At 40.9% G+C, this 144,179-nt stretch overlaps 4 protein-coding genes and 1 long non-coding RNA gene across 11 annotated transcripts; 2 read left to right on the top strand and 3 right to left on the bottom strand.

Moving 5' to 3' along the window:
• Positions 1 to 37,779: 37,779 nt before the first annotated feature.
• LOC140918478 (uncharacterized) lies at positions 37,780 to 45,883 on the bottom strand. 2 transcript variants are annotated; one of them, XR_012161201.2, is made up of 4 exons: positions 44,485 to 45,883; positions 40,653 to 40,747; positions 40,061 to 40,281; positions 37,780 to 38,513 (listed from the first exon to the last, which is right to left on the bottom strand). It is a non-coding gene; the product is annotated as an uncharacterized LOC140918478 (long non-coding RNA). The 2 variants fall into 2 exon arrangements; XR_012161202.2 differs by lacking the exon at positions 40,061 to 40,281 and having other exon boundaries at positions 44,485 to 45,776.
• HEMK2 (HemK methyltransferase 2, ETF1 glutamine and histone H4 lysine) lies at positions 44,798 to 59,377 on the top strand. The gene is made up of 6 exons (XM_073362965.1): positions 44,798 to 45,339; positions 50,286 to 50,372; positions 51,571 to 51,661; positions 54,338 to 54,421; positions 56,251 to 56,392; positions 58,527 to 59,377. The coding sequence occupies exons 1-6, from the start codon at positions 45,209 to 45,211 to the stop codon at positions 58,631 to 58,633; spliced, it is 642 nt and encodes a 213-aa protein (XP_073219066.1). The 5' UTR covers positions 44,798 to 45,208; the 3' UTR covers positions 58,634 to 59,377.
• A 338-nt stretch (positions 59,378 to 59,715) lies between these two features.
• Positions 59,716 to 106,185, bottom strand: LTN1 (listerin E3 ubiquitin protein ligase 1). Of its 2 annotated transcripts, XR_012161199.2 has the most exons (31): positions 106,052 to 106,185; positions 101,447 to 101,650; positions 100,701 to 100,799; positions 99,236 to 99,466; positions 98,310 to 98,362; positions 97,292 to 97,472; positions 96,296 to 96,469; positions 93,353 to 93,543; positions 92,646 to 92,793; positions 91,385 to 92,173; positions 90,502 to 90,543; positions 89,182 to 89,374; positions 87,707 to 87,946; positions 84,800 to 84,953; positions 84,383 to 84,533; positions 82,884 to 83,085; positions 81,674 to 81,833; positions 81,322 to 81,426; positions 80,889 to 81,031; positions 78,637 to 78,772; positions 77,492 to 77,636; positions 73,935 to 74,148; positions 73,365 to 73,602; positions 72,366 to 72,440; positions 71,639 to 71,825; positions 69,902 to 70,073; positions 68,366 to 68,586; positions 67,357 to 67,551; positions 66,567 to 66,734; positions 65,766 to 66,044; positions 59,716 to 60,844 (listed from the first exon to the last, which is right to left on the bottom strand). XR_012161199.2 is itself a non-coding variant. In XM_073362945.2 (30 exons), exons 1-30 carry the CDS (start codon positions 106,091 to 106,093, stop codon positions 65,982 to 65,984), a joined length of 5,316 nt encoding a protein of 1,771 aa, XP_073219046.1. In that variant the 5' UTR covers positions 106,094 to 106,185; the 3' UTR covers positions 59,716 to 65,981. The 2 variants fall into 2 exon arrangements, 1 of the variants encoding a protein (XP_073219046.1); XM_073362945.2 differs by having other exon boundaries at positions 59,716 to 66,044.
• A 277-nt stretch (positions 106,186 to 106,462) lies between these two features.
• On the bottom strand, positions 106,463 to 115,468 carry RWDD2B (RWD domain containing 2B). Of its 2 annotated transcripts, none has more exons than XM_073362930.2 (5): positions 115,270 to 115,468; positions 112,473 to 112,702; positions 112,316 to 112,383; positions 111,125 to 111,490; positions 106,463 to 110,497 (listed from the first exon to the last, which is right to left on the bottom strand). In XM_073362930.2, exons 2-5 carry the CDS (start codon positions 112,686 to 112,688, stop codon positions 110,263 to 110,265), a joined length of 885 nt encoding a protein of 294 aa, XP_073219031.1. In that variant the 5' UTR covers positions 112,689 to 112,702; positions 115,270 to 115,468; the 3' UTR covers positions 106,463 to 110,262. The 2 variants fall into 2 exon arrangements, with proteins under 2 accessions (XP_073219031.1, XP_073219023.1); XM_073362922.2 differs by lacking the exon at positions 115,270 to 115,468 and adding an exon at positions 115,128 to 115,261.
• Positions 114,718 to 138,547, top strand: USP16 (ubiquitin specific peptidase 16). Of its 4 annotated transcripts, none has more exons than XM_073362901.2 (18): positions 114,718 to 115,410; positions 117,342 to 117,443; positions 120,606 to 120,784; positions 121,434 to 121,537; positions 123,636 to 123,739; positions 126,008 to 126,195; positions 127,840 to 127,932; positions 128,757 to 128,887; positions 129,280 to 129,367; positions 130,397 to 130,472; positions 130,974 to 131,065; positions 131,759 to 131,815; positions 133,164 to 133,337; positions 133,984 to 134,650; positions 135,347 to 135,441; positions 136,699 to 136,785; positions 137,662 to 137,818; positions 137,941 to 138,543. In XM_073362901.2, exons 2-18 carry the CDS (start codon positions 117,380 to 117,382, stop codon positions 138,060 to 138,062), a joined length of 2,478 nt encoding a protein of 825 aa, XP_073219002.1. In that variant the 5' UTR covers positions 114,718 to 115,410; positions 117,342 to 117,379; the 3' UTR covers positions 138,063 to 138,543. The 4 variants fall into 4 exon arrangements, 3 of the variants coding, with proteins under 3 accessions (XP_073219002.1, XP_073218992.1, XP_073219012.1); XM_073362891.2 differs by lacking the exon at positions 114,718 to 115,410 and adding an exon at positions 115,627 to 115,792 and having other exon boundaries at positions 137,941 to 138,542; XR_013636459.1 differs by lacking the exons at positions 114,718 to 115,410; positions 137,662 to 137,818; positions 137,941 to 138,543 and adding an exon at positions 115,626 to 115,792 and having other exon boundaries at positions 133,984 to 134,739.
• Positions 138,548 to 144,179: the final 5,632 nt, after the last annotated feature.

Below are 144,179 nucleotides of genomic sequence, written 5' to 3'. Positions count from 1 at the left end.
TACAGGCATTTACAGATTTAGCATCGGAGATATATGTTCCTAGGGAAAGTTACAGCTGTAAATTGGTTTAGGTCTTGTAGGAATCCATTGCAAATTCATCCATTACCATCTTAAGAAAAGGTTAATATTTTTAAAATGTTCTTCTTACATGATCATACGTTACTTATCAGCTTCTCTTCCATAAACCTCATCTTCTGAGAGCCAAGAGCTGTGTCCTAACCACTGGAACCAGAAGGTTTCAACAAGTTTTAAGTCACATGGTTTTTTCACTGTCACGCACTTTATTTTCCCTAAAGACCTAAACAGCAAATGAGAGGCTGAAAAACTTAATTTCTTAAAAAACTAGAGCAATGCTCAGTTATTATTTATGTGCCCAATGGTCTCTGATATGGTGTTGAACAACTGAAAAATTACTTGTTTTTTTCTCAAACACCGCTAACTAGAACAAATTATATTTCTGAAATTGCAGGCTTATGTTTTGAAGTAGCTTTGACTGGCATTGTGAAGTACAGAAAAGTGATTCACAGTGAGAGAGAAGATATATGCTTGCATAATGGTTAGAGAGGTGCATAGCAGAAGTTAGGAGACAGCCCTACATTCCAGAATTTCCTTTTTCTTCTTCTATAACAAAGTAGTACTGTTAGAAGTTTGTCTCTTTGGAGAATTGTAGTAAACTTCCTCCTGAATATCGGTCAAGCTGGATGACATGGGATTTGAGAGAGATAAGGCAGAACTGGTGGTGTAAGTCCCCAGATACTGAGGAACTTTGAGGTGGAGGTGAAAGTCGATCTTAAATTTTAAGTAGGGTCTGAAGGTAGCTAGTTCAGAAATAGTTATGAAGCTTAATAGGCACAGACTTTGTAAAGTATTGGTTAACACTTAGTGGGGAAGGTTAGACCAGTGGTTAGAACACTAGCTTGGGATCTGGGGGAACTGATTCTCTGCTCTGCCACAGACTTTCTGTGTGACCTTGAGCAAGTTGCTTTAGGGCATGACTACACTGGAAACTTCAAAGCGCTGTCGCGGGAGCGCTCCCGCAGCAACGCTTTGAAGTGCAAGTGTGGTCATGCATGAGCGCTGTGAGAGGACTCCCAGCGCTCCTGATAATCCACCTCCACGAGGGGATTAGCTCCGAGCACTCAGAGCCTGTCTACACTAGCACTTCACCCCCCTGAGCACAGCAAATCTGAGCCCTTTGATTTTTCACACCCCTGAGCCAGCAAGTTAGAGCGCCATAAAATGTAAGTTTAGCCAAGCTCTTAGTCTCTGTGTCTCTCAGTCCCGCATCTCTAAAATGCAGATAACAGTACTTCCTCATCTCAGGGGAGTGTTGTACCTGGCTAGGTTGTTATGCAGTGCCAAGCCTTTGTGCCAGTAGGTGGAGCAGCACCAACACCTGTTGGGAGAAGAATTTTTCATGTTGGAAATCCCCTGTCTCCTTTCTAGAACAGTACTTGTTCTTTGGCTTTGTGTCTTCCTGGGAACATGCACTCATTTCGGGTACGTTTATTTCCTTGTCCCCAGTCTCTTCCCCGTGCCATATCCCATCACACAAGATGATGCAATGTCATATCGCCACAGGATGTGAACACCCATAATGACAGAAAAGCACCAGAACTGGTGAGTTCCCTTCTATTTTGATCTCTTTTTACCACTAGTGCGAAACCAGTTCCTTACAGAGATCTTTCCACAGAGCCCAGCAAATTAGATGTGGTGAGTCAGTGAACTCACAAAAACCTGTCCCTTGAAATCAGTCAAGCCAGATAGCAGGGCTGAGCAGTGTAAACACTCAAAGGCCTGTGGTTTGGCTTCAGCCTAGCAAGCTAGCACTTCTGAACTAGTATACTCACAGACTCCTACTTCCAATCTAGGAAGTTGTATCTACTGAGCCTGGAAACCTCCCAGAGACCTCAATGTCAGCTCAGCAAGTTGGAGAGATAGAGCCAGGAACTTTTAAGAGGCCTATAACCTGGCATTCTCCCAGCAAGGCAGAGATATTTAGTTAGTAACTTCACATAGGCCTATGACTTGATATCAGCCAACAAGATGAAAGTGCCCAGCCAGCTACCTCAAAGAGAACAGTGCCTTCATTTCAACCCAGGATGGTAAAGTAGCTGAGATAGTAACCTTGTCATAAATATAAAGGGAAGGGTAAACACCTTTAAAATCCCTCCTGGCCAGAGGAAAAACCCTTTCAACTGTAAAGGGTTAAGAAGCTAGGATAACCTCGCTGGCACCTGACCACAATGACCAATGAGGAGACAAGATACTTTCAAAGCTGGAGGGGGGAGAAACAAAGGGTCTGTGTCTGTCTGTGTGATGCTTTGGCCGGGGACAGAACAGGAATGGAGTCTTAGAACTTAGTAAGTAATCTAGCTAGATATGCGTTAGATTCTGTTTTCTTTAAATGGCTGAGAAAATAATCTGTGCTGAATGGAATGGATATTCCTGTTTTTGTGTCTTTTTGTATCTTAAGGTTTTGCCTGGAGGGATTCTCTATGTTTTGAATCTAATTACCCTGTAAGGTATTTACCACCCTGATTTTACAGAGGTGATTCTTTTTACTTTTTTTTCTATTAAAATTCTTCTTTTAAGAAACTTAATGCTTTTTCATTGTTCTTAAGATCCAAGGTTTGGGTCTGTGGTCACCTACACAAATTGGTGAGGATTTTTATCAAACCTTCCCCAGAAAAAAAAGGGGGTAAGATTTGAGAGGATTCTGGGGGGAAAGACATTTCCAAATGAACTCTTTCTCAGTAACCAGTGTTAGACGTTTGGTGGTGGCAGCGAAAGTCCAAGGGCAAAAGGTAAAATAGTTTATACCTTGGGGAAGTTTTAACTTAAGCTGGTAAAAGTAAGCTTAGGAGGTTTTCATGCAGGTCCCCACATCTGTACCCTAGCGTTCAGAGTGGGGAAGGAACCTTGACAGACATTCTATGACTTCCAAATGTACTTCGTGACCTAAACCTATTCCAAATGGCTGGAACTACTTTGCAAGACATCTGCAATACCAGCACATGTCAGTGAAGTACTGTTGTTTGCAAAACCTGGTTTCCCAGAACAGATAATCAATGATGTTCCAGTTTACTTAATCAGAATTTCACGAGTTCATGAAATTAAACAGAGCCACACATCTAGCCACTAACATAAGAACATAAGAATGGCCATACTGGGTCAGACCAAAGGTCCATCCAGCCCAGTATCCTGTCTACCGAAAGTGGCACCAATGCCAGGTTCCCCAGAAGGAGTGAACCTAACAGGTAATGATCTAGTGATCTCTCTCTCCTGCCATCCATCTCCACACGCTGACAAACAGAGGCTAGGGACACCATTCCTTACCCATCCTGGCTAATAGCCATTAATGGACTTAACCTCCATAAATTTATCCAGTTCTCTTTTAAACTCTGTTATAGTCCTAGCCTTCACAACCTCCTCAGACAAGGAGACCCACAGGTTGACTGTGCACTGTGTGAAGAAGAACTTCCTTTTATTTGTTTTAAACCTGCTACCCATTAATTTCATTTGGTGGCCCCTAGTTCTTATATTATGGGAACAAGTAAATAACTTTTCCTTATTCACTTTCTCCACACCACTCATGATTTTATATACCTCTAGCATATCTCCCCTTAGTCTCCTCTTTTCCAAGTTGAAAAGTCCTAGCCTCTTTAATCTCTCCTCATATGGGACCCATTCCAAACCCCTAATCATTTTAGTTGCCCTTTTCTGAACCTTTTCTAATGCCAGTATATCTTTTTTGAGATGAGGAGACCACATTTGTACGCAGTATTCAAGATGTGGGCATACCATGGATTTATATAAGGGCAATAAGATATTCTTCATCTTATTCGCTATCCCTTGTTTAATGATTCCTAACATCCCGTTTGCTTTTTTTGACTGCTGCTGCACACTGTGTGGACGTCTTCAGAGAACTATCCACAATGACTCCAAGGTCTCTTTCCTGATTTGTAGCTAAATTAGCCCCCATCGTATTGTATGTATAGTTGGGGTTATTTCTTCCAATGTGCATTACTTTACATTTATCCACTTTCAATTTCATTTGCCATTTTGTTGCCCAATCACTTAGTTTTGTGAGATCTTTTTGAAGTTCTTCACAGTCTGCTTTGGTCTTAACTATCTTGAGCAGTTTAGTATTGCCTGCAAAATTTGCCACCTCACTGTTTACTCCTTTCTCCAGATCATTTATGAATAAATTGAATAGGATTGGTCCTAGGACCCACCACCGATTACCCCCTCCATTCTGAAAATTTACCATTTATTCCTACCCTTTGTTCCCTGTCTTTTAACCAGTTCTCAATCCATGAAAGGATCTTCCCTCTTATCCCATGACAACTTAATTTATGTAAGAGCCTTTGGTGAGGGACCTTGTCAAAGGCTTTCTGGAAATCTAAGTACACTATGTCAACTGGATCACCTTTGTCCACATGTTTGTTGACCCCCTCAAAGAACTCTAATAGATTAGTAAAACACGATCTCCCTTATAGAACCATGTTGACTTTTGCCCAACAATTTATGTTCTTCTATGTGTCTGACAATTTTATTCTTTACTATTATCTCAACTAATTTGCCCGGTACTGATGTTAGACTTACCGGTCTGTAATTGCCAGGATCACCTCCAGAGCCCTTCTTGAATATTGGTGTTACATTAGCTATCTTCCAGTAATTGGGTACAGTAGCTGATTTAGAGGACAGGTTACAAACCATAGTTAATAGTTCCGCAATTTCACATTTGAGTTTTTTCAGAACTCTTGGGTGAATGACATCTGGTCCCGGTGACTTGTTACTGGTAAGTTTCTCAATTAATTCCAAAACCTCCTCTAGTGACACTTCAATCTGTGACAATTCCTCAGATTTGTCACCTACAAAAGACAGCTCAGGTTTGGGAATCTCCCTAACATCCTCAGCCGTGAAGACTGAAGCAAAGCATTCATTTAGTTTCTCTGCAATGACTTTATCGTTTTTAAGTGCTCCTTTTGTATCTCGACCGTCCAGGGGCCCCACTGGTTGTTTAGCAAGCTTCCTGCTTCTGATGTACTTAAAAAACATTTTGTTATTACCTTCTGAGTTTTTGGCTAGCTGTTCTTCAAACTCCTTTTTGGCTTTTCTTATTACATTTTAACACTTAATTTGGCAGTGTTTATGCTCCTTTCTATTTACCTCACTAGGATTTGACTTCCACTTTTTAAAAGATGCCTTTTTATCTCTCACTGCTTCTTTTACATGGTTGTTAAGCCATGGTGGGTCTTTTTTAGTTCTTTTACTGTGTTTTTTAATTTGGGTATACATTTAAGTTGGGCCTCTATTATGGTGTCTTTGAAAAGTGTCCATGCAGCTTGCAGGGATTTCACTCTAGTCACTGGTTTCAGAGTAGCAGCCGTGTTAGTCTGTATTCGCAAAAACAAATGGAGTACTAGTGGCACCTTAGAGACTAACCAATTTAGTCACTGTACCTTTTAATTTCTTTTTAACTAACCTCCTCATTTTTGCATAGTTCCCCTTTCTGAAATTAAATGCCACAGTGTTGGGCTGTTGAGGTGTTCTTCCCACCACAGGAATGTTAAATGTTGTTATATTATGGTCACTATTTCCAAGCAGTCCTGTTATAGTTACGTCTTGGACCAGATCCTGCGCTCCACTCAGGACTAGATCGAGAATTGCCTCTCCCTTTGTGGGTTCCTGTACCAGCTGCTCCAAGAAGCAGTCATTTAAAGTATCGAGAAATTTTGTCTCTGCATTTCATCCTGAGGTAACATGTACCCAGTCAATATGGGGATAAATGAAATCTCCCACTATTATTGAGTTTTTTATTTTGATAGCCTCTCTAATCTCCCTTAGCATTTCATCGTCACTATCACTGTCCTGGTCAGGTGGTCGATAATAGATCCCTACTGTTATATGCTTATTAGAGCATGGAATTACTATCCACAGAGATTCTATGGAACATGTGGATTCATTTAAGATTTTTATTTAATTTGATTCTACATTTTCTTTCACATATAGTGCCACTCCCCACCCCCACCATGACCTGTTCTGTCCTTCCGATATATTTTGTACACTGGAATGATTGTGTCCCATTGATTGTCCTCACTCCACCAGGTTTCTGTGATGCCTATTATTTCAATATCCTCCTTTAACACAAGGCACTCTAGTTCACCCATCTTTATTATTTAGACTTCTAGCATTTGTGTACAAGCACTTTAAAAACCTGTCAGTGTTTATTTGTCTGCCCTTTTCTGATGTGTCAGATTCTTTATGTGAATGTTTCTTGTCCGATCTGGCCCATACTTTATCCTCTTTCATCCCCTCCTCCTGACTAAAACCTAGAGAATCTCTATCAATAGACTCTCCTCTAAGAGAAGTCTCTGTCCGATCCATATGCGCCTCTGCAGCAATCGGGTTTCCCCCATCTCTTAGTTTCATAGATTCATAGATATTCAGGTCAGAAGGGACCATTATGATCGTCTAGTCTGACCTCCTAGAATCTTTTTAATGATAAGTGCCAGCGGTCTGGATCCACTTTGGTTTAGGTGGAGCCCATCCTTCCTGTATAGGCTCCCACATCCCAAAAGTTTCCCCAGTTCCTAATAAATCTAAACCCCTCCTCTCTACACCATCGTCTCATTCACGCATTGAGACTCTGAAGCTCTGCCTGCCTACCGGGCCCTGCATGTGGAACTGGTAGCATTTCTGAGAATGCCACCACAGAGGTCCTGGATTTCAGTCTCTTTCCTAGCAGCCTAAATTTGGCCTCCAGGACGTCTCTTCTACCCTTCCCTACGTCACTGGTACCTACATGTACCACAACCACCGGCTCCTCCCCAGCACTACACATAAGTCTATCTAGATGCCTCGAGAAATCCGCAACCTTCGCACCAGGCAGGCAAGTCACCGTACGGTTCTCCCGGTCATCACAAACCCAACTATCTATGTTTTTAATGATCGAATCTCCCACTACTAACACCTGCCTTTTCCTCATGACTGGAATTCCCTCCCCCGGAGAGGTAACCTCAGTGCAAGGGGGTACCCAAACGTCATCTGGAAGGAGCGTCCCAACTATGGGAATGTTTCCCTCTGTTCCCGTTGACTGCTTTCCTTCTCTGGGCCTTTCATTCTCCTTAACAGTGCAGGGGTTGTCTGACCGGAGGTGGGACAAATCTACGGTGTTCCGGAAAGCCTCATCAACATACCTCTCTGCTTCCCTTAACTCCTCCAGTTCTGCCACCCTGGCCTCCAAAGCCCGTACATAGTCTCTGAGGGCCAGGAGCTCCTTGCACTGAATGCACATATACGCCACCTGTCCACAGGGCAGGTAATCATACATGCTACACTGAGTGCAGTAAACAGGATAGCCCCCACTCTGCTGCTGGTCTTCTACCTGCATTTTCTCCTATAGTTACCTAGGTTAATGATAGGGTTTTTGTTTAAATCAAGAAGTTGTTATTATAGTTTAGTTTAAAGGTTTTAAAGAATGGCAAGTGTACCTCACCTCCTTCCCACTCCCCTTCCAAACTCCCTCTCGAAACTCCCTGTTAGTGGTCCCTGGTCAGAAAGCTCCCTGGTCGCTTGCTCACTTGTCATCCATCTTCCAGTACTTTGGCTGAAATGTTTGTTCAAACATTACCAAGATTAGTCTTTGAAGTCAGAAAAGGGCACTCAGAAAGTGAAACTGGCTAGCTTACTACTATTATTACAGTAATACCTAAAGGCAAGTCAGAGCAATATCCCATTTCAGAGTTGAATTTTGATTACTTGATCAACAGAAAGCCAAAACAAAGAGGAGACACAGGCAGTTTACCCACCCAAATCAGCTGCATATTTATTGTAAAGGGAGCTGCTGCCTCTACTGTGTATGCCTTCCTCCCATCCCCCAAAAACACACACATAGCCCTCACACTACAGTGAATAAACTGCTGTTTGCTGGGCCTGTGGCAGACACAAGTCAGAAGGGAGAGAGGAGATTCCTGAGAGTTTATTTAATTGTCACTCATATCCTGTTGCCAAACCCAGATCCTGTCGGCATATTTGATTTGTTCAGAGCATGAGATATTTACCCAAATATATTTCCTATTGACACTCAAACACAAAATATGGTTTACTGTCTCAAAGAGCTTTTGCCATCCTATTTTTAGGATCTTTGGCACTAGCCTATCTGCCCCTATGATAGTTTCTGAAGCTTTTCTCAGCACTGCAGGATTTGATGGCTCCTGCAAGACATCAAAGAAATGTATAATTCAATAATTCCTTCTTCAGTGAGGAATTTCCAGTGCTTATATACAATACTTTTCAGCTGTTCTCACTGTATGACAGTAGACTAACTCTGACTAATTCTTCCTCATAGCTGTTACTGAAAAAAAATCAGTATTAATTTTGTAGTGTGGTGACCAATGTAACATAATACATTCAAAAAGTGATCAGAGAAGCCCCACATATGTCTATTCCTTCTCCGCATATACAGAATAAAAACAAGACTTGTTTGTGCTTTTCACTATCACTGAACACTGGGCAAATGGCTCTATGGATTGTCAACAATGACCCCCAACACTTATTCCCTGTGGATGAAGTCCTGGCCCACTGAAATCAATGGGAGTTTTGCTATTGATTTCAGTGGGGCCAGGATTTCACCTGATGTCTTTATCTAATGCTATATTTGCTATAAGGCCAAATATTACATTGTACAAACTGGCTAGATGAATCTTTGACTTTAGTATATAAGCACAGTTTGGAATGTGAATGCCAGGATTTGAGCAATGACATGAATACTTGAGTCTTGGCTGAACAGCTGTGCTCCCAAACAGATGTGTTCCCCAAAATTTTCAACCTCTCTAAGTAGTATTTTAGTAGTGTATTTAACATACTAGATTTATCCAGAGAGATGGTCTTGAGCTCAGTGTGCCTTTCACATTGTAACTTATTTTTTTACTGCAAGGAGTGATGCCTTGAAATCTCTAATGTCCCAATTATGACGAAAGGCCTGAGATTTTTGAATGAGAATTTTAACGGGTGACATGCCAACGTTTTCAGGATTTTCTCCTAAATTGTTCAAAAGTGTTTGACTGGTAAATTTATTAATGAGAAAGAAGTCCCACTGTGTTACTCAAGTTACTCAAGCATAGCATTTTGGTTTCTTGTGCAGGAGCAAGCCTACACAGGGTATGTTTACACTGCAATTAAAAACCCACAGCTGGTCCCTGTTAGCTGACTCGGGCTCACAGGGCTCAGGCTAAGGGGCTGTTTAATTGTGGTGTGGACGTTTGGGCTCAGTCTGGAGCCTGCGCTCTGGGACCCCATGCAGAGAGGGAGTAGAACTGTTGCAACCAAGATATGAGTCACTTTAGAGATATAGATTCCAAGTTGCATTCAGATGAGATGACAAGACCGTTTTGTAATGAGGCCACACCTCCAGGTGGACACAGAGCAGATGTACTGGTGTAATGCAGATGTGAAGAATAGAATTGAGACATAGAAAGCATATTTAATGACCCCACTACAGCTTCTATGAGGCACAGGTTAGGCAGACCAAAGAATCGAGCCCCACATTTTTAATATATTCAGTAAAGCTAAAATACTTTTGTTTGTAGCTAATGTTCATAGTGCAGATTAGTAAAGCTTCTTAAACATTTGATAAAGATGGCAGAGCCAGTATGCAAGGATTGAAATGTTATGGGATTTTAATTACTGCTTATTATTAGTTACTTGTATGATAGTAGTGCCTAAAAATCCCAACCAAGATTGGGGCCCCATTGTTTAAGCACCACACCCACAAGAGACCATGCCTGCCTGCAATAGCTTACAATCTCAACGGAGAAGACAGATAAAGGGGGGAACAGAAAGAGGCACAAACATAATGTGATATTTCTTTATTCCTAAAAGTAACTTTTTCAATTTGTATTTCTCAGTACATCATTAATAAAAGAACAAAACTTACTAATTAAGAGCCCCCATCCAATTCCTATTAAAGTCAGTGGGAGTTTGTCATTTATTTCAATGGGAGCACGACCAGACCCTAAATGATGGACCTTGTGAATACCAAGATTTAAAAAACCAAAAGACTTTTGGGGTTAAATTCTCGACAAACAAACAGAACCACCATGGATTATTTAAAGGAACATCTACTAAAGAGCTAAGCAGTTCTATAAGCAGATAAAACTGTGTTATGCTGGCATACAATGTCCAACACTTAAGAGATATCAAGAGAAGTCAAAATAAAAATATTCAGATTCTGGAAGTAAAGATTCATTCAATAATTAATTCATTTCTTTAAGTGGCAATTGCAATGTTAAAGTTATTAGGTTCTGCCTTCATTCCTTCAGCACCCCACACTGAAAAAACACCCTGCAACTATTTGTCAATTCTCTCAACATTAGGAAACAACATCTAACTAACTTAGAAATGTTTGAATTGCAGCTGCTCCAGGAAATAGCTGAGCAAGTTTGAAAATTGGATGGCTATACTTCTTGCATTGAATTAAAGCTGGTGTTGCTGATAAAAACAATTAGATTGTGCAATTTTTTTTATTTGTTATTTTTGAAATACAAGACATTGGGCTACATGAGTGGCAGAATAGTTTTCTCTGTTCCAGCTGGCAAGTTGGACAATGCCTACAGCTTTTTTGCTGTTACAAGAACACCTCCTACTGGCTGGATAATGAAATTGTGATGCTAGTGGTAATTAACAGGAAGGTGCATCTTGCAATATCAGGTTATGTCTACATTGCAATTAAACACCCTTGGCTGACCCGTCCCAACTGACTCTCAGGCTCACAGGGCTTGGGCGGTGGGGCTGTAAAATTGCAGTGTAGATGTTCTGGGCTTGGGCTGGAGCCTGAGCTCTGGGACCCTCAATGGGGAGGGTCCCAGAGCCTGAGCTCCAGCCCAAGCCCAGTGTCTACACCTCAGTTTTACAGCCTCACAGTCTGAGCCCTGCAAGCCCGAGTCAGCTAACACAAGCCAGCCACAGGAGTTTAATTGCAGTGTAGACATAACCCCAGAGACCTCTTCAGGTAAGCCCTCTCTAGAAGTCTTCTAGGGGGATCCTTGGCCTAAATAGCGTGAGACGGGAAGTGCAGCTAGAAATCTACTCTGAGATTTAGATCTTCAGAAATACTGTAAAGTTTGAATCTAAACATCAACATTCAATGAGAATAGGCACTTTTAGATGCCTTAGTCTGCCCTACATTTACTTTCATGCCTGTGTTATCTAATCCACCTCTCCACTTCAAATCTGTAATTAGACTCTCTTACTTATGTTAAATGTTTGTAAACAATTTCACTTCACGAAACGTGTTCTACTTTCCTGTTCTATTTCCAGTTTCTCCAAGGAGGAAAAAAAATCACATTGCTCACAAATCACCTTTGAATATAGTAGTAATTCTAAATGGCTATGTTTTTCCAAGATTGCAAACATTAATGTGTATCCTCAAGGGTGAGTTGTACTCCCTAGGACTGTGCGCTGAAGGGACTCTAAATTGCTTGTAATGGAGTAAGGCTATAACTAACTCTATAATATGTTTAGTCATTACATTTTTTCTGCTAGGCAAACAGAAGCTCAGTTCTGTTTCTCTGGCACAGTTACCACCTTTACCATCATACTTTTCCAGTTGCAACAGTAACACGTAAAAGGAGGCTGAAGCCCTACCCGGTTGCTAAATGTGCCCAGATATGTATTTGGAATTCTGTATTAAATGTCTTTTTGGAAAAAGGATCCATTCATGAACTGTCCATTACTTTTTAAATGGGAATAGAGAATAGCTGGAGACAGATGCAATTCAGTACTAGAAAGGAAGTTTGACCTTAACAAACCTCACCAGTACTTAAATGGATGACTCAGGATAGAATACAAAACAGACTAGTCTAGAGCAATCATCCATTAATTTATTATAATCCTGCCAAATCTCATGTCTTACAAAAGATTCATGCAAGAGAGTATCATGCCATCTACAGCCATCTCACATGAACTAGCAGTTTTTCCTTTAAAACAGGAGCCACTCTCCCTAATAGCTGCTGCATCCACTGGTGCCAGTTGTTAACTCACTCTTACCCCTTCCATGTCCAACACAGAAATTCCATCGGTTGAAAGGAAGGCTGAACAACCACTTTGCCCCATGCTCCACATAACCTGCTCAGGCTCCTGTCTGAATCCCCTTTTTTCCTTTAACTTCCCTCCCTACAGTTTCCCTCCTTGTTCTCCACATTCCCTTTCATGTGTGCAGGTGGGTCCACATGTGTGCGCGCGCACACACACACACACACACACACACACAAGCACCAGTTTTCCTCAATTCCATTGAGATTCTCCTGCCCTCCTTGTCCCATCATGTTCACCTAGTCCCCACAGTGTGTCTGTTGGTCTCCTGACCGCTAACATCCTCTGAGAGGGCAAGCTAGGTTCAATCCTTTGGGGACAATGTGAGATGGTGATCCTCTTTACCTAAACTTCTGCCTGACCAGGCTGCAGGGAAGTAGCAGCCATCTTAACTGAGGATAATCTGTGGCTTCAGTTCCACTGAAACAATCATACATAGCGGATACGTTGAAAAAGAGCAAATTTTTGTATTTACAGGAGATTTTATGACACTTAATCCTAAATATTTCTGTTCAGAAACTACCAATGGTTGCAGATCACCTTAAGAGTCACTTCTCAGCCAATTTTTTTTATAAATTTAAACATAAAATCTGAGGAACCCTAACAAATTTCAGCTAGAACCAATTTCAAACACTCCCTATTCCAAATTTATTACACTAAAACAAGCAAACAAAAACCTACACAGAAAATTCAAAGGACATAAAAACTAACACTGAAATTTCACACTGAAACCACCTACAGACAAGTAGAGGGGAAAAAAATGTATGTCCTACTAGAACACCATCTTATGTCTGGACTAGCACCTCCATAGTATAGTCTCATTATGATCTCTGATGGATTTTACACTGGAGTAAGTCCACTGATTTCAGAGAAGTTAATCCTGATTTACATGGATGTAAATAAGAGAATCACTATTATGGGGAAGATTCTCCAGTCTTTAGATTTAGAGTATCCTTATTCCACAAGTAGTCCCCGCTTAAATTTATTCACGAGTAGACTCATTAAATCTATGTGACTACCTGCACGCATGAAGTTATGTTGACAAGCATAAACATTTGCAAGGTTGGGAGCTAAGGTATTTCTTGATATGGGTGTAAGAATCTGGCTCTGTGTACGTATTTCTAATCCATCCACTGTGCAATGGGGTTTCTGGGCACCAAAAGGGAAAGATAATGAAACAATTTTTCATAAAAGAAAATTCTGTAGGATTCTTGGCTCCTCATTTTTGAGGAATATTTTTCCCCTAATCAAAATTCAAACCACAGTTTAGCTTTTCTCTTTCCTGAGAGTGCCTGGATTATATCAAATCTCTGCAACTGAGCTAATTCTGCTTTTGTGTGATTAAATTAGTTTTGACATTAGGCTAGACTTGGAAACATTTTAAGGTACATATCACTGGGGAAAGGTGAAATTGTAATAACTTTTGTTTCCTTGATTATATTATAAATCTATCCAATGGAATCTAAGTAATTTAGACAAAAGTGTACTGAAGCAAATTGACTTTTATATAGATTTAACTTTTTTATAGAGTATATATTTTAAATCCTATAGACAATATTAGTATAACCACATTTTATATCATGAATCATATGGAATAGTAATTTGTTTTGATAACAGATTTGCTTTGCCAACATTTTAAATTATTTTATAAAGGAGCCTGGATATATCCAGAATTTTATAGAATTTTTGTGGAATAAAAAATTTGAAGAATTACTGTAGTTTATTTATTTCCTTAAATGAACCACACGATAAAACTAGCCAGAACTTTAAAAAAACCCATTTCCATAGATGCTCTTAATTGTTGGCCTGCTGCACTACACCGCTATGAAATGGCTGATGGTCACCATCTGGAGTTCTTTATTACACAAAGGGAAATCATTGAATTAATATATTTAATTATATAACTTGATGACTGTAATTAGCCAAGATAAAACATAATTACTCCAAATATAGACTTAGAATCCTACCATGTCTTGGCTGGATGTTTTTAAAAATAGCTTTTCTCCTGCAAGGGGCTTAGCAACATGGGTTAATGTGCATTCAACTCCACCTATTTCTTACCCCAGAGTGTTTCTGTAGTGTATGTAGACAACTGTAGCCTGTTTATAGTACAAACTGTACTGTGAACTAGGCATTTAAATTTGTTCAAGCTTTTCTAATGTAAGAAGAATGTGGGCAAAGCTAGGGAAACAAAGAACAGGTTTTCAAAATTTCCCTTCATAAAAAAAGAAACTTTTTATCTACAGTAAATGTGATGTGAATGGGACAGCAGAAGAACATTGTTTTTGTTTAATGAGCACTGTGCATTTTGCTAGTGGTTATGTTGTCAATAGTGTGTGACCATATTAAACTATGACATCTACTCAGATTTATAATAAGCACTAAATAATGTTATTTTGGATGGAAATTACTGTGTATCAGTTTATTTTAGAACTGGTTATTATGTTAGCTCAGAGGTGGGCAAACTTTTTGGCCCAAGAGTCACATCTGGGAATAGAAATTGTATGACGGGCCATGAATGCTCATAAAATTTGGGGTTGGGGTGCGGGAGGGGATGAGGGCTCTGGTTGTGGGTGCGGTCTCTGGGGTGGGGCCAGAAATGAAGAGTTCAGATTGCAGGATGGGGCTCCAGGCTGGGGTGGGGGAGTAGGGTCTGGGAGGGTGAGGGTTCCTGCTGTGGGGTGCGGGCTCTGGCGATGAGGAGTTTGAGGTGTAGGAGGGTGCTCTGGGCTGGGATCAAGGGGTTCAGAGGGTGGGAGGGGGATCAGGGCTGGGGCAAGGGGCTGAGGTGCAGGAAGGGGTGCAGGCTCCGGCTGGGGGTGTAGGCTCTGGGGTGGGGCTGGGGATGAGGGGTTTGGGGTACAGGAGGGTGCTCCAGGCTGGGATCGAGGGGGTTCATAGAATAGAATCATAAAATATCAGGGTCAGAAGGGACCTCAGGACGTCATCTAGTTCAACCCCCTGCTCAAAGCAGGACCAATCCCCTGGATAGTGGGAGAGGGATCAGGGCTGGAGCAGGGTTGGGACATGGGGAGAGGCTCGGGGTGCAGGCTCTGAGGGGTGCTTACCTCAAGCGGCTCCCGGAAGCAGCAGCATGTCCCTTCTCCGGCTCCTACGTGGAGGTGTGGCCAGCCGGCTCTGCATGGTGCCCTATCTGCAGGCACCGCCCCTGCAGCTTCCATTATTGCGCCGGAGGTGGCCATTGGAGCAGAGCCATTGGACTGCGTAGGAGCTGGACGGGTCCATGCTGCTGCTTCCGGCTCCCCAGCTGGAGTGCCGGAGCGGGGCAAGCCCCAGACCCTGCTCCCCAGCAGGAGCTTGAGGGTCGGCTTAAAACATCTCGTGGGCCACATCGGTTTGGTCACTCCTGTGTAAGCTGTAGGAGTTAAAAATTTACTTCTCGACACAGAATTTTGTTCAATATGCCATTTATATTTTAAAATGCATTCGTTTAGTCCTGGATATGTTCAGACAAGAAACTTGACTGCACATCAAATTTTCAAAAGTGCCTAAAGGCCTTTCAATGGAATTATGATCTTTTGGGCTTCTGCACTGCTCTGAATCTCCTGTGCTGTGGTCCCATCCTTAACATGCTCTTCCTGGCCCCAGCCTTGCTTCCAGCATGCCCCTATATGAGGCGATGCTCGGAAGGCAGACCTATAGCTGCCTGTCAGAATGCGTGATAGAGGAATCCTTCCCCACCAACTTGATCAGCTGGCAACAGCAAATGGGACAAATGCCAACTTTTGTCAAAAAAGCGGCATGCGGTACAGAGGAACGTGCAGGGGGATGAGTGGAGATACCAGCCCCTTGCAGTGGAGAAGGGCTTGTGCGGGGGCAGGCAGGGTTCCAGCGACCCTAGCCTCACGTGTGCAGAGAGGGCAAGCAGGGTTCCAGTGACCCCAGCCTCATGGGGGGTGGGGACCCCACGCAGTGTCCCGTTTTCCTTTTGGGAAATATGGTCACCCTGATCACACACTATTTTTCCACAGAATTTGTCTCATTCAGTGAACATTCAATGTACTGTTTCTTCTTATATTAGGCGCTGGAACTAGCGGTGCTGCCCCACCCCACTGGCTTGAAGTGGTTTCCACCATATACAGGGTTTACAGTTTGGTTTAATGGCTCTCAGCACCCCCACTATACAATTTGTTCCAGTATCCCATCATCTTATCTTCCTCATTCAGTGTGTTATTTAATGCACACCATTCAAACTCTGCGCACCTAACTCTGCGCTGAATATAAAATTATATATAAAATAATGAATAATTAATAAAGGAATAATTTTTCAGGTGTGTAACTCCTACTGATTTCAGTTGATTGCCATTGATTTAAAGGGGATTTTAGGCACTTCTGAAAATCTCACTAGCCACCTATCTGCATCTTTAGGCACCTGAATACCTTTAAAAATCTGGTCCTTAGTTAATATACCATATATCTTTTCCTGCCACATAAAAATGGAAATAAATCTGAGGTAAGGTCAACTTGCTGTACATACCGGTATCTATTTAGTTAACCAATTCTCCATTTCTACACATCTTTTCAAGACAACAGGCATTAACCAAGGACTGACTAGTAGCAGATGTTCAACTGAAGAATTGGGTTTTGTAACAGAACTGAAAAGAGAACAGATCCCAAGCCATACACAGCTTGAATTTAGCTTGATTCAGTTATTAGTATTTATTATTTGTATAGAGGTAGTCCCTAGAAGTTGCAACCGTGGACCAGGGTCTTGTGATGTTTTGGGGATCTCCCAGATCAGTCAGGGTTCTGTCACCCTTGTAACTTGTAACTTTGCTGTAATGCTATGCTGCTATGGCTCGTACCCCTAACCAGTAGCCACCCCACAAGCATTAAGGTCTCACCCTGACTACCAGCAGCCTAGTTACTCTGAAAGCATGAAACCAGCCCCCCCAGTTATCAGTTCAGTTTGGCACACACTCCACGCAATTTACACAACAGAGACCCGCTTGGGGTAAAAACAAACAAAAAGATTTAATAGAAAAATCACAGATTCAAAGATGAAATAGTAAGAAAAAGCAAACACATACAAGTTACACAGAAATCAAATACAGAGATGCAACTTTAGGCTTTGCACTTCTATGTTAGATAAATTCCCTTTTCTCATACAAGTTACCTATTGCCTTTGAATAGTTTCCCAACATGCCCCCTAGCCCTCCAGGTGGATCCAGCATGCACAGAAAGCCCCCTGCCTTTGAAAGAGTCCCTCCGTTTGGATAACTTTCATTTAATCTCTGCCCTTCTAACAGGGTTTGCAGGATTTTTTACCCCCTTTCTCTCAGACAGCGGTGATTCATGGTGGGAGAAATTCCCTCTCAACGTGGTAGTCAGGACATCTCAGTGTTTGCCCCTTAACCGTAATGGTCCATTGTTTGTCTTTTCCTGAGTTGTACCAGGGATCGTTTCTTTCATCTGATTTTGTTCAAACACCTGGTTTGGGAGGAGGCCCTCCCTGCTGTGAGGTTTATTTAAAATTGTAGTACAGGCCATGAGCATAGTATTCTATATACATAAATACATAGATTCATAGCCACAATCTGTACACATCTCATAATAATCAACAAGTTCAGAACATTATAAGCTTTCATTAAAGATCTTACTCGACATATTTTTAAACACAACAGCATTGTATATAACTAGTTGATTCAATTGCTTATTTTTGGGGGTTCAGACCCACTGTTCTCCCCTTGAGATGTCTGGACCCTGATTGTCACAGAGGAATACTAAAGATAGGTCTGTCAGAGTTCAGGGCAACTGCACCTGTATACCCTCTCTGTGGTCCAGCAAGCATACCCATTCTAGGCTCCCGACTCCTCAGCTATTGCCTCTCTTGGACAGAGACCCATGTCTCTGTCCCTTCTGACTGGTAGGGTTGCCAACTTTCTAATAGCAGAAAACTGAACACCCTTGCCTCACCTGCTGCCCCACCCCTTCCCCAAGGCCCTGTGCCTGCCCTGCCCCTTCTTTGAGGCCCTGCCCCCTGCTCACTCCATCCGCTCTCCCTCCCTTGCTCACTAGCTCATTTTCACCAGACTGGAGCAGGGGATTGAGGTGCAGGAGGGGGTGAGGGCTCCGGCTGTGGGTGCAGGCTCTGGCGTGGGGCCGGGGATGAGTGATTTTGGGTGCAGGAGGGGGCTCCGGGCTGGGGCTGAGGACACTCAAGTGTGGGAGGGGGTTTGGGGCAGAGGGTTGGGGCATGAGAGGGGGTATGGGCTCCAGGAGGTGCTTACCTCGGGAACCTCCTCGGAAGCTGCCGGCATGTCTGGCTCCTAGGCGGAGGTGTGGCCAGGCGGCTCTTTGTGCTGCCCCTGCCCACAGGTGCCGCCTCCACTCTCATTGGCCACAGTTCCCAGCCAATGGGAGCTGCGGAGACCGTACTCAGGCAGGGACAGCACATGGAGCCCCCATGGCCACCCCTATGCTTAGGAGCTGGACATGCCAGCAGCTTTCTAGGAGCTGCATGGAGCCAGGTAGGGAGCCTGCCTGCACCACCAACCAGACTTTTAATGGCCCGGTCAGCAGTGCTGACTGGAGCTGCTAGGGTCCCTTTTTGACCGGGTGTTCCAATTGAAAACTGGACACCAGGCAACCCTACGGACTGGGGTTTTTCCAGGATGCATAGTTCCCTGTCTACACTGATATTCCTAGTCAGACTGCCTAAGCAGGCCAGCATCTGAACGGTGTTTATTCTTTGAAGACTATGAACAATGTAATTGCCAGCAGCCAAGATACCACATAACTCTTTATAAGCAAGCACATTTATTCTTAAGGTGAAAACATTACAGAGAAAACATATTAAAAAGAATAAAAGAACTTACACGCATGCTAAAAATCTTATTTGGAGCTGGCAAGTGCCAGTCCTTCCAGCCCTTCCCAGGAAGGATTGGGGCCACTTTGGACATATCAAGTATTATCTTTGGCATTTAATACAGTAATACCTCCCAAAAATATTGCAGGAAACTGCCATATCTGTCACAAGGTCGTGTGGCTGTTAAACCCTTCATTTATTGAAATAACATGAGATCAGGAGTATAAATGGGCCCTCAGATTATGTTATGGAATGACAGAAACAATAACCTACTCTGACCTTTGTGTTTTCTGGTTATGACCCTGTGGTTTGCCCTAAAAACACCATGGTATGTTAAAATATACTGAAAAGCTAGAATATTTCATTAAAATATTGAAATTTTGCCTTGCAAAAATCCCTGCAACTGGGATAATTTGCAAAGCATTCATCTAATTTATGTTACAAATGAATAGTTCAAAGGAAAAGCATTTAACCAGAAAACTATATGTAAAATGATACGTAGCATATGAAGACAGATGACTCCCCTCCCGCTTCCCAGTAATAATCAGTGTTTCCACCATAATAACAGTCCTTACAAAGTAGCTGCATTTCTGCTGCTTTTGATTCTCCTGGGGCAACTACCCCTTCGCTCGCCCAGACTGAAGCTGTAGTGAGCCAGAAATTACACCAAAAAATGTTGGGTCAAGTCCAGGAAAAAAGAAAAACAAGACATTTAGTGGCTGTTTTATTTTTAACCCTGGGTTTTGCTCCCCAAGACAGCTGACCCTGAGAATGCTGTGGAGACACTGAACTCAACCACTTGTGGGAAGAGGTGCCTCACATCCAACATCAGTAAGCTTTCTGGTTGATTCAGAAACAGCACTCACCACTTCCAAGCCCCCTCATCCAGTCTTCCTTGGCCAGAAAGCTGGTATCCACAAAGCAAGGACTAATCAGCAAAGGATGGAACCCTGAAGGATATAGGAAGCTCATCAAAAATGAAAGAGGCTTCCCCTGAAAATGTGCAATTCCAGATTAAATGAGCCCTCGGTCTCCTTAATGAACTTCTTTAGAAGATATCAGTAGGGACTAAGTGTTAAGTGTACAAGTATTCACATTCACATTGTGGTTCCTTCTCATTGAGGAAGTTGTTCATGATGCTTTTGACAAATTATAAAATCTGCTTGGGCAGGTTTCATATCTCTAATTTCCATGGTGTCAGTTCTGCTTTCACAGATTACTCTGGTTTTCAGTGGAATAGCTGAGGGCAGAATTGGGATCAACATTTCTATGGTTCAGCTACATACGTGAGGCTCCCATTGACTTCAGTCAAGTTGTCTTACCAAGGTACGATGTAGTGTATTTGTTAGCCTGTTCAAACGCAGGGTTACAGCTTCACAACTACATGGCAGAGGATTATATTACTAATGCTTTGCATAGTTGTCCGTTATTCTGGTAACCATTGCTCCAGCAAACTGAGCACAGGTACCTGCCTAAACTGCTTATGAAACTGTGTTTTGAGTTGTGTCCCGTGTTGAGTAGAATGACAAACCCATACACTGAAAAACACAACAGCATGCAGCCAGGGGAAGAAGCTGGCCTTCAAGGAAATCTAAAACTAGATTAAGAACAGTTCTGGATCTGACACATTTTTTCATTATAAAGTGTATACCATTCTATATGCATTTGAGTCCTAGTCGCTACAAAGTTTCACTTAACAGGAGACAGTTTACCTGGCAAAAATCCCCTCCTCCTCTTCGTCGTAGGAATGGTAGTAGGGCTGTCTTTCAGCTCTACCAAATCTCTCCCCTGCATTGCAAAAGATACTGGAAGCCAAGAAGAAAAATGGTATGATGAGGGAGGAATCATGGTGCCATCGTCATTCCAAGCAGGATACAGCTGTACAAGACTTGCCCTGTTCCTATTCATTCTGTGCTCTGTGTGAGCATATGTGTCCTGTTTGTTTAAAACTATAAACAGATGCTAGCCAGGAGGGGGCCTTGAGACGGTTCAAGGCAGAAGCTCTACAGCAAAGCAGTGAGAAAAAAAAAAGGAATAATGCCATTTTCCTCCTTCTAATGAAGTTACTTGTTCAGTGTTAGAGGAAGGAGACTCTTTCTAGGACTTCTTACCAGTCATAGGACATGGTCCTAAATTGATTTATTTTGAACCTCCATAAGTCAGAGAAAAACAAAAATGTCAAAATTTAGCCCTGCCCAAGACATTCAGTGAGAAAAATCCACAGAATGGCTTGACAGGATGAAGCATTAAACTCAGAATCTGTTAGAGAATTCTCATCCCTCCTCTGCCTCTGACTAGTTAGGAGACCATGGGCAAATCAGATCCCTTCTCTGCCTGAATTTCCCCATCTGTAAAATGGAGATTGTAATTTTAGCTTCCTATTTCACAGGCAAATTGGGCAGATTAATTATTGGGCACAAATCTGAATTCATTTACTCTACGTTTAAACCAATATAATTCCATTGTTCTGATTTACACTAGTACAAGTGAGAGGAAAATCCAGCCCAACAGCTTTATAATACTTTGAAGAACTATATACATATCAAGTATTATCTTTGGCATTTAAATACAAAGGTAATAAGTGCTTTAGAAATAACCAAACTAGACAGCGAGAGCCAGTCAATTTTATGTACTATGAAGCTCTTCAGCAAGTGCACTGATAGTCTCAGATGGAAAGCGACAATATGTGAATGAAAATATTACGGTATTACTATTGCTACAAAAAGTATGTTTACTGTGATTTGTGTTTCTAATTTCTTGAACTTTGCAGACTCTGCTTTTAATAGACAGTAACTTTGTGAACTACTACTTTTACACACTTTGCAATTCCTGAGGGGTTTTTTAATGAATTATATAAACAATAACAATCAAGGTGTAGGAAATTTCCTGGGGATTAATGACTGGCTGGGAGGAACTAAAGGCCCAAGGCACAGCCAAGGATCGTTAACCCTACTTGATCATTAATCCAAACAAATTGTCTTGTGCCAAGGTTGTTATTGTTATTATAAACTGCAGATGGAAAAACATTGTCATATGGATTTTTATTGGAGATGCAGTTATCATTGTTATATTAAGCACATTTCAGAATTAATTATATTCAGGAAAATTACATTAGCCAGTCTGAATGCCAGAACCATCTTCAACATTTCATTCATCTTATTATCTTTAGTATATCTACTGGAACTCTCACAAGCAAAAAGGATTTATGGAATTATTTTCCATGTGCTATTGTTGTGGACTTACTAAGTAATGGTGTTGTTTGTGCACAATGCTTTTATACATTTTGATTCTCCTCCTAAATGTTACATTTCTAAAGTTTGTTTCTCACCCACACAAAACACCTTTTTTGTTGGGAATACTGTTTTAAATTTATTACATTTTTAAAACTGATGTTTCAAAATATTAGCAAGACAAAGAGGGTGAGGAAATGTCTTTTATTAGATCAACTTCTGTTGATGAAAGAGACGAGCTTTTGAACTTACACTGAGCTCTTCTTCAGTTGAAAATATGGCTGTTCACAAAGGCTTGCCATTTGGAAGAGGTTATATTTAACGAGAGAGCTCTTACAATAGTGAACCCCATAAGAGTCATAGGAATTCTTTTAGGGGAAAGGTATACTGGTGACTTAGCTTAGATCTTCAAAGATATTCAAGCAGTTAACTCCTATTGAAGTCAATGGGAGCTAAGCACCTAAATACCTTTAAGGATCTAGGCCTTAGTGCTGTAGGCTAACACTCACATTTAAATCCATCACCTAGTATTCTAGTGGTTTTTAAATTAATAAAAAGCACTAATTGTTTTGAATTGGAGTTTACTATATTTAAATACATAGTTTACTTACATTTTTTCTCAGTCAGGGCCTCACCCAAAGCCCAATTAAATCTATGAAGGGACCACAATGACTTCACAGGACTTTCAGTCAAGACCTTGATCATGATCTATCCCAGTTCTTTTCACTTGTTAAGGAGAAGGAAGAGAAAACAAAACCTAACTTTGACACTGTCTCAAAAGTAATGGTTCTCAAATGAGTCTATTACTACAGGGCAAAGATTTAGTCCATGAGGACCTGTATGTGGAACTCTAAACAAAATATTTGCATTGTTGGTAAGTCCCCTGTGCTTTAACCTCAGCTGAATTTTCTGATTTATGGCACTAAGAGCTAAGTGCTGAGCTGGATTGGGGTCACAATATATGAATGCAAAGTCTTAAGGTATTATTATAAAAGCATTGTTCACTATGATTTGCGTTTCTAATTTTTATTTGTGTTCCAATTATTATCCTTAGGGTACGTCTACACTAAGAAATTAGGTTGATTTTATAGAAGTCGATCTTTAGAAAACGATTTTATACAGTTGATTGTGTATGTCCCTACTAAGCGCAGTAGGTTGGCAGAGTGCGTCCTCAATACCACTGCTTGTATCGACTCACGGAGTGGTGCACTGTGGGTAGCTATCCCACAGTCCTCGCTGCCCATTGGAATTCTGGGTTAAGCTCCCAGTACCTGATGGGGCAAAAACATTGTTGCCAGTGATTTTGGGTACATGTCGTCAGTCTCCCCTCCCTCCCTGAAAGCCTTTTATCCTGGGTTATCTGTGCATACGCCATAGCATGGCAAGCATCAGCTGTGCACTGTTGTTGTGAGCACTGCAAACACCTCGTGCATTATCCTGCAGTATGTGCAGAGCCTGGCGAGGAGCCGCCAGCACGAGGATGATTGTGAGGAAGACATGGACACAGACATTCCTGAAACCACAGGATGTGGCAATTGGGACACCAACGCGGCGGCAGTGGGGCCGGTTGATACAGTGGAACACCAATTCTGGTCCCAGCAAACAAGCACAGACTGGTGGGACCACATAGTGTTGCAGGTATGGGATGATTCACAGTGGCTGCGAAACTTTCGCATGCGTAAGGCAACTTTCATGGAACTTTGTGAGTTGCTTTCCCCCACCCTGAAGCGCAGGAATACCAAGATGAGACCTGCCCTGACTGTTGAGAAGTGAGTGGTGATAGCCCTGTGGAAGCTTGCAACGCCTGACAGCTTCTGGTCAGTCGGGAATCAATTCGGAGTAGGCAAATCTACCGTGGGGGCTGCTGTGATCCAAGTAGCCAAGGCAATCAATAACCTTCTGCTAACCAGGGTAGTGACTCTGGGAAATGTGCAGGTCATAGAGGATGGCTTTGCTGCAATGGGGTTCCTTAACTGTGGTGGGGTGATAGGGATATGCATTCCGTCTATCTTGACACTGGACCTTGGCACTGGACCTTTTTAAACAGTACATAAACCACAAGGGATACTTCTCAATGGTGCTGCAAGCACTGGTAGATCACAAGGGACGTTTCACCTTCAACATCAACATGGGATGGTCAGTAAAGGTGCATGACACTCGCATCTTTAGGAACTCCAGGCTGTTCGAAAAGCTGCAAACAGGGACTTTCTTCCCAGACCAGAAAATTACTACTGGGGGTGTTGAAATGCCAATAGTTATCCTTGGGGACCCAGCCTACCCCTTGCTCCCAAGGCTCATGAAGCCGTACACAGGCAGCCTGGACAGTAGTAAGGAGCAGTTCAACTATAGCCTGAGTAAGTGCAGAATGGTGGAAGAATGTGCCTTTGGACGTTTCAAAGCTCGCTGGCACTGTTTGCTGAGTAGGTTAGACCTCAGCGCAGTTAATATTCCCACTGTACTGCTGCTTGCTATGTGCTCGATAATATCTGTGAGAGTAAGGGGGAGACGTTCATGGAAGCATACGAGGTTGAGGCAAATGGCCTGATGGTCAATTTTGAACAGCCAGACACCAGGGTGATTAGAAGAGCAGCACAGCTAGGCACGCTGCGCATCAGAGAGACTTTGAAAAACAGTTTCATGACTGACCAGGCTACAGTGTGACAGTTGTGTGTGTTTGTCCTTGATACAAAACCTCCCCCTTTGTTGAATGTACTTCCCTGTAAGCCAATCTCTCTCCCCCCTTCGACCACAGCTGGCAAAAGAAATAAAGTTCCTACTGTTTTGAATCCATTCATTCTTTATTTATTAAAAAAAAAAAAGAGAGATCACTGACAAGGTAGCCCAGGTGGGGTGTGGGAGGAGCGAAGGACAAGGCCACATTGCTTATTGTAGCCACACTACAAATCAAAACTGCTTGACTGACAGCCTTCTGTTGCTTGGCCCATCCTCTGGAGTTGAGTGACTGGGTGCCCGGAGCCTCCCCTGACCCGCGTTCTTGGGCATCTGGGAGAGGAGGATATGGAACTTGGTGAGGAGGTCAGGCGGTTATACAATGGATGCAGTGGGGGTCTGTGCTCTAGTTGCCTTTCCTGCAGCTCCCACCAGATGCCTCATCATGTCCGTTTGCTCCCCCATTAGCCTCAGCATCTCCTCCTGTGTGTTCTGATCACACTCACTGTATGCTTTCCTGGCCTCTGCCACCGAATGCTTCCATGAATTCAGCTGTGCCCTATCAGTGCAGGAGGACTGCATGAGCTCTGAAAACATGTCATTGCAAGTGTGTTTCTTTTCGCCTTCTAATCTGCGATAACCTCAGGGATGGAGTTGATACGGGGAGCATAGAAACATTTGGGATAAAAAGGGAGAGTACAATTTAAGAAGATACATTTCTGAGAACAAAAGGGAGACTCTTTCACAGTGAATCAAGCAATTCATAGCAGACAGCACATGTGCTTTAGGTACAAGGTCACATTTTGCCTTTTATATTGAGCACCTGCCGGAATGGTGACACATCACACACGGCTGGGCAACAGAATTCAGTTTCCAGGCAGCCATGGTAAACCAAAGGGTACACGGGGTTGGCATCTTCCGCCTTCATAACATGTGGGAATGGTTTCAAACTGCAGTGCCCTCATTTCCCATAGTAAGCAATGCCAGTTGGGTTTGCCATTTAAAAGGACGGGCTGCAGTTTTGGGGTAAATGTGCAGAACACCACTCCACCCACCGTGTGGCTATTCTCCAGGATGATCCCTGTTAGCCAAACGCAAACAGCCCAGCATGAATGGGGTCCTTTTACTGTTCCCTTACAAAAATTCCCCTATTCCAACCAGGTGACCATAAATGATATCATTCTCCTGAAGCTGACACAGAAAGATAAAGACCGAATGTTGCATGAATGTGACCAAAACCCAGGACCATTTGCTGCCATGCTTTGTGCTGCAATGATTCCAGACTACTTGCTACTGGCTTGGTGTGGTAAAGTGTGCTACCATGGAGGACGAAATAAGGAAGCCCTCCTCAGAAACCTTCTGCAAAGGCTTTCAGAGTACCTCCAGGAGAACTTCATGGAGATGTCCCTGGAGGATTCCCACTACATCCCCAGACACGTTAACAGACTTTTCCTGTAGCTGTACTGGCCACAAATGCATCTCAATTCTTCAGGGCAAATCAAACATTAAACACAATTGCTTTTAACACCTGTAGTGTAGTTACAAAAGTTCACTCACCAGAGGTGCCTTCTCCACCTTCAGGGTCCGGGAACAATTCGCCCTGGGAGATTGTTGGCTCCAGCGTGATGAAAAGGTGCTGGCTGCCGGGGAGAACGGATTCTCCGCTTGCCTGCTGCGCATTCTCCTCCTTCTCTTCCTCATCCACAAAATCCTCCTCCATGTTGCGTACGACTCCCCCTTGCAGGTGCCCAGCTGATCATAGCCCTAGAATGGCATGCAGCTGATCATAGAAGCGGCATGTATGGGGCTCTGACCAGGAGTGACTCTTTGCCTCCTTTGTCTTGTGATAGGCTTGCCTGAGCTCCTTAACTTTCATGTGGCACTGCTGTGTGTCCCTGCTGTAGCCTCTCTCCACCATGCCCCATGCAATTTTGGCATATATATCAGCATTTCTTCTGCTGGATTGGAGTTCTGCCTGCACAGATTCTTCTCCCCATACAGCAATCAGATCCAGTGTCTCCCGTTTGCTCCATGTTGGAGCTCATTTGCGATTCTGGGACCTGTTCTGCTGAGCTCGCCATGCTGACCAAACTGGAAATTAAATTCAAAAGTTCCCGGGGCTTTTCCTGTGTGCCTGGCTAGTGCATCGGAGTTGAAAGTGCTGTCCAGAGCAGTCACATTGGAGCACTCTGGGATAGCTCCCGGAGGCCAATACCGTCGAATTGCATAATCCTGCATCTGCACTACCCCAAATTCGACCCAAGAAGGTCGATTTTAGCGCTACTCCCCTCGTTGGGGAGGAGTACAGCAGTCAATTTTAAGAGCCCTTTAGGTCGGCGGAACGGGGTTGGTTGTGTCGCCGCATTGCTTATAAAATCGACCTAACACAGCTAAATTCGACCTAACCTCATAGTGTAGACCAGCCTTAGTCACAACCATAACATACTTTTACTGTCATGGTAAGCCCCTCTTAAAGTTCTAATTATTATAGCTTTCTTTACAAGTCAAATTCTATTTTTAATCCGTACTGCAGTATTAGAAAAAACACAGCCATTGCAGTATGACCTCTGCTTCAGTTCTTTCAATTAAACCATTAAACTACAGCTGCTCTCAGCGTACTACACGTCATATCCTGAAAGAGTGCTCACAAATTCTTCTGTGTTAGTGAAGGGTTCCCACTGAGTAAGGTGAAATTCAGACCATGAGCTTTTCCTATTTACTCATAATATCTCAAAAAACATGACAGAAGCTTGGTACGTGGACAATTTCTGCAAATAAACAGACCTTCTAAATCCTTTTAGGAGCAAGACTGTGATAATTCGATTATTTTAGAGAACAGATTTGTCTCAAACTCCCTGATGGATTGGAAAACATATTGAGGATAAACCCCTAAGTCCTTCCAGAGCAGCGTGGCAGGAAAGTGGAATAATAGCATTAATTTAAAACACACTGCCTCTTCTATTATTAGCTTTTCCATCAGTACTTAATTTTCGGAAACAGTGCTCGGTGCCTTGTGTTTCAGAATGGATAAAAACAGAATGTTTTCAGGAAATATACCACTGAGATATTTTAATACTGTCAGCAGAGTTGTCAAGCGTTCGGTTTTCAAACGGTATGCTTGGTTGAAAAGGGACCCTGGCGACTCTGGTTGGCACCGTTGACTGGGCCATTAAAAGTCCAGTTGGCAGTGCAACGGAGGCCCGGGACTAAGGCAGGCTCACTGCCTGCCCTAGCTCCACACAGCTCCCGGAAGTGGCCGTCAGGTCCTTGTGGCCTCTAGGCGTATAAGTGGCAACGAAGGCTCCGAGAGCTGGCCTCACCCCAAGTGCCTGCTCCAGCTCCCATTGGCCAGGAACCGCGACAAACGGGAGCTGCGAGGACGGTGCCTGTTGACGTGAGAGCAGCATGTGGAGCCTCCCTGGCTGCCCATGCACCTGGGGGCTGCAGGAACCTAGTGGCTGCTTCCTGGGAGCTGCAGTAAGTGCCGCTGGAACCCTACACCTCAACCCTCTGCCTGAGCCCCCTCCTGCCCCCCAACCCCCTATCCCAGCCCGGAGTCCCCTCTCACACCCAAACTCCCTCACGGAGCCCACCCCCCCCCAACACCACAACACCCTGCCCCAGCCCTGACCCCCCCTCCTGCACCCCAAACCCCGCATCCCTGGCCTCACCCCAGAGCCTGCGCCCCCAGCCAGAGTCCACACCCCCTCCTGCACTCTGAACCCCTTGGCCTCACCCTCCTATGCCCCAAACACCTCATTTCTGGCCCCACTCAGAGCCCACAACCCCCAGCCCAGAGCCCATACTCCAATCCCTTTCCCCAGCCCAGCACCCTCTCCTGTACCCCAAGCCCCCCATCCCGGCCCCACTCCAGAGCTCATACTCCCAGGCCACTTCTGGGAGCCACATAAGGTAAGTGCCGCCCGGAGCCCACACCTCAACCATCTCCCGCACCCCAACCATCTGTCCCAGCCCTGAGCCCCCTCCCACACACAAACTCCCTCCCAGAGCCTGCACACCCTCCTGCACCCCAAACCCCTCATCCCTGGCCCAGAGCCCCCTCCTACAGCCCTCATCCCTGGCCCCACCTCAGCGTCTGCATCTCCAGCTGGAGCTGTCACCCCCCACACCCTAACTCCCTGCCCCAGACCAGAGCCCTTTCCCACACTCTGAACCCCTCATTTCTGGCCCCACACCAAACCCTGTACCCCCAGCCAGAGCCCTCATCCTCTCCTGCATCCCAACCCCTGGCCCCAGCCCGAAGCCCTCTCCCACACGTCGAACACCTGGCCCACACCCCAGCTAGAGCTCCCTCCTGCACCCCACATTCTTCATCCCCGGCCCCACCCCAGAGTTCACACTTCCAGCCGGAGCCCTCACCCTGTTCCACACCCCAACCCCTTGCCCTCAGCCTGGTAAAAATGAGCGAGGGGCGGGGGGTGGGCAACAAAGCATGGGGAGAAGGTGGCCAGTCCTCTGTGGAGAAAGAAGTGGTTCGGGACTATTTAGAAAAGCTGGACGTGCACAAGTCCATGGGGCCGGATGTGTTGCATCCGAGAGTGCTAAAGGAGTTGGCGGCTGTGATTGCAGAGCCATTGGCCATTATCTTTGAAAACTCATGGCGATCGGGGGAAGTCCCGGACGACTGGAAAAGGCTAATTAGTGCCAATCTTTAAAAAAGGGAAGAAGGAGGATCCTGGGAACTACAGGCCAGTCAGCCTCACCTCAGTCCCCGGAAAAATCATGGAGCAAGTCCTCAAGGAATCAATCCTGAAGCACTTACATGAGAGGAAAGTGATCAGGAACAGTCAGCATGGATTCACCAAGGGAAGGTCATGCCTGACTAATCTAATCGCCTTCTATGATGAGATTACTGGTTCTGTGGATGAAGGGAAAGCAGTGGATGTATTGTTTCTTGACTTTAGCAAAGCTTTTGACACGGTCTCCCACAGTATTCTTGCCAGCAAGTTAAAGAAGTATGGGCTGGATGAATGCACTATAAAGTGGGTAGAAAGTTGGCCAGATTGTCGGACTCAACGGGTAGTGATCAATGGCTCCATGTCTAGTTGGCAGCCGGTATCAAGTGGAGTGCCCCAAGAGTTGGTCGTGGGGCCAGTTTTGTTCAATATCTTCATAAATGATCTGGAGGATGGTGTGGATTGCACTCTAAGCAAATTTGCGGATAATACTAAACTAGGAGGACTGGTAGATACGCTGGAGGGCAGGGATAGGATACAGAGGGACCAAGACAAATTGGAGGCTTGGGCCAAAAAAAGAAATCTGATGAGGTTCAATAAGGATAAGTGCAGGGTCCTGCACTTAGGACGGAAGAATCCAATGCACTGCTACAGGCTAGGGACCGAATGGCTAGGCAGCAGTTCTGCGGAAAAGGACCTAGGGGTGACAGTGGACGAGAAGCTGGATATGAGTCAACAGTGTGCCCTTGTTGCCAAGAAGGCCAATGGCATTTTGGGATGTATAAATAGGGGCATAGCCAGCAGATCGAGGGACGTGATCGTTCCCCTCTATTAGACATTGGTGAGGCCTCATCTGGAGTACTGTGTCCAGTTTTGGGCCCCACACTACAAGAAGGATGTGGAAAAATTGGAGAGAGTCCAGCGAAGGGCAACAAAAATGATTAGGGGTCTGGAACACATGACTTATGAGGAGAGGCTGAGGGAACTCGGATTGTTTAGTCTGCAGAAGAGAAGAATGAGGGGTATTTGATAGCTGCTTTCAACTACCTGAGAGGTGGTTCCAAAGAGGATGGTTCTAGACTATTCTCAGTGGTAGAAGATGACAGGACAAGCAGTAATGGTCTCAAGTTGCAGTGGGGGAGGTTTAGGTTGGATATTAGGAAAAACTTCTTCACTAGGAGGGTGGTGAAACACTGGAATGAGTTACCTAGGGAGGTGGTAGAATCTCCTTCCTGAGAAGTTTTTAAGGTCAGGCTTGACAAAGCCCTGGCTGGGATGATTTAATTGGGGATTGGTCCTGTTTTGAGCAGGGGGTTGGACTAGATGACCTCCTGAGGTCCCTTCCAACCCTGATATTCAATGATTCTATGAGAGCAAGCGAGAGAGGGAGGGGGATGGAGTGAGCGGGGCCATGGCCTTGGAGAAGGGGCAGGCAGTGGCAGAGCCTCAGGGAAGGGCGGGACTCAGGTGGGGCAAGGGTGTTTGGTTTTCTGCAATTTTTCTGCAATTGCAATTCTGCAATTTGGTTTTTGGCAACCCTACGGAGGTGGGAGAAGCTCTCTGGAAAAGAGAGGATCTTGGGGGTGAGCTGAGGGATCCTGAGGAAAGAACCACAGGTATAGCCAAGACTGGAAAGAAGGTTTGAACTGCTCGTTATGTTATCTTATTGTTGTTATCATTATTGATAATACCAAACTCTAGGGAAGAGGTGAGTTTGGGCTTTAAATATTATATAAAGAATTTGGAAAGCATCTGCTCATATGTCTATTGGTTTTTTTTTTTTTTGCACCTTCCTTTGAAGTATCTGATATCAGCCACTGTCACAGATGGCATCCTGGGCTAGAGAGACCACTGGTCTGATCTGGTATGGCAATTCTTATGTTCATAAATGTTATGTCTCTTTTTCTCCTGGTGTTACAGATAGGCACTCTCATCCAATACTATTTCCTGGACAGTTTTTATGTTTGAATAATCAAAAAGGGAAAGTATATTATGTAACTAAACAGAATCTGTGTGCAAGTATATCTTTGGTGGCAGTTTTCTCTGTGTGTGTTTTAATATGAAAAACTAATAAAGAGAATATTAAAAACGATTTTTGTTTCAAAATAAACATGTTTTTCATAGTGACATTTGATATGCCAGGGTACTGATGAATGGCAAGTAGTGAGATTAGGTAGCTGTTTACCAAAATACTGTATCTTGATTAGCAGCTTTAGTCAGTACTAGATGGGACCATATTATTAGCAGCAGCTGAGGAGGGTTTTCCAGAGGACACTAGTGGGCTGTATAAATAATGCATCTTGACACCATCAGCAGAAAATGACCCAATGTTACTCATCCTTTTTCTCTGTCTCTACTTACTGTAGTTAATTCAAGAACTGTAAAATCACAGCTCATTTTTATGTATTCATGTAGGGTCAGATTTAGTGTCCCTTACTGAGATTCATTTCAATAGAATCACTTGCGGAGTCACATGCTATTCCCTGAGAAAGGGTGGCAGAATCTGGCCCATAAGGAAAGACCATAATGCAATGTAGTCGAGTTACGGTTGCTATGGAAATGTTCTAATTTAGACCAAGTTCTATTGGATACTGACATTTTCTGTGGCTTTGTACATCGACAAGTATCTGTTTGCACACCATGAATAATGAAATATTAACTGAATGTCATGGGTATTGCAGGTTTAAACTTAATATTGTTTTGAGACAGTTCTTTACACACACATTTCCTAGGGAAAAGCACAATAGAAAGAAGTGAAAAGAATGAAAAGTTAAAAAATGAAAGATTGGTGGGGAGGCACAGGACTAGCTTGTCGGACAAGTTACTTTTCTTTCTGGCTGCAGAATCGGTATCTGATCTTCTGGGAATTATTTTTTGGCTTTTAAGGCAATGCAATTCAACATTTTATTGGATTGTGCTCATGTTGAGCCTTTGTCAAGCAACAACAGTCCTCTTAAGCTCTACATCTTTTCATGTGCACATCTATTAACATATTTTAAAGGAAACTGTAAAGGAAAACATATTAAAATTACAGACAAAAGTATATGCTGGTAAGAACATATTAAGTAATTTGGAATAGCACACAGATTGCAATTAGTAATCAAGGGGACTGTTCTTGTCTCTGTTGTTCAGTGATTTCCAGCTTGAGTGATTCTAGATTTCCCAAGGTGGGTTATGGCGGCCTAGAAGAGAAATTGTGGAGGTAACAAAAATGGAATCATCTCAGATTCCAACTAACGCCACTAAAAAAAATAACTTCATGTTGTCTGCTTTCCCTTCCTGCTTCCTTGCAAGGTCAGTTGGCTGTGGAAGCAGCAAATACATCAGTAGAGGGGAACAACAATGGGAGGGGGAGAACAATGGTGTTACCCATTGCAAGCACAATAACATGAAAAAACAGATCTGTGCATACATATTTTTGTCTTGCTCTTATATCTGTAGAAGCAGAAATGTGTTAGTTTGGCCTGGAGATTTCCACCCACACTTTGCTTCTATCAACCATTCATAACCTTGTCATGGAATCACAGAGTTGAGGATGTCTCTGTATGAAGAAACACTGTTTCCTCAGAGTGTAAATGGAAAAAATGATATTGGCTATGGAGGGAGCCAAACTCTTGGAAGAATTCTGGCTCTTCTACATAATAACAGAATTGTGAGGGAACTAATGCCCTCGCCAATAGGAAAGGTAACAGTAGCCTTCTCAGGTACATCTACACTGGTGCGCATACTCAGTTACCTGACCCTGTACATGCTTGTGTGCGTTTCCTATTCCGAGATGATTGTTCGCATATGCTGTGCTGGACATGAGCATAATGCTGTGGACACACATATACACATATCCACACTGCTGCTTTTGTTACGTGACATTAGTGGTACCCATCTTAGGGGAGGTATCCCACGTGTCTGAGTGTCAAGGGAGACACTCTAGGAATTGCTGTGCTGTTGGTACTGTCCCCCACCCTCAAACATATTTGCCAATGACAGTTCTTTTTCATATTACCAGGGCTTAAATTCTCATCAATTCCAGGAGCCCTATGGCTTGGGGCTTCAGCCCCACGGAGGGCAGAGGCTCAGGGCTTCTGACCCGTGGAAGATGCCAGGGCGTCAGCCCCACGGGTTTGAAAATATTTACCATAGCTCTGTTCTGGACAGCTCTGGATGAATTTAAGCCCTGCATGTTACCTTCCTGCCAAAACTGATGGAAGCAACTGGATGATGATCTGGTTCTGCTTCTACTTCTTATTGCGGGACAAATGTTTACGCAGTGGAGTAGGGGACTGGCAAGATGCAGGAGGGAATCTGGGCAGAACTTTCTGACATGATGGAGATGGCTCACCGAGAAAATGAATGACAATCCTTTTGGGTCCTGTGGAGCAGATATGGTGAGTGTAGGTATTACCACAATATACCAATAAGTGGACAGTCACTTCTGGTCCAAGAGAACCAGCATGGTGTGGTGGGATCATATTATTCTGGAAAGCTAGGATGACCAGCAGTGGCTTCAAGACTTCTGAATTACAAAACAGACCTTCATGGAACTGTGTAATGAGCCTGCACTACACCTTTCACCACTCCGCCAGAACTTGATTCAGGGAAGCCATATTTGGGTAGAAACCGGTGGCTATTGGTCTGTGGAAGCTGGCAACATCTGACAGCTATCAGTCAATTGCAAACCACTTCAGGGTTGGAAAGTCCATTGTTGGGGTCATGGTTGTGTAGGTTTGCATGGCAATTAACACTGATCTATCCACAGGTGGTTGCCGTAAGCAAAGTTCCAGAAATTCTAGCTGGATTTAAGAGGATGAGTTTACCAAACTGGGGCATTGATAGCACCCACATCTCAATATTTGCCCACCAAAAGGGGTGAGTATAAGAACCAAAAAGGTTACTATTCACTTGTTCTTTAAAGCTCAGTGATCCACACAGGCAGTTTCATTAATACCAAGGTGGGAAACACTGCAAAGGTTCATGACACCAGGGTGCTGAGGAGATCTGGATTGTACTTGAAGAGGGGAGAAAGGACTTCATTCCCAAGAAATGATGTGTTTCTCTATGATATGTCTGTGCCAACAGTTATTTTGGGGGACATCGCATACCCACTCCTAACTTGGCTCATGAAACTATACCCCATCAATGATGCCGAAAAAAGGGAATTCAATTATAAACTCAGTAGCTGGAGAATGATCATAGATTGCGTGTTTGGCAGGCTGAAATCATAGAATCATAGAATATCAGAGTTGGAAGGGACCTCAGGAGGTCATCTAGTCCAACCCCCTGCTCAGAGCAGAACCAATCCCCAATTAAATCATCCCAGCCAGGGCTTTGTCAAGCCTGACCTTAAAAACTTCTCAGGAAGGAGATTCTACCACCTCCCTGGGTAATGCATTCCAGTGTTTCACCACCCTCTTAGTGAAAAAGTTTTTCCTAATATCCAACCTAAACCTCCCCCACTGCAACTTGAGACCATTACTCCTTGTCCTATCCTCTTCTACCACTGAGAATAGTCTAGAACCATCCTCTCTGGAACCACCTCTCAGGTAGTTGAAAGCAGCTATCAAATCCCCTCTCATTCTTCTCTTCTGCAGACTAAACAATCCCAGTTCCCTCAGCCTCTCCTCATAAGTCATGTGTTCCAGACCCCTAATCATTTTTGTTGCCCTTCGCTGGACTCTCTCCAATTTTTCCACATCCTTCTTGTAGTGTGGGGCCCAAAACTGGACACAGTACTCCAGATGAGGCCTCACCAATGTCTAATAGAGGGGAACGATCACGTCCCTCGATCTGCTGGCTATGCCCCTACTTATATATCCCAAAATGCCATTGGCCTTCCTGGCAACAAGGGCACACTGTTGACTCATATCCAGCTTCTCGTCCACTGTCACCCCTAGGTCCTTTTTCGCAGAACTGCTGCCTAGCCATTGGGTCCCTAGTCTGTAGCTGTGTATTGGGTTCTTCCGTCCTAAGTGCAGGACCCTGCACTTATCCTTATTGAACCTCATCAGATTTCTTTTGGCCCAATCCTCCAATTTGTCTAGGTCCCTCTGTATCCTATCCCTGCCCTCCAGCGTATCTACCACTCCTCCTAGTATAGTATCATCCGCAAATTTGCTGAGAGTGCAATCCACACCATCCTCCAGATCATTTATGAAGATATTGAACAAAACCGGCCCCAGGACCGACCCCTGGGGCACTCCACTTGACACCGGCTGCCAACTAGACATGGAGCCATTGATCACTACCCGTTGAGCCCGACAATCTAGCCCACTTTCTACCCACCTTATAGTGCATTCATCCAGCCCATACTTCTTTAACTTGCTGGCAAGAATACTGTGGCAGACCGTGTCAAAAGCTTTGCTAAAGTCAAGAAACAATACATCCACTGCTTTCCCTTCATCCACAGAACCAGTAATCTCATCATAGAAGGCGATTAGATTAGTCAGGCATGACTTTCCCTTGGTGAATCCATGCTGACTGTTCCTGATCACTTTCCTCTCATGTAAGTGCTTCAGGATTGATTCTTTGGGGACCTGCTCCATGATTTTTCCGGGGACTGAGGTGAGGCTGACTGGCCTGTAGTTCCCAGGATCCTCCTTCTTCCCCTTTTTAAAGATTGGCACTACATTAGCCTTTTTCCAGTCATCTGGGACTTCCTCCGTTTGCCACAAGTTTTCAAAGATAATGGCCAATGGCTCTGCAATCACAGCCGCCAATTCCTTTAGCACTCTCGAATGCAACTCATCCGGCCCCATGGACTTGTGCACGTCCAGCTTTTCTAAATAGTCCCGAACCACCTCTTTCTCCACAGAGGGCTGGCCATCTACTCCCCATGTTGTGATGCCCAGCGCAGCAGTCTGGGAGCTGTCCTTGTTAGTGAAGACAGAGGCAAAAAAAACATTGAGCACATTAGCTTTTCCACATCCTCTGTCACTAGGTTGCCTCCCTCATTCAGTAAGGGGCCCACACTTTCCTTGGCTTTCTTCTTGTTGCCAACATACGTGAAGAAACCCTTCTTGTTACTCTTGACATCTCTTGCTAGCTGCAGCTCCAGGTGCGATTTGGCCCTCCTGATTTCATTCCTACATGCCCGAGCAATATTTTTATACTCTTCCCTGGTCATATGTCCAACCTTCCAGTTCTTGTAAGCTTCTTTTTTATGTTTAAGATCCGCTAGGATTTCACCGTTAAGCCAAGCTGGTCGCCTGCCATATTTACTATTCTTTCGACTCATCGGGATGGTTTGTCCCTGTAATCTTGTTGGTGCTGCCTACGCACCCATCTGGATGCCAATGAGGCCAACGCTATTTGCATAATTGTCACCTGCTATGCACTGCATAACGTTTGAGAGAATAAAGAGGAGTACTTCTGTCCAGAGCGGTCACAGGACATGTCTGATTTACAAACTGCATACAGGAAGCCAGATCCCACCCACATGCACACTGATCGGTTCCCAGGAGGCAAAGGAAATCAGGCATGTCATATGTGCACACATCTTGGCACAGCAGTGACGCAGACGGTGATATCTTCCTGTGCCGAGGGACAGCTTCACATCCTGTGCAGCTGCTAGAAAAGCACAAGGAAACATTGGCACATACTTGTGGGGCTACATACCTTTGTGAGGACTTTGGTTCCTTGTAGCTGATGGTCATTACCCATTCATTCCTATGACTATTCACCCATTACAGACAATTATAACAAGGCATTTCCACCGGGTTAACAATTTAGGGGTTGGCTTGGTGCTGTGGAGGGTAGGACTGAGTTGCAATGTGGACATTGTGCAGTGCTTTTATCTTAAGCATTCACATTGGTTTACCAACCTCTGTTCTCAGTAACACTCAGTCTCTATTAATAACCTTATCTATATTTGGGTTGAAAGGGGGGGGTTCACCCCCCTTTTTTTTTTCCCACCATTCATTGTTGATGCTAATTTCACTTAGTAGCTATTATGGAGCACTAACCCCAAGGTTGTAACTGGTCGAGGTTTGGGGAGGTCAGAAAGGGCTGTTTAATGACCGGGTAGTGGCAGATACCTGTATTGTTAGTTTAAATGTTTTGTTGTTCTGTATATGAACCAAGCCATAAAGATGCTTATCTACCCATTTTCTGTGTTGTGAGTTCTGCTTTTAAAACTATCAGTGATTTTTCTAAGCACATAACAATGCACCTTCCCCTTCCCTCCCATGAATCATGGAGCCCAATTCCAAACCTGAAAACATCTTACATTCATCATACTTAGCAAGGAGGGTCGACGCAGAAGTCAAGGAAATGATGACATTTATTATAAGTAGTATATGAAACATGTAGTTGAAATATTTTTAAAACGAGTAAAGCAACAAAATGTAATGGGACTGAATTTGTAAAAAACGATCAAATATTAATGTATTTGCATGCCCTCCCCCACCACCTAAAAAAGGGGGAATGACTGTGGAAAACTGCTCTTGGGGACATTTTGTGTGTGTAGTCTGGGGGGCAGGCACTCGGTGGTTTCAGGGATTCCCACAGGCTCATCATTCCTCACTTGGATGCTCGGTGGGGTCCTGCTGTGAGGGGTTTTGGCTGCTAGCAGAGGGTGTGGTCCTCGGAGTCCTACAGGCTTCTTCCATTCTCAGGAGGTTTGGGTCCTCTGCCTCACCAGCACCCTGGGTGGCAGCCGGAGGAGGAGGAGTTAGGGCTGGTTCACCGAGAGGTGCTGTGGCCATGACAGCAAACAGACTCCGAAATTGTTCAGTTACCAGTTCTATGAGCATCAGGAAATGCTCCTTTTCCCTATGGGAATGTCCAATTCCCTAAGCACACCTCCTGCTCCAGGAACCAGTTCATTAGTGTTTCTTCCTGCTGAAGAGCCTGATCCTTCCATGCCTGAGGAACTCAAACTGCTCCTGATTCCTTCTGTTCATGCCAATGAGCAGGTCCTATGTCGGCCTTCTCTGTCTCTGCAGTGCTGCCCTTGCCCTCCCAGCAGAATGGTTTCCCTCTCAGGAGTCAAAGGTACTGCCAATTCAAAGAAAGTATATGTTGTTTTTCCTTTGGAAGAAACCAAGAAATCCCCCCATATAACATAAATTTGCTGTAGAAGGCTACAATTTTGATAATTTTCAGCATTTCAGGAATGTGACGGTTAAGACTACCCTTGGTTCTCAGACAATTTTTGCAGCCCCTGAGGAAAGAGCAGAGGCTACTAATGGTAAGATACATGTACTGAAGTTTTTTTAAATGTAAAATTTTCATAGTGTCTTATGCAGTGTATGGGGAGGGAGGTGGCAGTTCCATCAAGGCGCTATTACCAGTTTGCAATTTTTTCTTTAAGGACTAGCCAACATTTGGAGAACATAGCAGTTTTCAAGGTATCAGAATGGAAAAGAGAGGTGGCTTTCCAGCCCTGTGGAGAAGATCTGGCAATCTATGCCAGAAATATATTTCTGCTAATGGTCACCTCACTGCATATTGCTGAATGGAAGGGTTTGAACAGTTATGAAGGTGGACTAAGCACATTTGCGCTGTTGTTGAACCTCAAGAACCCACTGGAGTGTCTGCTACCCCAAAAATTTGCTGCAATATTCTTACAGGATTGGGAGGCAATTTGTTGATAAATTGACTATATTCTCACTTAGCATTCAGAGTTTCCATGCAATTTTATGGGCATGGTGCTGTTGGAGGTGCTGTCTTTTCAGGTGAAATGTAAAACCAAGGTCTTGATTACTTGTAACTTAAAAATCCCATGCCAATTTTTCCAAGTAGTAGGGTTACTCCCAGGGTCTTGGCCTAAATCCAATTCAAGCAATTATATTCTACCTACCTAAACATTTCCCTTTATGTTCAGTTGGTTATGGTATTCATTTTTTCTCCTGAAGTATTGCATAGTGCTACTCTATAATATTTAAAAAAGTCTCTTGCCTTCTCTTCTGGGGTGGCTGCATTTCAATGATGCATGATATGATACCTTGCATATAATAGTTTCTAAAGTTTAGTATGTACTTCAGGATCTTTGAAGAAAAGGTACTAAACAAGCATCAGTCATTTTTACTCCTAAGAGCTTCATCTCTGAAATGATGTCACAAGCTTCTGCAAATTCCACTTTCGAAACACTAATCAGACAAGTATGACATTCAAAAGTGCCCCGTTCAGAAATGAAAAAAACTTGGCCATCAAATATTTCTCACTGTAAGTACTTTAAAACATTTTCAAATCTAGGATCCTACAGTCAGGATCCTAAATCCAGAGTTATGCTCCTGTATGAATCCATTTATATACTCCTGTATAAAAATGGCCTAGTTTTCAAATGTTCTATGTACTTGCACCTTCCACCAAATGTATTTCACTGGTGAGGGAAGTGATTCCGTTACAAATAGTTTAGAATCTCTTGGCTCATCAAATTTGGATCTGTGATTAATTTCTCTTGTGCCACAGAACACTGAAACAATATCACAATATGACGGCAACATTCTCATCAGTCAGTGGGGGAGTGAGAGTGAGGAAGGGTAAAGGAAAGAATCAATCTATCAGCCAGCCTTTCATGGTGGAATAGAGGGGGAATTCACCTTTTTCTCCTCCTCTCCTGGCTGACTTGGAAGTGGATCCACTCTTACATACTGAGATAATCCCAATGGCTCCTTTTCACCCCATCCACACGGAGGAAAATCTCAGCTATTTCAACACAGGTGGTCTGTTTGCTCAGACTTCCAGTGAATTGATTTGCCAAATCTAAGCAGAGGAGTGGAGTGCCACTCAGATGTGCACAATTTCTGAGCCTCATGAAGACCTGTAAAGGGCCACAGGCAGCTAAAGAGTTGTGGATTAAGTATCAGTAGATTAAATTAACTGCATTGAGCTCCAAAGAGGATGGGCCATAAAGCTTAATCAGTGCAAACAGGCAAGTTACAATTTCCGTCAAAAAAAAAAATTAATCTCAATAAAGCCTAGTTAGTAACATGGCAAAGATACCATTCAAATGGGAATATTAACAATTTTCAATAATTTCTAGAAATTGAAATAGAATCTGTTTTGGCAAACACACTGCAGTCTTCTACCAAGAAAAACATTTTATGCAGTTATGCAAGCAATAAAAATAAATGTTCTATAAAATTTAGCCTGAAGGCCTCAGAAAGTATTAAAAAAACAATAATAATTAACCAGAGTTCTTGACGTGTAGAGCAGCCAAAAATAACATCTAGTACAGCTGAAGATGGTGAGGTCATTTCTTGTATTGCACTCCAAACACTGACCACCTGCAGAGATGCAAAAATATTCAAAAGTATCTATTTCCCAAATATAGACAGACTGAAAAATTCTCAGTCTCTTACATGATTTTATTTTGCCGAAATAATGGAATTCAATACACATTTAATGTGCATTACAAGTAGTTGTTCCTATGGTGCAAAAGTTCCCCATCCATTTATGAAGCTGATACTGTCTGCCCCTAGAACAAAAGTGCCATGATGCCAGTCTTCAGTATTCTTTTCCAGCTAATCTAAACAGTAACATTGGCATCACCACTTTAAGTCAAACTTTTGCTCTTACAAAAAGAGATAATGTGTCTCTGTTCTACCACAAACAATCATACAAACATAAAATGAACTTTTGTCTAAGGTAATATTTGATGGGGATGTAGCAAATGTCTAATTTTAGCATTCTACTGAATATCAGATATTGTAATATGTATCCAAAACTGAAACAAAGGCCCATAGTGGATATCACAATAAATATAATAGTCACATGTTTTAAATGAGTCATGATCCAAAAGTCATTATTTCACAAACTGCCCAAAAAACCCTAATTTATTCTTCTTTAGGTACGGAAGGAGTCCTCTATATCACAGGGTGAGTGGCTGATTAGCTACTGGAAATACTTGTATGAAATTACTGGTTGATTCTAAACCCACAAGAAGGATACAACAGATATAAAATTTTACACTTGTATCTTCCATTTGAGGATCTCAGTGTACTTTATAAACATGAATTAAGCCTCAGAACACACAATGAAGGTAAGTAATAGTATACACATTTTAAAGATGAGTTAAGTGACTTGTCCTAGGGTTCCACAGTATTAAGGGTCAGAACCAGAAACACAACCTGTGAATGAAGACTTGCAGGTCCCTCCTTTAATCTTTCTAGATATTAAAGTCAACAGAGGTACTACTAGTAATGAAACTTGCCCAGTGAAAACTGTCATTTATTGTTTGATGCGAACTACTTTACTTTGAAAATAATTTGGAAGTATTTTTGCATTCTGTACAATTTCTTCTCACATTGGTTGATAGTTTGACTCCACCTATGGTCAATGGGATGCTTGTCACAGCATTAATATTTTCAAACAGCACAATAAGAAATAAAAACTAAAATTCTGAAGTCACCTCCCTTTTCATATTTAGACCTATTCATTACCTCTTCAGCTCAGGTGTATCACCTTTTTCCTCTCCTTAATGTAGGCTTTTATATCACTATCTTCCAGCTAGTCAAGCACCTTACAAAATTAAATACAAATACTTCAGAGGAACTAAAGTTCATTTACTTTCTCCTTACCATTACTGATCATATTTTTGGTTTGTTCATTTTTGTTTTGTTCTGGAGGATAGGCCAAATTTTTTGTCCCGAACTATTTTCGCCAAATAAATAATAAATAAATAAAAATGCAGATTCGGATTGACCAAAATATTTTGTGAATATGTGTTGGATTGATCCAATTGTTTGGACTGCAAACATTAAAATAAAATCTGAAAGAATTGAAATATTTTGTTTTGACATTTTCTAAATGAAATGTTTTAATCTTTCAATCAAAACAACTTTTAAAAAAATTATTTCAATTTTATTTAAATATGTTTAAGAAACCTTGAAAATAAAATGAAATGTTTTGTTTCAGGCAAAATGAACCATCTGACCTGAAACAATTTTTTTTTTTTTTTTTCAGTACAGAGAATGAACTGAAAAATTAGTTATTTGCTCTACTGCTGCATGAAATACTATATTATCTGATTTTTTACCTTGAAGTTTCCCCTAAGTCCTGCACAGACTCATTCCCTTTAAGACTAGCTTCCCCTGACTGGAGACTAGGGCTGCTGTCATCTGACAATGGCAAAAAAATCACTGAGCCATTTTCTTCTAACATTGAACAAAGAACTTTATTACTTTAGTAAAGATAACAATATTCACCCTAAATCTACTCTTTTCTCTTCAGAGTTGCAGCCTAGAACCTTCCTCAGCTCCTCTCTTGCCAGGCTTCCCTTCCTGCTGGGTTGTTGGTTTTTTTTAAGTTTCCTTAATGGTGGAGATGGTTGTTTGAGAACAGGTACAGCACTAAAGTATAGAAGAAGTAGAGAGCATGCAACCAGCTGGTGCCACTTTTGTGATCAACTCTTGGGGATGGACAGGGAAACAGATGAGAACTGCTGGGTATGTTTAGACTGACTCTTCCTCAAATAACCATCCAAGACCCAATTATTTAAATTCAAATGTATCTGGCCAAACCCGAATATAAGAATTTAAGATGAATACTCACTGGCAGTAGAAATCTGGTACAATTCTAATGAATACATGGCTGTAATTTTCCTAACTCCATATTCTGATGTTTTGAAATATTTATTATTACAGACACCAGAAGCAACATCACTCCTCTTCATACCACATCTCTAATCATCTTATGAAAGCAAAGCCACCTTTTTTCATAAACTGAAGATCATTTTGGTGCCCAGTCTCACAGCACAGGCTATGTCCAAAAAGCATGAAAAAACATTCCTTTGTGAAAGGGCTGGACAAAGCTCAAAAAGGCTAGCAGGATCCACTGCTGGAGCATAAGATTTCCTGGTCACTTAAATGCAAGGTATAGCACTGGAACTGGTCTGCAATATTGGCAGCATCTGGATTTGTTTAAAATATTACTGTATTACACACACAGTGGTGTTGTGTTCTACTTGATATTTTTCTTTTAATTGCTTTCATTCCTGAGCAGGTCCCAAAAAAACTGAGCATAGGAACTATATAACTTACCTACTTTGGGACAGGGTGCCATATGCCAGTAAGGTCATCATCATCCTGAGTTAGGATTAAATCCAAATGGGCTTTTTGTGTTTTCCACATTTTTTTTTTAAAATGGCCAGTTCATTTATGCTCAGCATAGGAAGAAAAGCTACAACTGCACCTAGAATCTTGACTGAGCGTGCTAAAAAATGGTACAATAGTTACCACTGGTGTGATATGCTAGACAAGAAAGTCTTTGCCTGAACTGGTAGAGGTAGTAGGCCACATTTAGTTTTAATACTGTTAACATTTCAAGCAAATATTATTATTCTTGTAACAGGGCAGGCTCCACTGCTGTCCTGAGATCCCACACAAAAGCTTTGGACACTTTGTTTGTTAGCACTTCGGTGAGTTTTATTTATATTACCTCCACCAACACAATCCCATGTAGCAATTCTATCTCCAGCTTTCCCTATTTTTCCACCCTTTGTCCAGGGAGATAGAGAGCTCTCACCACCCTGAGATCTTACTTCCTCTGGGCTCTGTTAAGGGTTTGTCGACACTTAAAATACTACAGCAACACAGCTACGCCACTGTAGTGCTTCGGCGTAGACACTACCTACGCCAACAGGAGGAGTTCTCCCATCAGCTGTCAATGGAAGAATTGTTCTATGCACTTAGGGCTGCCTACATGGGGACTTAGTTCAGACTAACTACGCTGCTCAGGGCTGTGGATTTTTCACACCCCTGAGCAACGTAGTTATGTCAACCTAATTTTCTAGCGTACATCAGGCCTTAGCCTCTCCCTGCCGTACTTCCAATGCTTTTTAACGACCCTCTCAGCTAACCAATAATTAGCTCGTCCGCCCCAGTCTGATTAGGTAATTAACTATTCCACTTCTCCGTCAGGAAGGGGACTGAGGAACACTTAAGTGACCAGAGCGCCAAGCCAGCTCCTGGCTCTCAGCACGCTGTCAAATCTCTTGACTAGATCTGAAGTCAGAACAATATACCTTGGATAGCTTCTTTCACAGCAACACAGATAAGACCTAGTAGAGCAGCCCATCGTGTCCCGACCAATGCAGGATTGTTCTGCAGCTGCCACTTTTGTGATCAGCTCTTGGGGAGGAGGTGTCTAGGGAAACAGATGTACCACGTTACATCCCAGTAATGCCCTACACTGGTCCCGGAGGTCAGATTTTATATCTGTCCACCCGAAGGGGACTGACGCCGGGCAGCACAGACAAGAGGGGTGGGGAGCAGTTTTCACAGGAGCCGGAAAAAGGAAGCTCGAGAGGATTTTGCCCGAAGACATTCGGCATTTCCGCTCTGACATTCAGTGACCCGCCCGGCCGGGTGGACGGGGTCTCCGGTGCAGGTCCCCGTGCGACGCGCCGCCCGCACACGCTAACGGCAAGTCCCTGCTGCGGGCGCAGCGCCCCGCCCGTCCCGGGGGCCCCTGCGCAGGCGCGCCCGAGCATTCCACGAGAGCAAGGCGGGATCCATCGCGCCGGGCTCGCCCCGAGACAACCTCACTCGACCGCTGATTCGCCGGGATCCTGGAGGTCGAGAGGCGGGGCCGAGGCTGGCCCTCGCCACAGTAGTGACGGCGGCGGCAGCTACGCGCGTGCGCGGCAGTTTGCGTATCTGCGTCCCTCTCCCCTCACGACAGCGCGAGTCGGTGGAGAATCCGCACATGCGCACTCCCGCGCGGAAGGAAGGGGGCGGCGCTGGGCCATGATCCCCACCCCGCGGCACCAGCACGTGGGACCGCACGGGCCCTTCAGCGAGGTGTACGAGCCGGCCGAGGACACCTACCTGCTGCTGGACGCGCTGGAGCGGGACGCGGCCCAGATCAGAGACGCGGGGTGCGAGCTGGGGGGGAGGGGAGGAACCAGCGAGGGGCCGGTCAGCAGCCAATGGGAGCAGCCGCTGGTGGGGTGGGAGGAGTCGGCGGCGCCGTGAGCACGTGCCGGTGACAGCCCGCGCAGCGGCTGTTAGGGAGGCGGGGCTGGAGCGAGGGCGGGGCGGTAGCTGCTGAGGGGCGTGGTCTGGGCGTGGGGGTGGGCAGGGCTATTGGTCGGCTCCCCTATTGGCTGTCAGTGGTTGCCCGTTGGTACAGTCCAGGCCCTGGCGGGGGCGGCAGCAAAGCTCTCGCTGGCTTCAGCGGAGTCTCGCCTTCGCCCTGCGAGGTCTCGCGCCGGGATTCGCCTCGGCTGCGCCGCCCTCAGCGCCTCCGTCATCGGCGTCACCCTGCGCGTGCCCGGGCAGGGAACCGTCCCACGTGCTGGGCGGGGCGCGGGGCGGTCTGAGCCTCGGGGGAGGGGGGGACCCGGGCGGACCCCGGGCGCTGTGGGTGCCGCCCTGCTGCGGCAGAGTCGCGCGGCGGCCAACGGACAGCTGGCGTGACGCCCGGCTCGTCCGCGGCTAGGTGTGCTGCAGTGGAAGAAAAGGAAGAGGCTCCGATTGTCCTAGTTGGGGTGACCCGCCCCTCACCCCTTTTCAAAATGCAAAACTGGGACACCTGCCGGAGCCCCGCCCCCTCCAGGGCCCCTGAACCCCCTGGCCATGCCAGAGCCTGGTGCTGGTAAGAGCCACCCAGGGAGCCCTGGACCCTCCACCTGTCTTTGGTGGGGGCTGGGGTACCCAAGAGCAGTCCCCGGCCTGTGTTCCTGTCCCCCTCCCAAGGTGCACTGCCAAGCGCTGATGGAGGGTCCATGGCTCTCCACAGCAGACTGGGCTTCTAGGGTGGCTCTTACCACAGCCTGGCCAGCTCTGGCTTCTGGCCTCCCTTGGGGCAGGGCCCCAGGGAAAAGAGGAGGAGCAGGGGGTGGGGCCTAGTGGTGAGTGGAGGGGGCTAAGGCTCACTTGAGAGCCACACACACACTGGAAAGAGGCTGGTGCTGCCCCTAAGCCGGGGGTAGGTGCAGAGTGATGCCACAGGGAATCCAGGATAAATGTAGTCCTGGAGTAGTTTAGCCCGGCACTGGGACTTGAAACTAACATTTTGGGACTGTCCCACTCAATTAGGGGCGGGTGGTCACCCTACTCATAGCTCCCAAGTAGTTTCAGTAAATAATGTAAACGTCTGCCAGGTCTCAAATCACTGGGTAACTTAGTCCTTGTCGTGATGGTCAGTTTTTTCAGGAATGATGTGCCCCAAACTAATTTTACTCTGTGAGGAGTGGAATGATTTTAATTTATTGGAATATAGATTCAGATAGGACTTGGTTCTGTGTTGCTCTTTTTCATACTCAAAATATCTCAAAATACATTGCAAATATAATTTAATTTGAATGGGCTCCATACAATGAAATTATCTTGTTGCTTGCCTTGAAATTTCTATTATTTATACATGTCCAGAGCCAGCTCAAATGTGGACCCGTTAGAATAGTTACTCGGCTATGTCTACACTGCAGCTGGGAGCGAGCCTCTGGACTCAGGCTAGTGGAGCTTGAGCTAGTGCACTAAAAATAGCATGGACATTGCACCTCAGGCAGCATCTTGTGCTCTCAAGCCCACTTGATCCCCTTGATCTGTGCTTGGGTGGCTAGCCTGAGTCTCCACAGGAACAACAACATCCACACTGCTGTTTTTAGAGTGCTCACTTGAGCCCTGCTAGTGCAAGTTTGTCACCAGATGCATTGGGTAGACCTATCCGTGGGATTCCGGTTTCATTGTAACCTGCTCAAAACTCTTAGGCCTTGGCTGCTTGGTGGAGAAGGTGGAAATGCATCTAGAACTGTTGTTTTTGTGTTGTCAATGGATGTTTCCTGTTAACAGAGGGAAGGAAACCTACAATGTGCCCCAGTGAGGGCTGTGATAAGTAGGAAATATCTTGATTCCCCAGGGGACACAAGTTATGACTGGAGAGCTGTCGGTCAGCACAAAGCAGATCATAGAATCATAGAATATCAGGGTTGGAAGGGACCTCAGGAGGTCATCTAGTCCAACCCCCTGCTCAAAGCAGGACCAATCCCCAATTAAATCATCCCAGCCAGGGCTTTGTCAAGCCTGACTTTAAACACTTCTAAGGAAGGAGATTCTACCATCTCCCTAGGTAATGCATTCCAGTGTTTCACCACCCTCCTAGTGAAGAAGTTTTTCCTAATATCCAACCTAAACCTCCCCCACTGCAACTTGAGATCATTACTCCTTGTCCTGTCCTCTTCTACCACTGAGAATAGTCTAGAACCATCCTCTCTGGAACCACCTCTCAAGTAGTTGAAAGCAGCTATCAAATCCCCTCTCATTCTTCTCTTCTGCAGACTAAACAATCCCAGTTCCCTCAGCCTCTCCTCATAAGTCATGTGTTCCAGACCCCTAATCATTTTTGTTGCCCTTCGCTGGACTCTCTCCAATTTTTCCACATCCTTCTTGTAGTGTGGGGCCCAAAACTGGACACAGTACTCCAGATGAGGCCTCACCAATGTCTAATAGAGGGGAACGATCACGTCCCTCGATCTGCTGGCTATGCCCCTACTTATACATCCCAAAATGCCATTGGCCTTCTTGGCAACAAGGGCACACTGTTGACTCATATCCAGCTTCTCGTCCACTGTCACCCCTAGGTCCTTTTCCGCAGAACTGCTGCCGAGCCATTCGGTCCCTAGTCTGTATCTGTGCATTGGTTTCTTCCGTCCTAAGTGCAGGATCCTGCACTTATCCTTATTGAACCTCATCAGATTTCTTTTGGCCCAATCCTCCAATTTGTCTAGGTCCCTCTGTATCCTATCCCTACCCTCCAGCGTATCAACCACTCCTCCCAGTTTAGTATCATCCACAAATTTGCTTAGAGTGCAATCCACACCATCCTCCAGATCATTTATGAAGATATTGAACAAAACCGGCCCCAGGACCGACCCCTGGGGCACTCCACTTGAAACCGGCTGCCAACTAGACATGGAGCCATTGATCACTACCCGTTGAGCCCGACAATCTAGCCAACTTTCTACCCACCTTATAGTGCATTCATCCAGCCCATACTTCTTTAACTTGCTGGCAAGAATACTGTGGCAGACCGTGTCAAAAGCTTTGCTAAAGTCAAGAAACAATACATCCACTGCTTTCCCTTCATCCACAGAACCAATAATCTCATCATAGAAAGCGATTAGATTAGTCAGGCATGACCTTCCCTTGGTGAATCCATGCTGACTGTTCCTGATCACTTTCCTCTCATGCAAGTGCTTCAGGATTCATTCCTTGAGGACCTGCTCCATGATTTTTCCGGGGACTGAGGTGAGGCTGACTGGCCTGTAGTTCCCAGGATCCTCCTTCTTCCCTTTTTTAAAGATTGGCACTACATTAGCCTTTTTCCAATCATCTGAGACTTCCCCCGATCGCCACGAGTTTTCAAAGATAATGGCCAATGGCTCTGCAATGACAGCCGCCAATTCCTTTAGCATTCTCGGATGCAACTCGTCCGGCCCCATGGATTTGTGCACGTCCAGCTTTTCTAAATAGTCCCGAACCACCTCTTTCTCCACAGAGGGCTGGCCATCTACTCCCCATGTTGTGATGCCCAGCGCAGCAGTCTGGGAGCTGTCCTTGTTAGTGAAGACAGAGGCAAAAAAAGCATTGAGCACATTAGCTTTTTCCACATCCTCTGTCACTAGGTTGCCTCCCTCATTCAGTAAGGGGCCCACACTTTCCTTGGCTTTCTTCTTGTTGCCAACATACCTGAAGAAACCCTTCTTGTTACTCTTGACACCTCTTGCTAGCTGCAGCTCCAGGTGCGATTTGGCCCTCCTGATTTCATTCCTACATGCCCGAGCAATATTTTTATACTCTTCCCTGGTCATATGTCCAACCTTCCACTTCTTGTGAGCTTCTTTTTTATGTTTAAGATCTGCTAGGATTTCACCATTAAGCCAAGCTGGTCGCCTGCCATATTTACTATTCTTTCGACTCATCGGGATGGTTTGTCCCTGTAACCTCAACAGGCATTCCTTGAAATACAGCCAGCTCTCCTGGACTCCTTTCCCCTTCATGTTGGTCCCCCAGGGGATCCTACCCATCCGTTCCCTGAGGAAGTCGAAGTCTGCTTTTCTGAAGTCCAGGGTCCGTATCCTGCTGCTTACCTTTCTTCCCTGTGTCAGGATCCTGAACTCAACCAACTCATGGTCACTGCCTCCCAGATTCCCGTCCACTTTTGCTTCCCCCACTAATTCTTCCCTGTTTGTGAGCAGCAGGTCAAGAAAAGCTCCCTCCCTAGTTGGCTCCTCTAGCACTTGCACCAGGAAATTGTCCCCTATGCTTTCCAAAAACTTCCTGGATTGTCTATGCACTACTGTATTGCTCTCCCAGCAGATATCAGGAAGATTGAAGTCACCCATGAGAACCAGGGCGTGCCATCTAGTAGCTTCCGCGAGTTGCCGGAAGAAAGCCTCATCCACCTCATCCCCCTGGTCCGGTGGTCTATAGCAGACTCCCACCACTACATCACTCTTGTTGCTCACACTTCTAAACTTAATCCAGAGACACTCAGGTTTTTCTGCAATTTCGTACCGGAGCTCTGAGCAGTCATACTGCTCCCTTACATACAGTGCTACTCCCCCACCTTTTCTGCCCTGCCTGACCTTCCTGAACAGTTTATAACCATCCATGGCAGTACTCCAGTCATGTGATCATATGGCACACCACTCATCTTGAGCTTGAGGGCAGTATAACCAGTAAACTTCATTATTAGTGCGGTCTCCAGTGGCTGCAGGTTTGACAGCATTACCTGATCCAGGCCTGCATATGTCCATCCTAGATACTCTTGTGAATCGGGTATTTTAATTACTTTGCACTGGTTATTTTTATTTAAATTTAGAGTTGAGATCTCCCTTGAAGTAGGATCTGGATCGGGTGTGGTTTCAGCATTTCTGGCTTCCATTGTTGGACCCAGTGCATTGTACATGTAAGTATTATAATACCAATTTTTTAGATTGTTGCAGCTAATAATATAGAATACTTAGCTCTTACGATATATAGTGCTTTTCATTTCAAAATATTTTACAGTCACCAACCATGTAGAGAAATAGTATCTCCATTTTACAAATGGATTTTTAAAGACATTTAGATTCCTATCCCCCCATTGATTTCAGTGAGAGTTTAGACACCTAAATAGCTTTGAAAATCTGGCCCTAAATTCCTTGCTCAAGACCACCTATTGGTTTAGTAGTAGAGCCAGGACTAGAGTTCTGAAATTCCTTCTTCCCAGCTTGAGCTCCATCTGTAGTCATGTTGTCTCTACCATGTTTACTCAAAACTTGATCCTGCAAACACTTGTCTAACTTTACTCATATGAGTTGTTCTGTTGAGCTCAGTGGGAATACTCACATGTGTAACATTAAGCAAATGCTCAAGAGTTTGCAGGGCTGGGCCTCACTGAGTACCTATTATGCAGTGCCATAGTTAGAAAGGCAGTCTCACTATAAACACTTGTTTTCACAGACAGAATCATTTTAGGCTGAATATCTAATGTCTGTTCTCAGGCCAGATTTTGTTTGAAAGTCTGGTAAAATTCTCTTGGCCTTTTATGAGTTATCTGAGCACAAAATGTAGAAAACGTTGATATTGTAGTATGTTGTATTGCTTGAGAAATAGTATGTCATAATTTAATTCAAGACAATTGTAATGCATCCGCAGATGAGGACAAAGTTATAGTTATGTCTGAGCGTGCAACCTTAACTTTAACATTTCCTTGACTTTTGAGTACTTAGGCAACCTTAATGTTGTCTTAGCATAGTGTTATTGCATGAAATTTCATATGTGAAGAGCCACAGTACGAGCGACAAGAATTGTATGTTCTTTTCAAAGCTTAGATGATGATTATTCAGTAAGGCTATGTCTACACTACAAGATGGGGTGAAAACAGCGGGTCTGTACTCAGCATGGCTCAGCCAGAACTCTGCTGCTGCTACCGCAGTTATGCTGCTATTTATACTTCTGCTAACTGGATGAGAGCTAGTGTGAGTACGTGTGCGTGAGCAGGGGAATCACATTCATTTACACACAAGGCTTGAGGTCACATCACATAATAGCATTCACATTCTTACGTTAATTTTTTAGTTATATCTTGTCATGTTGATGTGATATTAATATTTTGCTTTCAGATGTACAGATATCAACCCTATAGCAGCTTTTTGTACCTTGGAGACAGCTGTACTTAACAAAGTTCACATTCACCCAGTAATTACTGACTTGGTAAGATACAAATTCCTATAACTGGACCTTCTAATAGTTTTGCAGTTCTTACAATGTACTGTGGGAGGCTTGCTTGTAACCATTTCAGATACTGTCCCTTCATGTTGAAAGAAAGAAAAGGGGCAATGGATGTGTTTTAATTAGGCCACAGTTTTATTCACTTAACATATCTGGGACTACCCAACAATAAATTGTACAGCAGGTCATCATTATTTCCACCTACTCGGGAGGGCTGCTGTCAGCCCTCCCCCGTTCTCAACCTGGTCCTAGCCAGCCTATTGCTGCAACCCCACTACCCTCCCCTCGTATGAGGCGTTAAGGGGGCTGGAAAGCAGGGAAGGGATTGGTTCCCCACTGTACCTCATGTTAGGAGCCCCAACCTCCCTTGCCCAGCTACCTTAAGGGATGCTTTCCTCTAAATCTACTTCCAAATCTATTTAATCTGAGAACCGTATATGTAACGAACACTGGACACATTTGTTGTTAAGTGATGACATTTTGACTTAACCTCCTCGCCTACCCCACTGCGTCCCTTATCTGCTGTGGAGAAGATGGAAAAAACCTGCCCCACCTCGTCCAATCTGGTGGTGAGGAGAAAATTCCTTTGCAGCTCCAGAAGAAGTTGAGTAGCGTCATGCTCACAGCAGATCATGAAGAAACCAAGTCCTACTCGGATCCCATCACTAGGAGGGTGGGTGTTGCCAGCCTGATCACAGTGAAAGTATGTTTCTCTGGAACTGTTCAGGGTATAGTTGCCTTTAGGCACATGAAAGGACAGTGTCCCCCTTCTAACCTGGTCCAGCCACTTCCTGTTCTTCCCTGGTCTGTCCACGTAAATTTTCCCCTTCCTCTCCCCTCTGCCACCCACTTGCAGAGGGGGCCCAAATAAGAGCAACAACCCTTCCAGCCAGACAGACAAAGAACCCGGTGCACTCAGATGGTATTCACTGCCATATGTTAGTAAGGTACAACAGTCTTGTATGCCACAATATATATTTGTTTTATTAAATTGTAAAGCACTCTGGTGGATGGCAGTAGCTTGGACACAGTTGCAAGCTTACAGAAAACTAAGTAAAAACTGATCACAGCGCCCACTGTTCCCTCAAAAATTGGTGCAGAAAACCCAAATAGAAAGGCTGATGAAAAGAGAGGGACAAAAACAGCTGATAAGGGACCAAACTCAATCTGAAAAGAAAATGTACTTCAAATGAGACTCTAAAGCAATACAAATGTAGAGCAAATACTACATAATCAGGGAATGGATTTGAAACTGTTAACACCTGGAGCTTTCTTATTAATGTTGTACCCATGACAGTAATGCTCTGCCAATGCACAAGTCTAAATCTTTTTTTGTTATAAATTCTGGTTGCTAATGATTTAAAAAAACAAAAACAACAACCTTCCAAGCAGTGCATTATGGGAAACTTAAGTTTCACGTTTTCCTCAGTGAGCTCTTTTAACTTGTAAAAAATCTTGAGAATTTAATGAAAGATGACAGATTCAGCTAATTCTAATTATTGGCAAATGAACCCTTCTTCATTTGGGAATTAGACTATACACAGAGGCCTGTATAAAGTAGTTGATGAACAGCTAACAGATGATAAACTTTTAATCACTTCTGAACAGGGATGGATATGAATCTGTAAGCAAGCTCTTTTAATTAGTATAGGTTTTTCTTTCATCCTCTTACTATTCTGTATCTCTAGTTCATGTTTTGGGACCCTGTTGTGTATGTCGTCATACAATAAATTTATAGTTTTACTTGTCCTATTCTGTGGGCTGCCCTTGCACGTTGAAAGACAGGTTTAGTGTTGTTGGACCAGGAATAGGGGCTGAGCTATTCAGAACCAAAGAGGCCAATTTAATGCATTGCTATGAATGGAAGGTGAAATACGAGTGGTCCCAATTCTATTTATTTTGATTTATAAAAATATGAAATAATCCAACCCTTCCTATGAGGAATCACTTGCAGTATAGTCATCCTAGAAGAAGGAATGCTTGATTTTATAGAGAAATTATCTAGTTCTCTTATTGAGATAAATTACTCAACCTTGTAATTTAACCACATATGAAATGAATTATTATCTCACAACCAGGTCATTTTTATTGTTATCTACTAAATAAAGCACCTGTAATTAGCGTGTATTTAAAACATTTTGCTTAGAAAGGGTCCTTGAAATTTACTTTTTCATATTGTCCATTATTGACTTTTGGTTTTGGTAACTAAAAAGATAGAAAAATAGATGGTGGCAACATGGTCACCTTTTGCTTGGCTGGCTAACTTTATGGGAAATTGCACAGATTTGTGTTTTTCAAAATACTTCCCTTGTACTCCTGTCATACAGAAAATAAGAAAGAAGTATCTTAATTAACTGTCTGTTTTGGGTTAAGTTGTTTGAAGTAAGTCAGGATTCCATAGCTAAGTACAGGACTTTTTCTATATCTCAGTAGTGTATAACTGTTCGTAAACCTATTAATTTTCTTCCTGTCTTGATAATGATTGATTATATTCAAAGCTTACTCTCTCATTTTAGTCCCATATATGACAAATCTGCAGTCTCACAATACATACTGTATAATGAGAAATGTGTGTTCCTGCTATAAATAAAAAATGTAGCTAATAAAAGAACTGCCTAAGTATAACTAACTTGTTTCCCACCTTGCTTTCATCTCTAGGTCACAGGATTGTTACCAAGATTAAGTGGGAAAGTTGATCTCCTACTGTTTAATCCACCATATGTGGTAACCCCTTCTGAAGAGGTAGGGATCGCTGAGATTTGAGGAGATGCAATTAAAAAAAAAACTTCTGCAGCTCAGTGGATATGAAAAATTACTCGTTTCTGATATGATAAATTGGTTTGTAATCTCTAGTCGTGAGTTGCAGTGCTTTGAAAAAGTAGTGAGGGGTCATGTGGAGCCAGTGGTGATAACAGAACTGTTTGCAGTAAATATGAATCACTCACCTTACTGCACTTTCTGCATAAGAGCTAAAGGACACTAGTGACCACTGTTCCACAAAATATTGCTCCATCCTTGTAGGTGGAATTCAGTAAATCCATGTCTACACAGGGATACTTAGGAATCACTAAAGGTGTGAAGTCAGGGCGCATAAATTAAAGCATGCTTAATCCCCCATGTCAGTGCTCTTATTCAGGAGTAAAGTGGCTTTAGTTCTCGAACTTTGATTAAGGGCTTGTCTACACTTAAAATACTGCAGTGGGGTAGCTGCACCGATGCCGGCGCACTTGTAGCGCTACAGTGAAGATCCTACCTACACCAATGGGAGGGCTTCTCCCTTTGGCGTAGGTACTCCATCTCCTGAGAGGCGGTAGCTGTGTCAACAGGAGAAGCACTCCCATTGACATAGCACTGTCTATCCCGGGGCTTAGGTCACTATAACTGCATCACTCAAGTGTGTGGATTTTCCATGCCCCTTGAGTGACATAGTTATACTGACATAAATTGCTAATGTAGACAAAGTTACAACGAACTAATTCCACTTAATTCCTGAATAAGATCCACATGGAGGTTTAACCATGCTTTAATTTAAGTGCATTGACTTTACACCTTTAGTTGATTTGCCTTAACTTTCCTGATTAGCTGCATGTAGACAAGCCCTAAGAGATTTTCATTTCGATCTGTCAGATATTTTCCATTGGAATGATTTTCTGGTGGAAAATGCCTTTTTCACAAAAACAGAATTTTCAGGGATGAGTGTCTTGGCTCTCACCTCCAATGGCAGCCTACCCAAAGGCTCTTTATGCCTGCAGGGAGAAACAGAAATTGACGAGAGCCATCCAGATGGGCAGTTGACAAGCTGAAAAATTCTGTTTTAGTTCTCCCAAAATGGAATCTTTCAGAATTTCTGGCTTGTGAAAAATCTTGAGCTATTTACTTTTTCGTCCAAAATTGGGATTACATTTTTCCAAAACCTCAACGTTTTCTATGGGACAGAAATTCCTTTTTCTGGACTGCTCTCATTTTCGCCTTTCATTTGTATTCTTCAGGAATCTTGAGGCATGTCTACACTGCAATAAAACATCCACAGGTGGCCCATGTCAGCTGACTTGGGTCGTGGGGCTCAAGCTCCAGGGCTGTAAACTGGAGTGTATAAAACTGTGAAGGAGGAGTTCCGAGAGTCCAGGCTCCTGCTGTAATCCAAACATCTACACTGCAGTTTTATAGCCCTGCATCCTGAACCCCCTGAGCCCAAGTCAGCCGCAAGTGTTTTATTGCAGCGTAGACATATCCTTGGTGGAATTTATGCAAATACTTTCCATATGCATCTAGAGGAAAGTATATGCTTTGAATGTTACAAAACGTGTCTATTTCCAAACAGCGTCAACAAAGACCTTTAAATCCAAACAGAGCTCATCTGTTTGGAGGATAAGTCTGAAATTTGACTTGTATGCTGCATAAACAAAACTGCCATGTAGCAATTTTGCGATTGAAATGGTTTTAATTCAATAAGCTCCTTAGGATAGGGACTGTGGTAATGCTCTTCCTCAAGTGTCATGAACATATATAGCACTCTATAGTCATATGTAAACGATTAGTAAAAAAATTCATCTTCCTTTAATTTCTCCTAGGTACAAAGCCATGGAATAGAGGCAGCCTGGGCTGGAGGCAAAAATGGCAGAGAGATAATGGATAGACTTTTTCCTTTAGTGCCAAACCTGCTTTCAACAGGAGGATTATTCTATTTAGTTACAATTAAAGAGAACAACCCAGGTAATAAAATCCTTCTGTTTGCTAAACTATATATTACTAATGCATACATAAAAACTATGAGTACAAGACTAAGGTGCTATAGCTAATCAGACATTGCCACTATTACGCAAGAATGGAAAACCTTGGATTGAGTAATATCTCAGAGAAATGAGATGGCCTGTACATGGCAGTAGCAAGTCACACTTGGTTAATAACATTTATTAGTATGGAAACATTTTGGGCTAAATTCACAGGGAGGACTTGGTTGAGCATTGCAGTACTCAACTTTTAGGCACCCTTCTGCTAAGTTGTATTCATGATCCCAAGTCAGGTTCCCTATACAATGCACTGGGAGACTTAGGTGCCTAAAAAGATTCACAGAAGTCAGCATGCTAAGCCAGCCAATAGGAAATGACAAGGAGGGGGTGTGGCCTAAACCCTGTCTCTCAAAGGAGTTATGTGCCTAACTCTGGCCTTGATGGAGGCACCTCCCTCTACTTGGAATTCATAGTAGTGAACCCTCTCCTGGAGTTGGGTGCCTAAGCCAGGTCAGCCCTTTTTGAAGAAATATCGTGGTGGTGGTCGTAGTGCCTCCTTGCATGCCCAGTAGCCCAGTGCTTAGAGTATCACCCAGGATGTTGGAGACGCTGGTTCAAATCCCCACTCTGTTGGATTGGGAGCAGGGACTTGAACATGGGTCTCACTTCCCAGCTGAGTGCCCTAACCACTGGACTTTAGAGACGCTCTCTTTTTCAATGAAGAGTTAACTATTGTATACAAAGTGGAACAACTTCGACAGGAGAGACTAAGAGAGACCCACCCCAGACTAGCCCATTGCCCAACAGTTAGGGGACTGACATGGGAAACCCACATTCAGTTCTCTGCTCCACATTAGGCAGAGTGGGGATTTGAACGCTGGTTTCCCACATCCTGTGTGAGTACTGTAACTACGGGGAGTAAAGTGCGTGGGAGGGGCAGCACTGCCTCTTCCTCAGCTGTCTTGTGCAGGGTCCAATCAAGTAGATGTGCTCTATGGCAGCCTCTGAGCATGTGTACTGGATTGTGCTCCGCAGGTGAGCTAAGTGAGGGGGAATGCTTTCTTTGTGAATCCTGCTATGGCTTAGGCATGAGTAAGGTGCCAAGCTGCTTGGTGGTTTCAGGGCTGAGGCAGCTGAGCATGTGCCCATTGGCTGAAATTTAGGCACCTTGGGGACTTCACCAGTGAACACTGAGGTGCCTAGGGACTTTAGGCTCCTACAAGGTTAGGTGGCAGCTGAGTAGGGGTATAAGGTTCTAAATTTCTGCTTAAATACTTTACATGACAGCCCCACTTGTGAATCCTACCCTTTCTGGCAAGTTTTACTGTAGGGTTTTCAAATTAATTTGTGTGCTTTGTACACACCCTTTCATCAAAGCTTCTGCCTTTATAAAACCTTTGTTCAAGCCACTACTTAGTATATGCAGGAGAAAATACTGTCCATTACAACACTGACCCAAGTAGTATGGGAAGTATGGGTTTCATCTGCTAAAGTGAAACTAACACTGAAGTGTGGAATTACTCCAGGGTGCTCCCACATTTGAACATTTTCAGACAGGGCTTAAATACCAGACTTGCAGTTGTACTCTGCTGGAAATTTACAAAAAAAACAAGCACCAACCCTTTTTTATTAAATACTTGAAACCTGAGTATAGTGGTGAATTTTTTTTTTTAATTGAAGCAGTTAGTTAAGATAGGAATATTGATTCATTATACTGTGATTCTAACTAATTTGCAGTTTCAGTATAACTGCACTTAATTCTTTCTGGCTTTTGTGTTAATATACAGAATATTAAAAGCATACAAGCACTTAAACTTTGAGCACATTTTTTAATCTTAAACTTATTTACCAATACAATTACGTACTTAGTATATTTTTCAAAGACATTAAAATCCAACATTTCCAGTAGAAAGCCAAGTTCATGTGGTTTTGTTGGATGACTACTTTAAATAAATTGTTCTAATCGCCTGAAGGAGCATGATGGATATTTTATGAGACTATGTAATCTTTCGTTTTGTAATTTGCTTTTAGCAAATAAATCAGTTTAAGGCAGGATGGGCTTTTTAGGTGGCGATTAACATAAACTGAACTGTAATGCTGTACATTTTTAATTACAGATGAAATTTTGGAAACAATGAAGAAATACGGTTTAAGGGGTACTAGAGTACTTTCTAGACAAGCAGGAAGAGAAACTCTCACAATTCTCAAATTCATCAAGTCCTGATGACTGCTCTTAAATCTTCCATTGCTGAAGATGTTGAAACTTAAACACAAATGGTGTTACAATGGCTAGGCTATTTTGTGACTATAAACTATAACTCAACAGATTTTGAAAAAATTATCCTGTCTCCTGACCTGTGCAGGAAAATTGAGCAAAATGTTCATTGTTGTTCCCTTAACCTGGCCGTCAACCCACTGTGATCTGTAATCAGTGAGGGCAAAGTTGTTTCTGGACTTGGTTTTCTATGTAGCATAGTGGAACAGTAGCTGAAATGTAAACTTTAAAAATTGGCAGTCACACTTTAAAATGTGGAAATTCACTGGTATTTATTTCATTTTATAACTGGAATATTTGTATGTGATCACGCATTTAATATTTTTAACTACTTTTGTCGTTCATTATGGGTTCTCAAAACCATGTTCTTGCTTTAGTACTTTGTCTTGTCTTATGGTAATTATTCTGTACAGATAGCTGGTTTAAATTAATATTTAAGAAGCCACTGATCTTGAGGTTAGTGGCCTCAGTCTTACATTTTGTACTTGTTGCAGAATCCCCAAAAGCCTAGTGCATAGAAACTAATTTTGCTCACATAGTCAGGAAAACTCTTGATCTTATCTTGCTACTGTATTATCACTATGACTATTCCAACAGATGTACCCAATATGGAGTTCTGTTATATGTCATCCAGGGTCTTTAAGCTAAATGCTATGGGTTAATAAACATTGTAAAAGGTTCCGTTCAATTTAATCAATTGTACAAAATTATTTTAGGGTAGAGACTAATTTTAGACTATAAAAAGGAAGGCTTCGTTAAAAGGTACTTTCAGTAGAGCCTAGAAAACTAACCAGTGACAGTTCTTTGTGAAGCAGGTCCATATATGACTATGGTATGATACCATTCCTATACTAATGCACCATAAAATGTATGGGCTGGAGACTTGTATGGTCTGATTATCTCCCTATATTTAAGCCCCTTTGTTTTCAGATTAAACCGGTTTTTACTGAAAAATTCCTGGGTTTTACAAGAAGTATTATTCATTTTTTTTTTCTGATTTTCACCCTACTTTTGTATCATTCAAATATATAAAAAATAACTTGTTTTATTGGAAAATACAATACATTGCATGAGATATATGTATTATGATAATACATTAGTCTGAATAGAATATCAGGGTTAGAAGGGACCTCAGGTGGTCATCTAGTTCACCCCCCTGCTCAAAGCAGGACCAATCCCCAACTAAATCATCCCAGCCAGGGCTTTGTGAAGCCTGACCTTAAAAACCTCAAAGGAAGGAGATTCCACCACCTCCGTAGGTAACCCATTCCAGTGCTTCACTACTCTCCTAGTGAAAAAGTTTTTCCTAATATCCAACCTAAACCTCCCCCACTGCAACTTGAGACCATTACTTCTTGTTCTGTCATCTGCCACCACTGAGAACAGTCTAGATCCACCCTCTTTGGAACCCCATTTCAGGTAGTTGAAAGCAGCTATCAAATCCCCCCTCATTCTTCTCTTCTGCAGACTAAACAATCCCAGTTCCCTCAGCCTCTCCTCATAAGTCATGTGTTCCAGTCCCCTAATCATTTTTGTTGCCCTCTGCTGGACTTTCCAATTTTTCCACATCCTTCTTATAGTGTGGGGCCCAAAACTGGACACAGTTGGCCTCCAGATGAGGCCTCACCAGTGCTGAATAGAGGGGAATGATCACGTCTCTCGATCTGTTGGCAATGCTTCTTCTTATACACCCCAAAATGCCATTGGCCTTCTTGGCAACAAGGGCAAATGTTGACTCATATCCAGCTTCTCGTCCATTGTAACCCCAAAGTCCTTTTCTGCAGAACTGCTGCTTAGCCAGTTGGTACCTAGTCTGTAGCGGTGCATGGGATTTTTCCGTCCTAAGCACAGGACTCTGCACTTGTCCTTGTTGAACCTCATCAGATTTCTTTTGGCCCAATTCTCTAATTTGCATATAATATATATATATATATATATATACACACACACATCATAGAATTCTATGATTAGGCTGTGTGTATATGCAAAGCTGCCCGTTGAAGTAAGGCTACGTATTAGTCAAGAAGATACACACAGTAAACAAACAGGCATGCACGTGCGCTCTGAAGTGGGTGTGCATCTGAACATACTGTTGAATCTCACGCCCACCATATACACATTTCAAGCTGTTAGCAGATAACGGTTTAAAGATTCGACACACTAAAATGGGACGAAAATGAAAATCTGTATCAGAATATGTTTCAGAACACAAGAAAGTATTCGAAAGCTTTAAAAAAACAAAAACAGGAGAAAAGGATGAAGTTGAGTGTATGCGCTGCAAATGGTGTGGCCCAATAATTAAATGTAGATATTTATACGCTAATAGTTCTAAGTCTACAACAGTAAACTGTTTATTCAAATGAAAAGTTTTGTTTTCTTAAACTCACAGGTGGCATTGTGTTTTGAGTTCTTTTAGTTCTGCAATAAACCATGCTGATGAACGGAATTCAAAGCATTAATCTACTGAATATTTTTTCCCCTGTCTTTCTGTCCACCACAATAAGCCCCATTATTTACCGAGAACAATTATTAATGTTTTTTTGGACTGATTTTCAACTGTTTTTGTTCTTGTGGTAACAAACACTAATAAATTCCCAGGAAAAATTAAATAAAATAAAAACCAAAAACAAAGGGCTCTACTTATATATTTAAGAATAGGAAGTTTTCTAGTCAATAATTTCCTTTCTGCTAGCGGAGTCTCCCACAATTCTAAGAAGTATGAGCTATTCCTCTCCTACCTGCAGTTCAGTTCAGTTCAGCTATAATGCTGCTTTTACTGATCATGCTCCCTTCTCCAGCTTGCACCAGACCTTTTATTTCAAATGTTTATAAAAACTCATAGAACGATGAGTAACAACCGCTTCAATGCCAGCCAGTAAACATATGTGCAGTAGGCTAACTAGCTAACAAACTAGATAAAATTTAATTTTGTTCCTTTGCTACAAAGCCATCCGGAAGGGGTATAATTATGGGAGACGCTACTACCAGAATGGAAGTTATTGGGTAAGAAAGGAAGGGATAAGATAGTAGAATGAGAGAGAGAAAGTCTTCCCCCAAAATTAATGATCAAAATGGCTGTCTCAGGCAGTGATATGGAAAGAAGATATTTGTCCTTAGACTTGTGCTTGTTCCAGATCTGGCTCTGGATGGCAGATGCAACCTTTCTGCATGTGGTGTTAAACTTATTGGGGGTTGGAAACCTTTGCTGCTTTTTTTCCTAAGCCCTTCTCCGAGCCTGAATCCGAGAGCTCTCTTTCCACAGTAGAGATAGTGGAGTCAGAGGATGAATACCTGGATAAATTTTTTACATTTTTTCTTACCCTTTTGGCCCTATGCGTCTGCTTTGCAGGAATTGCTACCCAACAAAGGCAGTGGGAACTTGCAGCTATTTAGTGCCTTCAGCCCTCTAGCTATGTCTCCCTGTTCTCCCCCTCAATCCCAATCCCACTGCTCATTAGATGGGGTCTCATTGTGGCAGTCCCGATTCATACTGGGGAGAAGGGAAGCTAGGTAGGAGCCCTGCTGTATTAGCCAGGGAGAGTAGGACTCACTTCTTTTCTTCTGGCTCATGTCTACCCTGAGAACAGCTGGCCAGTTGGTGAATTGCTTTATCTTTGGATTCTCTCCCTAATATGTTCCATCACCTCTTCCCAATTTTCCTTTATTGGAGTTTCAGCTCTCTGGGCCAAGGTGGTGACTTAACCTTACTGTCTGCTGAAGTGAGCTGTAGCTCACAAAAGTTTATGCTCAAATAAATTTGTTAGTCTCGAAGGTGCCACAAATACTTCTTTTCTGTGGGCTTACTGTGGCACTGCAAGGGTGGGCTAGCTGTGAACAGGCAGGGCATAATTCACCCTCTGAAGAGCCTATAAATGCTGCATCACCTATAGAACAGTGCTTTGATGTGGCTTAGTGTTTATAGGTAGGGCCCCAGCAAATTCATGGTCCATTTTGGTCAATTTCAAGGTCATAGGACTTTAAAAATCATAAATTTCATGATTTCAGCTATTTAAATCTGAAATTTCACAGTGTTGTAAAAGTAGAGGTCCTGACCCAAAAAGGAGTTGTGGAAGGGTTGCAAGGTTATTGTAGGGGGGAGTGTGTTGGTGCTACTTTTACTTCCCTGCTGCTGCTGGCGGTGGCCCTGCCTCTAAGGCTGAGCAGCTGGAGAGGGGCGGTGGCTGCTGGTCAGGAGCCCGTGAAATCTGGTGTTTTGTGTGCCTTTACCCTACACTATACAGATTTCATGGTCTGTGACGTGTTTTTCATGGCAGTGAATTTGATAGGGCCCTATTTATAGGTCACTTCTGTCATAGTTTTTAGGTGAGAGGGAGGCCTGCAGTGGCGATTCCAGCTGGCTGACATCACAATACACCTGATGGAGAGGGATGAAGGATGAGTAAACGTTGTCACTACTGTCCACAAAATGGTTAAAATTAAAGTTGGCAAAGAAATGGTTGGGAGTAAAGTCAACTACCACTGAACTGCTGCCATGGAGGCAGAAGATTAGGCAGCAAGCCAAAGGGGCTGTGGGCAGCAGCAGCTGTGTTACCATCCCCATAAAATGCAGGCACGAAGGGAATATCCCATATGTCTCAATGGTGACTGACGCTGAGCTACATTTAAATGCATTTAAAATTAGAAAATTCTACAAGGGTCCAGCTAAACAGACTGTTCTCAGTCCTTGAGATATTTATAAAATGGGATTAGAACAGCTAGATGTTATTATAACTAGGACAGTCGATGTTACTCATCTATATTTTGTGACTCAAGTATTTGTAGTAAAACATAGCAGAGCACACAGTATGTAGGCAACTAGTATAAATTGGGGCGAAATCCTGCCCCACTGAAGCCAATGAGTTTTGCCATTGATTTCAGTGGGGCCAGGATTTCACCCTTAGAGGTAGCAGTGACTTGAAGATCAAGACCCTACATTTCATATTCTGCTCTACAGTTATTCTGCCAATGTTTTAAGGTTAATCCTCTTTCAAAAATTGTTAGTGTAAGAGATTAAACAGTTGTGGATCACCAAAGGGCAGGCACTGGCTAGCAAAAGAGGTGCCACATCCAGATACTTTATAGAAGAAAGGCATTGCTTCCCACTACTGAAGTCTGGACTACAGGATACGGAACAGAACCGACTTGCGAGCCATTTAAAGCTTTCTGTGGTAGGTGCAATTCACAAGATCTGGGCTACTAACTAATAAAGGTGTCCAGCTGTTTCATTAATCCAGCAGAAATTGTCTCCTAATCTGCAGTAAACAATCATGTAGACTAATGATTAATATTTAATAAAATTACTATAAAAACATGAGAAGCATTTCTGTTAAAGTATCAAAATTATGGAAACTAATTGTTTCCCTTTAATATGTTTTTTCAGAGATGGATGTTAAAATACCACCTTTTGCTTTCTTTAATAAAAGATCATCAAAATGCAGAAGTTCTCCACAAGCAGCTTCGTGCTGGCACTACTGATCTATTGTATCTACAATACATGTCAGCGTGTCTTTTCAAAAGCTACAAGTGATTCTGGGTGCCCACCTTGAAAGGGCCTGGTTTTGAGACAAGGTTGAGCACTCACCTTCTGAAAATCAGGCCCCTTTCAAAGATCTGTCTAACTCAAAGGTGGGCAAACTACAGCCCTTGGGACCGTCCTGCCTGGCCCCTGAGCTCCCGGCCGGGGAGCCTAGCCCCTCGCCCCTCCTCCCTTGCAGCCTCTGCGTGCTGCGCTGCCAGTGCTATAGCCTGCTGGGCAGCATGGTGGGCATGGTAAGGGGGTGGAGAGCAGGAGATCCCTGGGGGCAGCCAGGGGACAGGGAGCGGTTGGATGGGGTGGAGGTTTGTGGTGAGGAGTAGTCAGGGGATGGGGAGCAGTGGGAGTTGGATAAGGGGTGGGATTCTGGAGGGTGGTTAGGGGTCATGACAGTCAGGGGACAGGGAGCGGGGGGGTTGGATAAGGGGTGGGATCCTGGGGGACGGTTAGGGGTCAAGGAGCGGGGGGGGGCATTGGATAGGTCAGGGGTTCTGAGGGGGGCAGGAAGTGGGAGGGGGTGGATAGGGGGAAGGGGCTAGGCTGTTTGGGGAGGCAGGGGCTTCCCTACCTGGCCCTCCATACAGTTGCACAACCCCGATGTGGCCCTCGGGCCAAAAAGTTTGCCCACTCCTGGTCTAACTGGATACCTAAAGCACGAGTCACTTAAAATTTAGGGTTTGTTTTTTTTCCAGAAAATCCATTGGCCAAAAGACAAAGAAAAACAGGACAATCCCACAGGCTTCGAAACATTGACATAATAGGCCTATTTCTCCCCTTGCACTGTGTGACTTTATGGATCCACATATTTAACACATGAAATAACATAGCTTCAAAGTAAAAATGGGCTATATGTTCTGAACATGTTTCTCTGGAAAATGAACTTATATGAATGGAAGTTACTAGTGAAACAATTTTAAATTGCAACAAACACTAAATTCAGTTATTAAGCTAAATCCCTATGATCACTGGAGAATGTCAGTGGAGCATAAAGTTTCATTAAAATGTTAAGGTTTTCACCAACTGTAGATCAAGAAAGCAGCACTAATGAGAGCACAACAGCTGGTTGGTATCCTTCCTCTTCTTTAACTTCTCTCTCTGACTTTACCTGCTGAACTTTTCAATCTTAGAAATTAAAAAATGGGGTTATACTATTAACGTTCAGTTTATAAATACTTTAGATTACCTTGTATTTCAGATCAGGATTTAACATTAAATTACCACTGATGTTTTATCACATGCTTTAAATTAACTTTAATGCAATAGCAGCTGCAGCTAATAATTCAAATATGAGAAGCATTTATAAATGCAAATTTAATGGTTCCAGAAATTCAGATCTTCATGCCACCTACACTAAATGCACCTGTAAATTAGAAACGCCATCCTGCTTAAGTGTGTAACAGTGTGTTGGATTGTACTTAGGTAGGCTTAATTGACTGAGTTATTCTTGAACAGTACTTCGGTGAAAACATAACTATTGAAATCACCTCTGACTTTTTAGAATACTTTAACATTTTAAAAAATATACAAATTAAAATAAACTATTCTTACATATATTTTCTTTTATATCAAAGTCTTTCAGAACCTTTACAACAACAGTCCAGAGATCAACATGGATCATCCCTTTAGTCAAACAATTTAAGATATTTCTGATATTATTTCCCAAAAGTAAGCTGACTTCCTTCAATGTACAGTTCTTGACAGGACCAGTGCCTCCTCTTCATTTACTACATTGTTCATTTTATTGAAGAGGAAGAGCACTGTATTTCAAAAAAAGGTCTCTCGACAAAGTGGGCAGGTGGATTTGTTGCTAGATGTGAACCATTTGTACTGAAAGAAAAACAGAAACATATAAAATGTGAACATATGATGAATTTTAAAAGAGCTTTACATTAGAACACTTTCATTCAGTTTTGTTTGACAGGTGTAAGGTTTTATCAGATATAGTGACATAATTTGCCAGTGAAGATAGCTACCAAATACTAAATAGTCTAGTAAAAGTTATTTGTCCAATAAACCATGCATAAGTAACTTCCCCTAACAGAAGCAAAGTCATATGAAATACAAACATAAAACACAACATTAGTTTCTGAAAGATACCCTCCAGGATTCTCTCTGTTGTCTGGTGTCATTTTAAGAAGATAGGATCCACAAGTGAGAACTCTCTTGGAATTATACGGTTAGAGAAGCAGTACTTTTCTTTTGTATGGCAATACAGACATCAACCTTTTCTGATATACTCATGATTACTATTTTGTCAGCTTTAATATAGTTTACATACTGCAATTTGAACCAGATTTTAAATTTAGGCAAAATACAAACATGTACACAAGACCAACTCTGGGTACTTACCAAACAGGCTGAATGGAATTTTTTCTTGCATGTTCTACAGGCTTTTTTGGGAAGAGAATAATTGGAACCATGAATGACTGAAAAACAGATCATGCAATCTTCAATGCCCTCAAACCGTTTATCCACGTTATTTTTCCACAAAGCCAAGCCTTCCATAATACTTCCATTCTAACAGAGGGAAAGAGTCACAACAGCAATCAGTGATGTGTTAACATTTTAGAACATCTCTTATTTCTATTCTAGTAACTCCCAGAAGCCCCAAGCAGGACCGGGGCTCCATTGTATGAGGTGTTGTATACATACATAGGGGGACTTGGACCCTATCCTGAAAAATTAATCGAAGATGACATGCTATGTATGAAGGGTGTGGTAAAGGGATGAAACATGTACAATTTTAATGTACATAATCAAATAAAGCCATGTATTTCAACTACAATGGACAGTATCCTATAACGTATCCGTCGGCTTCCAGACATGTTCCTCTCTACAGAACTTGTAGTGGACAACGTGCATTTAAGAGCATTTATAAAACTATCTGCATTAATCGTTTTGTTAGTTTCTTATCATCACAAGTGTAGAGTGACATCCATAATTACCAACCAACCCACCCAATTTTAGAGGGTCTCATGTTAGGGGAAGTTTTGAGACTGTAATGGTTCATCATCCACAGATGTAGATCCTGGTGTTATATTTCAGTCAACACTATATTGCTAAGATTGTTCTACCATTTTTGTGTCACTGTTTGTATGTCCTAAGTTGTCAAAACCAAGGGTTTTGCCTAAAACTTCACCTGGTGAGTGAGGTATGTGCTTAACTGTAGCATCCAATTGCGCCACTGCTGAACAGCCACACCAACCCTCTTTCCGCTCTCAACTGTTATTGAGCCCAGTGGGTAATTTGGCGGAAGCTGTATTATCAGTTCAATAAATATATCATCAACTGAATAGGTAGCAATCACTTCCCGAGTAGCAGACCGAGCTTTTACCTACAGAAAAACAGAAACATTCAAAAAACTGGCGAGATCTCACTTTATGTTAAACATACACTTTCTCAAGGCTTTTTCTATTACATGAAACATCCATAATTTACTGCATATACTTGGACCAGGAAAACAAGTGACTGACAAATCTTTTCATTAAAGAAAAATGCCAACCTTTGTCATGCCAACTAAATAGAACTGGTACCAGCCAATCAGATTGAAAGATGACTGACAATCATGGATAAACTTAAAAAAAATTACACTAGCCAGAAGGTACCATATTGCTAGTGGTCTTGCAGAAAAGAGCACTGATATGGATAACCTCTCTGACTGAAGTACATGCACCAAGATTGTCTACACTATTCCAAGTACAGGAAGTCAGCAATTCTATAGCGAACAAATGTCATCCTACTAAACCAATAACAAATTAAATTATGCTATCAAACATTTACGATAATAGAAATAAAGTTGGTTTATTTATTTTTAGAGGATCAGTCAGGTTCTGAAAAAGCAACATCTCTGCTTTGACCATTACAGCATTTTGATAAAGATCTAGGGTAAAATCCTGGCTCCACTGAAGTCAAGGGCAGAACTGTTGACTTCTACAGGGTCAGGATTTCGCTCCAGTCACAACTGCAAGAGACCACTATCCTTTGATAGTTCTATTCCATTGATATTATCTCAATGATCTTTACTTAGATGGCACTTAAAACACCTTATTGTATTTAATGCCTGGTTTAGAAACATTGAAAAGTTTATAATTCAGTTTTTACAAGACAATTCACAAACAACTTTTTGAGAAGATAAAGGCCTTACTAACCGTCATGCCATTAAATAACTGGGTGCTAGTCTGCACAGAAGATATTTCTTGTAAAGAAAGTACATTGCTGACATATTTGCTTGTAAATTTATCTACAACATTGAAGACACGTTTCTCACAGCTATTCCACCAAAGCCTAACCATGGCTGGCAAGTCCTTCAATGTCATATGATACACCGAGCAAGCCAAGTGTGGAATCTGAGATGACAGTATTGTTGTATCTTGGGGGGAAAAAATCAAAAACATTTTGTCAAATATCATATAGGTGACAAAGCACTGTTTCTGCCCCATGCCTATAGGAGCATTATTTTAATAATTTGATTACAAGATAGAGCCTGTTGCCAGCAGTGGAAAGCACATCAACAATTCCCAAACCCTCTTGTCCATAAATGCTATCCTTCTTACGAACATTCAGATTTAGAGCTGGTTAGAAAAACTTAAACGGAACCATTTTCCCTTAGAGAAAGCAGCTGTGTCTAAACTGAAATGTTCTGCCAAGTTGTGTTTGTTTTGCTGAAATTTTACCAAAAAAGGGGAAAATCGTTCCAACAGCGTCCAAGTGTTCGTTCCATTTGGTTGTTTTTAAAATGAAACGTTTCAATTTCCTTTCTAAACAACTTTTCATTTTATTTTGGTTATGTTACATAGTAATATGAAAATGATGAAATCAAAACAAACATTTTAATTTTGAAACTGTATTTCCTTGCCTCTGTTACCAATATCACTTTAGATTATTGGAAAAATAATGTTCAAGTTTAACTTGCTTTTTGCACTTTTCTGGTAGAACAATGAAAATTAACTAATCTACTTAACTTCTGTCTCTAGACAATTTAACACTCTGTTTCTCATGCATTAGCACTATGCTGCAACATTTGTATTTGCAAATATGTGAATGCAAATATGAATTAAGTATTTTGAAGAAATGTTTATTAACTTCATATATATTTTTAAATAGACAATCTAAAAGTTGGCTTAAGCTACCTAAAAGTGTCCATTTAAGAAACGAAGCAAGAAATCTGCATGCAGACTGAACACATTGTAGGCTTAAATATTTTCCCTTTCTTGCACCATCTAAACCAGTGGTTCTCAAACTTTTGTATTGATGACCCCTTTTACACAGCAAGTCTCTGAGTGTGACCGCCCCCCCTTATACATTAAAAACACACTTTTTTAATATGTAACACTATTATAAATGCTGGAGGCGAAGCGGAGCTTGGGGTGGAGCTGACAGCTCGTGACCCCCCCCCCCCCCCGTGTAATAACCTCACGACCCCCTGAGGGGTCCCGACCCCCAGTTTGAGAACCCCTGATCTAAACCCTGAACGTGTGCAGACACAGGGCACTATTCTTTTCAGAGATAAATTGGTATTAAGGATTTCCCATCACAGCTTTTTCTGGAAATAACTCAGTGATGAGACTAAGGAAGGGAAATGTTTCTCTAGGATTTATCATTTTATTTCACTAAGAAGCATATTTTAACCTTATTAAGGCTGAAGTTACTCCGAGTGAACAAATATCATCTACATTTTTACTAACCTTTGACACCTAAATGAAGTTCTTCTGTAAAGAAAGTTTTTGTGTCCTTATCTGGGACTTCAGTAGCTGGCCCTGAAAAGGCAGGGTTTTCTGGCATAAGCCTGAACAGGTGATAAAGCAGTTTATTCAGATTCTTAGTTCTTCGAAGGTACTGTGAATATAAAGCCCGCAGCTGGTGCAGGGAAAAATAAAGTATGTATGAGTCCTAATAAAAAGCAGCTCGTTCTGATATGAACGTGTCCATGTAGAGAGGAAGTTTGGTTCAGCAATTAGGGCATTAGCCTAGGACCTGGGAGACTCTGATTCAATTCTTTGCTCCACCACAGACTTCCTGTCTCCACTTAAGCCTGTCTGTAACTCAGTTTCCTATCTTGAAATGGTAGTACTTCCCTACCTAACAGGGGTGTTGGAAGGGTAAATACATTAAAGATGGTGAGATGCTCATCTACTAATGATGATGAGGATTATATAAATACCTAGGACAGACAGACATCTACATGTAAACATTAAGCATGGAGATAAACTGGTCAGGGCAGTCCAACATATAGGCTTATCTGGAAAAGCATTCTGACACCAAAATCTATTACTATCTTTTAAGTGAACTGATGGAAGCCTCATGGTTCAGGCTATTGAATTAGACTAGACCAAGAGCTCAAGAACATACTGTAGAGAACAATCTTGTGCTTGAATAGATGAGCTAAGAGAAAAGGAAAAATCTAAATTTAGAATGTTGTTTTAGCTTTGTTTCCAATGAGCTGTTAACACAGAATTCATTTCCATTACATCTATACCTACAAATGTGAACTCCACAAATGGAACAGGAATCCAAATGGTTCACTTTGGTATATGTGATATATAATGTCATAACGTTTCTATCACTCTTTAACAGTAATAAATTACATTATTTTGGACAACTCCTTCAATGGGATTTAGATACTTTGTAACATGATACTAAATTTAAAATTAGGAGTCACTGATGCATAGAGTAGATCAATTGTAAGAATGACAATGTACGCAATATGCCTTGTACTGTGAACTATCACATTACCTTAAAAAATCTGTTCCACATCCCTCAAGTATTGTTTACTGATTGAATCACAAGATCTTCTGGTGGTTAACTAGTAAGGTTAACTACAGCTGTCTATTTAATTAAATGCACCAAATACTTCCTATTTACAAACAATAGTTTGAATTCAAATTAGGTATCTCTTGCAGCAAGATTGTTCTCCTTACACGAACATTAATATACAGGTTCTACAGTGATGATGTCTTGCTTCCTGTTGAGGAAGATTTCTAAATATTGTAAAGTAAGCATTTTGCAGGTGGATAAATAGAATATTAATAAAAAGCCAATGAGGCTGCTTAAAAAGTGCTTACAAATTATATATTTTAATAAAATTCTTAAAGCATTATATTTACTACTCGGTGTAATAGCAGCTTTCTGCATTGCCATGCCAAACACATGAATTCCACTACTAGCTTAATGGCAGAGTACTAGTGCTGTGTAAGAAATGCTCAGCACTAGGGAAAGGGGAGTTCTATCAGTGTATTCAGTGTTGATGGGTTCGAAAAAGAATACCATTAATTCTGCATTAGCTGAAGGCCTGAAACCACTGAATACTTAAAAGGAAGAAAAATATTACGAGGAAACTTCAGGGCCAGGTGTAAATGGACCCTGGGCCAGATAGGAATGTAAAGAAAACCCACTGGGAGAAAAAACATTAATTAAATACATACTTGAGAAGAAGCTGCCTTGAAGAAAGTTAGTATTAATTTCCATGTGAGAAGATATCCTAAAATAAAGCAGAACTCTTCGCTCAGCGGCTGAACAACTGCATACTCTCCAACTGGAATGCATTCTAGGATGTTTTCTAGAAAGAGTTCTTGAGTGGCAAGAACAGACATAAGAGCTGCAGGTGGTGACCTACAGAATGATAAGGCATTATATATTTGGCATAGTGATGAAATATACAAAATAAAACTTTCTTAGAACACAAAATGGTTTTATTTTTTACAGCCTGCTCAGCATCCTCTTGGTACCAAACATGTAAATATATCAAAAGAAGCTCTCTTCTTACAGTGAAATACTCTTCTCAGTCCGCACAGCAGTATTACATTTTAATACTCCTCTCCCCTTAAATAGACAGACCTCCAATTAACTTCTTGTAGGAAGAGCAGAATATAGCGATTGAATGCTACCATGGGGATCTGAACGGAGGACTCTGGCCTTTATTTGAATTGCTTTAACTTATATTTGGGCAGAACTCACAGTGTGCTCCTGCTGGATAAACACAATAGAAAGCGCAATCCATTCTTACCACCTAGGCAAGTGGTAATACTGAACTAACTGCTCCTTTTTGCAATGCTGTATATCGGATTAAAAGTCCCTCTTGACCCCATGACATGCAACACCCCATCCCCTTTAAAAATGCAGAACTGAAGTCAAAACAGAAAGAAAACGTACAAAGCTGATTCCTCTTCTTCATCACCATAAGATTTGAGATCCTCATCATCAAATTTAGGCAACTCGGGCATTAACCTGTGGAGTTGAGAGAACCAGTTTTCATTTTTACTGCCTACAATATTTATGTCGTATATCAAGAAAAGCATTAAACTGTTGGCAATGTATTTATTAAAAATAGTGCAATGTCTATAAGACACACATCCAAAACTGGTTGCTTAAATTACAGGTGCCAGAAGGCACACAGTCTTGCTCAGTTTTTCCCTTTATTCATCTTTATTTTAGGAGGACTCAGAAGTCCTAACATCTATACTTCTGAACAAGCCTATCATCAGCCTTTACAGACCTTTGAGGGCACTCTAAATGAGAGGCATAAGCTGCTATGGAGCCTATGTTTCAGGTCATATGTACCTTATAAATTGCATGAAAGGTAGTCAAGTATATGTACCAAATTTCAGGCACTAGGGCTGTCCAAAGAAAGTTCAGAAGAATCTTGAGAATAAGGAAGAATTATTCCCCACTTTCCTCATACACAAATGTCTGAAGAGTTTTGGCTCAAACGCTTGAGTAAAATTTACCTTCAGGCAGAGACCAACCCAGGAAAATTTCAGCTCAACAGACAAAAGTTTTGGAAAGCTATGAATATCTCAAAACACAGGGCTAGACTGAAAACACTTAGGCAACCCTGGATTGTAGTAATATTGATACTATACTTAAAGCACATACACAATTCTGTCAGAAAATCAAATTACATTTGCATGTTCCTTAAAAACGAAAGTTTTTCCTTTATGTTAATACATTAGGCTAAAATTAAAACAGTTCTAAAATTACTCAGTATTTACACTGAATATATGTATATCAAAGTTCACTACATGTGCATAAATTACCACTTAGTGGTTTTTCCAAATGGAAAACTATTTCACTAGTCTCCTCACATTTCAAAATGCAAAATTCTACAGAGTTTAAAAACAGAGAGGAAAAGATCGCTGGTTGATTCCTTACTTATATAGCATGTGGTAGACAGTGATTTGTACAGGTCTAGCTCTGAATAGCAGCAATGGAGATAATGTGTTTAACAAAGTCTGTAGGTTATCTGGGAGGTTTGTTTTCTGGCCAGCAACAAACTTGGCTGGCAGTTTGTGGTTCAACAATTGGTCCTTTGAAATGTATGTTAGAACTTCACCTAAGGACTTCAGGATAGAGTTCTGAAAGGATTTTTCAGATGCATCTTTGCTTTCCCCTGTTCGTAATGGAGAAAAACAGAAAATTACATTTGTAGCTCAGTTTGTTATGGTTACAACTGAGTTCAATCACAGACAACCACTTATCTAAATTATCCAAGACTAAATATTTTTAAAAATCCACATGCAATTTTATATCCCTTAAATATTTTTCACCGATTGTTGCTCGTCCATTATGAGTTAGTTAAATACTGTCTAACAACTATATGAATAGAGCACTCAATATAATAAAGTCAAACCTAGTCTGTCAGCTATTCTACTTAAAAATACCTCTACTCAGGTCACTTGTCCTATCAAGCTACTACCCTGCTTGTCATTGCCATATACTTGCCTGTGACTTTTACCAACAACGTTAACAGCAAGTTGTGAATGCCTTCACAAAAGAATTCCTTCCATTCACTGATCAGGTTCATAGGAAGATTTTTGATAGCCTCAGGAGTTGCTGCCTGGAAGTAAGCACTAAGGGCGGAAGCCAAGTCACAGCTGACACAGGCAAAAATTTGCACAAGTGGAACATGATAAAGCGAATGGTTTTCCCTTGTTGTCTGGAAAAAAAATGGCAGTAATTTCTTAGTCCTCACTCTGCTTTAAGACAGTCGTGTTATACTATATTTATACAGAGTTATATATCACTGCAGAATTTGTAGTTCATCAAGTGCTTTGAGATGTTTGATGGAAAAGCAAGTATTAGTTACCGCTACATATACTATATGAGAATCAGTAAATAAGACAAATCTGCGCTCACGCCACTTCAGAGCTCCTTGTATTTGACCTCACAAGGTTATTAAAAAACTTCTGCTGGATCCCAATGAAAGTAAATAAAATACAGTACAGGTGAGTCGCATCATACACGCATTTAACTTACGCGAATTCAACTATACGCGCTCAGCAAAAAAAAAAAGAAAAACACCAAGATACCTGTAAATAGCGCGGACAATTCCGCCCACCTTTCCACTCAATGAGCGTATGCCTTGGAGTCAGCGAGAGATGGGAGACGTGAATCTGCTGTTTCCACAGTCGGTCTCAGTTCCCGTGTGCCTCTCATAGTGTGAGCATCTCACCACGCTGAGTGTGATTCTAGTGTTTAAAGATACATATTTTTCGTACAACATGGCCCCTAAATGCAAGCCAACTACTTCATCTGGTGCTCAGCCGAAGAAACAGCAATCTGTTCCAACGCGGGAGGGAAAACTGGCTACGTTGGACTTATTGAGAGACAGTAAGTCGGTTTCCAATGTGGCACGTAAATATGGCCACAACGAATCTAGCATCCGTGCCATCAAGATTCGGGAGAGAGAAATTCGTCAAGCCGTGGCATCAAGTGCTCCAATAACTGCTAAGGTGACGAGCCAGGTGCATGATAAGACTTTAGTGAAGCCTGAAAAGGCATTAAACTTATGGCTGGAAGACATGAACCGTTAACATGTGCCTATCGATGGCAACACGTTGCAAGAAAAGGCTCTTAGCCTCTACGTGCTGTTCAAACCTCCTGCCAAAGAGGGACAGCCTTCTGATGAGAAGGAATTCAAAGCCAGCCAAGGTTGGCTTAACAGTTTTAGGAACTGCTTCAACCTCAAAAATGTGCAGACTACTAGTGAAGCTGCATCTGCCAATGAAGAGGCAGCAAAAGCCTACCCCGAACAATTAAAGAAAATCATAGAAGAAAAGGGCTATCTCCCGGAACAAGTTTTTAATGCTGACGAGACTGGGCTCTTCTGGAAAAAAATGCCCAACCACACTTGCATTTCGAAATCAGAAAGACAAGCCGCTGGTTTCAAAGCAGCTAAAGACTGTGTGACTGTGTTGTTTTGTGACAATGCGGCCGGGCATTTAGTAAAGCCGGGCTTGCTCTACAGGGCTGCAAATCCCCGTGCCCTAAAAGGCAAGAACAAAAATCTCCTGCCTGTGTTCTGGCAATCAAATAAAAAGGCTTGGGTGACGGCAGCATTATTTCTGGATTGGTTCCACAAGTGTTTCATTCCGGAGGTCAAGCGGTGCCTCAAAGAGAAAGGACTTGACTTTAAAGTGTTGCTGATCGTAGACAATGCTCCTGGCCACCCTGCAGCACTCCGGTTTGCGCATAACGACGCTGAAGTTGTCTTTCTCCCCCCCAATACCACCTCCAACCTCTTGACCAAGGCGTGATTCGCTGTTTCAAGGCCACGTACACAAGGCTTACGTTCTCACGGATACGTAGCGCTATGGATGCTGATCCCAATCTTAATGTGATGGAGTGTTGGAAGTCCTTCAACATTGCCGATTGCATCGCTTATATTAAACAGGCAATGGGTGCAATCAAGCCTGAAACAGTCAACGCATGTTGGCGAAATCTATGGAAAGAATGTGTGAATGATTTTAAGGGTTTCCCGACCATTGACAAAGAAGTGAAACGCGTTGTTCAGGTGGCCAGGCAAGTGAGTGGTGATGGCTTTGTCGACATCCTTGAGGAAGAAATTGAAGAATTAATTGAGAGCCACAGAGAAACATTGACTGACGAAGAGTTAGAGGAACTGATAAAATCGTCTACAGAAGACGAAGATGACGACGACGAACAGGAAGAGCCAGCAAGTTGGAATCTTCATAAATTTGCTAAAGTGTTCCAAGCAGCGAAACACTTGAATGATTTAATTTCTGAATACAATCCCTCTATGGAACTAAGCCTTAAAATAACATGTAGTATTACGGACGATTTGAGACCGTATCAAGAAATGTTTGAGCAGCTCAAGAGACAACAGTGACAGTTGCCGATCACCATGTTTTTCAAGGAAAAACAACCAGCAGCAGATGAGCCTACGCAAACTTCTTGAGCTGAACCAGAGCCCACCACTTCGTCTACGACTCGCTCTCCGTAACCCTAGCTCTCCGTCACCTCCATCTCCTGGATCGACATCAAGCCCTGATGACCCCCTGTAATTATAATTTTACACTACTGTATATTTTCCATATGTACTCTTTATTATATACTGTATATTACTGTATACATTATACATATTACTGTACAGGGTTGTATGCACAGTATACTGCATGGGCAATTTAAGGAATTTTCAAGGGTAATTTTGACTATACACGATTTTTGCCTTACGCGCTGACTTTAGAACCTAACCACCGCGTAAGATGCGACTCCACTGTAACTTTCCCCAGCTCTTATCAAGGTTTAGAATAATGGATTGTTTCCATTTTTACAGAACCCTTTTACATAATGATAGGCAGAAACTGCCACCAAGTGGATTCAAATAGTAATGTGTGTATTTGCAACACTAAACCTTACATGGCCAAGCAGGCCAGAACCATAGTTTGAAAAGCACCCCCGTTCCCTCCCTAATATAAAAACTTCATAAGCTTCATTCATTAAATCATTTCCACATTGTGGAAAACTTACGTTCAACCAGAAATTACTAAAATGGTGCTCATTCCCTTGGACAAAAATCAATCCCTTTCCTCAAATTGGGCTCCTGCTTTTATTTTAGTGTCAAGATCCACAAAAAGTACTATAACTAACTATAGAAAATCCTCTAAAATGACACGTCTATATAGGAAGTCCACAAATGTAGCTGCTACTATGTTTTGGGCTACTGTCTTTAAATTAACATCCATCCTTCCATTTTGTAATGATACTGGTGAAAAACGAATGTGTTTCTAGCCAAGGTAGATGATGCAACTACCTGTATAATATTATGTAAAGCACTTCCACACCCTTCAGATGAAAGCTGCTATAAGAACATACAGAGAAAGGTATTAAGGCTTAAATATCTGTTCGTTTGCCTCCTTATTTTAAATACAGAAAAAAACTAGTCGAGTGTCAAATTAATAGGTCTTGAATGTCATCTATTCTGAGAGTCCTATTTCAGGGTGCAATATACTGTTTAGCGATGATGCTTATCATTTTACCTCTAACCAAGCCAGCATGGAGCACATTACGAAGTCCCACTCATCGTCCATCAGTGGAAACGTGGAATATTTTAGCAACAGAGGAAAGTAACGGATCATCTCTATATTGAAACCAAGCAACTGAGGCGTTGCTTCTTTAAGATTGCTGCAACAGAAGTACAGAAGTTAAAACCCATACTCATTAATGCAGAGGAATAAAATATTTCTGTTCTAGCCTTAGTGTTTCCTCTTAGGCCAAATTCATATTCTATACTGGAATCTGCATAAGTGCTTAAAATACCCTTGCTTTCTTTGAAGTTAGTTCCTATGTAAACTAATAAGTCTATATGACAGGAACAAGATAAACCAACATGCAAACAAACAAGAAGTTCTGTGATTCTAGAAAGGCCACCAACTGCACATTATACTATCTATTTGCTCAAATAATAACCTAAAGTAAATCAGTAAATTTAGTAATTAAAACTACAGTTTGCCTTATACTCCAGGTCACAATTCAACATGGGTATACAAGATTTAATGATTTCCTGTAGCCAATAAAATATATGAATGAATCACACAGAGTTTAGTTTCAAGTGTGAGCACCTGGGTGTGCAAATCTCACAAGTTAATGCACAAATTGATACACAAACACCTACAACGACTGCCTACTTTAAATGCATAATGCAGGCACAATGAAATTCTCTTGCCAGTTTGTCCCCATTTCATTACATCATTACACAGATCTCTTCAGTAAACCCAAGATGGATGAACTTCAGACAAATGAAAGTATTTCTTCTCTGCATGTTAAGTCTTTGCTCAGATTTTCAGGCCCAGATTTCTAAAATACAGGTGCCTGAAATTCACCTCCCAAGTCTTTAGGTGTCTAAATAAGTGATCTGATCTTCAAAGTGCACGGTATTCAGAAACTGCTGGATGCGTAACACCTTTTGAAAATCCATCTATTTATTTAGGTTCTTCATCAAGGATGTAACCCCCAATCCTGAAAAGACATATGCATGTCCTTAACTTCAAGTATCCTAGTACTCTTACTGAACGGGAACTTTCAAAAATAGATTTTTATTTTTAAACTCTTTGTCCCTCTAAATAGGCTGTTTTAAAATACATAGTAAGAATTGGCTATGTTAAGTTATAGCAGAGTTACCCACCAGCTGAAAAGGAAGCTGTCCTCATTATCATTTCTCCATGACATGATTATTTTTAGTATTCCAGGCAGTAGCTCTCGACAATCAATGCTTCCACTATGTAAGCAGGAGTTTAAAATGGCAAGATATCCAAAAGCTCCTACAATACATGTAAAAAAGCACATAGAACACATTGAATGCTCTTGAATATATTCATGTATTTATTAACAAGACAACACCACCATAGGAAAGGAAAAATGCATATCCAATTACTACTTTACTTACATATACAAACATACAAAAATTTATTCTGGACAATATTTAGATCTCTCTTATTCTTTCAGGAGCTAATCCACTGTTATTACAACTAAATGCTCTGGTAAGTTTACACAGTTAATAATAAAAGTGATTCAAAAATGCAAACTCAGGTTCTAACACCACATTTATCCTTTGCAGCACAAAACAAAAAGAGTAATAGGTTAAACTATACATTTAATGAGATAATTAGGAAAAGAAAATATTACAATATGCAGAGTTAGCATAGCTCAAGGAAACTTGACACTCATGTTAACTGTGAACCCTTATTACTGCATTAATGTATTTTTTTAAATTTCCATTTTAAAAGAAAGAAGAAAATATGCATTTATACCTCCTGGAGAGCAGATACATTTTTTACAAACACCATACCAATGACGTGAGCATTCCATTAACTGCACCCTTTATATGTGCATGTCACCTCACACAAGATCTGGTGCTGTATTTACAAGAACTTTACCAGCTCTTTCATGAAGTAAGTAGAGTACAGAGTCAATGGGGAACTCATTCCTTGACTAAAGTTTAGAACACTGGGCACACATTCCTTGGCCAGGACCCACTGGCGAAATAGGATGGGGGAGAATGGGTCATGTGGACCAGAGGAGCTGACTGGGAATCTATTCTCCTCAATCACAGAGGACTGTGCCGAAGAGATACATGGGGATCTCCTATACAACCAGGGAATAGTCTGAGGACCCACTCCATTGTTATCTACGTAAAATTTCCCAGGTCAGGCCCTGGTGGCCAAAATACAGTCTCAGAAGCAAAGACAGAGAGCCCAGAAAATTTTAACTGAATGTATAACCCAAGGATAATATAGTCAAATACACACTAGTTGTGGGGAAAATAAAGAATCTGATGGGGCAGGAAAATTCAAGATTTTGATCAACTGTTCCCCCTTAACCAGTGTTTAAAAATTCATACTTACAAAGCCTTTACAATATGTCTATTTGCAAGTGCTCACCTGAAGATACAACACAGTTTTGCCCAAATGGTCATGAATTTGTTTTAACAATGCTAAGATTTTCAAATTCAGCAAGAGATATACTCCTCACTGAGGAATAGTGACATGACAAGTTTTTATGTAGCTTCGTCAATAAGAGCATGGCCAAAAATGAATGAAAACAAGGAAGAAGAGGGAGGAAGAGTGTTTTGTTTTTTATTTTAACTACACCATATTCAAACACCTGAAAGGATTTTGCTTATACTTTCCCACACAATTCTACTTTGGGCAGAAATCCAACTATAAAAAGTTTAGGCTCAAAAGCAGTGGTTCTCAAAATAGGGCCGCCACAGGTTCGGCTGATCACTGCTCCCACTGGCCGCGGTTCGCCACTCTAGGCCAATGAGGGCTGCAGGAAGGGTGGCCAGCACATCCCTCGGCCCCCGCCGCTTCCCGCAGCCCCCATTAGCCTGGAGCAGCGAACCGCGGCTAGTGGGAGCCACGATCGGCCGAACCAGTGGACGCGGAAGGTAAACTTAGCGGCCCGGCCCGCTAGGGGCTTTCCCTGAACAAGCGGCAGCCCTAGTTTGAGAACCACTGCTCAAAAGGGTAATTTTTCAGGAAGTTACACATTTTCAAAAGTGACATAGGGCACTTAGGAGTCTAAGTCACATTAATTCCCACTGCAACACTGAGCAGTGCTATGCCTAAATACCATAAAAATCTGGACCTGGGTCATTTGCCTCCCATTCTGGATGGGCCACGTGGGTAATAGTTATATATATGAGAACAGTCCTTAATAGTTTATAAAACCGTTGGTACAACATGTAATCAGAAGACATAATAAGCTGACAACTGAAGATAATGCATTTTCATTCCACTAACAACACTTTGTTTGTAGTAAACAGTTGCCTTATCAAATAGTCTATGAAGCATTACTACGAAGAAATTAATTACGTCATCCCACCTTAAATTAATAAACCAAACTGGCTGAAGAGTGTATAGTTATATTACTGACCATCAGTACCGACGAGGTCGGTTTGCATACATGCCATAAGTTTAGCAGTACACTGGATAACTAGTTCTTCCTTTTCTTCTTCAGGTAAAAATGGAGACAGGCTCTGAACTGTATGCAAGTTGCCTTCTGATAATGGGAAAAACCTGTTCATGTAAATGAGATGCCAAGAATGAAACGGGGAAACAAAAATCATTTTTATTATATGAAAATGTAAATTGGCTCCTGGGAATCATGGATCAAAGAAAGATTATTTCATATTCTGCTTCTTTCAGGCCATTTATATAAGTAAATTGCATTTCTTTTACACTGCATATATAAATGATAAATAGTACCCATTCTACATATTTCATTCATCAGAACCAGTAGCAACACAGTATCATCAACAACATTAACTCACAACTACAAGGAATTATGAATTGTAGTATTAGAATACCCTTCTGTCATCATATAAAGTTGTTTTATTTCACTGGATGCAATATTCTTTGTATGGATCAATCTAACCATGGCTAAGGCCCAAAGTCTTCCACACTCTTTTGATCTACAGAAGAAAAAGGAAAAAAAGAACTATTTAATTTACATGTAGATTGTATACACGCACCCTACATATGTGACCATATCAAGGAAAAGACCTTAACGAAAGAAGTCAGAATGAAATCACATCAGTAAAAGCGATCTCTGTAATAGATCACATCAATAAAAGTAATAATCTCTGTAGTGCAAATGCCAAAGCCAGAATAAATCAGGAATGTTATATTTCATCAAGTATTTTCTAAATCTGTACCTACCTGTTAAATAATATCTGCAGAAGGTTGGTGGTATTACCAAATGCACTTAAGTCCTCATATGTAATACTGATTACTTGAAGCATGTTGAGAAATTCAAGGAGGAGACAAGGAGGATCATCAAGTTCTTCAATCCACTGCAATGAGTACAGCAGTTCTGCAACTAATCAAACCAACAAAAGTATCGGTTTTAAAATAAGCCTGGTGTATGCGGGGAGCCTCCACTTACATTTCCATGTATCTTGGTAACTCAACACAAAACAGCTTACATTCACACATAACTTCAGGTGCTCAGAGGAATGAGCTGGCACCAAGACTTATGTACTTTGGGGTTAACAATAGGTAATAATACATGATTAATTTAAGCTATTCTAGATGCTTAGGCACTATTAAAATGAAGAAAAAAAAAAAAAGCATGGAAAGGACTCTAGTTAGTGACTCCTCTTCTACACCTTCGTATTATCTTACTCTTCTTGGCTCTAATTTTCCTGGCTGCTGCTCCTAAAGTAGGCAGTCAAGACCGAATTTCAGATAGTAACCCCAGTCTGAAGTTAAAACCAGTTCTTGAATTAGTGTGTTTGTTTCTTCTTCGTCCTCTTATAAAGGACCATACTGAGAAGTTACATGTCTCTTCAATAGCAGCAGCAGAACAACATGGAGTGGCATCACTACTTCATAAAATGCACAACATCCATGGTCAGATCTGATTTAAGAACATGAAAATAATTAAGCCACTTCACAAGTAAAAGTGACTGAACAAGAGGGAGGTACGGATAGAGTGATGAGGAAAAGAAAAATGATTGCAATAACGTCTCCAATCTCATGCCTAACACTCAAAACGTACCAATACGCTATCATGGATACATTGCATGTATGCTCACCATGCAACAGGCAGTGTTTTGGGATAGCCGGTATTTTGACAAAGAACTATTTTTACCTCAGTGTATGCTAAGAGGTTAGTTGAGAGAGTATGAATACAAGAAAAAAATGTAAAACAAGAAGGGTTCTAGATATATAAACACCACACTAAAAGATACTTGTGGACTTAAAGCAGGATCAGAGCAACAACTGTAAAAGATACAGGATAAAGAAATAATGTCAGTTAGCTATATTCCAAACCTTTCATTAATAACTGCTTCCACCAATTGATACAATCTGGTTTACAACTACTATATAAAATCAACTGCTCTTTAGTTTTACCATTCTTACTTACTTATCTTCTCAATTTTCTTCCTTTCTGCATCGTGGTTTTCAAACACCACCCCGTGTTCCTGTATAAGTAGTGCCATTTTACTTAACAACGCTGCAGTGCACAGATGGTTTGGAAGTTTAGTTGTTTTGCATAGCTTAACCTCTGTTCCTGAATGCTCACAGTTCACGCTCAGTCTTCCTTCCAAAAGAGGCTTGTGTAACCACTGTAACGAACACAAGAAAGGAGCTGTCCACAATTACTTGCAACTTTTACAGAATAATATAAAGACTTAGGCATTTGTAAAAAAGAAAAGGAGGACTTGTGGCACCTTAGAGAATAATCAATTTATTTGAGCATAAGCTTTTGTGAGCTACAGCTCACTTCATCGGATGCATTTATGTAACTTTTCAGATTCAAAATTACTTACAATGTCACTTAAAGTTCCCACACTGAGATTCCCACGTGTTCATAACAATAGCCCGTAAAGGTACCCTAACTGGAGAACTATTCCCAACACAGGTCTAACTGCTGTAGCAAGGTTATTGGTAAGGGATTTCTAATTTAAATTTAAAGTCCTTTTCTGTCTAATTTCAATCATATTGCCAACCAAATTAAAAAGACACTTGTAACTTCAAAATTGCATTTATGTCTGAAAATTGTATACACAGTATAGTTGCAAGTAATACTATGAGTATTATACCCAGACAGTAGTTAAGGAAAAATAGATTTATGTTTTTTTCAGTTTACTCTGCCTATTTGACAGCACTTTGAGGACAGTAAGTTTCACTGTTTTCTCTCTATAGCCACTAAATCAGTTGAAAAGACTATAAACAGCAGCAGAGGAACAACACAAGTCTTATAAAAGGATTATTTTTACACAGGATTTACTTTTAAGAGGTCACTATCAGAAACTGCATTTTTTAACCCAGTAAATTGCAAAGTAAAGCAAGTTGACAATGTCCTTTAAACAGTATTTTATGTAGAATCCAAAAGCAGGGGAGTTTTTATATTTGCAAATTTTGTATAGCATCATTAGGGATACAACAGCCTAAATGTTCTGTGCATATATGGCCCTCATACGCATGCACATACCCCTACCTTCCCCTCCAATATGGAAAGGGACTCATCCACCTCTGCTGCTTTCTCATCTGGACCTTGAACTACAAGCTTCTGAGCACTTTGGCCTTGTTCCAGCTCAGCACTTAAACATGTGCTTAATTGTAAATATTCACTGACTTCGATGGGACTATTCCTATATGTACAGATAAGCATGTGCGTAAGTGTTGTGCTGGATCATGGCCAGAGTAGCACAGCACCACGCAGCATTTTGCCCCTGGACCTCACAAAGTTGAGGAGGTAGAAACTAGACAGGCAACAGAAAGAGAGGCATACTTCACATCATTTCCAACCACACTGCTCCAGAGATTAAGCAGGAAAGATTACAGAGAAAGCAGCCCAGGTTGTACATATAGCAGCTATTTCACTGTGCAGTAGCTTTCAGACTGCAGTCGTTTTCATACCTCAGTGGGTAGAGATTCTCGCAACTTTTCCCATTCAGAGCTGTTTGGAGTAATACATCCAAAATAAGCTTCTAGAAGACAACCAGACAGTTCACCAGCTTCCAGTAGCTTAGTCAACAAATCATTAACTGCAGAGATCAAAACCTGAAGGCTGAAAAAGTGGAAAAAAAATTCTTCCTGAGAAATTAAGCACAATCATGTGACAACAAGATAAGACATTTCACATCAGTACCAGGCCACATCAATGGCTTTTCACTTTGCATTTTAGGTCATGCTCTTACCTCACAGACAGAATAATAAACATTTTCATTATTTAGGACTTACGTATAGGCAGATGCTGTAAAAGCATTAGTTTTGAATTGATTATTTCATATTTTAATATCCCAAAACCAACAGATATGCAGTAAACATAGTTACCTTTTAACATCCAAAGAGGAAAACTGAATTTGATTCCTGACCCACAATGCAGATTTATGCAAGAAGGTGCTCTGTTTCTGCATATAGCCAACCTCATGCACAAGTGAATTGAGGCCAGACAACCAAGTGTGCTTTAGTTTATTGACAAGTAAATCTAAACACAAAAAATAAAGTAATTAAAACATGAACTGCAGAATTACAAACTGCATAATGGTGGGCACATTCACTACATCACTGCTCTGTTAACATGTGAAGTAGTGTTTCTCAAACTTTTTAGGTTGGTAACCAATTATTTGAAGTCAAAAATGTGCAGGACCCTCTTACATTTACTATAAAAGTAAGTAAAACATGTATATAATTATCACACACACACCTTGAAAAGTCAAGCATACAAAAGTTGTTAGGAAATGTCAGAATTAAGGATGCCTGAGCAACCTTAATTTGGCCATCTTGTGCATATGTATTATGATATCGTTTTTAATTACATGGAATCATAGAAATGTAGGCCTGGAAGAGACTTGAAGAGGCCATCAAGTCCAGCCCCCTGCACTGAGGCAGGGCCAAGTAAACATGGACTATCCCTGTTGGTGTTTGCTCCCAGTGTATTTGAAGAACCTCTTCTTATTGCCTCTTATGTCCCTTGCTAGGTATAACTCACTTTGTGCTTTAGCCTTTCCTATTTTGTCCCTACATGTTTATGCTACTCTTCTGTATTCCTTCTTAGCAATTTGTCCAGATTTCTACTTTTTGTAAAATTCTTTTTTGATTTTCAGGTCATTAAAGAGCTCCTGATGCAGCCATACTGGCCACTTCCTAGTCTTCCTATTGGGATAGTTGGCAGTTTGTGTGTTTAATATGGTCTCCTTGAGAAACTGCCAGCTCTCCTGAACTCCTTTATCTCTTAGATTTTCTTCCCATGGGATGTTACCTACCAGTTCTTTGACTTTGTTAAAGTCTGCTTTTTTAAAGTCCATTATTCTTATTCTGCAGCTCTCACTCCTTCCTTTCCCTAGGATCGTTTTCATGATCACTTTCACCCAAACTGCCATCCAACCAGGGGCGCTGGAACAATCTGTATAGTGGGGGTGCTGAGAGCCACTGAACCAAACTGTAACACCCTGTATATGATGGAAACCACTTCAAGACAGGGGGTGCGGCAGCACCCCCCACACGCTAGTTCCAGTACTACGCATCCAACAGTTTCATAACCAATTCAGAATTAAGTATAAAACAGCTGTCCACCTGGTTACTTCCTCCACTTTCTGAAACAAAAAGTTGTCCCCAAATCACTCAAAGAACTTATTGGACATTTTGTGTTTTGCCATTTTATTTTTCCAACAGATGTCTGGTAGTTCAAGTCCCTCATGACCACATACTATTTTTCCCCACAGGACCCCAGCCTTAGTCAGTGCACAGAATGGATGGTGCTCACTTAATGAGCAGCCACTCACTATTTTATTTTCTCCTCATTGTTCACTTGTGATCCCCGGCCTTATTTACTGCACATATGGTGCTCTTTACTATATCATCAGAGTGTTTCACAAATACTAATGCATTTATTTTTACAACACCCCAGTGAGATAAGGGTGTAGCATTATATTCATTTTACAGACGGGGAACTAAAGCACAGAGAGATTAAGGTAAAAAGTATTCATTAAATTTGAGATGCACAAAATCTGATTTTTCAGAGTACAAAGAATTATACAGCAATGTTCAAAGCACAGCTCTCATTGACTTCAGTTGCAACTGTGAATGTTTAGCAAATCAGACCCTAGTTCTCGGCGAATCAGACACTGGAGTCTCAAACCAAGCATACAGGGAAAAAAAAACACACTGCTACACCAAACTTTAAAAAACAAACAAAAAAACCCCAAAAAACACAGGTGGTCATGATGCGACTTGATTAGCATCACATAGGAACTCTGTTGCAGATGCAGGGACAGACTCCAATTCTCCAGGACAACATTCAACTGCCTTAACCATGAGACCCCTCCTTCTTCTTCCTGCAATCCCTTCCTTCATTTATTCCACACCTTCCAACTTCTTCAACAAATAAAGCAGGGGTCCCACAGGCAACATCTCCTTCAATACGCAACCATTGTCATTCTCAGTAACAATTCATAGTCATTCTATGACTATCTGTTGTCATCATGGACCAGGAAAAGAAAGCAAAAATGAGTCTATAGCCTGGGGATTAGGGCACTCACCAGAGAGGAAGGAGATCCAAGTTCAAAGTCCTGGCTCTAATGACTAATTATTTATTAAAAAGTAGAACAGCTTCATGAGAAGAGAATGAGAAAGCCCCATATCAAAATATCCTATAGACCAGTAGCTAGGGCACTCCCCTGCAATGTGGGAGACCCAAATCCCGCCTTCTCATCAGGCAGAAGGGAGAACTGAATTCAGGTTTCCCATATCCTAAGTGATTGCCTTGACCAATGGGCCACAGTGTAAAAGGGAAGTACCACCACCAGCACCTGTTCTTGAATCCTTTCCTTTTGTCAAAATGTCTGAAAGTCTAAATAAAGTTTTTCAGGTCAAAACAAAATGTTTCAACATTACCAAAATGTTATGACTTCTTCAGTTTGGTCAAAACTATTTGGCAAATTAGAGAATAGTTTTGGTCAACCAGAAACTGCAAGTATTCATCTGAAAAATGTTGCACAGCTCTAGCTATCACTGAACAATTGAGAAACATTGATCCTGCTTTATGTGAATATTACTTGGAGTTATGGGGGGTTTTTTGCATAAAATCTTAAATTTCTGGAGGTGGCTTTTCTCTACTACTGCCATGAAGATCAATCTTTAATACAAACCAACACTAAACACACATGCAAATATAATCAGAAAAATAAATGTTCCAAAGTCAGATTTTTAGTTTGCAAAGTAATTCTTGCATTGGGTTACCTGGCAAGTGCGTAGCGTCCTGGCTCTGAGCACACAGTTGGAAAATAGTGAACAACAAGTCTTCGGAAGATGTCATCAGTAAGCACCCTTTAACTGAGCTGAAAAAGTTAGATGCTACATCACATATGAACGATACTGATGGTTCAGTATTTCCAGCTTCAGAAAGATCCTTAGCTTTTGAAAGAGCTGCTTGAAGTTTATCAATAATTCTTTCAACATAAATTTCACCAATCAAGGACTCTATTAAAAAAAAAAAAGAGAGACTTTATGATTACTCTGTGACAAGTAAGATCCTACGGAAGCCATCAGATGCTATAAACAGTGTCTGCCTGCTTTTCCAGATTCACTAATCTTGAAAGCAAGATCAAGGGGAGAGCCTGCTTTAATTTGTGCTAAAGCTTGATTCATTTCACTCTGGTCAAAGATGTCCTCGCTCTTCAACACCTGATGGAACACACCCAACATATTCTTGGTAGTTTGTTACACAGGCACTCTGCACAAAATCATAGAGTATCAGGGTTGGAAGGGACCTCAGGATGGTATACGTCCAGTAATACCTCCAGTCCCATAGCCATCCACTGAAATGCCTGACCCTGACTCATGATAAGGCAAACATTCAATCCTGGAGCACCGCATTAGGTCATTTAAACCGACAAATCTGTCTGACTACTTTTCTGGAGTGGCGAGCAAGTTTCCCGCACCTTCCTCTGGGACCCAACAGCAAAACACAATAGTATTATGAAGATCTATCTATTCTACAGTATGCATTCATCTTACTGGTGCATCTCTTAGGAAATTATGAACCACTTCTTGGGCACCAAAAAGAATTCAGCCTTCAAATAAACTAGGAAACATTACTGCAAGCATTTTAATAAATACCAGCAAGCTAAACAAAATGATAGCATTATAAATACATTGACTTTAAAATTGGGTAACACAGCAGAATATGAAACTCATTAATACCGAGGTGTATGTGACACTTGCCACACAAGAGAAGCAAAAGGTGGAACAGGTAGTTACTCACAAAGGTGTACCCTACATCTCTCAGTGTATGTGCCCCAAATAAGTAGATTTAGGACTTATAAATTGTTTCTGTTGTCTGAGGTCAGAGGGCTCTGATGTGGATCCATAACCCTTCTGATTTGACACTACTTTTTGAACAGTAAACTTCAGATTGTATGGTCTATTCCGCAGTTGATCATTTAGTAAAACCAATCTTTGCACTGAAGAATTATACAATTAGAGAACAGGAAAATCTAAAAAGAAAGAAGATTAACACTAATCCTGTCAACAGGTGCATGGAAATGGAAGGATATCCAGTCACTATTCCAGGTTAGTTTTAATGAAATTAAAAGGACATAGTATACTAGCTCAGGTAAATATAAACAGAGAAGCAGCTAGAGGTTACAAAATGTGATAGGGTGAAAAACCTCAAGAAGTTCTTTTTCTTTTTTTCCGAGTAGCAATTCACCTACCATTTTTAACATGCTGTGATAATACCAAGCTCAGGAGGGTCCACCTTTCTGAACAGTACAATTCCGATGAGGCTGTTGTGGCTTTCAAACCCTTATAGCACAGATCATCTGCTAGTATTACGAGCTTCTCCCCTAGTACATCGCCTTTCAGCCACCCAGAGACTAATGAATGTTTCACTGAGTCCGAGCATGCCTGAATTACAAGACAATAACTATTTTTGCAAGGTTAATAACTTTAAGGGTATAGGATTAGTATGTATTAGCCTTTATACATTAATGCCAAGTTATAATGTCAGTGTTTTTTCAGAAACTAATGCCAAGTTATATACTGGGGGAAAATTCTGCTAGGTGATGAGCCAATTATTATTATAAATAATAAAAAAGAAAAAATAGGAAGGAATTTTGAAGTGTGAGGCATCCATAAGTGAGGAGGGATGACATTGATACTGGGCATCACAAGATCTGGGTTCAGTTCCCAGCTCTGCTACCAACTTCACATATCACTTCAGGCAAGACACAAATTCCTCTGTGCTTCTGTTCCCTATCTGTAAAAATGGGGATAATAATACTTTACTTCACAGGCATGTTGCAAGAATAAATGTATTAATGTTTGTGAGTTGCTCAGATAATATGGCAATAAACACTATACAAATGCCTATAAAGTAAAATAACTTGGTCCTAATTAGTCAGTATTTCTGGGGTTTCCAAATAGTGGTTGAATTTACACATCATTCTTTCTAAAGTATATATGCACAGTGTTATCCTGTTTTGTAGAGACTAAATGGTTCAGGGGAATGGAAATCTGTATAACATCATGCCACACAACTGACCACATTAGAGATTCTTATCTATGAATGAAAAAGGAGCCCGTCTATATCAGAGATGAGATATACTGAAGATGGAAGTTTACAATACAGGCAATGCAGTGCCTCTATCAGTGGTTTTCAAACTTTTTGTATTGATGACCCTTTTCACACAGCAAGCCTCTGAGTGTGACCCCCCCCACGCCCATATAAATTAAAAACAGGAAGAAGGGGGTAATTTAATTTTATGGGGGCTCAGGGCCGTCAGCAACCCCAGTTTGAGAACCCCTGAAGGAAGTGCTTCAGTTTCTAATGCTATCTACCATGGGCTTGTGAGAGAGGTGCTATATTTAAGTTATAAAAAAACAGCACTGTTTCAAATTTAATTATTACTAGATTTTCAAACTACGAAAATCAGACTAGTTTGTAGTCTACTCCAGTTTACCTATCACTTAAAGATTGGAAAGTATCCAAAAGTATGCATGCAAAATAAGAATAAAATTCCCAAAGAAGATACCTTTTGAATTACTTGTAGGAAAATACTCCATTTCAGATCCATCTAGTGGAAAAACAAATAAATAAAAATATAGTTAATAAAACATATTCCATTAGGAAAACAAAGCTTAATGCAATCTCTATTTATTGTCTAATTTTAATTTCTGAAAAGGATGTGTAGAAGTTGTCAAGCCTTAGTAGCGAGCAAAGATTAACCCATAATTATGACTATTTAGCAGCCAATAATCAATGAAAGAAATTATAATTGCCCAATTCCACAGCAACCTAAGTTTTCCCCATCAACTAGATCAAAATGGGTAGAAGTCACTGTGGTTAAGAGAAAAGGAGTACTTGTGGCACCTTAGAGACTAACCAATTTATTTGAGCATGAGCTTTTGTGAGCTACAGCTCACTTCATCGGATGCATGCCGATGAAGTGAGCTGTAGCTCACGAAAGCTCATGCTCAAATAAATTGGTTAGTCTCTAAGGTGCCACAAGTACTCCTTTTCTTTTTGCGAATACAGACTAACACGGCGGTTACTCTGAAACCTGTGGTTAAGAGAAAAGCTACAGGTTAATACTATAAATCATATTGTATGAAGAAAAAAGGTGGTAATTTAGGAACAAAAATCTAAAGATGTATTCATTATTTTCAGTACAGTATATTTATATCAAGTGAGAGGGATAAGCATATCAATGTCATAACACCTTTCCTAGTATTCGAATTCCAAACTCTCTTAATTCCATCTTCCCTTTGTCAGATTTATCCAAAACAAATATGTTACTCTGAGTCAGAATACATTTTCCAGATCCAAAATCACTATTATTCTCATTCTCTGTTGTAGCCCACAGGATAGTCATTATATAAATTCTTCTATTTGCAAAGTAAAAAAGGAAGTCTTACCTTAGTTAAGTCATCAAGAATATTTTTTCTTTCTGTATTATTGTTACAACACCTAAGGACACTATACAAAATATCAACCAGAAAATCTGTCTCTTTCCTCCAGTCTTCTTTCAACCAAGCTATTAAATTCTGATGCAGAAACTGTACTGATGGATTTTCATGCTGAAGTTTTACATCTTCCTGGGATTCAGTCTGAGCAGCATTCACACCATTTTCCTGCTCTAGCAGCACTTGAAAAACTCTGCTAGAAGGGAAGGAGTTGAGCAGAGCAGAGAGAAACTTTAAGTGCCGATCAGACTTTTGTTCACTGATATACACAATACTCAGTTCAGCGAGGATACAGACTAAATCTTCTAAAGGTTCTTTCCTTAGAAACAAAATATGTGGTGGATCAGTCAGTATTTCAGATTCACCATTATTTGTCACTTCAGCAGACTTCCCATTCTCTGTGTTTCTTTCAGATTCATTCTCATCTGTAAATCTGATCTTTATGGTTCTTCTTTTGCTTGGTTTCACAGAGCTCTCTGGGCTCTGCAGAATTTGTAGCATACAGGATATAGCAACCAAAGATTTCTCATCAGCATCTGCTGCATCAACATGGAGTACGTACATTTTTGAGAGACTGTCCCAGAAATTAGACAAGAGTCTCCGGAAAGTTACAGCTGTGCCATCATCATTTAAGATTTCTGTCTTTGTTTCCCAGGAGCTCAATATTTCTGCTATTTGGTAAAACAATGGACCAATTTGTAACCTGGTCTCTTTAAGCACAGCTTCAATGAGAGGAACTAGCTACAAACAGAAATGCAAGAAAGTTTTAGTAACTAAATATTTACACAACTGGACAACAGTTTTAATATTAACAATCTCAGGAAGCTCTGCAAAATAAAGTGTTTAACATCTATTAAATATCAATTTAACAGCAATCCTGAAAACAGAATTGGCAAAACGTCTAACCCACCCAACCTACCCTGATATTCTATGATTCTATTAAACATTTACAGACCCCTATCCATTACATTTATACTTTATTGTTAAAGACATTGGGGTTTCAGTCAAAAATTCTGCACTCTGTCAGGTTTGGTTTTATGGGAAGGAGGATATAGAAACACAGCTAAAAGTTATTTTTTCTTAACTTCTCTGGGATTTTTTTTTTATTGGTGAATACATTTGCATTGACGTGTTTCACAATTTTGTTCAAGTTAAAATTGTGAAATTGCAAAACCAAGAACAAGAACTTTTAAAATATTTACATAATATATACCTGATCACATATAAGCATCTGCTGAATTTGTTTTTGTTCATCTTCTTCACCTAAATTCTGTAGCATGGCAAATCGTAAACATTCCATAAATGCAGATATGATTGCAGAACACTCTGAATGGCTAGCTATGGTTCGCTCACTTGACAACCTAAATACATGTAAATCAGGAGACATAAAAAGAAATAGTCATTGTTCTTTGATTACAATCTGATTACCATGCTTTAATGTAATACCGTAGGTGCTGTTCATTTGAGGAAAAAGGGATAAGAAAATCTATAAGTGACCTCAAAATAAAAATTCAGGAAAACAAGTTCTACATAAATCAGAACTAGAAACGTTGGCATTTAAGCATGGCTTTTTAGCCTAGTTTACTTATTCATAAAAATACAATTAAGGATTAAACACATTTGTGGCTTAACAGAAAAATGCAGCCTCTACAATTTAAACTGAATCTAAAGTTTTAAATGCACCCAATATAGTGCCACTTTTTAAACTTATGCTTTGTGTGTGCAGTCTTGAAGAGAGAAAGGGACAAGGGATCACAGCAGGAAGAAGAAGACAGGCAGACAGCGTACAGAATTCAGTTTCTGATATTTACATATTTTAAAATGCTTTAAGTAACGTAACCTTCTTTCCATTTGGTTCCAAACATAAATAATTTATTATAATAAATATTTAATCTAATGTCATGAATTTGTGGCTCATACCCTTGAATTATTGAGCTGAAAAAAGTTCTGTAAAAGTCCAGCTTTGGTTCTGTAATGCCATGAGGTACCTTGCTAATCAATGGCAAGAGATTAGGATATATAACAGTAGCGAGACCTCGTCCGCCCTCTCGAAGTACTATCCATAGCTTTGGCAGAACTCCTTTTTTGGCATTTACATGACTCCAACAGTCCTATAGAAAGAAATAATTATAGGAATAAATTAAACCAGACTCAGTTGGTTTGGAAGACCTCTCAGGTGGGTCATCTAGTCTAGTTCCCTACGCTGCAGTAAGAGCAAGCTATCACCAAATCTAAATTGCCATGAGTATTTTTAAAACTCATTTTCTCTCTAAACATTTCCATTTAAATTAGTGAATTTTAAGGTTTAGGAGACTTCAGAACAAAATCTTGTTTTACCACAGCAGAGATCTTCTGGGTAATAAACTTAAATCAAGAAGGTTTTGTCTTCAGTTATCTTTTGACCCATTATACTGCTTTGTAAAATAGCTTTCTATAATATATTGCTACTTTTATGACAGTCCCAGGTTTAACCCATCACCCCCAAAAAACAGGTGTTAGGTTTCATAAAGAGTCACTACAGTTATAAATATTAGTATTTTGCATTGAGTTTTAAATTATGAACTGTGACAAATCAACTATAAGTATATTTTTTTATTAAACCAACTTCCTATCGGTAACAAAGACAAGTTTTCAAGTTAAACAGAGCTCTTCTTCAGGTCTGGGAAACTTATTCAGGGCTAGACTTCATGTACAGTGCTGCATCTGCACTGCTGTGGTGCTTCAGTGAAGACGTTCCTATGCCAATGGAAGAGCATCTCCTGATGGCATAGTTAATCCACCTTCCCAAGAAGCAGTAACTACTTTGACGGGAGAAGCTGTCCTACTGACATATCGCTGTCTACACAAGGGGTTATGTCTACCCCTGAGTGATGTAGTTATACCGATACAGGTCTGTAGTGTAGACCTGGCCTCAGAGTGTCACAGCTAAATACAAGGTGGAAAAGACTGTTTAGCATTAGTTAATGCACATTTCAATGGACATTCAAGGTGAAGTGGCCCATAACACCCTTCCAGTCATAGGGAGGAAAGGGAGGGAGGGAGTGGGAGGTAGCTGAGGGGGAAGGTGGGTTGTTAGTTGGTTATAGATTGTTTAATAAGGCCTAAATCCAGTGTCTCTATTCAGACCATACTTGCGATGATGAGTTTGGAGAGGTTGGAAGGTTGTTTGAAGGCCAGAAGAAGTAGATCACATCATGGAATGAGCCACTCAGATACCCTGAGAGAACCTGTTTCAGTACAGAAATAAAACCCCCTCCAACTGCACACACCTAGTTATCACCTACCACCCTCATTGAAACCCATAGAGGGTATCATCAAACAACTACAACCCATACTTTCCTGAATCCCCTCTTCTGGCTTTCAAACAAGCCCCCAACCTCTCCAAGCTCGTTATCAGAAGCAAGCTCCCCACAGACCAGGACACACCAACTCAAAGCGGCACTAGAACCTGCCAGAACAACAGATGCAAAATCTGCAGACATATCTCCATTCTTACAATGATCAACACCCCACACAACACAACTTTAAAGATACATGGGTCCTACATATGGCTATCACAATATCGGTGTACCTCATCCAGTTCACTAAATGCTCCAATAGCAAATATGTGGGTGAAACCAGACAGTCACTACACTCTCAAATGAGCTCACACAGGAAAATGATAAAAGACAAAAAAAACCCACATCATCCGTGGGTGAACACTTTTCACAAAGCGATCACTCTAAATCTGACCTCTCAGTCCTCATCCTCACAAGAAACCTACACTACACTTTCAAAAGACAAGCCTGGGATCTTAAATTCATAATTTTGCTAGACACCAAAAATCATGGACTGAATAAACTGTATGTATGGCTTATTAAAGCAATCTATAACCCACTAACAATTACCCGCAGTTGCTTCCCCCCCACCTTCCTTCTCCCATCGGTGTAGTAGTATCTTCACTGAAGTGTAGACCTGCCCTGAGTAAGTTTCCCAAACCTGAAGAAGAGCTCTGTGTAAGCTCAAAAGCTTGTCTCTCTCACCAACAGAAGTTGGTCCAATAAAAGATATTACCTCGCCCACCTTGACTCTCGAATAACTTGGGACCAAAACAGTTACAACAACACTGCTTATAAGTTAAATTTTGTATGAAAGCCAAAAGGCACAAAAAAATATTCTAGGGGGAAAAAAACATTGTCAAAGTTACATTTATTATATGAACTGATAATGTATGAAGTAAACAGAAGGCTGATTTTCATACATGATTATAGGTCATGCCAACAATTACAAGATACATCCAACACCAGTTACAAAAAGGACACTATGGAATCACTAAACGAAATTCTGGCCCCACTGAAGTCAATGAAAAATTTCCACTGACTTCAGCGAAACCAGGATTTTATCTGAAGAGTTGAGTGGCTACAGTATCAGGCTCTAACTAAACAGTGACTAGAGACCAACTTGGACATCATTTTTTATAAATTCTAATAAATAATTCAATAGAGAAATATTTGTATTTTTAAAAGCTATTTTATGTACTTGTGAAGTTCTTAAATGTCACAACTTCAGTTTAATTACATGCTAAATTCCTGTCTGCTTTTCAGAGATAATGGACATACACAATTTTTATTTACTTTTAGTGGAGCTGTGAGTGCGGAGTACCTCTGAAAATCAGGCCCTTATAGTGGAGGGAGGGGAGGAGGAAGGGTTGTTTGCAGTAGTAAGGGGTTCACAATGGTTACTTTATGTTAAACTGATATCTTCTGCTTAACCCCAAACCGAGGGCACTGGTATGATGTGAAAGATTAAGTCTGACATATTTGAACAGACCACTAGCCTCTGACTTTTAAAGAAAAGAAGTTCTCATTTAGTTTCCTGCATTACCTCAATGGTAACAAGGACGTAAAGCACAGATTCCCAAAGAGCTGGACACACCACTGCATCACTGTCATCAATACTGAGAAGAACTGCGGGACAAACTCTTGGTCCTTCAACTTTCATTGATTCAGGAAGGAGCTGACAGAAAGTAGAAACTAACTCAAAAAAAGCGGAGCGAACCTAAAGTAAGCCACAAAAACAAAATATTTCAGTAAACCATGGATTACAATATTTATTCACTACTACAAATCAAAAGTCTAATTTCCCCATGCTTGTTAATTACATACTTTGATTTACTTTAAAAAGAAATGGTATATGAACACAAGCATGTCTGAAATACATTTGATTTAGCACACACAAAAATCAAAACAACAGATTTTCAGTTAGTGCACAGAGCTGTAACAGATTTTTAAAAACAGGGAAATTATGTGACAAAAGTTTTTTAAGAGATCATATACTGGAAGAGAAGATTATATATTTTTTAAAAGTACAACATTATGCAGAATGCTTATCTTCGTTTTATGGAGTACCTTTTATCCACAAGCATCCCAAAATGCTTTGACAGACTAAACGAATATTTTATGCAACACTGAAATGTAATGCTGTAGTTGTTCTGCACTGATAAACACAAACAACAATTCTTGGCAGAATGAAGGTCAATCCAATAATTTAGAAAATTACCTGCCTAAATGTATCCATAAGTTTATGGAGCTTGCTTCTTTAACAAGAATTTTAAAGGGCTGTATTTCAGCCACAAATTCCAAATAAGCAGATGCCTACCTCAAAGGAACAAATTGGAGGAGATTACTCAGACGCTTGTTTGCCTATAGCAGGGTCAATATGTCTTGTGATTGGAAGACTCTTTTAAACACAGCTGGACAAGGCACCCGGTTCTTTCTTTCTTCCACAATATTTGGGATGGCTTAGTGCCCTAAGTTTTCAAGTGTTGCTTTTGTAGAAAAAGCCTATAAAAATAAAGATAGTATAAAAAGGTTCAGATACCTGAGGTATGCTGTGCTTGCCATATTTCCAAAATTTGTTCTGAGATTGAAGGGGTATTAGCTTTTCTTCCAGGGAATGAGTCTCATTCTTTGGCAACATGCAAAGCAACTTCTTTAAGGCTAACAAGGAACATGTCAGAATTCGAAAGTATTTGGCTTCCCTTTCTTCCTCCGGTACAGTTCTCAGGTAAAAAACAAAAACAAGTTTAACGCATTAATTGAAAACTAGTAGAATGTGTATATTCTTTAATGAGCTTCTCATACGATTTTGAAAAGAAAATCCTAGGATTCATCCTAGAGATTGTAGCTATGTGTATTTAACTACACTGAACTTTCCATAAGGCGTGCGTGTGTTAAACAATAAAAACGTTTACACTGCAAAATTCTAGCTAAAACAGTATTTTCAGAAGTTCATTTTCCCCCTCTTTTGTTGTCTCCTCCAGTTCCTAATGCCCTGTGTCAAGCAATTCTGCCCTCCAGCTACTCAATGATACACATAAATCAGACAGAAAGAATTACTAGACAATGGGTACAATTTTCAGAAATGAATTAGGAATTTTGATGCCTAAGTCTCATTGTAAGTCAACAGAATTTAGATTCTTAAGTTTGTAGGTGCTTCTGAAAATTTTAGCCAACACTATCATCATTGCTGCTGCCTGGCTTTGTTCCCCACCACAACACAGGGTTAAGCGTGCTGCTAGCCCAAAAGCACAGTTCCAGCAAGATTCCCAAGCACAGTTGCCACCCATGGTAGCATACTGAAATACAGGCTGTTGTGGCAGCTAGCTGTACAGGCTTGATGTGAAGAATAGAAAAAGGCACTTCCCTAGAAAAAATAGTATTTTCTATAGAACTGCATAAGGCATAATATGTCGTCAATAAAATTTACTTTTTATTTTCTGCAAAAATCTACTGTTTGTTCCCTTGTGAAATACATTTTACATTTACTGAAATTAACAAAATACAATTTTTGAAAGAAAAAACTTTTAAACTATAAATTTTGAAGTAGAAAAACATACTGTGGGTCACTGAGTGTATCAGGTGTTTCTTTCAGAAGGTGGTCTTGCAGCATCTAGACAAAATACAGAAAAACTTATTTTTTCATATGTGAAAGTTAACCACGAGCTGTAAGTTAGTCACATGAGAGTAAGCACTAAATAATGAAGCTTCAACACCCCTCTGATGCAGGCAGGTAGTTATTAGGCACATTTTACAAATGAGGAAACAAAAGTAAAGACAGTTGAATTGACCAATCCAGGTCATAGGAGACAATGGCAGAGCCAGGGTCAGAACTTTGGTTTCCTGACTCCTGGTCCCATGATCCGATCACTGCTAGACCATACAGCCACTGTTCTGACAGAGAGTAGTCTCATATAAAAAAACATTAAAAAATTCCATATCAGGGCTTTATAATAACAACCATCAATCTTGTAATCTAATTCTTCCCTACTTCAAATGGCTCTGCTCCAGACATAGATTTCCTAACGTAGATACATCTTGCACAGCACAAGGTTCAACCATGCTTTCAGAAATTGGTCGAGTCTACTACTGCAGTTAAACCAGTTCAACTGAATATTTTGCCAGCATCTGTTATCAGTGACAGGTAAGTGCTGTTTGGAACCTACATGGTGACTGAGCATCATCTGCTGTGCATATGGAAATGCAAAGCAAAGAAATTAGTTCCTATACATCCACATAGCTCTACAGACCCATGCAGCCTTAGTGTGTATGAAAAATTAAGGGAGATATTGGGGAATGTATCCTCATCTCAATCTCCATTAGCGTTAATAGGAGTTTCAGTTGGAAGAGACTATACCTTTCTGAATGCAAATGCAAAGAATGCATGAGTTAACATTTGCAAGAAAAAAAACCTTCTCTCTTCATTAACAGATGACAACAACTTGCATAAAGCTTTAAAGACATAGTATTTATTCTCTAAACTCACGTTCAGAATTTCTTCTTTACAAAATGCTAAGGCTTCAGGTTGTTTACTTGAAGGGAAAGCTGTCTCAAATGCCACTTTAGCTGCCGATGCTGCAGGGGAGTAAGTATCACACTGAGCAATAAGCCAGTATCCCATGATACTTTTTAAATAAGGAGCCAAGTGTTTCTTTACTTTAAGAATAAGTTGCTCAAAAGCTTGCTGTGTTGCTTCTCGAACACGGCGGTCATGATCCTGTTTTAAAATAAAGATTTTTTAAAAGAAACACATTTTCTGATACCAAGAATACCAAAGCACAAATTCTTTTGCTCTGCTATCAAGTCCCAACTTCCCCCACTCAAAACAATAAGTTGTCTGTATTCAATTGTATGGTTTCAAATTAAGTCATTATACCCCAAACCTAAAGGCTTATATTCACTAATCCCCCATCCTTGTCATCAATGAAACAATATTAGTCATAAACAATGCAAAACATTTCAGTTAATAATGTCTAGAAGTAAAGTCTTAAGAACTAATAATTGATTTGGGGTGTATATCTTCTAACTTTTAGGATTAATTGTTAATCGTGCAAGTAATCCTGTTGATTCAGTGACTTTAATGGGACCAGTAGCTTGAATACAGATTGCAGAATCCAATCTTCATCACAGGAATGCCCTTCAATTTCTTAAATAACCTTTCTATATTAACAGTATTGTCATCAAAGAGAGTGGGGATGGAAAATAGAGGAATCATATCTTAAAGCAACCTTGAATCATATATGACAGGATAAGTTAGTTTGAGTATTTCTGTGATTTTTTTAGATGCTGGAATACAGACAAGAGACACAAACTACTTTTAGTATAGTTTTGTTCAGAGCGTATTTGTCTTTTTAGTTTAACCACCAACGCTATATTACACTTTGCTTAGAACAGTTATATTGATTAAAGATGTTAGAGGTGTTAGTTACACCTCCATAAGTGTACAGGGCTACACACCTTCCCAAAGGTTGAAGAGTATCCTAAAGATTACAAATATTTTGATGTAATATGAATACCTTGGAACCCCTAAATGCAGACTATAGACCAATTATTTATCCTATCTCATAGAACTGTGGATGTTCTCATTGACTACATAGGCATGTATGTGGACAAAGAGCTTTCTTATGCTGAAACCTGAAGCTGAAAAACCTGGATAATGCTCATTAAATGTGCTAGTGATTGAAAGCTTCTATCCATAGGGCAGGCACAGCACAGGCAAGAGCAATGAAAGCTTCCCCACATTGCCCTGATGATACATCCCAAGTGCACTTAGGACCAAGTGCTTTTCTCCAAGTTCTAACAGTTTTTTTTTTTCTTTAAACTAGCCAACCCACAAAAATATACAATTAGGTGTATCGATCTAATTGCCTTGTGGATTACCACAGAAACTGCCCAGAGCAATTTTATTTGTTGTTTTACTTCTGTCATAACCTAAGTCCTTTAATACTTACAAGTGAGATTTTACAGTAAATTCTTGGCCAGTAAGGAAGAACACCTTTAACAACTTCTGATTCTCTTTCCTTACACATCGCCCCAAACTCCTGCATAGCCTAAAATCAAAATACCAACAGTGTGGGATTAGAAAAATTGCAGGTGAAAGTATATCTTGAAATTTACTAAATTTACCAACTACTGCCTGGTACTGTAATTCTCATGAAACTAGAAATTGGTTCACTTCTTGCAATTGGGTCGAAACACACTAGTTAAGTGGAGTTACTCTTGTAAATTCCCAGTAGGATCAGAACCAGGTGACAGACATTTCTAAAGGTCTTCCAATACATCTTAAAACTGCATACAATCAAAATCAAGCTTTTGAGGCATACAAAAAGTATTTCAAAGATGCTAAACAAATTACAGTATATGCTATGGAATTTGCTAGTGTGAAAGTAAAATTGACTATTTTGGTAGATTCCTTTCTAGCACTTTACACAAAAATATTCCTCTTCCCAAGAAAAATATCAAAAGAACCCTTGCACAAGTGAATATTAGAAATGTCTCATACATACTTTTGTTACATCTAATTTTGTCACCATTTTTTTTTTTTAGATTCTATGGCTTAAACCATGATCTCATTGAAGTCAATGGGAGTTTTACCAATAATTTCTGTGGAAGCAGGATTTCACCCTATAAACCTTCAAGTTATATTTCTCTTAAAGGATATTTAAAAAGTAAACTAAGGGAAATAGGATACACATACTTTTAATTTTGTTATGACATCTCTTTTGGAGAGTTTTCGCAGCACCATTCGAAAATCAGCATCTACAAGGCTGTCTATTTCTTCTGCTCCTTGGACTGCCGGTACATATCCTAGATCACTCTGAGATGTTCCAAAGCCAATAAACCCAGGCACTGTTCCACGTTCCTTGGCAAGGAGCTCTGCAGCTCTGCCACTGCTGGAGGGCTGATATAAACAAGAGAGAGAAGTCAATTAATTATTCATATCCTTTTAAACCATTGTATTTCTTACTGAAATGCTGGTTTTTGAAACGATTTTCATGCACAACCTAAATCATCACACTTGAAGAAATGAGCCTGCAGGTTTGCGTCTTATAATTGATCTGCTGCTCCAAGGGAAAAATTTCACATTATATGCCTTATCATTAAGAAATTGAACCAGGACTTTAAGTAGAGAAATCTGAAATGGTAACTTTATTTTTCAACCTTAGGATCAATATTTTCATTAATTTTCACAATATAAAATTAATCCAAAGAGCAAAAAACCCCAAATATTAAGACCATTCCAAAAGGAAAATAACTGAGCGTACTTTACCCATTAAACTTTGTTCATTAAGATGTTTACTTACAGTAGGACTGCAACAGTACAGCAAACTTGATAAGAGAACATTTACTCCCCCCCACAAAAAACATTTGGTTTGCAGTTTGCTAACTTCCCTTTCTCCTTGCTACTGGGTATTATTTATACAGCTCCCAAAAAAAGTGTTAAATCTTTTAGAGAAAAAATAAAATAAAATACCACAGTCTCTGCCCTGAAGATTTTATCAGCAACAAACACAAAGGTGACCAGAGAAGATTTAAGGGAATGGAGCAGACAGGGTACATAACAACGTCACATGACTTGTTGCATTATTATTGAAAATTATTGCTTTTCTTTTGTTTAGCTTCTCCTCTAACTTGTTCCAGTGAAGTTAATCCTGTGCTTATTTTAATCAATGCCTCACACTTCTTTAAGGCCCGGAGAACAGATGTTCCAAAAAGATTGATGCTTTGAGGTGTTCCATAGCAGATCTATGAGTTCCAAAGTAGGACTGCCCAACGATTAAAAAAATTAATTGCGGTTAATCACGAGATTAAAAAATATAATTGTGATCAATTGCAGTTTTAGTTGCTCTGTTAAACAATAACAGAATACCATTTATTTAAATATTTTAGACGTTTTCTACATTTTCAGATATATTGATTTTACTTAAAACACAGAATACAAAATGTACAGTACTCACTTTATAGTATTATTTTTTATTATAAATATTTGTACTGTAAAAAAATAAAAGAAATAGTATTTTTCAATCACCTGATATAAGTACTGTAGTGCAATCTATCATGAAAGAGCACCTTAAAAATGTAGATTTTTTTTGTTGTTACATAACTGCACTTCAAAACAATGTAAAACTTTGGGGCCTACAAGTCCACTCAGTCCTACTTTTTGTTCAGCCAACCACTAAGACAAACAAGTTTGTTTACATTTACAGGAGATAATGCTGCCTGCTTCTTATGTACAATGTCACCTGTAAGTGAGAATAGGTGTTTGCATAGCACGGTTGTAGCCGATATTGCAAGGTATTTACATGCCATATATGCTACACATTCATATGTCCCTTCATGCTTCAGCCACCATTCCAGAAGACACGCTCCCACACTGACGATGGGTTCTGCTCGATAACGATCCAAAACAGTGTGGACTGACGCATGTTATTTTCATCATCTGAGTCAGATGCCACTAGCAGAAGGTTGATTTTCTTTTTCGGTGATTCCAGTTCTGTACTTTCTGCATCAAAGCGTTGCTCTTTTAAGACTTCTGACAGCATGGTCCACACCTCATCCCTGTCAGATTTTGGAAGCACTTCAGATTCTTAAACCTTGCGCTGAGTGCTGTAATTATCTTTAGAAATCTCACATTGGTACCTTCTTTGCGTTTTGTCATATCTACAGTGAAAGTGTTCTTAAATCAAACAATGTGCGCTGGGTTGTCATCGAAAACTGCTAGAACACGAAATATAAGGCAGAATGTGGTAAAACCACAGAGCAGGAGACATATAATTCTCCCCCAAGGAGGGCAGTCACAAATTTAATTAATGCTTTTTTTTTTTTTTTAACAAGGGTCTTCAGTGTGCACTGTACACTTTGTATTCTGTGTTGTAACTGAAATCAATATATTTTAAAATGTAGAAAAACATCCAAAAATATTTATAATAAATTTCAGTTGGTATTCTATTATTAACAGTGCAATTAAAACTGTGATGAATCACAATTTTTTTAATCGAGTTAGTTTATTTTGAGTTAATTGCTTGAGTTAACTGCAAATAATTAACAGCCCAAGTTCCAAAGTTTTAACAAAAGTGTAACTAATATCAGTTAACTTTCACAAGTTGTTGGTGTTTTCTTTAAAAAAAATAAAAATAAAAATAAAACAACAATAGAAATTTTGTGATCATTAGGCATAAAATTACTACAAACTTGGGGGCTAAGCTACACTTGATGTGGCCACCATAACTTTGAATTAAGTAATTTCTGTGAATTTAAAATCTGCCATAATGATGCGTTTCCCAGCATTCCTTTGCCTTCCCTAATATAAACACATAGCAATGTGTACATATTAAAAAAAAAAACAACCCTACCCAAACTAAACACTACACTGCACACACAATTCTTACCCTGGGAAGAGAATGAACAAACCACACATGACAGATGTCACATCACTTCTGGATTGCACTCAGGTTCAGATCCACAGAGGTATTTAGGTAAAGCCCAGTGCGGATACAAAATTTGTATCTGCATCCGATCCGTAAATACAGTATGTGGATATCCGCAGATTTGCAGTGCTCTAGATATAAAATTTGGATCTGCATCCATGCACGATCCACAGACATGGTTCATGGATATCTGCAGATTCGTGGGGCTCTATATCTAGGCTCCACCCTACCTTCCACTGAAATCAGTGAAGGTGAAATCACTGAAATCACTGAATCACAGTGAAATCACTGAAATCAGTGGAAGGTAGGAAACTAAATACCTCTGTTGATCTTGGCCTCAGATACCATGCTGATGTGGCAATAGAAGAGCCTATACAAAACAGAAGCTGAAAACTAGTACATTTAAAATAAATTAAGTGTAATTACAGGTACTACATTCGTTCAAGACCCATGCCAATTTGTCATCACATCTTTCTATTCTTAAAAGACGTCTCTTCCCCACAGCTGTCTGAAAGGCCTACACAAGCAACAGAGGAAATGAGGTCATGAGCCTACAGATGTTTATGCACATACTTAACTAAGCATGTGACTAACCCCAATGAAAAGTCACTATGCTATACCAGGCAATCATGCTAGTCCTGCCAATTCTACTAGCAGACAAGAATCCGCCTATGGAGATGATAGACGCCTGAAGGCAGTGCTGTATTTCAGGATGGTCACATTGCCTTCTGAGTCTCTGCAAGCTGCATCCCCAATTTAAATATAAAAGGGTTTTCAACCTGCTCCATTTTACACCAGCTGGCTGCAGGTCATAGTCCCCAAGTGAATCAACAACAAAGTGAGAACAGGCATACAAATTTGGTTAGCCAATTATTTCCTTGTGGATGATAAACAGACTTTTGAACAGTGATTCTCAACAGAAGGCCCCTGGGTCACTTGCGGCCCAATCAGCAACCAGATGTGGCCCATGTGACATCCTCAGGGCCATACAGGTAGTATATATATTGTGTGGAGACAGGGCCCATATAACAGAGAGAGAGAGAGCTGCATATCCAGCCCAAAATGGTAACCAAGCTGAGAACCACCACTTTAGAGTATGGCCTGTGAACCCCTGTGTTAAATTTCAGATTAGGGCCATAAGGGCCCCCTGATCTCCGGGCCCCCTGATCTCCCGGCCCCCTACCACAGTCCACAGAATGCCACCCACCGACTCCTGCAGGGGAGGGAATTATTCCCTTCCGCACGGAAGCAAGTACTACTGCTCTTTAGCCCGGCCTACACGAGGCATTTGTGCGGCTGCAGCCACGCCGGCTAAGGAGATGGGTTTTGTTTTTTTTTTGCAACACTGGCCTCTGACCAAAAAGATGCGGCTGCCCCAGCACAGAAGTGTTGTTGTCAGTCCGGTTTATTTCACTGGGGGTAAGGGATACGACCGACACCCAGAACGGCACTTCTTTGCCCACAACACGGTGCATCGCCACCGGCCGGGTTTGCCACTGGCGAACCTTCCCTAGCGCAGCCCTGACCCTGGCAGCTCCGACTGGGCTCGCTACACCGGTTAGGAAGGTCTCCGGCCTCAGGCGAGCCCCCTGCTCTTCTCTGCCCAAGGCCGATCCCCCCCGTCGGGCAGACCCCGGGCCCAGCGTCACCCCCAGGCACGCATCCCCCACGGCTGTGGGGCCGGGACCCCAGCGGGAGGGCACCGCCGCTTTCCCCCCAGGCCTCCCCCGCCGCACAGGCCGGGGACGGGGCCAGTCACCCCGCTGCTGCTGGGGGCTGGGAGCGGCCTGGACCCCCGCCCCCGCCCAAAGGGGAGCAGCGGCCTCCCCCTGCGCGCTCCTGGAGAAGCCGCCGCCCGGCCCGGGCGGACTCACCCGCACGTTGCCCTTGGTTCGCTGCTTGTTCTTCCCCCCCATGGCGGCGGCGGCGGCGGCGGCGCAGCAAGACGCGGCCGGAGACGGACCCGCAGAGAGCCGGCCCAGGCGGGGGCGGCGCTTGCAGGCCGGGGAGCCTCCCCCAGCGCGGAGCAGGGTGGGGACCGTGCCATGGGGGGGGAGGAGTCCCCTGCCCGCACCGCCCCCCCTCACCCCCATAGCCCGTGAGACACCCCCTGCTTTCCCGGCCACAACAACGCCCCCCCATCATCATCATCAACTGGCTTAAAAATCATATGAGTTTTTTTAAACGAATAATAAATGTGAGGTTTTTATGTTCCCTCTGGATTTCATGCCTCGGGTACACTGGGTGCACGTTTTTGCTTTTGTCCTTAATAATGGGACCAGGGATAGAAATATTTTCTTATTTATTGTAAAGAAAGTTGAGATTCTCATGAAATCACTTGATTCCAGGAGCCGGGTCTTGAAGAAAAAACAACACATGCCCCAAGATTTGGTAATATTGCTTTTCACAGATCTAGGATTTCCTTCACCAACATTGCACCTTCCCCAGCTGGCATGCAAGGTCCAGGATGCTGGCTGGTTTCCACTAAGCCAGAGATGGCAGCTTGTCCATGATGCTGCTGTGTGTGGACAGACACAGCAGACTCCCATATCCCTCACACTTCATTAAACTGCATACTTTACAATCGACTATTTGACCTTCAATACCTTTAAGCCTTCATATTTTGGCTTGATCCAAAACCCACTGAAATTAATGAAAGTTATTCAATTTACTTAAATGGCCCAATTATTACACTTTCATTTAAATGGCAACCAGAGAGAAATCTGAAAGTACATACAGTAAAGCTTCCTAAAGAGTCATGACTTAGCCTTTCAGATGATAAATGCATGAAAGTACTTAAAACAGGAGTATGCACAAACATGTACATTTTGATGTACTTGGAATGCTTTTTTTCAAAAACAAGACAGCTTGATATGATGTTCCTTAAAAATAGTTACAAACATCTATATTAGAATGATTGTAGCCGTCAGATAAATGGGAAATGAACATTTTTAGTAATTGCTGCTGTATCTTTGTGATAATTACATTAACACAGTTCCAAACTGAAATATCTTTTTAAATCATAGCTTCTACTAATATTTTTGAAAATACTGTAATTCCCTAGTACACTTTGGATAACTTTACTAATCTTAAGTAAATCCATTCTAGTACAATTAAAGACGAACACTTTAGCAGGGTTTGAAAGAGGAAACAGAATTGTGTTGTGAGCTGAAATCAAATATGCACCACAAAAGCTCTCTCACCACTTTTTGCCTACGTAAGAGATTTGAATGTCAAGATTATTACTGAATTCAGCCGCTAATATATTAATCGCCACCATCCATGACACTCAGTGTGTGCTACTTATTAAATGTACACAACTTTCAAAGTCCTTTACAATGTAGAATACTTGCTTTAAGGAAAATAATAAAGAGTTCAATCTTTTCTTATGAATTCATGTATATAAATTTATTGAAATCTGACATAAAATTATACAGTCTGATCCTGCAAATTCTCTCTCATGTGAGTACTTCTTAATCATAAGATTTCTATTTAAGTCGGTGGGAGTAATTATATAAAAAAGGGTTTGCAAACTGTAAACTTTTGGGGGGGGGGGGTGACATGAATATAAAGGGAAGGGTAAACACCTTTAAATCCCTCCTGGCCAGAGGAAAAACCCTTTCACCTGTAAAAGGTTAAGAAGCTAAGATAACCTCGCTGGCACCTGACCAAAATGACCAATGAGGAAACAAGATACTTTCAAAGCTGGAGGGGGGCGGAAACAAAGGGTTCTCTCTGTCTGTGTGTTGCTTTTGCTGGGACTAGAGCAGGAATGCAGGTCAGATCTCCTGTAAAGAGTTAATAAGCAATCTAGTTAGATATGCATTAGATTCTGTTTTGTTTAAATGGCTGATAAAATAAGTTGTGCTGAAAGGAATGTATATTCCTGTTTTTGTGTCTTTTTGTAACTTAATGTTTTGCCTAAAGGGATTCTCTGTGTTTTGAATCTGATTACCCTGTAAGGTATTTACCATCCTGATTTTACAGGGGTGATTCTTTTACTTTTTCTTTAATTAAAATTCTTCTTTTAAGAACCTGATTGCATTTTCATTGTTCTTAAGATCCAAGTGTTTGGGTCTGTGTTCACCTACGCAAATTGGTGAGGATTTTTATCAAGCCTTCGCCAGGAAAGGGGGTGTAGGGTTTGGGGGGGATTTTGGAGGGAAAGACGTTTCCAAGTGGACTCTTTCCCTGTTATATTTGTTAGACTCTTGGTGGTGGCAGCCATAAGGTAAAATAATTTGTACCTTGGGAAAGTTTAACCTAAGCTGGTAAAAATAAGCTTAAGAGGTTTTTCATGCAGGTCCCCACATCTGTACCCTAGAGTTCAGAGTGGGGGAAGGAACCTTGACAGGGGGCAAGGACCATCTTTTTGTTATGTGTTTGTATGTGGCTAGCTCAATGGGGCACCAATCCTGATCAAAGCTTTTAAACACTACTAAAATAGAAATAATAATAGAATTCAACTAATCAATTATAAACTTGTTAGAGCAACCAGTGTGTCTTACCTGTGGGCCCCACATTGCAAATCTTTTTTTCCTTATGTGAGAAGTCCTTATTCATGTGACTAGTCCCACTGGCGTCAATAAAACTACTTGACGTATGAGTAAGGCTTTGGAGGATCTACCCCTATCTTTATAAAGCACCATGTTCAACTGAAAGTATTATAAGCAGAAAATATTAAAAAAATGTTTTGGAATCAAAACATCTGCTGGTAGTGTTTGTAAACACAATGTTCAATTATGTAAAAGACAACATTTCTTTCCAGAGATGCCTGCTTAAAATAACTGTAATCACTGGAAAATCACACACCCATGTTTGGATCTTTTTTTACTATATTACATAGATATAATCAACTTCTCCAAAGTGAAGTTTTAATCATTCAGATTATAAATAGTATACAGCATCTCTCAAAAAGTTGTCTTTGTAATTAGCATAATTATATATCTTTCCCTTTAAAATATGTTAAAGCATTTGTCATAAATATAAAGGGAAGGGTAAACCCCTTTGAAATCCCTCCTGGCCAGGGGAAAGCTCCTCTCACCTGTAAAGAGTTAAGAAGCTAAAGGTAACCTTGCTGGCACCTGACCAAAATGACCAATGAGGAGACAAGATACTTTCAAAAGCTGGGAGGAGGGAGAGAAACAAAGGGTCTGTGTCTGTCTGTAGTCCTCTTGGCCGGGGATAGACCAGGAATGGAGCCTTAGAACTTTTAGTAAGTAATCTAGCTAGGTATGTGTTAGATTATGATTTCTTTAAATGGCTGAGAAAAGAATTGTGCTGAATAGAATAACTATTTCTGTCTATGTATCTTTTTTGTAACTTAAGGTTTTGCCTAGAGGGGTTCTCTATGTTTTTGAATCTAATTACCCTGTAAGATATCTCCCATCCTGATTTTACAGGGGGGATTTCTTTATTTCTATTTACTTCTATTTTTTATTAAAAGTCGTCTTGTAAAACACTGAATGCTTTTTCATTGTTCTCAGATCCAAGGGTTTGGGTCTGTGGTCACCTATGCAAATTGGTGAGGCTTTTTATCCAACATTTCCCAGGAAAGGGGGGGTGCAAGTGTTGGGAGGATTGTTCATTGTTCTTAAGATCCAAGGGTCTGGGTCTGTAGTCACCTAGGCAAATTGGTGAGGCTTTTTACCAAACCTTGTCCAGGAAGTGGGGTGCAAGGTTTTGGGAAGTATTTTGGGGGGAAGGACGCGTCCAAACAGCTCTTCCCCAGTAACCAGTATTAGTTTGGTGGTGGTAGCAGCCAGTCCAAGGATAACGGGTGTAATATTTTGTACCTTGGGGAAGTTTTGACCTAAGCTGGTAAAGATAAGCTTAGGAGGTTTTTCATGCAGGTCCCCACATCTGTACCCTAGAGTTCAGAGTGGGGGAGGAACCTTGACAGCATTGATGTAGTCATTTTCACGAGCATTATTTAAAAATATTCGTTTTCATGGAAAACTGAATTCATCTTATAAAGCAGAAGTATCCATTTCTCTCCCTGATCAACTATTTCAGAGGGGAAAAGAATAATTTACCCAAGACTGTCACATAATTTTTCAAGTACATAGATTGGATCCTTGCTGATCTAACATCCTTCAACTCCAAAGTACATCTGAAAAACATCAGCACACCCCTTTTCATCTAAAAAATGATACAGCTGCCCCAGATCCATATGCTTTCCTCTGATACCAGGCGCATCAAATACTTTTTCTTCAAAAGATGAGAATTTTCTTTGTTTCTGCATCTCAGCATGTGACCCATCCAGAGAAATATCCTCTCTGTGGCGAATTAAAATTCTCCGCCATGTTAATCTTCTGATTCTGAAAACAATGAGGGAAATATGCATCGATAAAATGTAGCATGTTTTTTTGAAGCAGGTATTATGAAAGAAGGAAAATCGACAAATTTCAATTGTGTAGATATCTGGTATACACATTACAGTTCATTAGCCAATCAGTCAAACATACCTGCAAACATTCCTAGAACCAGAGCATTGTTTCTTTACACCCATATCTGCCAGATGATCAAAGGCACTTAGTCTTATACCTCACAGAGCAGTCAATAAAGTTGGGATTTAAATATAACTGCACACTTCCACCTTGTCTGTGCTAGAAATTTTCTTACCCTTTTTCTTTATTACTAAATGGGCAGAGCTGAACCAGGTCTATGCTACACAAGAATACAAATAATAAAAGCAATATAAAAAATTGGCAAAGAGAACCCCTTGCTGGCTAATTTATGGCCCTGATGTCCATAAGAAGTGGCAGAAGGTGGGAGGTGTAAATGTATTGTGATAAAATATTTACTTTTCATAGACAAGATGTTGATTTTACCAGTACTATGAGTTGCCCATCTTCTGCCAAATGTACAGAACCACAACATAACAAGCACAATATTCTAACTACCAATGTTACTTAAAAACAGAATATAGTACATAAAAAGCAAACCTTGACCAGAATTCTTCACAAGCACTCTGTGGGCCTTCTACACAAACAACACCTGGTTTCCCAGGCATGCTAAACCCCGACAGAGCGAGCTCCTTAGACCAATCAACAATATTCTTTCTTTTATGCTTGTTGTAGATGTGATGACTATAGATCCATAATCTAGTGAAAATGACATCTTCTGACTGCATAGTCCTTAATGTCGTCTCTGAGGAAGATGAAAGCTCCTTATCGACATAAGCAGCTGCATGATCTTTAACCCATTCTCTTGCATTTAATATACAGACCTCACCACTGCAGTTTCTCTTCAAGTATGTTTTTAGATCTGTGTTCAGATTAATCTGCTGTGATCGGCTTAATGATGGTGACCTAAGGAAAAAATATTAACACGTTTTGTTAGCATATCTTTTTCAAAAGGTAGGAAAATCAAAATTTCTAAAAACTCTATTATGTTGTTAGTTTAGAATTGGTGTATAATATTGCTCTACAAAAGCATTTTGTTTGGCTAAAACATTTAAGTTAATATTTCCTAAGAAAATCCCATTTTAGTCTTTAAGGACTAACTGCAGATTTAATATATAGCACTATAGATCTGTAAATTTCAAACAGGGAAAGCCCAGATGAGAATTTATGATGGTCACTGCAGTAGTGTTCTGAGATATACAATGTAACAGAAACAAACAAAAATACTAAAAGAGAAATAATGCAGGTCAGTGAGTAACAATATTCTGCCACACAGAAGGATGAGATTTATTAAACAACCTTTCACTTCTTAGGTTAGAACCGACTGGAAGCATTGTCACGATGGACTATGGCCCAGATCCTCAAAGGTAATTAGGCACCTAACTTCCACTGAAATATCTTTGGGACTCTGAGCCTATGTTCCTTACTTGGGCAATGGTCCTGTAAAATGATCCACACAGGAAGACCACCACTGTGTCCACATGGAGCCACACTAATTTCACTGTACTGGGAGCTAGCACTCCTATGTTCTATTCTCAGCTCTGTCACTCACCTGCTGCATGACCCTGAGCAAGCCACTTCACCACTTTGCACCTCTGTTTCCCTTTCCACCCTTTGTCTGTTTTGTTTATTTAGACTGTGTGCTCTTTGGGGCTGTCTCTTGCTATTATGTTTGTACTGATCTAGTGAATTTTAGCTTTTAGTTCCCTGTCTAGTAATTTCTGACAGTACCTGACAGTAATTTCTGGTAGAACAGCTGGGTAGTTAAACGGTAAAGCACAGAATAAAGAAAGCATTACCTAAAAAGAAAAAAAAAAAAAAAAAGCATTAAAATCTGATCTGAAATGTCTTTTTTTTTTCTTTTCTTTCAAAAATATGGCTACATTACCATAGTGGCATCAGCAACCTCTTGCTTTACATTCAGTGTAAACTGAACTTTTGAAGATGGGATCTCTGAAGTCTTATTATCAATATACTGTTTTAGTTCTGCTACAGCCAGCTGGTCAGTCACAACAAACTCATCTTCATCAGGAAACATACTAGAAAGTAGGTCTAACTCAGAAAGTTGTACTTCAGCTTCTTCCAAGTTAGTCATTTTGGCCATGTTTTAGCTGTTTCCTAAATAAAGAAATTAGGAAAAAATGAAAAGACACAATTCTAATAGATGTAAGCACAAGTGTAAGGCCCAATCGTGCAACTCTTACGTAATATTAATTCATATAATTCCACCAAAATCAATGGGATTGCTCATAAGAGCTGGTCAGCTAAGGGTTTGCAGGATGGGGCCAATATAGAAATGATGGCTGAAATCTTGGCCCTATTTAAATCAATGGGAACACTCACGACATCCCATTGATTTCAATAGGGTCAGGATTTCACCCTGTGTTTCAAACTCAAATGTTTTTAGATTACACAGTGTGATATGTTTTGAATTCCATCATTTGTGTTGTTTTGGTATTTGCAGTGCTGGATAAGGCTGTTGGGGACACTGGGGCATGGCCACTAGGTAACTCGAGGGGATGGAAGACCACGAGTGTCGATGAAGCCCCCTCGCACTAGGCCCAGGTGTCCTTGGCCCCCCCTCCTGCCTGGAGGCACTCGCAGCAGCTCTGCGTACTAGGCCCAAGTGTCCTTGGCCCCCCCGCCTGGAGGCACACACAGCAGTTATACTGAGAATCTGCAACAATCTGTTGCAGAGTCAGACTGCCTGAAACTAAGCAAGGCCAAACAGGGCAGATATGGAAGAACAATGCTGAATAAAGCAGCTTTATGTATAGTTTAACAAATGATACAGAGAACCAGGGAACAGCTGGGAACTGGATTGGCTGGTATATGGATACTTGGGGCAGCTTGCTATTGGATAAGTATGCTGGGAAAAAGGATGTATAAAAGCCTGTGTAATTTCCTGCTCTGTGTACAGGATTTGAGATTCAAATCTCCCTGTACCTTTTTGAAGCTTCAAATAAACTTTTCTGCTTCTCCACCCCGTTGTGATTATTGGGTGTAGCACACCGGGTAACGAACCACCCAAGCTGTTGTTCAGCCTCTTGGCACTGGGTGCCGGCAACAAGGCTATGCTTACAGGTCTGTCCTTCCAACAACATGTGGAGAAACTAGGCATATAGTGCCAATTTAAGCATCAAAGTGCAATTATGGTCAGAAAAGTGATGGTAGAAATGGTACATTCTTGCTCATTGGAACTGCTCACTGTGCATTCAAAGACATATTTACTGTAGTGACAAACTCTTCTACATTTTGCTAATATTAGCCTGCAGAGCCAATATAGACGTGGGAAACTGTGATGAATTTTACTAAGCCTTACATCTCAACCAAATGGTTAACTAAATTCTAATTAGAGAAATTTTTACAAGTGATGATACATGAGCCAAAAGAATCTCTCTGGCCCTTCAGACCCCACAGTGGGGTTTCCAGCACTGACAGTTGTTACAATAAGCACTCCTATCCTTAGGGGAGGACCCATTCTAGAAAGAGGAACAAATTACATTTTTTAATTTCAAAACACACAAAGTCTAAAAAGTAGAGCTAGTCTATGCTAAATCCACAGCAAATTTCCCACTAATAATAGAGATTTGCACAAAGATCAAGGTTTGAGTATGGTACTAATAACTTTTTAGGCCTCTGTCCTGCAAATACACACGCAAAGGCTTAACTTTGTGCACTCTTGAGTAGTCCTGTTGACTTCAGGGGCACTACCAACAGTGTGTAAAGTTAAGCATGTCCATAAGATTTTTGTAGGGCCTGAGCCTGAGTAAACAAGTGTTGAATCAGCAGTGTTAGCTGTGTCAGTCCCCGGCTATTAAAGAGACAAGGTGGGCAAGATCATATCTTTTATCGGCCCAAACGTCTGTTGGTGAAAGAAACAAGCTTTCTGAGCGACACAGAGCTCTGCTTCAGGTCTGGTAAAGGTTTCAGAGTCGCGGCCGTGTTAGTCTGTATCCGCAAAAAGAAAAGGAGGACTTGTGGCACCTTAGAGACTAACCAATTTATTTGAGCATAAGCGTTGGTGAGCTACAGCTCCTTTCATCGGATACGCCCAGCCTCACACAAGGGGGAACCGATTGCTGAGCATAAGTCGTCGGAGCGTCTTGCAGGTGCCAATGGGCCACGCTCCCGCGAATGGTCCCTTCGCTTTAGCAAGACGCTCTCACAACTCCGCTTGCTGAGCCGCCGGTCCCACCGCGCGTGGAGCGGCCAGGGGCTGCCGGGCGCCCCTGCCCCAGACCGGAAGAAGGGGCCGGTGTAAGCTCAGCTCCCACCGACCGCAGCCGCGGGCCCAGGGAGAGGCGTTACCTCCCCGCACCGCTGCGGGGGCCTGGGCGCAGGCGCTTTGGCCGGCGGGGGGGGGGGACGGGGGACGACACAGGGGCAGAAACGGTTCCCCTGAATGATTTGAAAATCTGAGCTTTAAATCACCACGCTGGGCCCGGGATCGGCCCGGCCCGGCCCGGCCCCGCTTGGGCAGCTCGCAGCGCTACAGCGCCCCACGCAGCCGCTCCCTGCCCAGCACGGGCCCGCAACTCACCGCCCCGGCCGTGGGCTGGGAGGGAACACAGCCACTGCGCCATCGCGCCTGCGCTGCGACTCTTGCCCTTCCTGATTCGCGGTCTCTCGCCGACCGACCGACCGACCTCAACTCCCCTCCAGTTTCCCACTATGCAACGCACCGGAAGTGATAAAGAGCCGTTGCCTCTCGTCCTGGGCCAAGTCACGCTCACAGCTCAGCTGCTGGAAGAGGGCGGAAGCCGTAAAACTACGCCGAGCCGGAAATAGGTGCCGTAAAACATCGCGCTTCACGACACTGGCAGGTGAGGGGCTTAGGCTCAGCGAGTTTCCCTGGATTCCACCACGTTATTTACCCTCCCTTATTCCCCCCCACCTGTCTCCGAGTCACTTACTCTCCTAGCCTGAGGCGCCTCGTGTCCGCTCCCGGCCCAGCTCTTGCGCGGCTGGGACGGGGCTGTGGGGCTTTCCCACTGGTTCTGGTGCCCGTCCGTAACGCGTCGGAGGCGGGCTCAGGAGAGGCTGACTAGCCAATCGGAGCCAGCGGGCTGCCCCCCAGTTGCCGGGCGAGCTAGGGTGCGCGGCACTCCAGGCTTGGGTTAGTGTGAGAGGAGGGGCCGGCTGCCGTGGCTGCCTCGCTGGGGGCAGCAGCTGGAAGACTCGGTGCTCGTCGCTCCACGTGGGCGGGTAAGCAGCCCTGTGCGCCCGCTCCCTGGGGCGGGGCGGGGCGGGGAAGGGGGGCAGCTGCAGCAGCAGCCTTATCCCGGGGCCCTTGGGGCTGGGAGCTGGAATGGCAGGGGGCGCTGGAACAATTTGAATAGTGGGGGTGCTGAGGGCCATTGAACCAAACTGTGAACCCTGTATATGAGGGAAACCACGTCAAGCCAGGGGGTGCAGCAGCTCCAGCACCTATGGCAGCGAGGTCTCCTTGTGCTGAGAGCGCGCCTGGGGGAGGCTCAGGGTCCCTGGGCAGATGTGGACCAAATAACACGTGTTGTGCTGTGTGACGCTCACTCTGCATGGAGGGGGGAGGGGGGGTGTAGCCCAAGGGGCTACATCTCCTGTGGCGGCATGGCGGTGGTGGTGGGAGAAGTGGCTCGAGATAGAGAGGTTGCATACCTGGTACGGTGGGCACCACTGACGCTGGACATCTGCCACTTGCTGGTACCCAAGTCTGCGTAGGGTAGAAATGCAGTACTTTGGTTTAGCTAAAGGTTGACAATTGCAACTTTATTTTTGAGTGTGCAACTAATTCCTTTTCCAGATCTATAATTTATTTAGTCTGAACTTTCAGTGTGTTAAATTTGCCACACCCTCTAAAGTGCTACTTTATATTTCACATACATGAATGTAGTATATCTTTACATTCGTTACCTCCTGGGTAAACTTGTCCTTTTAAGAATGTGGTGGGAATTCGTTTTTGTGTCAAAGGTCGGATATCTGACCTTTCTTTGGGGGATCCCCTCTGAATTCAGCTACTCTTGTCCTTTTTCTGTTTATATACGTCCAACCATACATACAGTACCTGATTTTTGTTGTTGTTATTTAAGACAAGCATAAATGCAGAGTTTGCTTAAGGCTCTGTCATGAAGTTAGAGACTGATGCCTCTCTAGGTCCTTTTCTAAGGGTATACTCAAACAGTTGTTCCAAATTGCATTATTTACTAGATAGTTGTATGAATACAAAAACTGAAATCTCCCAGAATTGAAGAGACATTGATGCCAGAAGAAATCTGAATCTCCAGTATATTGTCAAATGCTGTTAGAATAACAATTTATTTAATGTTGCTGAGCAAGTCATTTAAAAAAAAGAAGGCATTTCCAATAAATCAAAAGTAGAGAGTTCATTAAATAAGTAACTTCAGTATTTAAATGTGATAAAGCTGCTAATATGACAGTTGCCTCCTAAAACTTTTGTGGCCTAAAACATTAAGGTGAGCCATAAAAGGTGTAGGGGAATTTTGCTGACATTTGAGACCCCACTCTTACGAATTGAAGACCTCTGTGCCCTTGTGGAGTCCCATACATCTCAGGGTCAGATCAGGTTGCAGAAGTGGGGTCAAAATGTGCATTAGCTGTAATGTACAGAAATATTATGAATTCATGTGCCCTTGAAATTCAGTTAATTTAAAACTAGTTAATTTGTTAGATTGCTGCTACCTTTTGTATAACCTCCTACAAGCAGAATCAAAATCTAGTTTTGAATTTAATGTTTTGGTTTTTTTCCCCCCATTAGGTGATTGTTCTGTGTAAGGAAAACTACAAAGCAGTAATATGGGAAAGAGGCGAACAAAGGGAAAAAATACACAGGCTGATGATGAGTCTCAGGATATTTTGGGTATGTTTCATAACAAAAAATTTTTCAGAGAAGTCTGAAGTACTGTGGAAGAAATGTTTCATTGTCTTCAAAGTGAGGAGCATTGAAAACCCATTAATAATCAGAAGGCATTTACAGTAGTCACTTTTACTACTTTGAATGTTTAATTGTAAAGAATGAGTTTATCCAGCTGAAACTTAGTCCTTCAGAAAGCCTCAGTATTGCTTCTCAAACTTGGTAGGAAATCTACAAAATATCAAAGATTCAATATTTACTGTCATATAGGTCCAATCCTGAAAACCTCTTCTCAGTAGTCATTTCAATTCACATGGAAATGCCCCGGAATCCCATGAGACATTCATGGTATAAAAGGCCTGCAGAGCCAGGCCCTGTATGTGTAATGGCAAGTACACATTCTTTTTCCTTTTTTTTTTTCTTTTCTGGGTGGATCGGTATGTTAACAGGAAAAGGGTATGAATTAAAATGCACAATTATAAACACGTATGACAATTATAAATGCGTTTCAGAAAAATTATTATTCCTTGTAATAGCAGCATCTTACTCCATCTGGCTTTGAAGGTCAATGCTGCCTCAGTTTCCTCACTGCCATCTGTCTTCCATGAACTTACAGGCTACCATAACACTTTTTGACCTTTGGTCAAAAGTCTGCCCCTCTTTCAGAGTAAAATGAAGTTCTGAACAAAATGAGCATAATCCTTCCTTTCAGCTTCATTACAGGATCCCAGCCCTGCTTCAAAGGTCTGTTTTCTCCAAGCTGTAGCTTTTCTTTTTGTATACTCTTCCACCAGCCTCCAAACCTGTTTCTATTTGGCTCTTAGGAAAATCTTAAAATGCATTGCTTCAGTTTACTGACTCACAGGTTATGCATAAACAGTGAATTGTAACCTCTTTGTACATAAATTAAACCTCTTGACATGTAAAAGGCAAAACCAACAGCTTCTCTTCACTCAAAGCCTAGAAATAACCAAGTCTAGAAATAAAAAAATCAAAATCAAACTCAAACAATATCCCTCTCACTAGCAAATACTAGCACTCAGCATATACGTATACAGCACTTAAGTATATTAAATCCTGCATCACTGTGGTGGGATGAAGTAGATCGGGGTAGTCAGTTGGATCGCAGGCCAAATCTGGGTTGCTAGATGCTTTTGAACTGACCCCAAAATCTTTTTATTTACTTATTATAATTACTGTTGTTTGATTATACCTGGACCAAGAAATTTGGACCTTGACAAAAAATAATTGACTACCTCTGGATTAGATGACCTCTTTTGTTCCCCTCCAGTGCTGCATTTCTATGGTTCTATGACAATATCGATTCTTCCTATTAAAGCCTGGGTAAATAGATGGACTTCAGACTGTGCCCAAAAAGCCAAGAGATGCAAGTTATTTCAGGCAAACATGGAAAGTGGCCCCTCATGAAGAATAAACTGCAGGCAACTCCCTCTTTTAAACTGAAAGACCCATCATCTCATGCCACTGACTGTAGCTCTGGCAATATGGCATAGGCAGTCTGTCAAGTCGTTACGAATTTATAGATCAAAACCAATACCTTATACTTCATTTGGAATCTAACGGACAAACAGTGAAGATCCTGTTGCCTTATGCTTCTGCTGAGAGAAGCCTCTAAGGTTACATCTACACTTAAAACACTGCAGCAGTCATACTCACTACAGCAACAGGATCGGTTCTTCCACTGCTGTAAGTAATCTACCTCCCCAAGAGGCAGTACCTAGGTCAAAGGAAGAATTCTTCTGTCGACCAAGTGCTGTCTACACTGGAGATTAGGTTGGCATAGCTGTCTCTCAACTGTGTGGATTTTTCTTCACTCCCCTGAGAAACATAGCTGTGCCAATGTAAATTTCCAGTGTAGACCAGTCCATAGTGGCTAACATTCTGCATCGGCTTCAGTTTCTGGGTGGATTTAAGATGTAACTCTACGTAGATAATGTGGCAAAAATAATAATATCCTGCACAACTCTTACTTAATTGAATTTACTGACTTTAGGATCCATTGTATTAAAAATCAAATTTTGTCATTGTGAGATTGAGTGCAACTTCATATGTGCTAATGTAATTCCTCCAGTTATTAGCCCTTTGACACAACCCCCCTGGAGAGGCGCGCATATATTAGCTCAAACTGGATTTTCCAGGGACCAACAGACAAAGAAAGGATTTTTGGGTAAATAGCCTGGTTTTAAACTGGCTCAGTGCTTTCTTCCTGATGCAGCAAACAGACAGGACCCCTGGTCCCTGGAAGGCCCCAACCCTTAGGGTAGGATTGGAAGGACTTGGACTATTGAGAGCCCATGAGACTGGGTGCTAGTTTTGAACTGGGGCTGTTACGAACTTGTGATCCCTTTGTGGGGGTTTGAAGGACTGCTTCTGCCAGATCACATGTTAGTTGTCATGATCTCTGGAAAGTTTATTAGCATGCATGCACATTCTTTTATTGTTTTAATATGCTTTCTCTGTAATGCTTTCACCCAAAGAACAAATAAGCTTGCGTAGAAAGAGTTGTGTGGAAAATTATAATTGTAGCAATTACACTCTGTATCGTCTCTGAGAAGAGAAGCTAAGCAGGTCTGCTTAGGCAGCCTGACTTTGCTGGTGAATTCACAGTATAATCAGGAAACTGTGCAGCCTGGAAATATCTTGGTCAGGAGGCAGAGAGACACATGTCTCCACCCAAGAGAGGTGATGGCCAGGGGAGCGGGAAGCCTGAGAGTGGGTACCTTTGTTGAACCACTGAGGGGAAATACAGATGCAGCTGCCTTGAATTGTGACAGAGCACAATTCAGTTATCTAGTCTTGAAATGACAAAGGCATAGATTATGGTGGCTAGGTCTGTATCCAGAAGAAGTTTGACAGTCTTATTCAGTAATGCTATTTGGTCATATTTGAGCAAGAGCTGACAGTCCAACAATATCTCCAGATTGCGAACTCTTGTAATGAAGGATGGACATGCACTCTTTGTCAAATCTTTGCCACAGCTTCCAGTTACTTCCCCTAACCTGCCATTGTCTTCTTAACTATGAAAAGGCCACTTGAGCTCGTGGGCCTGTCACCTTTTTTATGACATCTAGAAGTCTGTGTCCATACTGACTACTTGGCAAAAATGTGACTGTTCCTCATTTTATCTCTGTACTTTCTGTTTCATAGAACCTGCTTGCAAGCACATTCGCAAGGGATTGGAACAAGGCCATTTGAAAAAGGCATTGCTGAATGTGGAGTGGAACATTTGTCAGGACTGCAAGACGGACAATAAGAGACAAGATAAATCTGAAGAGGAAGCTGATGAAAGCCCTTCAATATGGTTATGTCTAAAATGTGGCCATAGGGTATTTCTCTTTTTTTTTAAATACCCTTCAATGTTGCATAATGCAGTTAAGAAAGAGAGCGTCCAATTAACCCTCTAAATTTTCATTTACTGTTAAACTTGTAGCCAGATGTGGTGCTACACAAATGATTTAATATAGTTCAATCTGGCAAAAAGTGTCTGCTCTGAATTGCTACTAAAAGTATCTAGAAGCTTGGCACAAAGGCATTTAGCAGACTTACGGACCAGACTCCATCATGATGACTTCCACTTCTTGAAAATACAGACTATTTTGCTTGTAATAATATTTAATATTTCTATTAATATTTCTATTGCAGGAGCTTATATGTAGTAGTAATATGGGTTACTTCATTTAGAATCATGTACGCCTAATAGTTTTTTTCATTTTTTAGGACTTAAAGTTGGGATTTTCAAAAGCACCTAAGGAAATTATGTGTCCAAATCCCTTACTATTTGATAATTATCCTTTATTCAACTAGTACCTTTTGTCTGTAGACATAAACTTAAGGACGTATTCATACTAATTATTTTATTTGCTTAGCTAATTGTTAGCTATTTATTAAAAATTTGTTTATAGTCTGAATTTTTTTTTTTTTTTCCACTTGATAGTCCATTGGGTTTTGTGACACTTCTGGTTATCAATGTTATAGGGCTGTGGCAGAAATTCTCAAGAGCAACATGCTTTAAAGCATTATACAACACCAAGATCAGAACCCCATTGTTTGGTTCTCAGTTTGGACAACTGGAGTGTGTGGTGAGTTTGTCAGGCAACAGTTATAAGTCATAACTGGAAGAAAATAAAAACTGGGGTGTGATTTATTTGTGTTTTGTTTGTAGACTTCTCAAAATAATACACTGAAACTTTCAGGATATTTCCATACAAAAAAACTTTTTACTTAGAGTTATGGTTGCTGAAATAATTAATAAAATCTTTTACTACAGTGTTACCGTAAGACTGACCCTGACCAGTTAGTTAATATTGTTAACATTTAATACATTCACTTAATAATAATATTGAAATGTGAACAGGTTCATGTTAACATCCCACATCAACCTTAATGCTGTCACTCAAGAAATGCACTCTTTCAGTCTGAACATTACTAATATACATATATCTTAGGCTACGTAACATAATTAGTGATAAATGTTAAATCTTTCAGTCTTGTTAGAAATTAAGGTTTTAGTGGTCATACTGTAATTGTGCTTTTTAGATAAAGTTGCTGTGGTGATTTATACAATGACTAACTCTTAAGTGAAATATTTAGTGTGTAAATTTCCTTCTTTTAAAAGATATTCTAAATTGTGTGACACAAATATTGCACCTAGTTTATAAAAAAAAGAATTATTACATCAGGCTTTCTGGTGTAAAAACAACTGACTTCATGAAGAATTTAAAACTGATTGGTGTGATACAGTATTTCACTGGAAAGTGGATGTTTAAAACTAAAAGCCAAACATAGTTCTTCAAATCTCTTGGTGTGATTAATATACAAAGGAGATGCTAAAATCTTAGATTAATCTCTTGTACAGTATAAAAAGAACTTTGCAATCGCTCTCCTCCATTCAAAACTTTTTAGCTGATATAGAGACAGTGAAGAGGATGGTACCTGTTTAAGTTTTTGTCATGTGTTGCCCATTAAAATGGTGATTGTGAGCCTTTTTAAAAATTTACCAAGTTTCCAAAACAGTTGACAAAAAAATAGATTCCTAAGTAGGTTAGATGAAAGATTGGTTATATATAGATGTTCTTTCCGTGCTTTGTATTGAGGATCCTAGTGGGTTAGAAAAAAAAGCTTCATTATAAACGTCCTCTGCTCCCAAAAACGGGAGTCAATCCATACTTCCTTGTAATCCTGAAATCTGCTAAATGCATTTGTGCCTAACACTTTAAAAATAAGTGTACTTTATATATCCTCATTTATATGATGTTTCAGTATGTCAAAGCAGGTCTGTTTGGTTACATATGTTAGTGCAAGTCTATACCATGTAACAGGACAGGTGGTTCCTCAAAGTCAGAGTTGAGGTAGATTGACAGGACAGTATGGGGAAGGTTGCATTGTTCTCCCAATGCTGTATCTGCTCTGTGGATAAATAGAATATTTCCATCTAACAGTGTGGCTATTCTCAGCAAAATTACATGAAACACAGTGCAGTGATCTAGTGGTATACTTATTTGGTTTTTGTTCTCATAGAAATAAACACACAACTGTATCAGCAATAAAAAAAGGCAAATAAAACTAAACATTAACGGGATAAGCAGAATACACTTGTTCATGTCTTATTCAGACTAAATATAACAAAATAAATGTTTGGATAGAATAAACTTCAACTTTTATACTTGTATCCACTAATATTTGTAATCATTTCCTTTGGGGCCTGATCCTTTATTTTCTTTATTCAGGCAGAACTCCCACTGAATTTGAGTTTTGCATGAGTAAGGACTGCAGGATGGCCTAAAGTCAACATAGAATCATAGAATATCAGTGTTGGAAGGGACCTCAGGAGGTCATCTAGTCCAACCCCCTGCTCAAAGCAGGACCAATCCCCAGTTTTTGCCCCAGATCCCTAAATGGCCCCCTCAAGGATTGAACTCACAATTTAGCAGGCCAATGCTCAAACCACTGAGTTATCCCTCCCCCAGTTAGGGTTTATATGATCCCCACCTCCCATATCCCTGCACTCTTTTTCTTTAATGAAGGTAAATTGGTATAAAAAATTGTTATAAAATTATAGCATTTACAGATGTGTATAATGGAGTAGTTCAGAAATGACCTAGATGTTGTGATTTGATGCCATATAAATATAATTTTTTTTTTTTTATTGCACTCCTTTGGCTTCTTTTTGGGAGAAAGGTGCTACTTGTGTGATAATGAAGTCCCATATAATAGTTCAAATCGATTGGGCCAATTCGTGGATTGTGTTAGAAAACAAGCTTGTGTTGACACACCAAGTACAGGTAAGTATGTGTAAGCTATATAATACACTGAAAGCGCCTTGAGTCCAGCAGACATGGCTGTAAATCAAGACAATACAATATTAATTGTGGGGTTTAGATGTTAGGAAATGGGGTCATGATTTCACCTAATGTTTCTAAACCTTTTCAAAAGGAAAATATGGGAACAGAAAAAATTCTTTATGGAATCAGAATCTTGTTCTTAGAGTATGTGTTATGTAGATTCCACTCTAGGGGCACAAGATGCATATGAGATGAGATTGTGAAAAGTAGCATCCGTGCCTGTGTTGTGCATGTCCCCATGGGGGACCTCTCTGAGGCCATAAAGGGCAAGGTGGCTGCAACTATATCTCAGTTCTCTTTTATTTCCCATAGCAGCAAGGAATGTCTGCACCCTGTCCCTTAGTGGAATTTTCCCCTCCTTGCAATTTTTCTCTAGGTAGAGCAATTTCCCAGCAAATTCTCCCTCTTTTTTATATTTAGTTTTATTATTTTTTAAAACTTAACTTCTCAGCACTTTGCACCACTACCTTAATCTAAATAGACAGATTCAAAGCTGACCCTCCTTATGCAGTATTCTACAGAGAGAAGGTGATGTTGAGATCTCATCCCAAGTTTACTCCCAAAGTTATCAGATTTCCATTTTAAGTGGAAATCTATTAATGTCCCTGTTTTCTTTCCAAAACCCCATTCTCCTTCAGGGGATAAGAATCTTTACACCTTGGATGTTCTAGGTTCTTGCTATATTATCTTGATAGGCCAAAGCCCTTTGGACAGTCTCCCTGTCTTTGTTGCCATAAGCAGCACTTCTAAGGGGCAAGCCATTTCTTCCCAGCCAGTATCTCAATAGGTTGATATGCACTAGGTAATCTATCACATGCTGCTACACCCCTTCCACCAAATATCAAAGCTCATTCTACTAGAGCACAGGCTACCTCCTCTGCATGCTTTACATGGATCCCCACTGAAGTCTGCAAGGAAGCTACGCCGAGTAATCTCACTGCTGTATTAAATACTATACCTTTGACCTGGCCACGAGATCAGACACCAAATTTGGAAGGCCACTGTTTAGTTATTGGCAATTAGGACTCCAGAATGGGGCACTGCTTATTGGCCACCTAGAGTGGAATCCGCAAAGAGTCCTACTCAAAGAAGAAAAAGCCATTAATTGCCTTATAGTAACTGGTTCTTCTAGATGTCATCCTTCTATTCATATTTGTTCAGAGTCCTCTTTACCTGAGATTTTGAATTAGCGGGGGAACTGAGAGATGGTTGTGGCTGCTCTGCCCTTTATGTCCATGGCTGGGGGATGGGGAGGCACAAAGACATTGCTATTCTAATTTCATGCAAGGAGCATGCACATCTAAAATGGGATGACAGCATCTCTAAGAACCAAGTACTATAAGGTAAATAACCATTTTTTCTAGGTGAGTATGACTGAATACAACTTTCTCTGAATTAGTAATGCTAATCCATTTCTTAGCAGACAAGTTATCGTCACAAGTGGCAGTTTTAGCAGAAAAACTGAGGATTCAGTGAGATTCGCTGAACTCCACTTTCACCTCTAAAAGTGGTTCCTACAGATCAGAAATGAAGTATGTTGCCTGGGCCATATTTTATCTGTCCTGTGAACTATGTGGCTAAAACCATAACTGAAGTGTTCCTATTAATGTAGTTGCTTTGTTTCAAATTACATTTGTAGCCCTAGTCCACACTAGTTAAGATTTAAATTCCACCTCTCTTCACTTTGCTGGGCAGACAGATGAGACAAATAACCTTTCCAATAGGTGAGGAACAGACAGGTAGCTCCACTGACTTCTGGGACAGACATCCTTAATGGTGATTATTGATGTATAAAAATTATTGCTAAGAAACAAGGCTAACATTTGTGCAGCATGATCTCAGATGCTGTAGTGGTGGGTACTGTAGAAAATGCTACGGTAGAATGACTTTTGACTCCACAGATATGGAATTTCCAAGAACACATTAAATTTCAAGGTGCATGTCTGTTAAATGACAGTATTCAACAGATGATTATATTAAACACCACAGTTAGTCTTGTTAAATTATGTTAGGTTTTGAAGTCACTTCTTGCACAGCATTGAAATGTAATATTTGAAATGTGATTCTTGAATGGCATGGGTTTAAAATTTAACCCTTGTAGTTTTCTACTGCTGTCTTTAAAGGTGGAGCATTTTTCCAGGTCCACAAAATATTTGAATGTTTCCAACTCACCCCAAGTATCTAACATTTTTCTTTTTTGTATTTCAGTGTCAAAAGATCAAGAAAACAAAGAATTTGAAAATAAAAAAGTAGAAAAAGAAAACCAAAATGAGCAGGAGAAGGAAAACAACGAGGGCGTGATCAAAGAAGACAATTCTTCAAATATCAGTGCAGCAGTGACTGTGAAAGGACTTAGTAACTTGGGGAATACATGTTTCTTTAATGCTGTTATGCAGGTACACTAAATATTGTTACAACCACTTCAGATTCAGATTTTTAATGTTGTATTGTAGTAGCCCCAAAAGGACCTAAAATAGGTCAGGGCCTAATGTAGTAGATGCTGTACAGGCATGCAGACATGATCCCTTCCCGAAAGAACTTGCAGTCTAATTGGAGACCAAACAGAACAAGTCAGTTGTAGAGGAGAAAAAATGAAGGGTTTGGGGAGGGGAAACAGAGGATGATGGTTAATGAAAGCAAGATCACATAGGTACTTAGGTTGATGAAAGAAGATCACATAGGTACTGTGGACATCAGGTATAGGAGATTTAAGAATTTAAGAATTTTCAAATTATAAGTCTACTTTTCTCTTAAATCTCCGATACCTGATGTCTACAGTACCTAGCCATCATTTATAGGCAGCGCAGCAGAAATGGGTCTTGAGGGAAAGGTGATATTCCTGTTCCACATGGAAGCAAGTGGTCATTTGTGGGAGAAGCAGACAAATTGACATTCAAGGCTGGTCATGTGTAGTGGTTGGGAGAGAAGAACAACACAATAAGAGCAAATAACTGAAGGGGAACAGCTGCAGAGTTGTGAATGGTCCTCATGGTGAGTATTAGAAGCCTGAATTTGATAATGGTGAATAGGAAGCCAAAATAAGGGCACAGAAAGGTGGGTATGTGACCAGAACAACCTCTTGAATGGACTGGGGGGAGGGTCGGGGGGGTGTAATGTGTGTCAGTGAGGTCAGAAAGGAGGTAGCAGTAGTAATGAAAGATGAGGGCCTGAACTAGGGTTCTAGAAGTGTAACAATAACTTAGCTGCTCTGATATAGTGGTTTTTATTAGCATATCTCAAAGTGCCTTTCAAAGGGAAGTAAGCATTACTATCCCCATTTTATAACTGGGCCACAGATGCAAAGAGACTTACCCAAGGTCATTCAGCGGGCCAGTGACAGCGAGGACTAAAACCCAGGTTCTCTTGTGTCCCAGTCCAGTGCTCTAGCCACTAAGCTATAGTGCCTTGTTCACTAGCCCACATTTGGAACTGTTATGAAGTGGCAGGATTTAGATACTGTCTGGATGTGGGAGGCAAGAGAGGCAGGAGTCAAATATGCCCCCCAGTTTACACACCTCGGTGACAAACAGAACGATGGTGGTGGTAGGACGAGGAGAGCTGGGCAGGAAGTTTTAGCCATATGAAGTTAAAATGATTGATGATAAATCTTGGAGGAGATATGCAGAAACACGTTGGGAGTGGAAAGGCAGACTTGTGAGTGACCGGTACAAACTGTTTGCTGTGTTATATTTATTACACTATAATGACTCATCTGTTTTGCCTATAATATGAACTATAGACTAAGTCAGGGTATAGAGATTAAGGAAATAACTGAAAATGGTTAGTGCTAACTCTTTCAAATGTTAAATGTTTTAAACAAAAAGTTATTAATTAATATTCTTTAACTTTAGAGTTCAGTGAAAATAACCCCACTTTCTCAAACTTCCTACAGTTGTATCTAATGTGGTAGTTTGCACTCAACTTCTAGGTGTTGAAAAATAATGTTGTAACCACTACATTACTCACTTTTTTTAATTGCATGAGTAGTTGACTTTTCCTAATTACCAGACGTTAAGTTGATTTTTTTTGATCTCTTATAGAATTTATCACAGACACCACTTCTGAGAGACCTGTTGAAGGAGGTTAAAATGCCTGGAACAACAGTTAACATTGAGCCATTGGAATTTTCAACAGTATGTATGCTGCAATTTATAAAGTAATTTTTTAGGTGCATTAAAAAAACAGTCAGTTGTTTTTTGGGGTTTTGAAGAAATTTTAGGGAAAAACCTAAGTCCTGGCTCCATTAAAGTCAGTGGGAGTTTTGCAATTGAATTCAGTGGAGTCAGGAGTTCACCCAAGATGTACAGTTAAGTAGCAGATTTAATATGCTGAATATTGTAAATTCATAGAAGTATTCCCATTACATTAAAAAAATTATTCATGTAACTTTGGCATCAGTGAGGTCTGGTCAGATGCCACTTTCAATGAAATTTTAAAATTTGGAAAGGAAGGATAACCGCTGCCCTTTGATGTGATCCTGCTATTCCTTCAGCCTGGGGACTCGGGAGCTTACACATTTTTGAAAATTTAAATGAAAGCTAAGGAAATCTCCGGACACTTAACATTGAGGGTATTTTGGGGTTATTTTGTGCATTGTAAAACAAGAACAAACACAAAAATGTTGTTGTTTAAAAATAAATCAAAGAAACCCAGAACATTCACAGTTGAAATTAAACAATACATTATCCTTAGTGAGCTGAGTCTAAGACTACTGTGTAATGAGGAAATTCTGCCTTATGTTTCAACCATTTCTGCCTTATGTTAACTTATTCCCTGTAGTTTCATTTAGAAAATCAGAGAATTAGGCTTTTTCTAAATGTTTTATAATGGATCATATTTCAGGAAGTTAAAACAAGTGTTCAATTTTTATAATATTGAACTAATTTCAAATGACTCCATAACTCTGACTGAATTAAGAATGCAAAACAAAACTTGATTTTTGTTTTTGTTTAAAAAGGAACCTATGGTGATAAAGCTTGAGCAGCCTGGGCCCCTTACATTAGCTATGTGTCAGTTCCTTTCAGAGATGCAAGAGACTAAAAAGGGAACTGTCACTCCTAAAGAACTCTTTGCTCAGATTTGTAAAAAGTGAGTATCTGCACATAATGCATTATAATAATGACTGAAAGAATTAATGGAAACATTGGATTATGTAGTAGTAGGGCAGTTTTTACTATTAACAAAAAACGTTTTCATTTACTTCTCACCGTGCATGTCTCAGCAGAGGTTCAGATGGTATTTATAAACTTTTCAAAGACATTGGTGTAGACTAAAATAGAAATGAGTTAAAGTGAAATGAAAAATCATATAAAATGAGACTTTCTACCCTCTCAGCTTCATATTTTTCAGAAGTTTCCATATACATACAGGTATCTGTTTCATCAGCTCTTGAGACTTGTTTCTGTCTTCTGTGGACAAGTTGAAAATAATTCACATTTTAATTTTATATATATTATATCATTCTCATTCTGTTTAAACAGAGCAATACGGTTTAAAGGTTACCAGGAGCAAGACAGTCAGGAATTGCTTCGTTATTTACTGGATGGGATGAGAGCAGAAGAGATCCAAGTAAGTACTTATTTCATTGTAGTATATAACAGTGTGGGTGTTCAACAAAGTGCTAAAATCAGTATACTTAAACAAAGTAAGCTTTTTCTTAATGTCTTTTATTATTGTTAGGTGTATTGTAAACAGAGCTAACTGTTTTAAGTTTTAGCCCTTTTCGTTAGGTCTGCAAGGAATTTTTAGAGTACATCCCAGCTAATACTGAACTGATTTGTCCACATTGTCATTTGCATGATTGTGGGATCAACATTAGGATTATTGAGGAGGGCTAGTTAGAGGATTTCTTTATCCTCTCTCTTCCCAAACAATCATCCATAAAAGGAAGCTATTTAGGGAGTCCAGCTGCTTGTACTTGGGTCTGGCCACAGAGGGGAAAACAAGTCGATAAATATTGTTCTCTAGATAAAACTGTGGTCTTGAAGGAGTGCATTCTGGTGAATCTTGGGTTATTTTCTATCTTTTGATGATGATGTACTAATAGAATCAAGAGTACTAAACAGTGGGCCCAGTTCTGCCCATGTTGAAAGCAATGGGCTAATATTAACGTAACAAGAAGTTGAAATAGGTGTCTGAAGTCCCTCATAAATGTACATATTAATAAATTGCTGGCCTCATATTACTGTAAAAGCACCTTTAAAAGCAATTGGTTTGGAAGGTGGGTGGTTGTCTACAAGAGTTTTATAAAACAAATATTTTGTTTTAGTAGGGTGAGGGATCCTTCTGGAGGTTTTATGGTTTGTTTGCGTCAGGGCTTAGTTGGGAGACTGTTTCTTCCTTGGACTTCCTACTAAATACATTAACTGAAACACCTGGCAATGGCTTTAAAAAAAGCCCAAATGTGGGACATATTTCATGTTTCTGCAGAGTGCAGTCTTGTTACTTTCCTAGTATGGTTATAGTTTATTAATCTGAATTATTTTTAATTGGTGAATATGGAATTCTGTCCAACTGAAATGCTTAACTGAACACACATTTAGGAAACAATGTTTAATAAAGTCTTATGATGGAATATTTATTTACTCTAACTTTCAGCGAGTAAGTGTTGGAATATTTAAGGCATTGAATGACTCTGACCAAAAAAATGAAGAGCTAAAAAAGAAAATTAAAGGTAAAAGAACAATTAAAAATTATTTTCGATAACTGAAACCTGGACAGTGCATTCATTACTCATGCATTTTTAAAATATTTTCAAATGCAATTTAGTTGCATGATTTAGAATACATTTTCTAAATTAATATATTTTCTAGAGTATCAGGTCTAAAAATTTTATGCTCATCCTCCTCATTCAAAGATGCAGCTGAGAAATGTTATAAAGATGCTGATTTAAATTAAACAATTTAAAACTATTTTTCTAATAGCCTCGATCCTCCTCTCTTTCTCCATACCTTCGTGCCACCGCGTTTCTCCCCCCCCCCCCCCCCCAAAATCTGTGAAGCTTATTTTTTTCTCTAGGAAAACAAACACAAAGCACAACAAATGCAAACCATAGACTTTACACTGCATCCTCCCTGTTTAGACACAGCTTAACATCAAACCAAAGCGGTCAGTAATGTACAGGTGAAGTTATTGTATATGACTTATATATTTGAATGAATTCTCTGATTTTCAGAGTATGAAAAGAAAAAGGCAATACCAACCTTTGTGGACAGACTCTTTGGTGGAGAATTAACTAGTACAATCATGTGTGAGGAGTGCAGAACGGTATGTAGATGGTCTGCTTGGTATAGTCTAAAACACTGTGTATAAGACTTGTGCACAGAAGAAACAAGTAGTAATATATATAGAAATAAGATGTATTAGATGGGAATTTCTGAAATGAAGAAAACTTGGCAGCAGGAGCTGCAGGTTTCTCAAAAGGTAAAAATTTGATAGAAATAACTGTTCACCTGTACTGCAAATCTCATCTGTACTCTCAGGACTTGATGGGGGGGATGAGAACTGAATGCTTGGAGAGGATTGTGTGGAATTTTCTCTTCTGAAAAACTGCAGGGATCTTGAGTTACGAGATTTAGTAGGGATGCTGGTTTTGGTTCATGGTTTTCCTGTTTTGTAAATGTAAATTTTATGACTGTTTATATTTGTATGTGCAAGTAAGAGCATGCATTGGGTGCAATCCCAGAAACAGGCAAAAGAGAAGGGAAATAAATGGCAAAGATGCTACATTCAAAAAAATCTAAGCCAGGACATTTGTTTTTTGTTTTTTGAGTGCCTAAAGTTAAGAGCTTAAGTCCATAGATAGGCATATAAATAAATGACCACACTTCAAGAAATGATGAACCCTTCTCTCCTGCCCCCATTACATCAATAGGGGAGTGCTAGCTTCTAATTTATGTTTAGACTTGTAAGAAAAACAAAGTTTCTCTAATGATATTAAGTAAAATCTGTTTGCTTAAGGTGTCCTTGGTCCACGAGTCTTTCCTTGATTTGTCACTGCCTGTGTTAGATGATCAGGTAAGAATAAGAGGTTTGGGTTTTTTTATATTCTGTTTTGGTGTGCAGTTCTGTTCGTTGGATCTTAGAGAGGACATTTTTAAAAATAAATAATCGCAAAAGGTGATTATCTTCAATAATCTTACCTAATAAAGTTGCACAATAAAATGATAGAGAATGACAATGCATTTCCTTAAGGTAAGCCCTATAGGTTCTGGATACACAAGCCCTCTTTGAAGATTATCTGATGGTTGGAAATGCTACTGTAGACAGGGCATTAGTGATTTTACTGCCTTGTCAGCTAATCTTCCTATCATTAGTTAGTGTCTTGGTCAGAGAAAAGATCTGCTACACTGAAAGGTTTGCTGACTTGTAAAGAACGTTACCTCAGGTAAGCATTTAGGTATTCTTCAGCGTCATGAGTCTAAAATTTAAATAGATCTCATGAAATATATCTCTGATATAGCTCAGATGACTCTTCAGATATTAAGTTCCTGTCTATTTACTGCATTGGGAACAGTAATGGAGGCTTCCTATCTAATGCTGATATTCAGAGCCTTTTCAAATATTCTCAAGGTGAAGAGACATATGGTTCGAGCAGCTAATGTGTAAATGCATTTATTTAACTGATCAATCTAAAAAATATTTGAACTGTTTTAGATTTATATCTGTTTCATTTTTGCCATCAGCACACACATTATCTCCTTTCATCTTTAATATTTGTATTTAATACATGTAAGTAGTACTACAGGAAAAAAAACAAAATTACTAAGGGAAGAAACTTAAAATATATATATATTTCATCCAAAGGGTGCTTGGATAAAATGCTCCTGCATTGAACTGGCCTTTTTTCATATTAATAAAAGCAACTAGAGGGCCTGATCCTGCAAACACTTACTACCTATTTATTGAAGTCATTCTAAACTATCTAAAATATTTCTTTTGTGGATTCAGTGAGATTCATATCAGTAAACCTGAACGTTAAGTTCCATCTTTAACTGTTTATGGCTTGGTTCTGGCACCCTGACTCTCAGTGAGTAGTATTGTACTCAGCAAGCATAGATTTCGGTGGGATTGCTTGTGGAGTAAGGTACTACTCAGTAAGCGTAAGAGCAGCGGAATCAGGCTCTTAGAGTGTGTGTGTGTGTGTGTGTAAATGTTTTGTTACAATACCTAAAAAGTCATCAGCTTAATTTGAAAATTCTCAATAATATGCCAATTTCTTTGCAATTTTATTTTGGGATGTTGTTTTTTTTTTCTTTTCAAAATAACATAATTGATATTAAATTAAATCTTTAATCTGAAGTCTTTGTCTTTGAAACTATGATGGTGGCACCATGTTTGTTTGTTTGGTGGTTTTGATTTTTAGAGTGTTAAGAAAAGTTCAAATGAGAAAAATGTTAAAAAGATGAAGGAAAAGGAGGATGAAGATGGTGAAGAGGATAAAGACAGTGACAGTTATATGAAGGAAAGGGGTGATAATCCTGGTGTAAGTAAGCACCTGCAGAAGAAAGCAAAGAAACAGGCCAAAAAGCAAGCCAAGGTTGGTTATGATGCAAAAATAAATATTAGGCACTTTCACACTAGGCTTAAGATAAAATGCTAGACATTTTGTTTAGTCCACTTTTATGTGTAGGATGATCATTTTCAAGGGAACAACTAACAATTTCTCCCCACTCAAGTGCAAATATCTTATTTTACCTGTTGTGAAGTTGTATATATTTTCTGTTGCCTGCTTTCCTAATACAACACTAGTTAATATTCCCAGAACTGCTGAACTAGTTAGTCATATGTTGCCTGACTAAAACAGCATTAACATACATCAGAAGGCTTTTCACTGATCAGTAACAGCACTTAGATGGTTCTGAAGGAATATAGGCAAGAAAAACATTTTGGGGACATAAAAGAAATTCAGATTTACCCAGGAAGGGTATTCTAATTGGAAGTGTGGGGGGGGACTGCATCTGATTAGTTGAGTGAGAGTGATACTGGCCATAATCCTTTTGAGTTGATGCTTTCTAATTTTTATGATTGCTAAATTAGATCATTCCCTCTTTAAATGGCAATTCCTGTTGCTTAAAGTATTGAGGTATTTCCTAAATAAATGGTGCATAGCAGATAAAAATACTGCAACTTTTTCTCTGCTTTTATACAATATTGTACAGTACACTGCATATTTTTATTTGTAGAACCAGCGTCGGCAGCAAAAAATTCAAGGAAAGGTGCTTCAGATAACCAATGTATGTTCTGTGGAACAGCCTGAAGAAAATGTGAAGGAAGATAAAGAAACAAAGGAAGAAATAAACTCTGATGTCACTGACCTGAAGAAAGAGGAAGAATCTTCCAGTCAGTGTGAAGAACTTTGCATAAATCAGAAAGATTTAAATAATCAAGAGACCACTACAGATGTACATAGTGCCCATGAAAGTATAGAAAATCCAGAACAAGAATATGAAGATAATGAAACCAATATGGATGTTGCTATGAAAGGCTTAGTTTCTACTACTGAATGTATTAGTGAACTTGACAATCTATCTGTTAAAGAAGATGATCATGGGGAAGAGGAAGAACTTGCTACTAATTTAGAAAAATTACACTTAGATGTTGTTACTGACTCTGATATGGATATCTTGGATGACCTTCATATGGCTGAGTTAAAGACATATGAGGTGGTGAATGAGGACCCAGAAACTGCATTTTGTACTCTTGCAAACAGGGAAGACCTAAACATAGAAGAAGGTTCAATCCTTCATTGTTTATATCAGTTCACTCGTAATGAGAAACTCAGTGAGATCAATAAATTGCTCTGTGATGTATGTACACAAAGACGTTATGGACCAAAGACTAGTGGAAAAAGTATGCCAATTAAGTTTTACTTACGAACTAGAAAACCAACTCTGAATCTGTCCATATCTGCTATCTTCATTCTCTTTGTTTTTAAACAGGTTTGCATGGGTAGTTTCTCTTGGATCTATTGATACCCAGTATTTACGGGCCAGACTGAACCCCTTTCTCCTATTAGTGAGCGCTTACTCATGAGTAGCCCCATGGTCTTCAATGGAACTACTTGTAAGTTACCACCAGTGTAGAGCAAGGGGGCTCACAGTCTGGCTCTATAGTAGGATGGAACATGAAACAATTTTTTTAACTCTTTAAATGTAAACTTTTAGTTACTGTAGCACATAAGCCATAGGAGGAAAACATGCAGAAATTTGCCCAACAGATTAACAAAAGCACCATTCAGCATGTAATTCTGTAGAAGTCCTAGAAATTAGTGTTAAAACTCACCCTATTCAAGCTGCTGATGTGGTGATTTGATATACACTAGTTAATTTCTTGAACTAGGACCATCATGAAGATGGCAGCTTATAAACCTTTATAATTTTGAAGGGAAATCATCAGTGTCTTAAACATATTATAATGATGGATGACATAAATTGTTTCCAGTCCTAGTACGTGATTTCACTCACTTTCATATTAGAAAAATTTTAGATGTTAAGTTATTGCATTATTCTTGACTATCTAACCAATGGTGCTTTCTCTTTCCTTTAGGTGAGAAGAAGCACGTTTACACTAATGCCAAAAAGCAAATGTTAATTTCTCTTGCTCCTCCAATTTTAACACTTCACTTAAAGAGATTTCAACAGGTATTGTTAACTGGTTAACTCTTGTATTTTAAAATTGTATATAGTAATAACCCATGGAAGTTAAAGGATCTTGACTTCCCTATAAATTTGTTCCATTAACTACTATTCTTTCTATAACTTTAGAAGTAATTTGAGAAATCTTCCTGATGCATTCATTCCTGCTACTCTTGCTGACTGTAATAGTTCTTAGAACTCTTGAGTTCTTTTAGCAAAAAGACATTTATTAAAACAACTTACCTACCAGGAATGCAAAATTAAGAAATACAGACAAAAATAAATTGACTCACGCTGAAAAACAAACTCACTAAATATGGAGAAGGATGATCTGCAACAGAGATTCACTCCAAGAAATACATAAATAGAAAGCAGTACAGCTAAAAGACATCTAAGTGCTGGTTGCGGGCAGTAAATTAGATACAAGCTTGCAATTTTTGAAGGGTGAGAATATACAGAGCTTTCAGTTTAGGGCTCTTCAGTATCAGAAAAACAGCAATAAACTAGAGAGAAATAAGGGGGAAATGAATATCAGAAAGGATTGACTGAAAAGTTTAAAATTATTAATTACATAATGCACCCTGGCCAAACAATCAAGAAGGGATATAACTGTCTAAGTAGCTGAAACTCCAGGGAGTGAGGAATTGTGTAAGATGATCCAGTGGGATACATTTGTGATTAAATTAAAGGAAGGAAGCTGGGGAAGCTTTTCTTTATATTCAACAATAGTACCTATTGAGCTGTAGAATAGCATTTGAATGGAAGTGATTGAAGGCTCATCACTTGAGACTTTTAAAACCAGGCTGGAGAATATAGTATAAACAACCATTCTGCATTGTCTTTAGCAATGGATCAGAGGGGTCCTCCAACCAGAACTTTGAAAAGTATACTTTTCTTATAACTGTACTGCTATTGTCATTGATGCCAAGACATGCTAAATCTGTAAATTAAACAGCCATGTAGCCCTATGCTCCAGAGAAATGTGTAGAGAAACCATAAACAGAAGGAAATTTGGAACATGGCCATAAAGAACTGAAAAGCATTACTGTCGGATGTAATAGTTTGTCTTTCCTCTTCCCTACCCCCCAACTTTGTTTTCCATCCAAAGGTTGGTTGTGCTCTAAAATGAATCTTTTAAGTCTTTTTGGAATTTTTTTAAATAACTAAACTTGTAACCTTTTAAGAACAAACATGTATCACCTGTTTATATATGTGAAGATTTAAAGCCCTGTTTGTGTTTCTTCATTTCTATCTTATTTCTAGGCGGGATTTAATCTACGAAAAGTTAACAAACACATAAAGTTTCCAGAAGTGATAGACTTGGCTCCTTTCTGTGCAACTAAATGCAAGGCAAGTAAAAAAATCCTTTAATTCTTTTTCAGATAGTTGGACCAGTCAACCCATAGGCGCCGACTCTGTGGATGCTCCAGGGGGAAATATTAGAGGGTGCTTCACACCCACCAACAGCCAAGTTCCTCCCACCTCCACCCCCTCCTTGCCGCCTCTTCCTCCCCTGAGTGTGCTGAGTCCCCGCTCCTCCCCCTCTCCCTCCCTCCCAGTACTTCCTGCTCGCCGCCAAGCAGCTGTTTGACGGTGCCTAGGACTTTCCAGGAGGGAGGGGGAAGAGTGGGAACGTGGTGCGCTCACGGGAGGAGGTGGAGAAGAGGCAGGGCATGGGTGGGGACTTGGGGGAATGGGGGCGGGAAGGCAGCGGGGCTGGGGTGGGAAAAGGCAGGGTGGGGCAGGGACTTTAGGGAACGGGTGGAATGGGGTGGGGTGAGGGCGGTGCAGGGACAGGGCCAGAGGTGGTGCACGGGTGGGGGAGTACCCACTGGGCAGAGGGGAAGTCGGTGCCTATGGGTCAACCCTTACAGCAAGAGATGTTTGTTTTTTGAAAACTGTTTTGGTATGTTCTCAAAACAGTCAGCCATTAATCAGAATCTCCACATACCATATCTCAGAACTTCACTGACCACATCATATGGCAATATATGATAGACTATATGTAAGTACAATTAAGCTCTGCTGTAGCATACTTCAAATTTTAAACATTGGTCATATCCATTGTCATTAACACATTGCTTCTATACTGACAAGCAGAATCAGAACTGACTTAGTACAGAACAATGGAATCAGAGCAGACTGGTGTGAAAGGCTGACATTTCAGCTAGCTTAGCTCTCATTATCTTACTACACTGATACTATAACAAAATTGTCACTTCACAGAACATTGCTGAAGGGAATACAAGAGTATTGTACTCTCTCTATGGGGTGGTTGAACATAGTGGCACAATGAGGTCTGGACACTATACTGCCTATGCCAAGATGAGAACTGTGAGAAACCATCTTTCTGATCTTGTCCTCTGTGGAGAAATTCCCCAAGGTAAGCGTCACCGGTATTTTTACAACAGTCCAATCTTAAATGGAATTTCTCTAACTGGTGGTAACCTGTGACATTTCTGCTTCAGCACTACTTTTAAGATTTTTTTTTTTTTTTTTTAACAGCTTTAGAAGCTGAATCAGCGGGACAGTGGTTTCACATCAGTGATACCCATGTGCAACCCGTGGCTGTATCTAAAGTGCTGAAGTCACAAGCTTATCTCCTGTTCTACGAACGACTGCTATAACTAACCTGGGATGCATTCCTCACACAATACTTTATGGTTTTTAAATATCTTAAAATAAAGAAATGTTAAATCAGAGAAAAATAACGTCTAAATCATGTTCAATTAGACTTAAAACTGTCTACCACAGAAATCTCATGTTTCCTAGAAATACTGGCAGATGAAATATTAATTTATACTTTTCTAATAGTTCCATTGCTTTTAAATAAAAAGCTATTTTGTCTTTTTCCATAACATAACTTCAGGTCTGAACCATTTATTTGACTGCTATGAACAATTACTTCTGGCAATGAACACATTTCTCATATTAATTGTTTTGAGTGGTGTTTGACTCTCCAGAAACTTTCCTGCATTTAATTCTTTAAGACACTGCTAGAATTTTTTAAAAGGGCCTCATTAACTAACTGCATGTAGCTATTTATATTCTAGAATGTTGGGGTATAGAACAAAACTCCTCTTTGTAGGGACAAGTTGGGTTAGGTAATAGGTTATTGGACCAACTTCTGTTGGTGAAAGGCAAGCTTTCAAGCCACACAGAACTCTTCTTCAGAGCATATGGTACCCTACCTTGCCAGGTCTCTTACAGTGTGTGCCAACTACTCATGCTGAACTATTTCTTCCACCTTGCATTTTGCTGTGACTCTGGGACAAAGGTGGGCAAACTTTTTTGGCCTGAGGGCCACACTAGAGTTGCGAAACTGTCTGGAGGGCCAGATAGGGAAGGCTGTGCCTCCCCAAACAGCCTGGCCCCTGCCCCATCTGCCCCCTCCCACTTCCTACCGCCTGACTGCCCCCCTCAGAACCCTCGACCCATCCAACCCCCCCTGCTACTTGTCCCCTGAGCGACCCCCCCCCCGTGCCTATCCAACCCCACCCTGTTCCACATCCCCTGACCCACCCGCACCTCCGCCCCCTGACAGACCCCTTTGGGACTCCCACACCTACCATGCAGCTTAAAGCAGCAAGAACTTGCAGCCCCTCCGCCACAGCGCGGGCGGCACAGCGAGTTGAGGCTGTGGGGAAGAGGGGACAGGGAGGAGCTGGGGACTCGAGAGCCAGGCATGATGGTCCCATGGGCCATAGTTTGCCCACCTCTGCTCTGGGAGTACTTTTCCCAGACCTGAAGAAGAGCTCTGGGTGGCTCAGAAGCTTGTCTCCCTCACCAACAGAAGTTGGTCCAATAAAAGATATTGCCTGACTCACCTTGTTTCTCTAATGTGTTGGGTCTGAGATGGGTACAAGTACGCTGCATAATCTTCATAAAGGCAGTTTGCATGGTCAAGCTGTACCTTAAAACTCAGACTTTTTTTTATTAGGATAGAATCTACTGCTTATAGAATATCACTTCTCACTTCGACTGTGGATCGTATACTGTTCAGAAAAACTGGTCAAGCTAATTTAGTAATAATGCAATGGATAAACTTTAATCTCAGCTCAGGTTTGAATGAACAAAAATTTTTGTCATCTATTCACTCTATAGTGGATTCTGTAAAATGTGTTCACTTGACTTTTATCTGATGTCAGTTACTATTGATAGCAGTCTGAGCCTGAAGATGGAATGGACATAGAACTGAACTTTGCAATGTTCAGCAGAGCACAGCATCAAAGGAGCTAAGGAGCAGAAAAGGATTAAATATCTACTGTAAATGTTCTGAGATCAGCATCCTAGTGTGCCAGGTGTGGTACAAATATATTGTAAGTAGATAGTACCTATGCCGAGAATCTAGACAGGGTGTGAGGGGAAATACAGGCACAGAAAAGTGAAGGTCACACAACAGGCTTGTAATTGGGCAGGGAATATAATAAAGGGTTAACTCCCAAGCCAATGCCCTACACGTTTAACTAGGATACCTTATTGACTACAGCAGTGTGGGCCAAAAGCTTGTACGCTTCCTTGACACTTGAGTATATAGATGCTCTTTTGGATAGATCACAGAATAGGGGCTATGGCCCTATTGTTTGACCTATTCACCCCTCAAGTTTTTCAAACAAAGAGCAATGTGTGGAAAAAGTGTTGTTGAGATTTTATGTACCACAACCATGTACCTTAATTTCTTAATAGATTTGTATACAGAGCAAGTAGGGTTAGGGTCTGCCTTCTTCAGTAGAGAATGCAGAAAGACTACTAGGCCTGTACCACAGAAATACTTAACATGAAGCCTTGATTGTGTCTTTCTAGGGAAGAGAGCCTTTTCATTTTAAGAGGAAGGTTCTTGGCCAGCTACCTCATATAATATCTCCACCCCTGTATATGTTCAGTTTCATAGCAAAATTAATGTGAAAGTTAAAGGTAGTCAGCCCATATCTAAAATTAACAGCAAGTAAAACAACCAGCACAAAAACACATTGCTTGTCTGGCTATGCTGAAAGGAGGACAGGAGCCATTTGATTGGGTTTAATTAGGCTGCAACTTTATTATTAGAGGACTGGGACTACCTGGCAGATAACAATGTACAGTGCAGGTAACCCCATGTTTATTCCATAATTACCCAGGAGGCTTTCACCAGCTCCCTCCAGCAAATCCATTACTGGGCCCTTGCCATACCTGGGGTTGGAGGGCTTCCACCAGGTCCTGCCACCCAGGGCTGGATTACAATTATGAGGGGGACTAAGGCTAATGGGAGAGAGGGGAAGGGTCTAAGTACAAATTACATATTGCAAAAAATCATGAAGTCAAACATTTATCTACATACATATTTAATTTTATATAAAATTCACTATTTATATAAAATTAAATATGTAACAAGTTTGTTCTACTCTGGCTGCACTCAATTCTTTAAACAGATACTTCTGAGTCAGAGGTAGCATGAGGGATGCTACGCTGTCCTTCTCTTAGGCCTCCTTCCTCCTAGGTAGTGGAGTGCTCATCTGTATGGGGATGAACACTGCAACATTCCCCATCCTGCTCACCTCTTTCAGGCTTGTGCTTCTACCCCAGCTCTCTGGATGGCACAGTACAAAGCTGAGCCCTACAGCGGTTTCCCCTAAGCTGTGGCCTCTACACCATCTCACTCTGCCTGCAGTCTGGGAGGCAGCCAACCAGCTAGCTTTTATGTAAAAAAAAAAAAAAAACCACTCGGGTGTAAAATCCACTGCAGTAGAGGAAGTAGTAGTGGGAAAATTACATTGGGTGGCATTGTAGTTTAGGCTGTCTTGCTCTGAAAAGTGTCTCCCAGTGTTGCACTGGCTGAGGACAATGAATTACTGTTTTCAAATTGAAAACAAGTATTACTTGGGGGATAATACCCAGTTTGTGTAGTTAATCTCTGGTGATTCACCACATCAGGCCATTCTGTCACCAAGCTCTTCCACAATTAGAATCACAGAATTGGAAGGGACCTTGAGAGGTCATCTAATCTGGTCCCCTGTACTCATGGCAGGACTAAGTATTATCTGTTCTGGAATGTGTGATCAGTAGCTCTGACATGAGATTTTTTTTTAAGCATGAGTTCTGTATGCACCAGCCCCCCAGGGTGTGCATTTGTTTGTTTTAAGCTTTCTGTAAGAAATAGGTAACTGCTAGAAGTGACCGATCTTTAGCTGGTTGCCCAGTCATAATATTTAGCACTTCTGTATGAGGTTGACTCTTCAAAATTGCTATACAAACATTGAACAAACTTAATTTAAAGCCTTTCAGCTTTTGAATGACCAGGAGCTAACAAAACAGATCTATTCCCTGTTGTGTTCTGTGCCCCACACACACACAAAAAGGCTTCATTGAACATCAGCATCTTTAAAAGAATCATTAAGGATCTTTCAAAAGAACAGTCCAACCAAAGCTGCTATAGTGACACCCTTGTTATGTCTGTTGTTTAAGGCTGGGGTAGAATGAAGGGAGAGCTTCCTGTTTTGTTTGCATGTGTAAATCAAGCAGACCTTTGTTTTCCTTAAAGTGCTCAGAGTTTAGGGGAAGAAAGTGAATAAGATTCTGCTTATACCAAGTGTGAAAAAGCAGAAGGAACCAAAATCTATTCTTGTGCAAAAATGTTCTCCCTGAAGTCTATAAGGCTACACAGGTGTAACTCTCAGCAGGAATTGGCCTGTGTTCTCATTCCCTTCTTAAATCACTCACATTACACACTTACCCAACATTTTCCACTTGGGAAAGAAGTTAGTGTGAGTTGGGGCAGAAAAATGAGGACTAACTTCAGGTTTATTTAGCTTTAAGTTTCTGGAATGAAACCAGATGCAAGGTACTTTTATGATGGATTGAACTGCTAGAGAATCAGCAAATGGATAGAACCTGCCTTTAGCCTATTCAGCCAGTCTATCACAGCCTGCTAAGAAGTGAATTTAAAATCCTTGAGGGAGAGAGGATAGAGAAACCAACAACACTGTGTTGTGCATCATAAATCTGAAGCCCCTCAGTGGCAGGTACTATAAAAGTTGAAATACTGGTATCCAGAATGGGATGTTGGTTTTTCCTACAAATGTGTGAGAATTCATTCCTTATACATGGGAGGGGCAATACTTCTGGCTGGAGCTGGATAGTGTGGGTGCAGGTTCAGTGTAAGTTTCCCACCCTGCCACTCTGGTACTGCCTCTTTCCCCCATCGGCACTCACTAGTTGTCCAGAAACAGGACTCAGCACACATAGACAACTGGGACAGGCACTAGGACCCAGGAGGCAGCATCCTGGAGCTGCCTGCCAGCCTCAGCCCAGGAGGGGGAGCTTCTTCCCTAACAGCTAAGCAGAGCTCTGGAGAAATGGGGCAGGGTAATGCCTGCTCACACCATGCCTGCAGCTGGCACAGGTTCCTGTGATAACTAGATTTTTAGTGTCCAGTCATGAGTTTTAACTGCAAAAAGAAAAGGAGTACTTGTGGCACCTTAGACACTAACCAATTTATTTGAGCATAAGCTTTCGTGAGCTACAGCTCACTTCATCGGATGCATTCAGTGGAAAATACACTGAATGCATCTGATGAAGTGAGCTGTAGCTCACAAAAGCTTATGCTCAAATAAATTGGTTAGTCTCTAAGGTACCACAAGTACTCCTTTTTGTGAATACAGACTAACACGGCTGCTACTCTGAAACCTGAGTTTTAACCAGATACCTGGCAGTGTGTCCCTGCAGCGTAGGGAGAGGCAGACAGGAGGGAGCAGAAGCAGCAGGCTGCCAACTGCGCTCCAAGTCCCAGGGAGCTGCTTTGACTTTCCTGCTGGCAGGAGCACTCCTGCCAGGCTGCAGGAGCAAGCTCATTCCCCCTCACCTGGTTGCAGCCCCTGCCTGACCAGTAGGGCCTGGGAGTTACAGTTCACAAGCTGTGGTATTTTTTTGACAGAAAAGATGTAGAACACATTTTGCAAAAGTGTATTTATCTCCCCCCTACCCCCAGAATTGGTCTAAAGAAGTCTGGGAAAAGGGGCTATAAGAACACTTCCCTTGTGTTTTGCTTCAACTGTTCAGCCTCCTAATTTTTATAAGCAAAAACAGCCAACCTTGTGAAAAGTTGCAAATACAGTCCATCATAGAGTCAATTTCATGTTGACCAGCAAATGTCTATATAGTATTCTGTATTATGGCAGAGTCATGTTGCAAAAGATCATTCCTACATACTAAGAAATGTAAAGGTTTTCACTGAAAAAACAGGTGGCCTCAAGTGAAGCTGTGGCTCTTAAGACTGTAGTGAAGGAGACTTTCACAAGACCTGAGACCAACCAATGTTTCCATTAAATATTTTTACAGTTTTCATAGAAGTAATAAAATTCCACCATATTTGCATCCTAAACACAGAAGGATGGAAGCCACCTTGAGCAAAATTATTTTTAATCTCTAAAATGAAATGTAAAAGTGAAATGAAAGTACTAATTTTTAAAGCTTAGTTTTAAGAATCAATGTTACTTGTAACAATCTATTAAAAAAAGATAAGTGACAACCTGGGGAATTACAGACCAGTCAGCTTCAGTACCTGGAAAGATAATGGAGCAAATAACCAGTTTGTAAACACCTAGAAGATAATTAGTTGTTAAGTAACAGTTAATATGAATTTGTCAAGAACAAATCGTATCACACCAACCTAACAGCTGTCTTTGACAGGGTTACAAGCCTTGTGGTTTGTGGGGGCAGGAGAAGGAAGAGAGCAGTAGATGTGATATTTTGACTTTAGTAAGGCTTTT

Source organism: Lepidochelys kempii, chromosome 1 (assembly GCF_965140285.1).
Source record: "Lepidochelys kempii isolate rLepKem1 chromosome 1, rLepKem1.hap1, whole genome shotgun sequence".
NCBI lineage: Eukaryota > Metazoa > Chordata > Testudines > Cheloniidae > Lepidochelys > Lepidochelys kempii.
This window is presented reverse-complemented; position numbering and strand designations above follow the sequence as displayed.

Bases quoted from the DNA above. Each gene is read 5' to 3' on its own strand.
- USP16 (XM_073362901.2), top strand. From the start codon at position 117,380: ATGGGAAAGAGGCGAACAAAGGGAAAAAATACACAGGCTGATGATGAG. The intron at 131,816-133,163 runs GTAAGAATAAGA...TTTGATTTTTAG, and splicing joins TGCCTGTGTTAGATGATCAG to AGTGTTAAGAAAAGTTCAAA. The intron at 134,651-135,346 runs GTATGCCAATTA...TCTTTCCTTTAG, and splicing joins ACCAAAGACTAGTGGAAAAA to GTGAGAAGAAGCACGTTTAC.
- RWDD2B (XM_073362930.2), bottom strand. From the start codon at position 112,688: ATGGCCAAAATGACTAACTTGGAAGAAGCTGAAGTACAACTTTCTGAG. The intron at 111,491-112,315 runs GTACTGTCAGAA...TTTTTTCCTTAG, and splicing joins CTACCAGAAATTACTGTCAG to GTCACCATCATTAAGCCGAT. The intron at 110,498-111,124 runs GTTTGCTTTTTA...CATTGTTTTCAG, and splicing joins TGTGAAGAATTCTGGTCAAG to AATCAGAAGATTAACATGGC.
- LTN1 (XM_073362945.2), bottom strand. From the start codon at position 106,093: ATGGGGGGGAAGAACAAGCAGCGAACCAAGGGCAACGTGCGG. The intron at 90,544-91,384 runs GTAAGACTTCCT...TTTTTCCACTAG, and splicing joins TTCTTGATGACTTAACTAAG to ATGGATCTGAAATGGAGTAT. The intron at 84,534-84,799 runs GTAACTATGTTT...CCACTTTTTCAG, and splicing joins TCCTCTTTGGATGTTAAAAG to CCTTCAGGTTTTGATCTCTG.
- HEMK2 (XM_073362965.1), top strand. From the start codon at position 45,209: ATGATCCCCACCCCGCGGCACCAGCACGTGGGACCGCACGGGCCCTTC. The intron at 45,340-50,285 runs GTGCGAGCTGGG...ATTTAAATTTAG, and splicing joins GCCCAGATCAGAGACGCGGG to AGTTGAGATCTCCCTTGAAG. The intron at 51,662-54,337 runs GTAAGATACAAA...TTTCATCTCTAG, and splicing joins ACCCAGTAATTACTGACTTG to GTCACAGGATTGTTACCAAG.